Here is a 144,179-nt window from a genome sequence, read left to right as displayed (position 1 = left end):
TGGACAAAGGATGGGGGCTTACTCTCGGTAATTCTGATCCTGTATCTGGTTTCTTCCCTAGCAAAACCAACTCCGCCAGCGCCGGACCTTTCTTCAGGTTAAAGCAACAGCCGGACATGTTTCAGTTCCCTGTTAGCCTTGCTGGTTACAGGGAGGATCACCGTGGAACTTCCTCTCCCTCCTCACCTGCCTCTGCTAACAACCGCCTGGTGGTCGATGAGGTTGACTTTTTCTCTGATAAGAAACACAGGGTTGATGATGATAACAAAACTAGTACTACCGTCACCGCCAAGAAGAAAACTTCTCACGGAGGAGGCGATCATTTGGGTGTCAATGTAAATGTTTTTTCTTCTTCTCATTAATACCATTTTCTTTGAGTTTAGAGTTGAACTGAATTATTGATGACGATGTGTGTTTCGTTTATGTTCTAACTGTAGACCGGGTTGCATCTTCTCACGGTTGATGGCGGGGTATCATTGGACACGGAAGATAAGATAGAAAAGAATGAGGTATGAAGATGATTCTAAAAGTGAAAAGTTGTTATTGTTTTGGTTCTTTAACTTTTTGAATCGGTGGCGGCAAGCTAGCATATGTGCACTCTTTGTCCACTGAATGATTTTTTTCCCACTTTAATTCAGCTGGCGGAATTACAAGTGGAGTTCAAACGTATGCATGCTGAAAATCAGATATTAAGGAACATGATTAGTCATGTCAGCAACAACTACACCGCTCTCCAGATGCACCTTGTGACCTTAATGAAGCAGCAAAGAAATCCAGGACCCAAAACCACCCAAGAACATGAGGTAATTTTATTCTTCTTTTATATATATCATAGGAACTGTATAATTTTGATTCAAATCGGTGACTTAAATATGTTTAATGGATTCAGATTCAAGAAATAAAATCCCAAGTGAAGAAAAATGAGGTGGTAAAGCCTACACAATTTATGGATATAGTCTCATATTCAGGCACCGCCGAAGCAGATGAGATGTCTCATCCTTCATCAGAAGAAAGAACACGTTCAGTGTCTACTCCAAACAATGTGGAAGTTGCATCACAAGAAAGCCCTGAATCTGATGGCTGGGGTCCTAACAAAGCTCAAAAGTTGAATCTTTCTAAGCCGATCGAACCATCTTCTGATGCCACCATGAGGAAAGCTCGTGTTTCCGTTCGAGCTCGATCGGAAGCTCCCATTGTATGTTACTGCTTCAATCATTAATTGTGATCATCATCCGAATGATATGAAGTTGTTAAATTGTTCGGTTGAATTGATACAGATCAGTGATGGATGTCAGTGGAGAAAATACGGACAAAAGATGGCAAAAGGAAATCCCTGTCCTAGAGGTTATTACCGGTGCACAATGGCAGTTGGTTGTCCTGTCCGTAAACAAGTATGTTTCCATTTTTTTAGTTGCTTAGATTTCATTTCTCGATTCTCAAGGCCTGGAACTCATTAGTAGTATTCATGTTGATCAATTATCAGGTTCAACGCTGCGCTGAAGATAGAACAATCTTGATAACAACTTACGAGGGCAACCACAATCACCCACTTCCTCCAGCTGCCATGGCAATGGCATCAACAACAACAACAGCTACAAGCATGTTGCTTTCAGGTTCAATGGCCAGTGCAGATGGGATTATGAACCCCAATTTTCTTGCCAGGACAATCCTTCCATCATGCTCCTCGAGCATGGCATCGATTTCAGCTTCTGCTCCGTTCCCAACTGTAACATTGGACCTTACTCAATCACCCAACACTCTACAATTCCAAAGACCACCACCCCAATTCGAAGCCTCTCAATTGCCTCAAGTTTTTTACCAAGCACCGTATAATCAGTCAAAATTCTCAGGCCTGCAGTTGTCTTCGCAGTTAGGCCACCAAGTTCCTCATCCGCAACTGCAGCCTCAACATCCCACCCTGGTTGACAAAGTAAGCGCCGCCACGGCTGCCATCACCAATGATCCCAGCTTCACTGCCGCCCTCGCAGCTGCCATCACCTCCATCATTGGTGGTTCTCACCCCAATAACAGTAGTAGCAACACCTCCAACAGCAATAAAAAGTAATGCCATCACCAGAAGCTTAGCAGCAGACAATAGATCAGTAGGGTTTCCCACCGGGAATTTACTAGAAACAACTTTTTTGTTATACCCATTTTCCCCTTCCTTTTGTTTTTAGTGTTGTTTAATTGTGGATGAGATGCGGATTACATGTTTATATGTTTTCTTTGTACCTTGTTGTTGGGGAGGACGGGAGGTGTTAGGTCATGTACACAAACTTGATTCTTTTGTTATTGTTGTTTCTGTGGAATAAATCCGATTCAGATTTCTCAAGTACACCGAAAAGCATGAGTATAAATTCATTTTCCAATGCGTAATGCTCATCTTGTTTGATCCAATTTTTTAACTCGTGTTTTAATTTTCACCACAAGATGGAATGCAATATTTACAAGAAAACAAAAGATTAATCTTGAAGAGCAGAAAAAGAATGCAAGTATAATTCCCATAAGAAAAACAAAAAGGAATAATTCTCTGAATCTACGTGGAATATTATTCAATTTTGTTTTAAACAGTCAAGTACATCCCCACCGTTTAACACGTAAATCATTTGCGTTAAAAATTATTTGATGAATTCGGCTATCACGTTATTCATAGTCTAATTAACTAGAGTCGTAAATTTTAAATAATTACTCATTTTTTATTTAAATATAATAAAGATGTGAAAATTCATCACAAAATATATATATATATTTAAATATTATTGACTAAGACACAAATGACGTAATGAGTGGACCATCTAATGATTTCTCCATTTGCACCGAGGACAACCGAGACAGTGTCCTTTAGCACGAGATTCGCAGGCAACAACTTGTGCCCATGGTTTTCAGAATCGGATCGGTCAGTAAATAGGAAATTAATCGTCAGTTCATTGATTTAACCGATCAAATAAATTAGATAGGTCGGAAAAATCGGACGACGTCATAATTAATTAATTATTTAAAAAAATTAAATAAAAATATAAAAAAACATTTAATAAAAAATAGTTTTTTATATCACAAGTCATATTCAAAGCTAGTTATAACCTATATAAGTTAAAAACCATAAAATCAAGTGAAACAATGATTCAAATCAACTACAACATAATATTTAAGGTAAAACATATTAAATAATAAATATAATTATATAATTATAATAAAAAAATAAATTTAGGGCTAAAAAAATCATAACAAACGATGTCGTTTAGTTTAATTTTTTTTAAAATAAATCTCATATGGCTAAGAAACATAGAAGAGCATCACAAAAGTCTAAAGAGTAAACATATGATAACAAAACAATCTCACGTGGCTAAGAAACATAGAAGAGCATCTCAACTGACTTCTATAAATAATAGAGACAATTAGACATTCAAAATCATGGAGCCTTTTGGTGAGCACAGAGCGAATTATTCTTTCGCTTCAATCGAGCTCGAATTTCAGGCTTCAATCGAGCTTCTAATTTTTTTTTGAGTTCGAGCCTTTTTGAGTTCAAGTTTCAATATTATATTTCAAGTTCGAGTTGAAGTTGATAATTTTTAGCTCGTGAGTTTTTGAGTCGAGTGGAGCTTACTTTTAAAGTTTTCGAGTTCGAGTCGAGCTCAGTAATACTCGAGTTCGACTCAGCTCGTTTAACAAACGACGTTGTTTGATTTAATTTTTTTTAGAAAAAAAAAACAAAATCTGTTTTCAACCGGTTCATTGTCCGGTCCGGTTCGAAATGTTCACAGCCGGTTCAACAATTCTTTTTGATTAACTAGTAGCAGTTTAACCGGTATAGAATGAACCAGACCAAATAACGTTTCTCAATTAAACCGGTTGAATCGACCGATCCGATTTTTAAAACACTGATTGTGCCTGAGATTATCATTATTTTTCTATATCGGTTGTTCCGAGTTAGCGGTCAAATTTGTCCAATGAAGAAGATGTTGAGTTGTTTATTTATTGGAGGAGCGAGATACGATTGTTGACTTTAGGACCGTGCTGCCCATCCCATCCCATCCCGTTGGATTGACATATATTATCCAGTCCTGTCCTGTCGTGTTCCATGGAACTTCGTGGTTGGCACCGTACCTCATCCACCGTACAATTTCTCATACCGTTTCATTATTTCTTTCAACTTAGAGCTTGCATTTTGGAATCCCTCACACCCCCGCATCCTTCCATGTGAACCCGCCAGTTCTCTCCTCTTTAATGCATTCAACGGACTTTTATCATGTGTGAACTTGCTTGTTTGCATTTTCTTTTCAAGGATATTTCCATGCTGTACTTGGCTCATTTTTCTATATGTACTTGCGCAAAGGGGAAACTTGTTTTTTATTTTACCAATTTAGAGATTTGCATCATAAAGAGTACTATATACACCATTAAAATAAGGTGAAGGTGAAGGGGAAGGGACTTATTCGTTATTGAATTAATCACTTCTCCTTGTTCCATTGGATTTGTTCATCTTAATTGTATATTAGTAATATAATATTCTCAGTAATTTGTATAAATTAATTAACATTAAGAAATAAGAATGTGATACATTCAAGCCGCCTAACTAATGGTGGTAGTATAATTGGCATTCTTTCAAATGGTGTGATAGGATGCATGGCTCTGATGAAATTATCATCGTCACGAGAAGTAATAACTAATAATAATGTCTGAAATTGCGTGCACGAGATAATTAGTTTCAACTTTATATAACTGAAGTTAGAAAAATAAAAGGCAGCTGTGACATTGTATAATTTCAAGGCTGTTGAATGTTGCAAGTTTTGATGAGAGATGAGGAAACTAGATTTGTCTTTTGTCGTTAATTTCTCTGTATGTATTTCCCTGTCATTTCCTCTTATTTTTCCTCAACTCAACATCTTCCACCGCCATTGTTTTATACGAATGAGGAACGTGTTGGAAAACAAAAAGATGACGTGGGGATAAGTCGTAACAAGTTGTGTTTCTTTAGCTTAATTGTATTTTATCAACATATGCAATTAAACGTGTTAGTAATTATGTTGGTATCTTAATTTACTACAGCAAAACATGTATTTTGCGGCGTTTTTTTTTACCTATAGCGGCGTTTTTAAGCGCCGCTAAAAACACATACGGCGTTATGACAAACGCCGCAAAAAGCGCCGCTGAAAATAGCGCCGCTAAAGTTAACGACGTTCTTTTTAAAAAACGCCACAATAGGTTACAACATATAGCGGCGTTTTCTGAACAAACGCCGTAATAGGATTTGTTATTTAGCGGCGTTTGTCAGAAAAACGCCGCAATAGGCGTTGATGTTTAACGGCGTTTTTTCTAAAAACGTCGCAAATGGTTTTGAGATGTAGCGGCGTTTTACTTAAAACCGCCGCAATAGGTTTTGATATTTTGCGACGTTTTTCCCAAAAATGCCGCAGTAAGTTATGTTTTTTAACGGCGTTTTTATCGAAAATGACGCAATAAGGGTTGAGAATTAGCGGCGTTTCTAGTGCAAAAACGCCGCTAAATGCATGGTATATTGCGGCGTTTCTAGTATACAAACGCCGCTAAATGTTTAGTATATTGCAGCATTTCTAGTTTGCAAACGCCGCTAAATAACACATGATTTTTCAATTATAAAAATAATGCTTGATTACCCCAAATCTATTTTTTCAACATGTTCCATTATCCAACAAACAAAACAACTATAACATTAAACTCTATATCCATAACAAACAACATCAAATCCAATATAATAAATATAAATTTTCATTAACATAATATAAGTTCAGTTAAACAAGTTTCAATAACATTAACAGAATGCTCATAACATACATAATTGAGACTACGATGGTGGATTCTGAGGTTGCGTTTTCTGTATCATTAGCATCATATCATTGAGTCGTTTTTCAAATTCTTCACATCTCTGTTGATATGTTGCTTATCTCTGTGTTGCCGCTGCTTCTTTCTCTGCTTCCACTGCTGCTCTCTCTGCTTCCCTTGCTTCATTTTCCGCTTTCAAATTTTCCGCTTTCAAGTTAGCCATTATTCTATTGTTTTAACCATAAAGATTAGGGTTTATCGATATTTGTCTATCTTGGGGGGACTTGATTTGTAATTTCATGAAACAAATTAAGAAATCGTGAGAAACCAGAGTATAAATACATATAAACAACCAATATAAAAAGTATAAGATTAAACCCTGAAAATATTTCAAAGCTAAAGTTCAAATTATTCAAAAAAAGAAGGTTCAAAGAAACAAACCTGGTTAATGTTCCCTAAAACTCTCTTAATGGAAAATACTCAAGAAAAAAACAGTAGAGAAATGCCAAACAAAGGGTCCACAAATATAGTATTCATTGGTTAGGAGAAATAAAAATCCTGAATTAACAAACACAAATGCAAATCAAACATAAGTACAAGACTAACATTAACAAATTTAAAATAAAACAACTGTGTATATCTATACAAATGTAAGATCTTCTTGCTCAACAACTGTGTATGTATATAAATACCACAATAAAAAGCTCTTGTAGGTTAGTTTGTATGTTTTTCTTTAAAAATTTAAAATAAATTGTGGTTAAGTTATAACGCTTCTGTTATAACGAAAAGTAGCTTCAAGCTCTAACATTATAGGTGTTCTGGATGAAGCCTTTACATCAACTTATTCATTCAGTTGTTAACTAAGTATAAGCAGTGTAGGTTTACATCTTCATTAAAATCAGTGTTGCAATAAACCTTTTTGCAGAATCAGCTTCTAGATGTTGCATTTAGCTTTACAGTTTCTATCAGTCGGAAATCATAGAATATATTGAGAAAGTGAAAACATGTATATGGGAATAAAAAACAGTGAAAACTGGTAACCATCTTTATCATGGTATGAAAAAGTGAAAACATGTATATGAGAATCAAAAACAGTGAAAGAAAGAATAATCCTCATTCTTCAAGAAACATTTACAACATTAAGCACTATCATAATTAAATTAATACAACGGATTAAAAGCTGCCACTGAAAGTTAATTCCTTACCTAACAGGTAATATTAAGAGACAAGAAATCACATCAATATGATATCAACGATCATCCAATAAAAGTAAACAAATGATATATGTAGCCTACACCACAAGTTCAAAATTTTTGAAGCTTCAAGTTGATTTTGAAACCTGAAATCGAAGCAAAATCCAAGCTTCGTTTCTCATTGTGTATCCATGTTTTTTCTTGTTTAAAGAAAAGCCGTGTGATTTAAATTTGATATGTTCTCTCTTCAGTTCCAAAATTATGCCTCATCAATCTCAGTGAATTTAAAGCCAAAACTCAATTCTGCAAAAAACTCAACATAACCCCTTTTAACCAAAAAAAATTAAAGAAAAAACAGCTGATAAAGCTTAACCAAGACCCTACCTTCTCCAAACTATTCGATAAAAACATATATTAAAATTTTTAATAAGCTCTAAACAGGTTTATTAACTTGAAACAATTGCACCTAAGCCAGATCAATTTTCCAACGAAAAGTCAACGATAAAGAACAAACTTAAAAGGTTATCTTCAAATTGTGTTCAAGAAAATAATTTTTTAAAAAAAGTTAATTTCTTTTACACTTATAGCCATGAATTAGTATGTGTGGAACATAGGTGATCGATAGAGGTACTTTATGAAAAAATGACGAGTTGGATAGCATAGCTATTTACTGTGTTATGTCAATATAGATGCAAATGAACCGAATGAAATTTGTATGTCAAAATGCCTATACCGGACACTTCAAACAATGCCATTTTAAAATTAAATTTGTTCAAGTGTATATGAACTGAATGATTCTCTCTGTGATGATTAAGCTACCTATTTTTGATTTACACATAGTGTACAACTTTTGAATCTTCCTTCTTAGAACAATTAAATCTAAAACCCCTCAATAATATCTTTCAATAGCTGATCATGAGCAAAAACAAGCAACAAAGTTAACGATGGTAGACTATTGTAAACGAGTAAAACCAACATTTTGCTCAGTATTAGTAAAACCAACATTTTGCTATCATTTTTCAACAAAAACAAGTTATTCAGTTGAACAATGGAGAAAAAGGAACCTCTTCTCTTTTTCCAATAACTCAAAACCATCAAATGACACAACACATGCATGCATTTATACAAGCACTTCATGAACGAAAAAAAAACAAATATTACGATGTCCAGAAAAGAAAATGTAACTATAGCTTCATTCAGAACAAGAAACCATCATGTGAAACTACTCTTTGTCTTTGAAATTCCCATGGAAGAACACATTGGAAAAGGTGGGTATTCTTACTTACCAGATGGAGTCTGAATAGCGCAAAAGAAGTGGAGGTCCCTGCGGAGAAAAAAAATATGGCGATTAGAACAAGAAAATGCTCGAGTGGAATTCCATTTGATAAAGAAACAAAAAATTCGTAACTTATAACATTTGACCTTTAAATGCCCCCTTCTTCTTTTTTACAATAATATGTTTTTTATGCGTTCCTAGATTTTCACCTTGTCTTGGCATCATTATCAAAATCTTTTTCTTGAGTTCTTCTATAAATAATGAGACCCTTTCCTACAGTGTCAAATTCATCCATAAGGTGCTTCTCATACGAGGATAAAGAGTTCTAAACTTTATCAATTGTGAGATACTTACGATGTTAAAGTATGCACATAGATGAATTATTAGATAATTATAATAAGGTAATAAATAATATCAGGAGCAGTAAGGGAGCAATTGGAATAGTATTTCTCCCTGAATTAGCAAATAGCCCGAAACTGATAAGGGAAAGAAAATATGGCTCGATTCAGAAAATCCAAGATAAGTTCCTAACAGAAGCAGAACAGAAGAAAAGAGACAGTGCTCAAAGAAGACAGAAAAAAAAGGAGAAGATAGCGGGCTCACCAGAACTAGAGGGACAAAGTTAAAATTTTCCAGGGCAGCTACGGTTCAAGCGACAGAGTTGAGGTTGAATATGACGAGCAGCAGCAGGAAATGACCCTTCAAGCAACGACGAGCAGAAGCAGTTGAGTACCGGCCAGCGACGATGTAGGTGGTGACAGATTCGAATGGCAATGGGGAGCATTTGTTTTCGATGAAATTAGGTTTAGAATGAGATTTGAAGGGGGGAAATGCTCGCGCAGGATTTAAGTAACAATTGCGGCGTTTGTAATACAAACGCAGCTAGAGTTATACTCTATTGGGGCTTTTTTTTAATAAACGCAGCTAATGTCCTTATATATTACGATGTTTGTGTCTAGAAACGCCGTAACAATTCAAATATATTGCGGCGTTTGGTAAAAAACGCCTCTATATAGTACACCTATTGCGGCGATTGTTATAAACGCCATTAATAAACAATTTTTGCGGCGTTTTTTTTAAAACGCCAATAAAATACAAATATTTTGTGGCGTTTGTAAAAAACCGCCGCTATTATACTACTCATTAGCGGCGTTTATATCTAAAATCGTCGCAAAATGTGTAATATATAGCGGCGTTTTTGGATACAAACGCCACTAAATACCTTTATTTATATAAGATTAACATATTTTAAATATTTCATTTCTTCTATACATAACCTAAAGTTACAACCATACATTTTAATTAAGACAGAAGTCCTTATGCATAAAACTACTTAACAACAAAATACATTATAATTTAGAAACATTAAAGTACTTATGCATCAACAGTCTTCACCATACATTATAATTTAGAAACATTAAAGTACTTATGCATAAACAGTCTTCAACATACATTATAATTTAGAAACATTAAAGTACTTATGCATAAACAGTCTTCACCATATTATTCAGTACAATTTAGTCTTCATTGCTCCTTCGTGGGGAAAGGACGTAGGAAAGTTATTTTCCTTGTTTGACGACGCATCGTTAAGTTTTTCCTCCGTGTAAATTCTATATGGAGAAACTCTTCATCCATTTCACCAAATAAATCTCCTACCTCCGGTTCACCAAGAAGACTCCTTGCGCGCTTCAGTGCTTCACTTGAAACAGATAACGACCCTCCACCTACAGTATAAAACTTGATTGGAGGTGCTTGGGAATTGAATCAAACATTAAAATATATTTAAATAGATGATATAAACGTTTACTTGGAGTAACAGTAGAGGCAACATCGTCTTCATTGAGGATCGATACTGCTTTTGCAATTGAAGATTCTTTCAATGCCACAGAGTTACCAAATTCGTTTCTAAACATAGGGTATTTATCCATTTCTCTATCATCATTCTCAATAAGCTTCGAAGATCCTACATGCGTACGATCTATGAAATTTGAGTGACCGTACAAAAAGGGAAATATAGCGGCATAAAGATTCATAGAATTTTACCTTCAAGTAGGAGATCAGCCATGGAAGGGTATGGAGCAATATGAGTTCCTGTCGAGTCATCATCGAGTTTCGACGGCGAAACCGGACCGATAGCCTCCCAGCGATAATTTGATCCACCGTCAGAGCAAAGACGCCACGTAGACATTCCGACGATAATTTCTCTTACTCAAGGCAAGACCTGTTCTTTTTTTTCTCAAATATGTTAGCTTTCTGGGTTTTCCCCATTTTCAGAATACCAACCAAAACAAAATTGAAAAAGATCATTAGTGATAAGAGGGATCAAACCGTGGAATTGTGTTATAGTTCGTCGGTGAGAGGGCCGATTTGGTCGCCGGGATAGACAAAAGATGACGTCGCTTGGAATCGTGTGAGGGTCGTTGTTGTACCAGAGAAGAAACTATGAGGGAAGAATAGTTGAAATGATTTTAGGGTTTGGGTAGGAGAAAAGAGAGGATAATATATTTAACATTTTACAGCGTTTTTAACAAACGCCACTATATCACATGTTTTTACGGCGTTTATACAAAAAACGCCGCTAATTTACCACTCTATTGCGGCGTTTTTGGTATAAACGCCGCTAAATTAACACTATATTGCGGCGTTTATCTAAAAACGACGCAAAAACTATTATTAATTGCGGCGTTTGTTGAAAAAACGCCACTATATACCATCATATGGCGGCGTTTTTAACAAAAACGCCGCTATATTTATACTCTATTGTAGCGTTTTCACAAAAAACGCCGCTAAAGTCTCAATTTGTGGCGTTTGGATTGAAAATGCTGCTATATGTAATACTTTTGTGGCGTTTTATCAACAAACGCCGCTAAAAACGCCGCTACAGAACAGTTTTGCTGTAGTGATTACGTACTGGGATGGAGCGGGTCATGGCTCGTGATTAATGAACGAGTCATCCTTGGGCTTCAATAAAAACATGAGGTTAGGGGTGTTTACTCGAGTTAGTCGATACAAATTTTGTGTGGAAAGTGTTTGAGCAGAGAGTGAGGAAGGCAGTTAGGCAAACTAAGCATGTTCAGAGTAGACCCAAAGGTAGAAACGTATACCGGTATCCAAGGTGCAAAGAGTGTATGTGTCATACCGATTAACACATTTCCGTTTTGTAACTTTTAAGGATGTTATAATTAAAACATGTAACATTCTTTGTTGTTTAGTATTAGTCTCAAATCAAACTCTGATTAACTATACATGGTTGTTTGGTATTGGGCAAACTTGTCTTGTTGGATCCTCGTTTGAGTTGAATGTTGAAAATGACTTTGGGAATTGTATTTTTTGGTTGATGTTGAAATTCAATTATTGTTTAATAAACATCTTAGGGTCAACCCATGTTTGCAAGAGAATAGCCATGAAATGCTGCTGTATCTCCTTCCATTAAAAGAAGTAAAAATGTTGATCTCTCTTCTGCAGAAGATAAACTGAAACTCATAGCCAGAAGAATGATTCTTTTATCTCTATTCGGTATTAACCCCGTTTGCCATGTTTTTACAATGAAGGAAAAGGGCTATATAAGTTGTGCCTCTTCGTAAGGTTGGGTGCATTTCTTGAAACAAATATAGTATCGGCACAACCTAAAGCCAAAGCAATCTTGGGTCATTCAACATTTGTTTTGCAGATGATTGAATTTTAGTGAGAAGAGCTTATGTGAGACACAAATGCGTAAACCAAGAACATGTGTCACGGAAAGAAGGGCAATATTAGAAAGCTTTTAGCGCAAATATGGGTTCAACATCAGAGAAACTACAAATGAAACCTCCCGCAGACTTAATCTCCTTAACCTACCACAGACACCGATGTCTCCACTACAACTCGTAAGTTAATAACAGCCACAATTCGGACAAAACACAACTTCTACGCTATACAACTCACACAACAACAGCCAACAATCTAAATCTGCATAAGGAATCTCTCCTCTATGCAACAAAAATTTCCCCATTGTTAGCTTATCTCTTTTGTCGTTTGGCTTCCACCTGGAAAAGATCACAAGAATGAGAAATCAAAGCAAAACCTCAAAACACTATATGTGGTGACAGTTTTATATCTAAACACTCACTCTAAAATTCGTATCTAGTCGGTGGTAACAGTCATGGCCTTGACTAGAAAAATCAATGCTAATCTTAAATATTTTTAAAGTATGATTCAGCAACATATCAAGAGATGTGGTAGACACTCAAACTTGATCTGACCTCAGGGGCTCATGGCAGTACACAGAAATAAAAGAACTAGCATCTTAGGGTAAAGCACATTCCCTCACTAAATGAACGTTCTATCCACTTATAATCAATTGTAACACAGATAACCAACATTAACTTTAGGGTTTCCAGTGACTGTAGTGAATATATGCTCTACGTGCCATTATAATTATTAGCGGAGGATGAAAATGTCTCTTAATTTCCCTTAAATTCATAAAACAAGCTACCTTGCAGGAAACCAAAAAACAGGTTTGGTAAATTGCATATGGGAGGATTAGTAAATATAGAAGGTCTTAAAGAATATAGTGAAAAAACTGGCCAAGCATCATGTGGATTTGGTAAAAAGAGATCTGACCTTTACATCAGATACTGGTGATGAATGAAACCCATTCTGTGACCTTTTGACATCCTCCTCAGAACATTCAGAACAAACAAAGTGATCCAGCAGTTTTGCTTCCTCAATTGTCATGCTCGCACAAGCAGGATGATACCTATAGGAACCATATTGAAAACATTACAAATATCTTAAAAGGTATCGGGCCATTAGCACCAGGAAATCATAAAACGAAGCATATAACACCTTACCAGTCCTTGCAGCCCTCACATTGCACCATGAGATCATCCGGGTTGTATGGCATCTCACATTTGCAGTACCTTCAAAACAGAAAAAACCCAGGGGCACCAAAGATTTGATACGATATTGCCAACAAGTAAACTAAAAGCCATATTTCACAAACCAACAGATCACAGTACTCACACGGCAACTCGGTCAGGTGTAAAGGCTCCAGTAGCAGCTTTATACTCGAACCTACAAAAGTAATCCTCAGCCCCAACATCCTCCAGCTTAGTGTAGTTCTTGAAAGAATGAACAATGCACTTCCCTTCAATGGTATGAGCACTCTGCACATCATAGTGGTCTGACAAAAACAGCTCCTTTGCTCCATGGAACTGTCTCCTTCCTCCAAGCGACTCTTCCGGACGATAATACCACCGTACTCGAACCTTCACATTGTTCCTGCTATCTGCTTCCATTTTCTCGATTCGTGCCACATACGGAGGCTTACCACTGTCGGAAGGACGCATCAGAACAAAATCCCCAACTGCAAAAGAAAAAAAACTCAAATTTCCACTATCAGCCATCACAAACTACAATTTCTTAACATCTATTTTACTCCCGTAAAAAAAACCAACACGTATATACATTGATGTTGATATGATAGACGCATATTCAACCCCTTCTGCAAACAAAATTACATGTATCAACACGAATGTATATGCATCCATTAAACCCAGCAAAATGTAAAACCCGACTACAAAACAGCCAAGGATTCACTTCTTAATCGTCAACACTAAATGCTACATGAAATTTTTGGAAATTTTAAAATTGATAAACACGAAATGTCGAGATCCGAAAATTCCCCCACCAAAGCTGCATTTTTTACGGCATACACGTATTTGTAGGAGTATATATCTAGATGAACACAGTACCTCCAACAACTTTGTTGGTGCCTCTGATGGTGTAAGAGTCGAGGTCCTTCTTCCCTTGTTTGGGCTTGGTAGCAGAAAACCCTGGTCTTGTTTTTGCCATGGAAGCTAGGGTTTTGAGGTGGAAATTTCAAATCTTTTTCTTTGAAAGGGAAAATGGAAAGCTTTGAAGAAATAAGGGGAGAACTGAAGAAAGATGGACAAAACCCTAAGACTTCCCGGTGGAAGAGGAAGAGTGGAGACAACTCATTCAAGAAGAAAGTACTATGGTTGTGGAGAGTGGAGACAATACAGTCAAGTGCTGGAGTAACAACCATTTTTTTTAATTCTACTTATATAAATAATAATATTGTGAAATAATCTGGACGGATCAATATTGGGGGAGGGGGGGAATTGTTTAAAGGAGACATGTACGCTTTTTTTAATACTGTTATTTTTAAATATATATATATATATATATATATATATATATATATATATATATATATATATATTACTTTCCAGTGAAGTTTACTAAAGAGAGGGTCATGTTAAGGTTCTTAATTAGGGACGTTAGATGATCAATGAAAATTATTTTACGGTGCAATTTTGTAGTAGAGCGTTTACGACATCAGAAAAGCACCTTTCTCAAGTGTTGGTCGGAGTACAGCTTCCGAGTCTTTCGTACCGCTGCTACTCGAAATCTTTATTTTGTAAGATCACTAGGGCAGTGAGAAAGATAGTGCGCGTGGATTATAATACGTAGGCAGGTGACCGTGGAAAGTTTGCTAGGTTGGCAATTATAGTGGACTTGAATAAACCACTAAAGTCATGTATTGGGATTGATGAAATTATTCAGAAGCTTGAGTACGAAGGGTTGAATCATATTTGCTACTCATGTGGTTCTTATGGTCACTTAACGGATTGATCTGTATGGTCCATGGATGGTTGTTGAGAAAAAGAAACGTGCACCGAAGTCTATCACAAAGTCAAAACAACAAATAGAGGGCTCACAAGGAAAGTCGGGTATGACCCGATTTGCGGTACTAGCAGATCATGAGAGTGAGGAAGGTCAAGCGAGTATGGAAGTTAATGAGATTAACACTTCACCAAATAAAACTGCTCGACAACCACCAAAGGAAATGAATAAAGGGGTCAAATTAAGTAGCCAAAAAGAGAAGAATTCAGTTAATCATTCTGCTGCGTTTTTAGCATCTAACCCAGAGAAGAAAAGAAGCAAGCTCTAAAAGAGTTGAGGGGGTGAATGTTGTTCCAACGTTGGAGCGTAACACTCCAAAGACATTTGTGCACTGTTTGGATCATGTTGCAGGTAATCACACAGCTTTGTCAATTGTGGAAAGAGGAAAAGATGGCAAAGGCAATCTTGGCATTAAAACTTTTACCCCCGCCAAAATAGTTAATAAGGTGTTTAAGGAGAATATACATTGTGGATCAAAACCAAAAATGGAGAACTTGACTGATAGTTCTTCAACAAATGAGTGGGTACAACAGTTCTCGCAGCAAATAAATGAAATGTGTAATCATGATGCTTCAGTCCTGAACGCTCATAAAGAGGCTAGACTGGTTGAAGCTGGTCTTATTAGTGACAATGACTCGATGGATGCCTTGGACGTGGACGGGGAACAGATGAGATGGTTTGTTGATCTGGTTCGAGTATTCTTTTTCTATCATTATTTTATGATTAACTATATGTTTTGGAATTGTCAAAGGGCAGCGAGTCCTACTTTATGTCGATTTTTTAATAATTTCGTTAAGGAGTTTAAACCAAGAGTTGTTGCGCTTATAAAAACTCGGATAAGCTGGAGGAAAGCTGATAAAGTGTTGACGAGGCTAAAATTCCATCACTCTTTTAGAGTTGAGGCTCAGGAGTTTAGTGGTGGCATTTGGATTTTATGGGATGATACGGTGAATCTTGAAATTTTGACTATCTCGAATCAGTTTGTTCATGGTCGTTTTTGAACTCTGATTGCCAAGAGTGGGTTTACTTCATTGCTGTGTACGCTAGTCTGGATAAAGCAATCCGGAAACATTTGTGGCCTTCCTTAATTAATCTTGATCCTGGGAATGAGGTTCTGCGACTTTTGGGAGGTGATTTTAACTCTATTCTCGCGGTGAATGAAGGACATGGAGAGCTCGACATCCAATCCGTGGCAGTAAGTTGTTTGCTAACGTTATTGATGAAGTTGGGGTCATGAATTTGGGCTTTTAGGATCCTCCATTTATGTGGTCTAGAGGCAATCTTCATCAGCGTCTAGATCAGTGTTTAGCAAATGGTAAATTAAATTCGTTGTTTCCATATTCTCATGTTATTCACTTAGACCGCTTGGGATCAGATCACAGACCGATTTTATTCCGACAATTTGTAAAGGTTAGTATTCCATCTAATCGTCTGTTCCAATACATAGCTACTTGGAATGATCACCCTCAATTCCAAGACTTTATGCGTTCGGTTTGGAATGGAGAACATGACTTCAATACAAATTAATGTAAGCGATTTTGTTGCAGGAGTTACAACTTGGAACAAAGATGTCTTCGGTCATATTAGGAAGAATAAGAAATCCTTGTTAGCTCGTATTCGAGGGATAAAAAGAGCGTTAAGGAGGGGCCATTCTGATTTTCTTTGTGATCTTGAAGAGAAACTCCGAAAAGAATTAGATATTATCCTGGAACAAGAAGAGAGCTTTTGGAGACAAAAAGCATGCTTGAATTGGGTTATAAATGGCGATCAGAATACCAAATATTTTCACGCTTCAGTTGTGGCTAAGCGTCGTAGGAACAAGATTACTGCACTTAAAAATGATATCGGGATTTGGTGTACTAGTGAAGAAGAATTACAAGATATGGTAGTGGCCTTCTTTCAACGCTTGTTCCAAAGTGAGGGAGGTAGAGTCGCTTATTAGAGGGGCCTATTTCCGAGGGTCTCTGTTGGTCAGTTGGAGGTGTTAGACCAGACTATATCCGACGACGAAATTAAGATGGCGTTCTTTGGAATGGCTCCTCTTAAATCTCATAGGATCGACGAAATACACGCAGCGTTCTACCAAAAGAATTGGGGGGTGGTGAGTAGTGCGGTGTGTCATTTTATCCGTAGAGTTTTTTAAAGGGAATATTGGTAGCCGGATTTCAACCAAACGCTTCTCGTTTTGATTCTGAAAATTCAGAGTCCGAAAATTATAAGTCAATTTCGGCCAATAAGTCATTGTAATGTTGTGTATAAAGCAATAACAAAGATGATCGTAAATCGTCTGAAACCTCTACTTCCTGTTTGGGTGTCAGAAATCAAACTAGTTTTATTCATGACCGATCGATTATGAACAATATAATCATAACTCAGGATATTATCATTCCATGAAAAGAAAGACAGGACATAAGGGGTGGATGACAATAAAAATAGATTTAGGGAAGGCCTACCTCTGGCTGGAGTTGGTTTTTATCTAAGATATGTTGATTGATTTAGGTATTCCTGAGGTCTTGATTCGTCTTATTATGCCATGTGTTTCTTCAGTGAATACTCGCATTATTTGGAATGGTACTATGACATAGTTTTGCGCCTTCACGAGGTATCCGATAAGGAGACCTATCACCTTATTTATTTGTACAGTTGCGGAGATGGCTGATGAAGTAGGGTATTGGAAATGGGAAAAGTTTGAGCAATTTCTTCCTCTGAACATACTACTGAAAATCGCGGCAAAGAAAGGCCCTTCGCATTAGTTTGGTATGGATGAAGTGAGATGGAGGTTGCGTGATGATCACAGATTCACGGTAAAGTCAGCGTATGAGTTTCAGATTGGTTATTCCTAAGATTCGGAAGATTTCGTCTGGGTGTGATCCAAAAGTTTCGTGGTTTACAAAAAGTTCAATTTTTTTGGTTGGTTAACAATGGTAGACTGATGACAAATTCGAAAAGAATGCGGCTCCATTTAACAAATGATGGAAGTTGTTCGTTATGCTCAGCATCGGTGGAAGACATTCATCATCTGTTACGGTTATGCCCATCTGCTTTGTCTACATGGGTTAACATAATGAAACCAGAAAAGTTACAAGCATTTCTAACGATGAACCTTCTTGATTGGTTATCTATGAACATTACGAATGCCAACGGTTTTACTGGGCAAATTAAGAACTGGGATCTTTGATTTGCGTATATACTTTGGCACATTTGGCTGTATCGCAATTTTGTTGTATTCGGATCGCAGCTTGAGGTCGACCGATCCATTTTAGAACGAAGCAGAGGCTTTGACCATGAATCTACAGCAGAGAGACTAAGCTTTGAGTGTAATCAACAGACCCCCATCCGGGTGGTTGAAGGTTAACTCGGATGGTTGCCGCCACAAAACTATGGGAATCACTTCATGTGGAGGAGTCGTGAGAGACCACAATGGGAATTGATTGATGGGTTTTACCAAGTTTGTAGGGATTTACTCGGTCTTGGAAGCAGAGATTTAGGGTGCGTATATTGGTCTATTATGTAATAATGACAAAGGCAAGCCAGTAGTTCAACCATGTTTTGCTAATAATTGGAGACATTGGAATATTACAGTTAACACTAACTTACAATTGATGGTAGTACATTGACATAGTGTAGATTTTGTGTAGCCAGCTTCAACTTTTCATTTATGGGGCCTCCATCCACCAGCAGAAGTTTCTTGGCATCCTCCATTTGGTTTACATAGTTCACAATGTTTTTGGTTTTGTGTGTAGGGACCTCCAAGTCCTCAAAGACAAGAAGCTGTTCGATTGTGCCATACTCATCAGTTAGGATTTAACACTCAATTAGCGCTGAAAAACATTGTTCTGAATTTAATAGTAAATCAGTAAAACCACACTAAGGAATGCAAAATAGAATGAAGAATACACATGCCAAATAATATTGACTAACCTTTCATTCAACGGCACGAGCAGACAATGCAATCTTCAGCCCGAGACGTCGAACCTTCTTATTCAATTTAAAAGCATGACTTCTTGGCTTAGGGCTATGCATAGTAGCACCACCTCGAAACTGTTATCAATCCATAAAATCAATTAAAAGACTTCGGAAAATAGTAGTTTAGCCCTAAAACTCATTAAATTCACACCGAAAAGTAGTCACCTGGGGACCACGCAGTGTTCCATACCTGGCTCGACCACTACCCTTCTGTCGCCAGGGCTTCCTACCAGTCCCACTAACCTCACTAATAGTGTTTGTTGAATGTGTCCCCTGTTAATCATTCATTTATCACTCATTCATGCTTAGTATATTGATTGCACAAGTGAGAAGAACTGTCTAATGCAATTTATATGGAAAATAAGAACCGGTATTGAGCTGAAAAAACATATGGCACAGTCTTGAAAAATTTCAGATTAGCATCAAGAGAATTCTAAAAGTGTGTTATTCCAGTATCCATAAAGAAGGATGAAATGGAACCTGTTGTCGTTTTGCAAGCTGCCATCATACAACACGGTGGATAATATCCTTTCTAATAGGCACATCAAAAACATCACCAGCCAAAACCATGAAACCATGGTCCTCATTATGAAAATTTGTCACAGGAACTACCAGGTCCTCATAAAGTCCTGTACCATAATAATATATTGAATTAAACAGAACACTGCACATTCAAACAACGAAATACCGTTGGCCTAATCCAGCCATTATTGAAATGATTACAAGCTGAACTCAGTTTATCCAAAACAAGCTGCCAAATGGAAGGCAATATAAAACCCACAGTGGAGATTCAGGTTCAAAAGTTGGCACATGCCAATGCCAAGATGATTTCTGGAGGCAAATTTTATTTTCATAACATAATTCATATATACCTTACTTTGAGCATCAATTTCTCATTCTATCACTCAACCGTTTTGAACATATAAAATACCGTTATAAAGAACTCACGGAGTAGAATATGAATCAATAAATTCATTATTCGATTCTCCATCTTTACAGTTAGAAAATATGTCTAAAATTTCCTAATTTCTCACTTTTTTCCAACATCAAATGCTTGAGACTACATTATATTTTCTACCAAAAAATCACAGAAGCAGGGGGAAAAAAGATTTAAAAAAAAAAGCCAGAAAACCAGATTGCATGCCCTTGTCCAAGTGAAAGGACCAAGCTTTTAATAAATATGATTTGTGGTAACATCGATAAGTGGAGGATCTGTATAGCTTCATTACAGCTCTTGGCAGAAAGAAATTATATGTTTCATATTGAACATCAGAAAAGGAGAAAGGAACCTTCAAGTAACAAACCGTAAAAAAATTATATGTTACCAAAGGAGAAAGGAACCTTCAAGTAACATCAGAAAGAAATTATATGTTTCATATTGAACATCAGAAAAGGAGAAAGGAGAAAGAAATTATATGTTTCATATAGAAAAAATATAGTAACAAAGGTGGCTTTAAACCAACCGCAAAAACTATGATTTTTAGTTTTTTTTTTTTTCATTTTCAACCGCAAAAAATTATAGTAACAAATAGTTGGATAATTAAATTCTACTACAAAATAACGACGAGTTATTATTAAATTGTTATTATACCAAAAAAATAATATAAAATCTATAAAAGAATAACAAACAATTTAAGATAAGAACAAAGACTAAATTGATAAAATTTTAAATATGAACGGTAAATTTATTGAATTATGATCAAATTGATAACTATATAATTTTTAAATTATTACACCATGTCATGTTACTATTATGTATAACATTTAACAATAAAATAATATATGTATAATAATATTTTAATCTAATATTATATTTGTAACTTTTAACATGTTTATTATTAAATCTATAATAAAATAATTTTAAGTTTGAATTTTAACCTTTCAATTAAGTCTAGAACGGACCGAAAACAAGAATAAAAAATTATAATGAGGTTACAATTGAGGATAAAAATAAATAAAGGGTAAAGAGCGTGAATGGTCCTCCGACTATAAAGTACTACTTTATTAAATCCCTCGACTATTAAAAATTATAAAATGATCACTCAATTATTCATTATGTTACAAACTCGTCCTTTTCCGTTAATAAACTGACGATATTTTGAGTTGAACGTTAACTTGTTGACTGTTATATGATAAAATTTGATCCCAAAATCTCAAACGATTATCACATCTCAGTCATCATATAACATCCAGCTTAAACAACCGTCAATTTTTCAACGAAAAATAACAAGTTTGGAACATAATGAATAGTCGAGTAATCATTCTGTAACTTTTAATAGTCGAGTGACTCAAAAAAGCAACACTCTATAATTGAATGACCATTTTGTAACTTTTAATAGTCAAAGGACTTAATAAAACCTTATAGTCGAGAAGTCATTTGTGTTATTTAACCATAAATAAATTACTTATACATTTGACATCTTAATTTGATTACTAATTGAAAATTTTTATGCTAGTTAATAAATAGGAGTTGTGAGTATCGACTTTCTAAAAGCACGATCTCAGTTTGGATCAAATTAAATTCAATAAATTCATAGTTTCATTAAACAAATTTTGATTTGATCTAATTTAGTCAGATTAATTGTTTATTATTGATGTAATATTTTTTTATATATTTTTAATTATTGTTTTGACATATGAATGATGATGTTATCATGATCTTATCAATTTTGATTTGTTCTAATTTAGTGAGATTAATTTTTTATTTTAAAAAGTTAAATTCAAGTTATGTCAATTCCATATTTTTCTGGTGTCATCAGATTGGATTTCAGGGTTAATATAAAATTTGATTGATCACATAAGACATAATATTATAATTATTTTTATATTCATAGATAAATGTAATGATACTTTTTTATATTTTATTTTTAATTAAGCTTTTATCTCATCTAATAAAATGATTATTTATATATCCAGTTAGATTTCAAGTCGAGTAATTTTTTTTATATCCAAGTTGAATTAGATACGAGTGAAAGACTTCAATCTTTGGATCAATAAAGTAAGTCAAAAATTTGATCTAATCCTCTGCCTGTTGCGGAAGACGACTATCGGATAGAGTAAAATCGTAACTGATAATTTGAGAAAATAAAAATGAAGATAAAAAGAGACACAAAATTTACGTGGAAAACCCCTAAATAAAATAGGGTAAAAACCACGGGCAACGGTAGAAGAATTTCACTATGAGAAAATAGGAATTACAACCTCTCTCGATCTACCAAGGAGAAAACAATGATAATTCTCTCTCGATAAAAAGGAGAAAACAATTCTCAAGAAACTCTCTAAATTCTCTCTAGTATTGGAAGAAAGCTAGAATGCTTTGGGATGGTTTTGAAGCTAAATGAGCTAGGGTATTTATAGTTGAAGCTTAAGGACTAATCTTATAAATACTCTAAATTTTAGTGACTAAATTGTAATGTTCCCATTTATCAATTTTCCACAATTGCTGCTCCACCGAATTAAGCATGTGCACTAAAATTTTTGCTTGATTTTTTCAATATGTTTGGCCACTTTACTTGACTTTTCAACAATCTCCCACTTGAAGATTTGATTAGAACAATCATATCTTCACACCATTCTTTCTACCTTGTACATTCATGTTGCTTACGTTTCTGACAGGCCACAAGAGGATCGACACCAGGTAAATTTATCAGCATTGATCGCCTTCGTCATGAAATCTGCTATGTTGTCTTTGGTATGGATCTTCTGCATATCTACCGTTCCTTCTTCCATCTTTTCACGAATGAAATGGTACTGAACTCGTATGTGCTTAGTCCTTGAATGAAATGCTGGATTCCTTGCTAGATGCAAGGCGCTTTGACTGTCGCAAAACAGAGAGACACACTCTTGATTGTGCCCAAGCTCCTCCAATAACATTTTCAACCAAATTGCTTCTTTACTGGCTTGTGTAGTTGCTACATATTCTGCTTCTGTTGTGGATGTAGCCACAATTGACTGCAATTTTAAAACCCAGCTTACAGCTCCACCAGAAACTTTAAACACATATCCTGTAGTAGATTTGCTTTTATCCAAATCCCCTGCATAGTCAGAATCAACATACCCATTGATAAGTAAATTTGATCCTCCGTAATATAATGCAACATTTGAGGTCCCTTTGATGTATCTCAAGATTCTCTTTACTGTATTCCAATGCTCTTTGCCTAGATTCGCCATGTACCGACTAACCACTCCCACTGCTTATGCAATGTCTGGTCTTGTGCATATCATAGCGAACATTAAACTTCCCACTGCTGATGCATACGGTACTCGAGACATATCCATCCTCTCTTTTTCACTGCTAGGACTCATACTGGAGGATAATTTGAAGTTAATAGGAAGAGGGGTAGAAATTGGCTTACAATCTTGCATGCTAAATCGTGAAAAGATCTTCTTCAAGTAATTCTTTTATGAAAGCCAAATCTTCCTATTACTTCTGTCTCGGTGAATTTGCATCCCTAGAATCTTGTTTGCTGATCCCAAGTCCTTCATTTCAAATTCCCTAGCCAGTTGTGCCTTCAATTCTTCAATATGATCTTTTTCGGGTCCTGCAACCAACATGTCATCCACATACAACAACAATATAACAAAATCGTTATCACCAGACCTCTTGAAATAAGCACAAGGGTCTGCATTAAGTCTGTTGTATCCAAGGCACATAATGAAGGAATCAAATCTCTTATACCAACACCTCGGCGCCTGCTTTAGACCGTACAAAGATTTGTTCAACCTGCAAACCAAGTTCTTCTTTTCTTCTTCTTCAAAACCTTCAGGCTGGAGCATATAAATATCTTCTTCAAGATTTCCATGAAGAAAAGTTGTTTTAACATCTAGTTGCTCTAGATGTAAGTTCAATGTAGTACACATTGCCAAAACTACTCGAACTGTTGTTAGTCGAACCACAGGAGAAAATATTTCATTGAAATCAATACCTTCTTTTTGAGCATATCCTTTAACCACCAGTCTTGCACGATACCTCTCCACTTGATCGTCACCATTTCGCTTGATTTTGAAAACTCATTTGTTACCAATTGGCTTCCTTCCTTATGGTAGTGGCACAAGGTCCTATGTATTATTTTTATGAAGGGCTTCGATTTCTTCTTGCATCGCCATCATCCACAGTGAAGCATCTGAGCTGTTTATTGCCTCCTGGTATGTTGATGGCTTACCGTCCTCTGTTAAAAGGCAGTATGCAATATTACCTTCTATAACATAATCTGAGTGCCAATTGGGACGTCTTCTCACACGATCTGATTGACGAGTTGTTGGAGCTTCAGAACTCTCTGGTTCTTGTTCATCATGTGTTGGTTCTGCTTCAGAAGAATCTCCTTCTTCAAACTCTTTTTCCACATGTATCTGAGTAGTCTCTGACTTTTCAGCGCTATCATCGTCTTTTTTTCTTTGTAGTTTATCTTCTACAAAGATAACATCCCTGCTAATGATCACTTTGCGGGCAGTGGGATCCCACAAGTGATACCCCTTTACTCCATCAGCATACCCCAAGAATTTGCATTTCCTGGATTTTGGATCCAGCTTTGAAATTTCTTGGGCGTTGTACATCACGTACACAATACTTCCAAATACATGGAGGTTTGAATAATCAACTGGTTTACCAGTCCACATCTCCATTGGTGTCTTCAGCTCTATTGCAGTTGATGGAGCTCGATTCATCAAATAACAGGCGGTATTGACTACTTCTGCCCAGAATGATTTTTCCAGGCCTGCGTCCCTCAACATTGCTCTTGTTCTTTCTAACAAGGTTCTGTTCATCCGCTCTGCCACTCCATTTTGTTGAGGAGTGTTCGCCACTGTGAACTGTCTTTTGATGCATTCTTTCTTGCAAAAGTCATCAAATTCTTCGCTTGTGTATTCTCTTCCATTATCTGTTCTGAAACACTTGATCAGAATCAAGTTCCACCCGCGCTTTGAAGTTTTTGAAAGTTAAAAACACGTCTGACTTCTTCTTAATAGGGTGCACCCAATATCTCCTGGAGTAGTCATCAATAAATGAGACAAAGTATTTTGCTCCACCTAGGGACGTTACTGGTGCTTGCCATACGTCAGAGTGAACCAATTCTAGAACACTTTTGCCTCTAGAATTTGATGTGTTGAATTTCAACCGGTGCTGCTTACTTGTTATGCAATGCTCACACAAAGGAAGTGATACCTTTGTTAAGCCTGGAAGTAGCTTTTGCTCTACAAGGACTTTCATTCCTTGTTCTGACATGTGTCCAAGTTTCTGATGCCATAACATTGCCGAATCTGAACTACATGAGGCAACAGAGGCTTCTGCTTCTACCAAAGTCTCTCCCTTCAGCATGTACAAGTTTGCAGTTATTTTTTCGCCTTTCAGTACCACAAGCGCTCCACGGAACACTTTCATGATTCCTTTCCGCGTTTCAATCTTGCTTGCATTATTATCCAATAATCCGTAGGATAATAAATTTTTCTTTAGGCCTTTCACGTGCCGCACTTCTCGAACAACTTTAATTGTTCCGTCATACATCTTCAATTTGATGGTTCCCACGCCAACGATCTCTAAGGCATGATCATTGCAACTATAAACAGATCCTCCTGAGACAGGTTCATAATGATGGAACCATTCTCTTCTTGAGGTCATGTGATATGTTTCTCCCGAATCAATGAGCCATATATCTGTAAATCGTTTTCTTCCTTCCACGGTGGTTGACGCTTCATAGCATAGAGCATCCCCATCATCTGAAGTGTTTACGGTATTGCCTTATGGATTTGAGTTTTTATTTAGACTCCAACAATCCTTCTTCAAGTGACCCTTCTTTCCACAGTGGTAGCACTTTAAATTCTTCTTGCTCCTCGACTTCGATCTACCATGTTTATGACTGCTGCTTTGGCCACGTTTTGTTGATCTCCCTCTCATCGTTGTCAACGCTTTTGCTTGTTGTAGATTTACTTGTCTGTCTTCCTTGTTCTTGCGCCGATTTTCTTCTTGTAGAACAGCAGCTGCAACGTCATCGAAGACTAGACTGGTGACATTACTGTTTGTCAAGTTGATGATGAGTTGATCGTACGAATCCAGTAGACTTTGAAGTAGAAGTTCAGCACGTTCTTGTTCTCCTATTTTACAGCTTAAGGATGTAAGCTGAGAAAATAAGGTGTTCAGTGTATTTAAGTGCTCCGTCACTGAAGTAGATTCTGGCATACGGAGAGTGTATAATTTCCTTTTAAGGAAAATTTTATTGTGCAGCGATGTGGCCTCGTACAATTTGATGAGATGATCCCATATCTCCTTAGCTGTCTTCTTCTCCTCGATGCTTGACAATACTTCATCTGCTAATGCTAGATGAAAGTTTGCCATAGCATTCCCGTCCATCTCGTTCCATTTGATGTCATCTGCGAAATCCACCGGCCTTTCATTGATAGCCGCTAGACACCCGTCTTTCCTTAGGATGGCCTTCATCTTCAATTTCCACAATGAGAAATTTCTCCCATTGAATTTTTCAATATCAAATTTCGTTGCCATAGCTTCTTCTACGGATAGCTCCCACTATTTCACTATCGTGAATAGTTCTCTGGAACCTTCAAAGAATGGGTAATAACTTCTTATTTTCTTATGTTGGAGGATCCACCTTTTGGTGGCAACCACAAAGACAATAAGCAGATATTACACACTCTAATCTAGCTCTTATACCAATTGTTGCGGAAGACGGCTATCGGATAGAGCAAAATCGCAACTGATAATTTGAGAAAATAAAAATGAAGATAAAAAGAGACACAAAATTTACGCGGAAAACCCCTAAATAAAATAGGGTAAAAACCACGGGCAACGGTAGAAGAATTTCACTATGAGAAAATAGGAATTACAACCTCTCTCGATCTATCAAGGAGAAAACAATGATAATTCTCTCTCGATAAAAAGGAGAAAACAATTCTCAAGAAACTCTCTAAATTCTCTCTAGTATTGAAAGAAAGCTAGAATGCTTTGGGATGATTTTGAAACTAAATGAGCTAGGGTATTTATAGTTGAAGCTTAAGGACTAATCTTATAAATACTCTAAATTTTAGTGACTAAATTGTAATGTTCCCATTTATCAATTTTCCACAATTGCTGCTCCGCCGAATTAAGCATGTGCACCGAAATTTTTGCTTGATTTTTTCAATATGTTTGGCCACTTTACTTGACTTTTCAACACTGCCACCCCTAACATAGTATATATTGTATCAATAAAAATGATAATGTAATATATAACATGACATACATATTATATCAATAATTAAACATACATGAAAGTATCGTATCATTATACAAATTAATTAATCATTTTTATATAAAAAGTTATTTGACCAAAATTGAGTTAAAAATAGTTAAAATATAAGAAAACGACTTTTATGAAACGTTGAAAAAGAAAAAAAATTAAAATTTTATATTAAAAAAACAAAATAGCATAAAAATACAAGGAGATATGATAGGAATGATCCCTCTAGGTTTTAGTGCCATTTTTCAACATATTCTCGTATCTTTTTGCTTTCTTCTCCGTTATTTCGGATTTAGAAAAAACCCGTGAATCTTCTTCTTCTTCTTCTAGCTAACATGTTCAAAGTTTCCATTAAAATGTATGGCAATGAATCTAATATTTGACCATAACAACCAATATTGTCACTGTCAAAAGTTGTTCATATCGAAATCTTCATATTTACTTCATCATATTCTTGATCCATGATTTTTCATAAATGATTAACAGGTGTGTCATAACCAATTTTTTAGGAAACAATTATGTTTTAAAAAAACAATTATGACTAAACATTCCAAAAAAAATCGATTCAAACAAAGTGTTCGAACAAAATAAAAAAATAGCAAAAAAATCAAAAAAAATGGAGGAAGAAGGAAAATTTTGATTGTTTGATTACGCTTCTTCAAGTGTGTTTACATTGTTGAAACTGTGGCTTGAAACTGTGGCTTGAAACTCATATATTTTACATCTATTGCCTTGACATTTAAACCCAATTTTTTGGCCTTATCCTTACCATAACCTAAGCCCCGTTACAATCTGATTAAAGACCCTTTGATTAAATGCATCTTGTTCATTTTAGTGGTGGAGACTTGATTTTTTTACAAGCTTATAGTAATGTCTTTATTAATCCTGACATTGAGATATTTCTTTTACGCTAAACACTTTGAGCGATAATGAGTGAATCCTTGTGATGTATTGAGTCTTGTTACATTGAAATTGATGGATGATTATGATGTCTGGGCTTTTACTTAGACTTGTTACTAATTGTGCCTATTTGCTTATTTGACACCTTGTTTCCGATAATTAATATGATCATTGACTCGATTGGTTTTCCTTGATATATTGTGAGATGAAAAGTTGATAATTTGAGATTTTAATAATCGATTAAGAAATGCTTTAGGACCAGCATTGATTAAGTGAGGGGGAATTTGATGAGTGTTTTATTTGGTTAATGTTTTATTATCAATTAATCCATATTATCCCTTTTATAGTGCTAATATAGGTTATTTGAGTTAGATTTTGAGCAAGACTCTACTTTCTAGAAAATAACAATTAAAGAGCGAATTAAAGTCCTATTTTCTGGGAGCAGTCGGTGCCAACTCTAATTAGAAGACCAATCCAGACGCTAACTCTAATTAAAAAATCTAGTCAGCAAGATTAAAGGAGAAAAGCAAGGCGAACCACAATTTTTTAAGAATTAAAAAATTGTAATTAAATTCAAACATTCTAGATTTTATTATTTAATTAATTAGGATTTTGGTTTACTTAGGATTTTAATTATTTAATTATTAGTATTTTTAGTTTACTATGAATTAGGAATTAAGTGTTTTAAATTTCTTGAGAGTTATTATTTTATTCTTATTAGGATTATCTTAAAGCTATAAATGCCCTCTAGGGGTAAAATCTATTTCAGCGATCGAGACGGATTGAAGCAAAACAAAGCTGGAGGCTATCTCTAATCATAATTAATTTTTCTACAATTCACTTTTCTTGCTTTCGTTACGTTAATTTTATTTTATTTAGTTTACTTGATTATTCTAAACCCCATATTTTTAATCTTTTTGTTTGACAGATTTCTTAGTTTAAGATCAAATCAAATCAAAATTAGAAATTTCTGAATCCTTGTAGACCGACACCTTTCTTTCCTATATTATGTTTAAAACATAATTATCTGAGAAAAAAGATTAATTATTTGACAATTACGATGTTTTTTAAAGGAGGAGGAGGAGGAAGAAGAAGAATAGTTGACATGGATTTAAAAACAATTAATGGCCACATAACACTTCCCTTTAAAGGTTAACGATAATTAACGGTCGAGAGACTTAAATCGAACGAACTAATAACATAAGGGATCAATTACACTTAATTAAAAATTCGGTGATCAAATTCGATCTGGCCGAAAACAAAGGGGATTGTTGGCATAATTTACCTTTAATTTTAAACATTACCTTTAACGGCACAAGCAACAACAACAACAATACCGGCCCACCACTGACAACTCCGCCGTCTCATCAGCCCAAAACCATTACCAGATCTAAATCAGCTAACCACTACCCGACAACCTTTGTACAAGCCGATACTTCATCTTTCAAGCAAGTCGTTCAAATGCTCACCGGATCTTCCGAGACCGCCAAGCTAGCTTCTTCTATCAAACCAACTCCTTCCCCTATATCCGATCCAAACCCAAACCTGAAAATCCATATCCCTCCCATCAAATCCATTCCCAAAAATAAGCAGAATTCTGGGTTTAGGCTTTACGAACGAAGGAGCTCTATCAAGAATCTCAAAATCAACCCCTTGAACCCGACTTTTAACTCCAACACATCCGGGTTTTCACATCGGAAAGCTGAAATACTCTCCCTTAGCATTGTTGACTTAACTTCTTTGGCTCTAAGCCCGGTCACTCCTCTGATTCCGACCCGTTTGGCCGATCTGGAGCTGGAAATTACCCGAATTGTGCCAATAATAATGCGAAACTAGATAAGGAGGCTGAAGAGAAAGCAAAAAAAGATAAGGGTTTTTATTTGCATCCAACACCGGCATCTACGCCGCGAGATTCAGAACCTAGGCTCCTCCCACTTTTTCCGGTTACTTCACCTTGAGTTTCAGGTTCTTCCACTTCTTCTTTAACTAAAATAAATTAAACTTTTACTAGTTTTCGCTTTTTTAACGTTATTATTGTAAGATTTTTACATATTATTGGGGCACTGAAGATGAGAATTGGAAAGGAAAGAGGAATAAACAAGATAAGCTTTGTAATGTTGGTTGTCGGCCACTTTCAAAAGGAATGAAGATAAAAATCTTTGATTCAATAGTAAAACTCTACGCTTTGTTTGATTTTTAATTTTTATTTTCTTATGTTTGGTTGCTTGAAATTCAAGACTTTTAAGTGAAGATAAATGAAAATTCGAGAATTTAGTGGTTAGTATGTTGTTGATGACTATGAACTCAGCTGAAGGGGCTAATTAGTGCTTTTCCCCCTTTTAGGCAGCCCCCATCAATTTCTTTGGCAATTTGACAAAAAAAAATCACCCTATTAAAAAAATACTACCTATCAAACACTATTTCTTAACTATTTTGTGATCTAACACCTTTTTTAGGAGAGAAGGAGGCGCGCCTTAGTCGGGGAGAGAAGGCACGTTGAATGAAACGCGTCTTCTATGAGTTTTATGATTAACACGTCTTAGGGAAATCACTTCCCTTGAATGGCACTGCTATGGAATATACCTCCCTTAAATATCGTGTCGTACGAAATATGCCTCCCATGCCTAGTTTAGGGTTTTATATTGAAGCGGTTTTAAAGTTTTGTAATTAGTTTGAGGGGTTTTAGTGGTTTAGGGTGTTATATTTGTAAGGTTTAGGGTTTTTAAAGAAGTTTAGGATTAAAATTGATTGTATGTTAGAATGTTTGTGTTTTTAAAGTATGGCATAGTTAAAGTTGATTATATGTTAAATTGTAAGAAATAAACGTTAAACATTTAATTGAAAAATTATATAGATAGACGAAAATGTCATATTGTAAAGTAAACAAGCTGAAATCACATTAATTGAACTAAAAGAAAATCAAATAACATAAGTTGAAATATTAGAAAATACGATTACATGAGTGATAGTCAACAGTTACGTAATGATGAAAGAGATGAGCATTTTCTCCTATTGTGGCCGAGATTTTTGCAATGGTCACATCTTAAGTCTTGTCTTGACGTCTCTCGAATATCCATATCACAATTAATTCGAGTGGATTTTGGACGACCCAGCTCCTTTAATAAGTCTATATCTGATATAATTGAAAGCCAACTCTGAACCTCATTTGAGTCTTTTTCATTACCTATTGAGGAAACTCATACTCATATACCTTAAATACTTATGAAAGTTGATATACGAGATCCACATAACGCTTATAATCTTGACGAGAAAATGATCAAGCTGTTATTTCATGGGAGCATGTATACTTCAAAGCTTGAAAAAACCCACAGTCATATAATCTATCTCATAGATTAACTCTAAAAGAGTTATATTCAATCCCTTGCAAAGGTCATGACATTTATTTGACCCAAAATAATTATTGGGTGCGAGAAAAGCTTATTACGGGCATGTTGTTTGAAGATGCAACCTTTTGCTGCAGATCTACTACTAATGTGGGTGATACACATTATCATTTTATATCTAAGTAAGAGATTGGCCCCTGAGCTTGGCAAAAAGTTTACCCAAATGAAAATACGTCGTTTTAGCCAAAGTAGTTACTGGTAAATGATGGGCTCCCTTTAAGGTTAAATTAATTGCCTTAGTCAAGTTGGTTTTCATATGTCCATATCGATATCCACCATTGTATGCGTTTGCACACTTTTCTTTGTTTATTTCACTGATGTAATTGTATACATTTTTATTTTTTCCTCACAATTCTTGAAGCATAACCTCAAACGTTTGAGGTGAGAGTTCGTAACCTAAACGAAATGAAGTAGTTAGTGTAAAAAAATAAAAATGAGTGAGAAATGAAGTTGGGAAAATGTAACATACCCATGCGTATAATTAATTATTGTTCATCATTCTTCTTATATTTTCCATGATAGTTTGCAATAATATGTCGAATACAGAGATGATGTTGGACGTATGGGGGTTTCCACATTTGACCCAAAGAGTTCATCGCTTCTTTAATCTCAGCTCGTTACTCTGAAATGATACAAATATATTCCCTCGTGATAACATGTAACCGTAGATTTCTCACAAAAAATCCCAAGACTTTGTATATTCTCATTCAAAAAAGGCAAAAGCAACAAGAATAATGTTACAATTATCATATTGCACAATTGCCAATAATAAAACTTGTTTATATTTCTCATACAATAATGTACCATCAATTTGGATAACGGTTTACAATATTTCACTGCATTGTGAGTAAGTCCAAAAAACACGGTGGAATTGTTATCGATCTCGAAGAACTCGATCATTATGGTAGGCATATCAGGTTTCAAACTCAACTATTGTCCTAGGATTAAGTCGTTGTACCAGGCTAAACCAATTGATAGTTCGTTGTAAGATGAATCTCATTCGTCGTTTAGTTTTATAATGACATTATGTTTTGCATTCCATGCTTTTTTGTAAGAGACGGTGTACCCATATTGAGATTGTATTGCAGAAATCAGCACTGCAATATGTATGCATGAGCTTGCTCAGACCAAGGGCATGATGACTTGACAAATCACATTGGAGTCCAAGTTTAGATGGTCATGGTTGATCCCCTGTGCACAATATGTATGGGGACCGTTGTATTTTGTTAGTCCTCATATGTCGATATTCTTCCTCTTTGAAACACTAATCATCTAGTTGCAGTCGTTATCACGTTGGACAGAATAATAGACATACTTTTTAGTGGTAAATCAGCCGACTCTGGACTGAACTAAATTACGAATATTGTAATTCTTAATTTCCATCATTGCTTATTTTTTAGATGTGAATTTCATTCCACGATATAAATCACCATCATTAATTGATGAATGCCTCTCATAGTCTCCAAGATTAGGCATATCAATAAATTATGGCTCATATATCACATCATAGTCAGCTTCATACATGTGTGCTAGAGGTTCATATTGTATCATATTTGTAGGAACTTCATCCGCATCATCATCAGAGTCCATGTTGAATATATCGCATCATAGTCAGCTTCATACATGTGTGCTAGAGGTTCATATTGTATCATATTTGTAGGAACTTCATCCGCATCATCATCAGAGTCCATGTTGAATTGCAGTGACTCGGGTTCAAGAAATAATCTAGTTTCAACACCATCTGCTCCTAGCTCACGAAGAGGTTCTTCTGGAAGAGATGAGGGTTATTTTGTGACTCCGATGTTTAGTTCGAACAAGTCCGCAGATGAATACCTTCCTCTGGAGCTTGAAATGATGCCACCATATGGGGTATGGATTGAGAGTTGTGTGGAAGTCATTGCCATATCAAGGTCGCAGTTGCTGGCAAATGAATATCTTCCCCTAGAACTGGAAGGCATTTACATATTGAGGTCAGAAAAAGTGGCAGATGAATGCATTCCCCTGGAACTTGATGGTATGCTAACAGGAGGTGGGTTAGTCATTAATGACGTGAAATCATTACAGATTGTTTAAGCTAAACTGTCAATTTGATCAACTGGTTCATGCAAGCCATAATGGGAGGATAAGTACATATTCTGAATTGAATGTAAATAAACAAAAGTGACATACATTTCTGTAATAGAGTTCGAATTTTGACTGGAAACATCAACCATCATAATAACATCATCGTCGTTTGAAAGATTGAACGATGTATATGTTAACGGAAAAATTTCAATCGAAAATTTGTACTGCAGTGTAGCCAGCATTCTACTGTTTCCAACATAAGCCTTTCTTGAGATTTTTGTGATTAAATCGTGAAGAGTGATGTTTCTCCTTAAGGATAAAATGATATAATAATCTGATCATAAAACAACCTCGTATTCATCTTCTCCAATTTCTCCATCATAGTAAACAACATCTGAAATACGTGTCATTTTCTTAGTTTGAGAGTTTTAAATTTTGAAAGTTTACACATTTAAGAGTTTGAGATTTCAAAAATACAGGGTTTTAGGATTGAAGAGTTTAAGAGATTGCGGGTCAGGGAACAATTCATGTTAATTATGTAAAATGGAAGAGATTCTTTGAATAATAATGAAACATGCTCATTTCATTTCGGATGAGATGGAACATTATGACATGGCAGAGATTATATGAATAATAATGGAAAATGATTCCCCTGGAATGCGTCTTTCATTTCGGATGAGATGAAACACTATGACATGGCAGAGATTATCTAAATAATAATGGAAAACGTTTTTCCTAGAACGTGCATTTCATTTTGGATGGGATGAAACACTATGACATGATAGAGATTCATTGAATAATAATTGAAAACGGTTCTCCTGGAACACACCTTTCATTTCAGATAAAATAAAATACTATAAAATGGAACACTATGACATAACAAAGATTTTTTTAATAATAAATAAAAAACGTTCCCCTAAAACAATTTGTCAATTTCTTAGGCAATTTGTCAATTTCTTTACCTATCAATAAATGCATAAGGTGAAAAAAAGTGGGGGTGAATTTCTCAAAAAAATCACCATTTCCCTCTTTATTTTCATGTCAGACACATTTTCATCTTTATTTCCCGATCTAAAACCTTTTACAAAAAGCTGTGACCCATACACCGCGCCTTCTGCCACGTAGGGATAGAGCGCGGTGCATGGTCGCGTCTTCCTGCAATTATGAAACGCGTCAGAATGGTGCGGTGCATGGGTCGCGCCTTGTATAACTGTATCCGCACTTCTCGACTTTAAAGTGTTTTCTCTCGGCTATAAATACTCCCTCTACCGTAAACTTTCACACAACAACCTCTCAACCGAAAAATTAATACAATAATCCTCTCTACCCGAAAATATTACCCGGTAATCCTCTTATCTTTGATTCAGAAGTTCGATCGATCTTTCGTTATAAGGTAATTTTTTATAATTATATATTATTATTTGAAAAAAATATTGTACTAATTGTTTTCAATTAATTTTTGTAGTTATAAAATTAGAAAGCGGGAGTATACGTCGAAATATTTTTACCGATTCGGTAATAATATAAAATTATATTATTTAAATTATTTACGTTTATGTGTAAAAATTTTATTGTGTTATATTTTAATTCATATATTATTTATTTAATTAGGCTCATTTCAGGTTTTTTTTGCAAATAGAAGATTGTCTCACTTTCAAACTCTAAGAATGACGCGAATTTAAGCTATTGTTTATTATGATGGAGAAATTCGGGAAGATGAAACCGGCGTTATTTTCGTATCAAATCATTATGTTAAAATATCATTCAAGAAAAGCATAACTCTTGAAGAGCTGATAACGAAGATTTCAAGGAAGGTTTATGTTGGAAGTACTAGAAGAATGTCGTCGCTTCAGTACAAATTTCCAACATCATTGCTTCCGTTAACTTATACAGCGTTCGAACTATCGAATAATGATGATGTTGAAATGATGATTGATTCTCAAAATAACTATTCAGACGCCGATACGAAGATGTATGCAAAGTTTATTGAAGTGCGTGTTGTTCGGGGTCTGTTATTAAACTCCCACTATGGGCTGGCTGAACAAGCTGATCAAGTTGACGAGTTTCACAAAATATTATTTTTTTAATAGACATGGATGAGTGGATTCTACGTAAGCCGATAATTTATTATTTTTTCTGATATTCATCATATCGAGATGATGAGTTCGTTTAAAAAGTATTTTTGATTATTGAAAAACAATTTTAAAAATAGAAATAAAAACCGCACAAACACAAGATTGGTGCTGAACCAGATGCCAATCCAAACCGCACCAACACAAGAACACCAAAACCAATGTGGTTTGCTGCAACGACTGCAGGTAATATACAAGTATTTTCTTATAGTTATATTTTCTTTGATCAGACGGGTAGAGAGAGAAATAAATTATCAAATTCAACAACAGCAGATCAGAAATTGGTATGTCATAAATCTTTGGAAAATATTTGAGGTCTTTTCCTCTGTCATTGATCTGTGATATATCAGGGGATTTATTCCATGTTAGTGGAGAATGTCGTCATATTTTCTTGATCTATAATTCGAATGATCTTATTGTTTCTTCTTCTTCTTTGAGTCGATCTTTTTGCTTTTGTTTGCATACTTCTTGAAAGACCATTTACGCTTAACAAACATTGAAAAATGGTTGAAATCTACATTTTCAGTATCTCCAGTTTACACTCTTATGGGTTTTCGCAAAATAAATGTTATGTTGAAAGGAAGTTTAAAAACATCAAATAATTCTTTGTATGGCGTGACTCATTTAGCAAATATCAGTAGTACTTGTAATTGACGAACTTACATCTGGTCTTACGCCGCTAGATTTCTATGTTCTCCAACATAACCACACTTATGCTTATCACAATTTCCTTATGAGGTGATTGCAGGCTGCTACTAAGCAAGTCCGATTCCAGCCTCGACTAGGCAAGTTACTTGCAACAGCTTCAGGAAATGTTGTCAATGTAATCGATGTTGAGACTAACAAGCCTCTATCCTGTTTGAAGGTTGATTCACTCCCTATGTTATCATAACTTGCACGCATCTGAACATCCATTTGTCTCCTTGCTTCTCCGAACGATTGTTATATTCTTTCAGGGGCATAACAAAGAGGTTCTTTCAATTTTCTGGGATCCATGTGGCAAGTATATAGCCTCCATCAGTGAAGACAGTGCACGGGTGTGGTCAGTATCTGGTGGAGAATGATTTCATGAATTGCGCTCAACAGGCAACAAGTTCCAGTCCTGTACATTTCATCCAGCGTACTCACAACTCTTGGTCATCGGTGGCTACCAGGTAATGATATATTCAGAATGTTATTACAAAATACTGTCTGATCCTTGTATGTTTGCAAGCGTTTTCTTTTTACATAGATGTTTATCATGCCTTGATGTCTCAACAGGTTAACGACGTCTTGGTCTAGTGTTCATTTAAAACTCTCTGCCACCCTTTTGCAATCTTTGCAAATGTCATTCTACCTTTCTATTAAGATCAATTTTTTTTTGGTCAACAGTGTCTTGAATTATGGAATCCAAATGAAAGCAACAAAACATTGGCAGTTGAAGCACACGGGGGACTTATTTCTTCACTGGCAGATTGTCTACACACTGAAATGATTGCCTCCGCTAGTCATGACCAGTGCGTTAAGATATGGAAGTAAACATTCCTTCGCCAGGAGAACTCATGCATCTGCTTGTACATTCCGAGCATTTTTCAAAACAAGATGCGGCCTTTTGTGGTGAAGTTTATAGAAGTATAGATAGACTATACTCACATGAAATACAACCGAGACTGAAGTATAAAATGCCGCCTTTTTTCATTCTCTGTTCTTGTTGGCTGCACTTTTGATCCTTTTGTTTTTACATGGGAAATACAAGAGTATGGTTAAACAATAAAACTGCTGATCTCTGATGGAAGAATGAATTAGTTTTTATGATAAATGTTTCTAGATACTGCTTGCTGCCTGGAGCCTACTCTCTTGGATTAAATTTAAATTAATGGTCACTTGTCTAACCAGTTGGATCAGTCCATTAATTTTAATATTAAACATTTTTCTAAAAATAATTATAGAAAACAATTAACATTAAAAAGTAAAATGCTCTTTATCTTATTAGTAAACCAGTGGTACAATAAAATAATGGATGAACTACATTGCACGTCACTGAATAATCAACCTAAAATCTTGAAATTAATGAATCATAAATCTTGTTTTAAACTCCCAAGGAAAAGAATTTTCGCTCTCAGTCTGTTACTGTAAATGCTTCAAAGGGAATGACACATTGCATCAGTTAAACAGTTTCCTATGACTCATAGGTATAGTAATGAACATTCACTGCCGATTTCTGAAGAGAAGCAATAAGCTCCTTAGGTTTCCCAACACCAAATTGTCAGTTTACCAGCTCAACAATGGCTTGTTTCCCTCCTTCAAGTTGAACCACCCTTCCCTCAAATCCTCTAATCGCTGCAGATATCGTGCAACTTCCTAAAATAAAGCTCGGAAACTATAGTGCTGGGGCCAAATATATGCATGACAACTTCCTCTACAACCCGAGTACATCAGCAAAGAACTTCATCATGGGTACTAGATAAGCTATCTTTGATGATTGATCAGCAGGGTGCCATAGAAAGGTTCAATAAAACACCAATCGCATCAACTAACCAATTTAAGGGTGGTCTTTAAGGGGGACATTCCCTTCAAACAAAACAAAATGTCAAGTAGAAATACAACTAAAATGAAAGGAGATAAAAGTTGTGCGCGACTGTATGCTTTGTAGCATTGGCTAATTATCTGTGGTATTTGACTACTTGATATATAAGGGCTATTTGCATGATCATCACTGAAAAGTAGAAATCCTCAGCAGAAGCAAGACTTCAAGGTAGGGAAACTCATTTTCTTTTACTACTTGCCATATGGGGCCGGGTGATTCAAACTGCTTCGGTCAATATGAAAAAAACAATTGGCCTAAAACAAGACAGCCCAGAGGAACACACATTGGCCCATTCAACTCTCAAATGCATGACTCTTAACTAGGGTAAAATTGACCCAATAAGTCAGGTTGGTAAAAAAATTGATCAATTAGACCATCTCTAAAATTAATTTGGGATTTACGATATTTGTTACAGTGACTTAAAATTCTTTATGTGGGCATAATGAGTTTCAATAAAGTATTTTTTTATTGAAATTTATCTTCTCAACGTGACAAATTCTAATAAAAAATTATATTTTTTTGAAACTTATCACGTCGACATGATAAAATTAAATAAAAATATTATTTGAAAAAACTCGTCATGTGAGCTTTACTAGTTTACCCTACACTATAACATTTGTCTTAAATCTCAAATTAAAATCTGAATTGACCTAATAGGTTAATTTTTTTATCCGCTTAATTCATTGAGCTAATTTTACCCTTAACTAGTCTCTTTTGTCCCACTTCCATCAAGTTATTATATATATATTCGATTAATAAATTGTAACACTCCCAAATTGATACAAGTAACCCGATCTGATTTGAGGTGTCACATTAAGGCCACCGGAGCGACCCAGAGTAAAAATACTGGAAAATTTAAAATTTTCAAAAAACATGTAAGATCGTAAAACAACTTTATAAATAAAACACAAGTTCAAAAATAATTAACATATTAAAATCAAAATTTAATTATCTTACATCATATTATACAAGTTCCAGAATCAGTATGAAAACAAAAACGACCTACATGCCCCTTATTTATACAAGTATTGCACTATGCAAGCAATGCCAAAATAATTCATACTGATGTTGATACTGGACATGATCATTCCTTTAACCTAAAATGGTGAGTAATAGAGTGAGCTTTGAGAAAACTCAGTAATATAATACTACCAACAGATGCTAAAGGCCAAGCCAAAATATGATACGACATGAAGATTTCCTTAGTTATTCAGGAATATACATGTCATAGTGATGATTTGATGTTTTACTAATTAGATCTTCAGGTAATAGTTAGGAAGTTTATAGTTTAGTGGAAACGTTCAGAGAGACAAATTCAGAAGATGGAGTTCGGAGTCTAGTGTGTTGTAACAAAACCAGAAATAATGATTTATTTCAGTAAAACATATTGCTTTCTCAAAACTCAATAATACCCTCCACCCGATCACTCTATATGCAGTTCCCCATAACTATATTAAAAAATGATCAGAACAGAAAAGAATTACCAGCTAGCTGAACCTCAAAACTCTAGACACCTACCTCAGAAATACCCAGTAAAACAACTCCAGACAATACCAGCAGTGTAAGAGATCAGGAGCCATATATATTTTGTATCAGAAAAAAGATATAATAGATCATACTTTTATTTCAGATATCATAGTCATTCTTTTAAAAACAAAGAAAATATTCATGTGCACAATGAACACACTAGAGGATTCATATATTTTCTGGAGGCACGCAGTAATTATCATGGAGGGAAACACGAGCTTCTATAAGTTGATTGGATTTCAGAAATGGGATCATATAATAAGGGTTTGATTACTAACATCTCTAATTAGAAATTTCGGGGCCATTTAGAATTTTAATATGTCATAAAGGTATTCAGGAACTTTTACATCTGAATTATTCTAACTTCAGATATCTCAGGTGTGACTCCATTATTTAGACCATCAAGGGCAGTTTAGACATTTTGATTCTTGAAGAATTCTTAGTACGTTAACCCAATATGGGTAAAGAGGTATTTGTAGTATTCATTATTTATATCGAGTTATCAAGATTTCGAGTCAAATTGAACTAAATAGTTCCCAACATTGTTATACTTGCCAATCATACAAACCAAAATATTTCGCTAATATTCACCTCTTAATGTTAACTGTACTAGTTGAACTGATCACCTTCAAAATCATCCTTGATTGGATCTCGAGGAGACGAGGAGGTATTCTGATCGTATTTATTTTATTTTTGTATTGCAGAAGTATTCCCTAATGTCCGACGTGGTTGGGTTATGCTTCAACCTTAAGAAGGCGGTACAACACTTAGGTTTACCGATGTTTCTAGAATTCTTCCAATGTCATCCACTTAATTCTAGGTCATAAGAGTGTTTAGGTCATTTTGGTGTCTAAGGGCATTTTGGCCATTTCAAATAATTTATATGCATACATTACTTCTAATAAATTGGATTTTAGATAATTAATCTGAAATTAGAAAATCTCAGTAAGTTACAATCTCAAAGGCTAGGAATCAAGTACCATTTTTTTCCAATCAGATCATGAATTTAACTGACGATTTTGTAGTTCTATCAGGTCAAGAATGGATTGCTAGGTCAGTTCTAATGTTAGGGGAGATACATGTCTCTTTTTCATTCTAAGGGTATTTTAGTTATTTCATCTAATTTTTGTCACATGCATTACTTCCAGTAAATTTGTCTCGTAATTTTAAGTCCTTTGTCATCTCGGAGATCATAATCAATTATCAGGATGTTCTGAATAATACATACACTTAACATGTGAATTCAGTAGTTTAATCGAGTCAAGTATAACTTTCCAGGGTTATTTTCACATTTGGGAACAATTCTTATCTTTTTACATCATAAGAGTATTTTTTGAAATTTTCTATCTGAGCATTTCCAACATTAAAACCTTCCACGAGAAAAATCGAAAATTTTAAGAATTCTGAGACTAATCAAATTACCAATTAATCACTAAACTTGAAATTATTTCATATTATTCTTCTAGTTCCTTACACGAGTCAATCAAGTCTTATTCATTTTATTGCCTTTACATTGTATTCAGTACGAATTTAAAAATATTCATCGTGATCTACTAGACCAAACATTATAAATCATGTATCTATCAATTACCAAACATGTACCATAAAACATGCATATGGTATTAAAATATTATCTTGATTTTTGAACCATATCAATCAACCAATTAAACACCATTCGGTCTCTCTTGAACTTGTTTTCAATGTCCCATAATATCTCGGATAAATGACAAAGAAAATTACGTCAGAAACAGAACTTAATCAAGAAAAATATATCGAATTAAGGGATAAAATACTAAAAACAACTTAATTTGAATTTGGTGAAACGTACTTAAGACATTAAAAAAATAAAAATAGGTAATCCCAGAAAAAGTCAAAGCCTTATCAACTGTTGGTCAACACAGCTTGACTCGACTTCAGGTGGCTCGGCTCGTGATCTGTCCAGCCGGTTCAACTGATCCCATGCTTTGCAGACGAAGCCCACGCGCATAGGGTGACACGTGGGGCACGTGTGGTGGATACCGATGTCGAAGCGGCACGAAACTTTCCAGATCGGTAGACCGTTGACTCAGGAGTCCCGTGTAAGGTTTGTTTCACGACGAGGAGCAACCGAAATGACATTTTACAAACCATCAAACTTCTTCTCGCTTCATTTCTCATGTGCCGACGACGGTGAAGGACAAAACCAGTCGGGTTTTGGTCGGAACTGAGTAAAGAGCTCAACAACGTGTGCGATAAGGCGAACATACGATCCGTTTGGTCGAAAATCGTCAAAACAACGTTGATGAGAACGTTTCCTGACAAACCTTCGATCAACGATTCATAGCAAACAACGATGAGTTCTGACAATCAACCATCAGGGTTTTTCTCGCAGTGGCCGGGCGCTTATGTTGGTACCGATGGTGATGGCAACGACCAACTATGACTGGTGATTGAAGATTGGTTTCTCGAATAGTTTTCAATGAATTTGCATTGACCAGCGGTGGTTTTAGGTAAATGGTGGTCGGGGTTGAGTTCTTGATGTGCGGCCGAAACTTATGGTGGTGACGATGTAAGCCACTACTGGTCGGAGACTGATGAACGGCGGTGGCAACAGTGACAATCAAGGCTTTAATGGAAATAAAAGGAGAAAAGGGAGTGATTTTCAGAACTTGGTGAAGGTTGGTTTACTTGAAGCCCATTTATTTTTGGTTCAAAAAAATTTCTAATAATATAAAACATAAATAGTACCCTATTAGAGTTGGTGAAAGCTTATCTATGCAAGTTTAGAGGTCATGGATTCAAGCTTTTAAAATCTCATATTTTTAATATTTTCTTTATTTGATATTTTGTTGGCTTAACCCAAAAAAGGTAAACTAAACTTTAACCCCTTGAAAATTTCCTATTATTACGAATAGGTTAAATATTTCTTACAAACGACAATTTAGTCCTTGCCACAACTTTGGGGTGTGACACAACTTAGATTTTTTTAAGACTTTGCCAATGAAAAATTTGTTGTACATGTCAAGAATCTACCTTTAGCAAAGTCATAAGGAGATCGCGATGTATTACGATTTACGAATCCCGCGTACCTGAAACGAGATTAATTTATTGGATGCCTGCTTAATTTATATTTATTCTAATTAGTTTAAATGTATTTTTCTTTATAAAAAAATAAATTAACTTACTCTTAACACAACAATGTTGTTAAATAGAACCGAAAAATATAAAAGATTAAATAAAATCGAATTCCATTTAGTAGGCAGCGTGATTCATAAATCATGTCGAGCAAAAAATAACTGGGAAAAAAATTCGAGTAAAAAGGCAGGTTGTTTGTATATTCCTCTAATAAGATAATAATGGAAATAATAAAAATAAATAAAGGAATAATACACTTAAATTATCATTTAAATTGAATTTTAGTGTAGAAATTTTTATAAAAAATAGGCATTTAACGCTTTTCCGTTACACTTTTAGGTGTCTAACATTATTTTTTTATTTTTTATTAATAAAAATATTATTTTTCAGAAAAAAAGAAAAAAATTAAAAAAAATCAAATGTCCACCCCTCGCCTTGTGACTTCCCTCTCCTGTCGCCGTCCGTCGACCACCCTTCACTAGCTATTGGCATGCACTGCCATCACCCTCGAGTTCTTCATTTTCCCGTGACTAAATCTTGACTATCGTCTTTCACCCACGTCGATCGTTGTTCGCTAGAAAGACGTTAGAAGTTGCATTGTCCTTTGTATTTCCGATCGTTGCAATCACCCATTTTTTGTGGCAATCGTCGCATGAATCATGGGGATCTGACCGTTGGGTGTTTGGGTGATCAGGTGTCGTCGGGATTTGGTGAAGTGACTGGAATTAGGATTCTTTGGGATTTCTTTTACAATTTCAAAAATTTTTGGATTTTTTTAAAATAATTATAATTATTTTTAAAATAATTTTTTAAAATTTTATATGATTGACATGTGTCAGATAATGATCAAATTTGACGGTCGTTATGGTCCATGTACCTAAATGTGTAACGTTCAAAACTTTAAGTATATGTTTTTATATATAAAAAACTCGATAGACACCAAAAAAAAAATCATTTTAGATTATAATTTAAATATTTAAAAATGTATTAACGCATAAATAAACTTATAATAATAATTACTATCTATTTCTGTGCCAAGCAACATTCTGCTTTATCATACAATTTTAAAAACATTATAAATACAACATTAACAAAATATATTAATCATTAAAATACTACTTAAACACACGTAATAATATTTAAATATTAAATAAATATAAAATATAACAAATAATTTATATGAACAAAACCTTTTACTTTAATACGATATAATCCAAAAGAATTAAAATTGAGCATACTTTATAAATTATGAAAATCCCATTTCAATCGTAAAGCAAACGCATCGTAATAGAAATAGAGAACAGAATACTCAGTTGTTGAGACAGAAATAATAAAGTGGAATGAGAAAGAAAGATACATGAAATGATAACTAAATGAAAGAAGACCGTGTATAATTAAGCTGAGGTCTGACACAGCCCACCACACCATTGCCGACCGCCACGCCAACCTTTGCTTTGGGCGCGCCGCCTATCTGCCCACTGCTTACTGGTCCATTCCCTATCACACTGTCTTTCTTCTATAATTTCTCTTAAATTCCCTGTCCCTCCCTCCCTCTCTTTTTATTAAGCTACAACCCATATTCTCTGTCTTGTCACCCAAAAACACACATTAAAGATTACTGAATCAAGGTTTTCGCGTACCTGTGTGCTATTTTTTTTGTTATTCTCTTCTTTTGCGTATTGCATGCAATTCTAAAGACCTTGATGGATCAGGTGAAGCAACCAGTGTGTTCTGTCTTTGTTATATGCTTGTTCCAGGGATTGAATATTGGACTGAACCCAAACTAACCCATTTCTTTCTCTTAAAACATCTCTCACTTACCTCTAGATTGAGACCTGGGCTTAGTGGACTTCGTCCACGCCCGACACTCGTACATATTCCCTTCTTTTACCCTCTCTCGTAAAAGCAGGTCAGCCTTTCTACACATTCTATAGTGTATACATAAATTACTAGTGGAGATGGATATCTGGCAAGATTTTTCGTTGGGTTTTAAGGGGAAATTTTTCATAAATTCAGATTCTTGATTATCGTTTGGTTTTTGTTGCTTTAAAAAGGTGAAAAGGGGGAAAAAGCATGGTTTTGTAGAGGCGGGTTGGTGGGTAGGAGATGTAGGCATGTAGACAAGGTAACGATCGCCGTGGTTTTGTTTGTACAGCGGAGATTCTCAACGGCCTGATACAGACACGTAGAGCTATCATACATCTGAAACGCTCTCTATCTCGATACCTGCATGCATCAAGCCCATCAGTACAAAAGCCCAAGTAAACCCAGAATCTTGATTAACTGAAAAATGGATTTATAAATCAGCACCGGAAAGAAGAGCATATAGATTTAGTGATGCAGCAAGATAGAGGAGGAGGAAGCGAACAAGGCATGAAGCAGAACCAACAGCAAAATCAGAGATTGAAGGCTTTGACAGGCGAGAGTCAACAGCAACACCAGAACCCACCTCAAAAGTGTCCTCGTTGTGAATCTCTTAATACCAAGTTTTGTTACTACAACAATTACAGTCTGTCGCAGCCTCGTTATTTCTGCAAGACTTGTAAAAGGTATTGGACTCAAGGTGGAACCCTAAGGAACGTGCCCGTGGGAGGTGGTTGCAGGAAAGGAAAGCGAACAAAAGTTTCTCCTTCCGGTGAAAACTCAAGGTCCCATCCACAGCACAACTTGACATCATCGCAAAGTATGATCTCTTCTAATCCTATGCTCAGCGTAAGTGCTGCTTTGACAACCAAGGAATCTGGTGGTTTGGCTTCTTCGTCTGCTATTTCTTCAGTGGGATCGTATTACCCTGGTGCTGGGTTCTTGTCTTCTTTGGCCGCAATTCAGTCGATGAACCAACCGCAACCTTTTAATCAACCTCTCAATCAGGACTTGGGTGGTTCTTCAAATTTGGGTTTGTTGCAGGGATATGGTGTCGCTTCTTTTGGGTCACAACAGCATCAACCAATTCATCAAACCCAATTCTTTCCTATGGATGACAGAGATCAAAGTACTGTAAACATGAGCCCATCTGTTCAAGAAAGGTTGGTTCAGTCTAACAGGCTTGCTGCAGGTAACTCCTCTCAGCAGAATTGGCATCAAAGTTTCGTCAACAACAGTAACCCTACTGTCTCTGAATTGGCGATGTGGAGTATCAACAACAGCAGCAGCAGCACAAGCAGCCCTGGGAACATAAACACCAACACAACGGGTTTTTCTCTGAATCCAAATCAATGGACTGATTTTCCAGGTTATGGCGCTCCTCCATAGTGCGAACGTCCAAAGGTAGACATCTTAATAACTCTAAAATGGAGTTCGGGGAGAATCTTGTGATGTGGGTTTTGATTTCTGTAAACGAAAGAACAGTACGGTTAATAGCCATTTGTTTTCTTCTTCTTTTTTTTCCCTAATGGCAACAGATTCTGGGTTGTGGTTTTACTTTTAACTTCTAGTATTCTTGGGTAAAGCAACATATCCTGAGTTGGGTTTCGTTGATGCTCTTTTAAAACCTCTTGATATAGTTTTAAGTTCAAGTTTGATCAGGGCCGAGTCTATTGTTTGATTTGTTCTTTCTGCATTATTTGCGTGAACAAAGATCCTTGTAGTTTCCATTCAGAAACTGAAAAAAACAAGTGACAATGATTCGTTTGTAGTGAAGTAGGGTTTGCATTTGGAAGAAGACATGGAGATGGTAGAGCTGACGATGCGTTTTGTAAAAGTAGTTAAACTTAAAACTAGATGGTTTCGTCTTAGTGCATGTGGCTGAGACTAATAACATCCATCACTCATTTAACAATTCCAAGTGCCATCTCACTTTGTTACATCACCTGCATGAATTTGTTTTCACAACATGAAAAAGCAATGGTATTATGTGCATGATGATACGGGGTTGAAATTGTCAATTTGATCTCATCATCATCAACAGTCATATATTTTGGATTTGGTGGTATAACAGCAACGTCGAAAACCATACCTAACATTTGACCTTCCCCGATACCAATTTACTCAATCAAGGCCAATTAGTTTAAACTGATTATAGGGATTTGTCATTTGTGTATATTAGAGTTAACCACCATCTTCATTGAAATTGAAAAGGAAGATTATATTTTCTTCATTTATTGTTATGGTCAAGTACCTAGATCAGGTCAAACGTTCTTCTTAATTTTGATTATACTTGTTCCCTATTATCACTAGATTTAAATTGTCCTTAGTACGATATAAAAAATTAATTCTCAGATTAAGATTATAGTAAATTCTTTGAACAATCTATTTTTAAAATTCAAAATTTTATTTTTATTTTTCGGATATAACTTAACAATTATCTATAAAAATTATCTATAAAAATTAATAAAATTAAAAAAAATAAAATTAATTAATATATTTTGAACAATTCCTATCTTATGAGGGAGAATAAATGAAAATTTTACTCCTAATAGATAATGAACCTATATATCAACTAAAAACTTTTAATTACTGCAGAGATTATCTACAAGTTAACTAATTATCTAGTTGAATAATTATCTCGTTTTGACTATGACGCCCCATTTTTCTCTTTTCATAATGAGAGATTTAGTAAATGAAGGTGTACGTGTGAAACTGGTTATATTATATATTCCGTTTCTTGTCCTCCTTTTCTCCTTTATATTGCTTCTCCATATCTCATTTCTTTATTATCACTACATCATTAAATTATAAAATTTATGATTACACTAGCATTTTGTATATTTAGAATTCAATGTTTGACACGAACCAAGCGATTTAGGTGGTAAAAGAATTATTGTTATTTCTTAAGGTTTTATATTCGCATACTAGGAATGTCAGAGATGTGAGTGTTCAATGTCAAATAACTGAAAGTTATATTTAAACATATATCACATTGTATTTATCACAGATTAATAAAAAAATATTATCGTTTGAGTCAACAATCTCTAAAACAATGATTAAAAAACTTTTAGTTAACACCTCTCCTCTCCCCTAGATAATTCAATATCCATAAGCAATAAAATTCTATTGTCCTTTCCTAAGTAGGAACTGTTAAAAAAAAGAATTTCCCGTTTGAGCTCTCTCACAGACACATATATAACAATTAGCACCTAAATTCTCCATATTATCTGCATGCATTTATTGTGTGTCATATGTAATATGGCCTTTTTCCTAGTAGACATTTGAAGTCGAGGTCATAGGGGGCTTCTAAGAAACTGTCCATAGCGGGTATAATGGCACGCCATGGGGTCGCTAACTTTGCTGTTCATTCGATGACAAACGTATTTTCATGGCATTGGAAGAGAAATATAAAGATAGAGAGAGAGAGAGAGAGAGTAATTTGTTTTCTTCTTCAGTATTTATCTTCCTTTCATTGTTGTTTTGCCAACAAAAAAGGAATGCGCTTAAAATAGAAAAAAGGGGGGTTGGTGAGGAGTACATTATGCATGGAAGGAACAATCCAGTGTCTGGCTTTAACACCACATCCACATTGCAATGATGCTGAGTGCTGCTACTACTGGCCCTTAGGTTTGGGGACCCAGTTTTTGAATAGATTAGAAGCATGCATTAGTGGGTTACTCCACTTAATATCAATCATCGCATCCATACATGGTATGGGGACTCAAAAGGCCCCATTCCTTCATCATTTGGTCCCTCCTCGGTTTTGTTGTTCAACTAGACAAATGGTCCTTAGCCTTTGCTTTTCCTACTCAACTATGACCATTCTGCTCAGCAAGACTCCTTCCCATGTCACAATCTTTACTCATCTTTAATGATAAAAAGAAAAGATAGGCCAATGCCATAGGCACTTTCATAAGACGACACTAATTAATTGTAATTATTTATTATATATTATGACATGGCATCTACTAATGGAAGATAGTATAAAAAGTAATGATTTTAGTGTACTTGAAAAAAAAAATTAACCCACACCTGTATTCACCTGTTTATACATGATTGTAATTTAGAAGCTTTAGACTTACCACATAAAATCTGGAAAAGGATTATTATTAGGAATTTATGTTATAAGATACATGAATTGTATGTATTTTTTTGTGATCTATACGTTTATAATGAATTATTGTTGAATTATTGTTTCTCTCATTCGTTTAAATAATTAAGATCGAATCATATAAATCTTTTTTCTTATGTATATTTTATTTTTGTATATAAATTCCTAACATCTATGAAAAAAATCATTTGTTTCACCGCACATATAATTAAGATGAGAATTGAAATATATATGACGGGTGGAATTTTTGTTCTCCACATGTCCTATCCTAAATTGATTGATCACCTAAACCCTTTGCCCCATCAATCCAACTACACGATCTAGTACTATTAAAGAACAAAGTCAAGCAATAACATGTTCCAGCAATTTCATCCTTTGATCACATGTTTTTATTCATAATAATAAATTTAGTACGAGATTGTACAAGTTGTATAGAGGCCTTTTCCACCCTTTAATTTCCCTTCCATTATATTTGTATATCAAGATAAAATGTTAAAAATATTTTCTTAACTTTGGGTTGAAGCAAAGCTTTTCTTTTCCCCTTAAATGAAGAATCAAGGGGAATAACTTAGCAAAAAAGGCACTAATGAGAAGAGATAGAGATTGGTCCACGCATGTGTCATGTTTTAAAGGAGACAGATTATTTTTTTTTTTGGATAAGTAATTTATATTCCATCAAGAAAAACAGACATGCTACTACAATCAACAAGTTATGTAACACCCCAACCCGTATCCGACCCGGATACGAGTCCGAAGTGTCACATTGACTTTTCAAACATTTATTCGTATAAAATAGTGAGTAATTTAAAAACTTGGATAACATTTAACTCATTCAAAACGTTTACAAAATATATCAGAGTTCATACAATTTATATCTTTAGACTACATGCCAACTACACTCTATATACCGTACATATATTTTCTGATCTGACAATTGGGTAAGGAGAACTGACCTGTCTTGCTCCTCTTAGCTCTTTACTCTTCTCACTTCTGTAACCTACGTGTGAAACAATCACACGCTAAGTCGTTGACTTAGTGAGGTATAAAACATATAATAAAACTCTAACTCGTAATCATGCTTGAACAATTTCTACTAACATATCACGTACAAGCACCATACCCACATATACATGTAATGATTCCTACTATGCACCTTTCATATAGATATATATATATACATATCCACACATACATATAATTATCTTCTTTCCTATCATTATCATATTATCACCTTTCATATTTCTATTCTCTTGTTCATATAATCAATTAAGCTCATATCATATATCTTATAGCATATACAATAATCACTAACACACATATATCATATACAGTACATTCCATGTTATCTCTTATTAGCCCATGTGCACCTGTGAGAACTGTAGATATGTGAGTCTATTGAGGTTGTGCACCACTATGCTGTCACCACAGCTCATATAAATGTCCCGAAGGACCTATCCAGAGGTCACAAAGACCCCGGTAACTGTCCAGAGGTCATAAAGATCCTCGGTAACTGTCCAGAGGTCATAAAGATCCTCGGTAACTGTCCAGAGGTCATAAAGATCCTCGGTAACTGTCCAGAGGTCATAAAGATCCTCGGTAACTGTCCAGAGGTCATAAAGATCCTCGGTAACTGTCCATATGTTCCTTAGAACATAGGTATACTGTCCATATGTCTCAAAAGACATAGGTAAAACTGTCCATATGTTCCGTAGAACATAGGTAAACCCTCGACTCTTGGCATGCCAACTATACCCCTAGCTCTCATATCACATAACATGGGCATTATCATTTATAACATTTCATATCACTTGTATCACAAGTGCATGTATTCACGTAGATCGTTTCATATGACTTATACCATTTCTCATTTGTTCATGTAACTTGCATGTCATATCATGTACATATAACACATAATCATATAGACTTGCAGTTTTATCACCTATCATGTTATTTCACTTATACACTTTTCATATCATTCATTCAAAAGCATGTTAACACCTATAATCATGCATACATACAATTTATGTCATACATATACATATAATCATATATTCATGCATTAAACATAGGAAATAGACTTGTCACAAGTCTTGTTTCCATTTAGCACCATAATTGAATTAATATGCACTCACCTGGCCTCACTAGTCCCTTTCAATCTCTTATCTTCCCTTTTTATCGATCTTACTTGTCAATGATTCCGGAACTCGTTTAGGCTTTGAATCTACATAATTATACATTTTAAGACAATTATTAGATACCCACACCTTTTAATTGGATACTAGCAACTTAAACGAACTTATTAAACCAATATTAATATTTTCCTTTAGGGGGAATCGATTCCCTCCTGTGGGGGTATCGGTTCCCCTCTGGCATTCTGGAATTCTGTCGTTTGAAGGGGTATCGGTTCCCCTTGAATGGGTACCGATTCCCCTTGCCCAGAAATCATATTTTTAGCTCGAAAATCACTTCAATTTCTCTCAAACACTTCATATATCATCCCCTTTTCATTCTTAACTCTAGTACACATACTTAAACCAATCTATATTCATTTATTTCATCTTAAACCTTAGAATTCTATTCTCCATATAGAATTCAATAATAATATCAAATTTTTCATGTTATTCAAACATAATTCTAACACTTCTAACTTCTTAATCTCATAGATGACAAGTCAAATTCAACTTAAAATTCAACTTATCAATTCTATTTCAAGATTTGATTCAAGAACTCAAAATCTTTAATCTCTCATATACCTTTCATCTTGTTGTTTTAGAACAAATTAAGCTTTCCTTAAGCTTAATTATCATCTAATAATCAAAACCCAACCTTGAATTGAACAAATAATCAACTAATGAAGAAACTTACCTTTGCCCTTGCTCTTACGGGAGGGGAAGAGAAAGGAAGAAGAAGATGAAATGCTTTCATCTTCTCATGTTTTTATCTCTTAATAAAGGGATAAAAATATCTTTCATGACAAATTACCCTTTTACCCTTTAATTCTTTAGATAATTACTAACAACTTTCAGGAAATATCCTCAAATAAATCATTGAACTATTCAAGTATTCTACTTTTATTATCAAATTCTGAAATTTACGATTTAGTCACTAACCCGTAGTTTGGGATGTTACAAGTTACCTCAAAACAAACCCCAATTCAAACATAACTGCCTGTTAACATCATCAATCCTAGGCTTGCCATATCTACTCAACTTAACTCTAACAGCTAACTTTATACTATTAACAAGAGCATCAACCGAGCGAGATGAGCGTCTAAAGAGCCTGTGATTACGCTCTTCCCAGACCGAATACAACAGACCAGTCCAAGCGAGCCTCAAGATTCGAATTCTGAGGGATTTGCCTTTCAAGTTTGCTATCAGCCAATTGAAAAGATCCTCCCAGTTGGTCAGAGTATAACAAACACCACAGGAAGTTAGAACAATATCCCAAACTTCCTTTGCAAAACAACATTCAACAAAAAGGTGATCACGAGATTCAGAACTAGAGGCACACAGACCACAAACATTATCAATAGCCAAGCCGAACCGAACAAGCCGATCTTTAGTAGGCAACCTATCGAGGATAACCATCCACGAAATAAGAGAGAACTTGGGAATATGGGCAGGAAACCAGATCAGCCTGTGCCAGTTAACCTTCACCCTACAATCCCTGATATTGTCCCAGATCCAATTACCTCTCATAAGGCTCCAGTTCACACAAGGAAGGAATAATCGGTGAGCCTCCTCGCGCAGACTCAGCAGTTTGCTCAGGATCCAGCTGAAGTGGGCTTTGCACTCTACATCCCAGTAGCTAACTGCTTTGAAGCAGTATTCTTTGATCCAGGCGATCCAAAGTAAACCTTCATTAGCCAATATGTTTCTTACAAGGAGCAAACAACATGTTTTATTCCAGACCACAAGACTTCTAAGGCCCAAGCCACCCTCAGACTTCAAGGAGCAGATCTGACTCCAACTCACTCGAGCTCCTTTTGCTGAAGAATCACTTCCCTTCCAGAAAAAACGCATACAAAGGCGTTCAATATCCTTAATAATTCCCTTAGGCAATACCACCTGTCTACTCCAATAGTTAAACATAATGAACAGAACAGTTTTAATCAATTGGAGTCTACCACCATAACTCAGGTTCTTGTTAGACCAGTGCCTAAGCTTATCCTTAATCTTTATCAGAAGTGCCTCACAATCTTTACCAGAGAGCTTGCGGGTCACCAGAGGCACCCCAAGATACCTCACAGGAAGCTGTCCCAATCTGAAACCAGTAACCAAACTGATTTGCTCCAATTCAGACGCATTCAACCCACAAACATAGAATTCAGTCTTCTGTGCATTCAACTTGAGGCCAGACAGCTCATAAAACATGTCTAGAGTGCTTTGGACTCCCAACACAGTATCCAAAGAGCCATGACAAAAAACAAGCAGATCATCCGCAAAGCAAAGATGAGTGAGGGAAATTCTTCTACACTTAGGGTGAAACTTAAAAATACCATATTTGGAAGCAGCATCTAAGAGAGAGGACAGAACATTCATGGCAATAACAAATAGGTAAGGAGATAAAGGATCCCCTTGCCTAATCCCCCTAGCTCCTCTGAAATACCCCACCAAGCTACTATTTAAAGAGAGAGAGAAAATAGGGGTAGTAATGCAAGCCTTAATCCAATTACAAAAAATATCAGGGAGCCCCATAGCAGCAAGAACACTCAACAAGAAGCCCCAACTAACAGAATCAAAAGCCTTCTGTAAATTAATTTTAATTGCACATCTAGGAGAAAGACTCTTCCTAGAGTAGCCCTTAACAATTTCCTGGGCTAGCAAGGTGTTGTCAATAATGCTTCTACCATTGACAAAGGCTGATTGACTAAGAGATATCATACCAGGAAAGTAAGGGGCAAGTCTGTTAACTAAGATTCTGGTGATAGTTTTATAAACTACTGAACAACAAGAAATAGGTCTGAATTCCTTAACAAGGCAAGCATTAAGAGATTTAGGCACTAAAACAATAGTAGTGGCATTGAAAGCTGACAGCAAATTGGAGGACTGGAAAAAAATACCTCACAGCAGAAGAAAAATCAGCACCTACAATGTCCCAGGCAGCCTTGTAAAAACCAGAGGTGTACCCATCAGGACCTGGGCTCTTGTCCTTTCCTTGCTTAAACAGGGCCTCCTTGATCTCCATATCACTCACTTCTCTAATTAAAAAATCAGCAGCTCTTTCTGGCAGGGAGTAGTTTAGCAGGTCTTTCAGAACCTCAACAGAACAGCTATTGACATAAGGATCCTCAACACCAATCAGATTAGTGAAGAATCTCACTAATTCAGCAGCCATACCCTCAAAAGTATCATAAAATTGACCATCTTCTCCTTTAATTACTCTAATGGTATTTCTTTTTTTTATTAGATTCTACCCTCTGATGAAAGAACTTGGTATTGAGGTCCCCCTCATCCAACCAATGCAACTTAGCCTTTTGTCTAAAAAACTCAGATTCAGCTACTTCCAAATTAACAAGCTCATCTTGAATTCGTTTTTCCTCAGCAACTCTCCTCTGCTCAGCATGAGTCAGATTAAAAATCTGTAATTGCTCCAGTTCAGCTCTTTTCCCCTTCACTCTACCAGAAATGTCAGAGAAAAACTCCTTATTGAGCTCTTTTAAGAGAGGTTTAAGCCTTCTCAATTTGCAGAACAGAACTTGCATGGCAGAACCTGCACAATGCACTTGCCATGAGTCTTTGACTATGCTAAGAAATTTCTCATGGGAGACCCAACAATTAAAAAACTTGAAAGGCCTAGGCTTCTTAGCCAAAGCACCCTTATGTGTCCATAATACCCCAAGGCAGTGATCAGAAACTCCTTGTGCTTTGAATTCCACAAAAGAGTCAGGGTAATCAAGTAGCCACTTAGGATTAACCAGAACTCTATCTAGCTTCCGGGCTAAAAAAGAACCTTCCTGCCTATTGGACCAAGTAAAGGTAGGCCCAAGGAAAGGGTGGTCCATCAAGTCAAGCTCTTCCAGGCAGTCTTGGAACTCCTTCATGTCAGAGGAATTGTGGACTCCCATAGTCTCAAAGTCAGAACTTTCCTCAGCTCTGGCAATTATGTTGAAGTCCCCACCAATCACCCAAGAAGAGGAACCAAGATCATTCTCAACAGTCCTCAAATGCTCCCAAAGACCTCTTCTAGCAACACCAAAATTGCTACCATAAACAGCAGTTATAACAGTTCTGAGACCAGTAATATTACCAATGATGGAAATGGCCTGATCACAACAACTCAAAACAGCAAAAGACAATTGCTTCTTCCAAAGAATCCATAACTTGCCCCCTCCACACAGTCATAATTTCCAACCAGGTTCCAATCAGCAGAAAGGGCAGAGGAGAACTTAACAGAATTTTCCCTTCTAATCCTAGACTCCATAAGACAGATAACATCCACTTCACAAGAATCCAATCTCTTGAGCACTTTCAATTATTTTAGGGGGTTATTAATCCCCCTAACGTTCCAAAAGCTCACTATCATCAAGAAGAGGCAGAGACATCACACACAGTACCCAAATTCACCACATTACTCTTTGTTTTATCCAAATGACCCCTCTTCTTTGCCTTGATCTCATTAAGCAACATGGCTACACCCAAAGAGGCAACCCTAGTCTTCCTAAGACCATCCACCAAATAATCTGGCTTATTGGAGGAACCAACAGGCTCTTTTTTCTTGCCCCTTGTCTTCTTCTTCAGAGAATCCTGAAGTGAAGGAAAATCACAAGGCTTGACAACTCCCTCAGCATTCAAAATAGCGGACTTGTCAGCAGTAACAGTTGGCAAAGAGTCAGTCCCCAGGCCAGTAGCCTGTGTGGCCACACTAGGTTCCTGCAAATCATGGACAGAAGACTCCATGATAACACCAACCTGAAGATTCGAACCATGAATCCCCCCCAATGAACTACCCGGAAGAGAATCAGAAATCTGTCCAGAAGCTTCAGCATTACCATTCAAAGAATCCTTACTTCCAGTCCCCCCCAGGAAGAATACCTTTTTTCTTCCTCCAGACTTGGACTTCTTTAGGCTTCACAGAAGTTTGCCTAACCACAGAACACAAATTAACATGATGCCCAAACACTTTACACGTAGAGCAGTACTGAGGCATCCATGGCACATGCACCTTTATACTCACAGTCGATCTATCCCTAAGAGTAACAAGAATATCCTCAGGAAGAACACTGCCAGCTTCAATCTTTATACACAGTTTAGCAAATTCCAACCTCTCACGAGAAGCAGTGATAGTGTCCATATAGAGAGGAGTACCTAGCGCACTAGCTATGTAACTAAGACCCTTTTGAGAGTACAGTTCAAGCGGAATATTATAGAGTTGCACCCAAACAGGCATTAAAGCTAGGTCAAAATTGAGACTCTGCAACCCAGGTTCCCACCTCCTCAGAACCAGAGGCTTGTTCTGGACATGCCAGGGACCGTTTTCAAGCACCCAGTCCCTCAAATTAGCATCCAAAAACGAAAAAACGTAAAGATTTGGGCCAGCTAAACTAACCTTAACTTGCGAAGAATTCTCCCAAATCGAATCGATAATACGCTGCATTGAGGAAAACCTAGGAGCCGCACCAATGAACTGACCCACTAGGGCATTATTCCAATCAGCAATGCCTTCCTCAATCACCTCAATAGGAGGCTTAACCGTGACAACTCCATCCCGAATCTCATGAGGAAAGAAATCTAGAGATTGATTCTTCGAACCCACGAATAAATTCCTCCAATCAAGGCTCACGCTCGTCGAATCCATACAAATGAATCAGGAACTAAACAACAATCTTTGCAAGCAAATACGCAGAAAGAATCAAAGTGAATGAGAAGAAGCTGAGGACCCATTAGTCCAGCTAACGTGCGCCCAGAGAAACTTCATATTTCACCCAAAAATTATTAAAGATATTTTTTAATATTTTCATCTGAGACAGATTGTTTATAAATGTGAAACCGTATATTAATTTCACATGGTAAAAGAAAAATGAAAATTCAAATTTTTAGAAATATAATATTATACATTTTTATTAAATAAAATAATAATCCCGTGACACTTAAAACATGATATCAATGAGTAATTTCTTTAATTAGGCGCCAAAGTTCCAAACATGAGGCAATGAGTTAAGGGTCTTGGAAATGGCCACTCCCCCATGTTTAGCCATTCTCATGGAAGTTGCCACTAATAAAACAGTGATAGAATTATTTGTGATTGTTGACTTAAATTTTATTGACTAAATTTAATAGTTTTTAGTGGCCATTTTCATTGCCACTAAAGATACATATTCTCTAGTGTGTTTTGAAGAAAAAAAGTCGGCTAAAAATCAACCAGAAAAATCGTAAATCCACGCTTAAATATTAGGATAGTTGTTTGGGAATGAAGGGTTGACTTCAAAACATACCCTATTCGACCCCAAAGTCACACGCATGCTTGGCAGAGTGACTATGTAATGTACATTCTGCCAAAGTTGGATAGAGATCGGCAATACATATATTCCCAACTGCTATGTGTTTTTTTCGTGGTATTGGGCTACTTGTCGTCTTCCCTATGGCTTCCAAAAGAATGATTTGGTCAGCTTTGCAATACAGTATTTGACAAGTTAATATTTAATTATTGTTATATGGTAATGTAGTTGGTGGATTTCAGAACCTTTTGATTAAGACTGGATTTGGTAGTTTAATGATGGAATTTTGGAGCTCTCATAGTCAATTAGAATTGGCGTAATTAGAGTAAGATCCTTAGTCTCATTGTCTTCTTCTAAATATATCAGATGGTGGTGGAGAGGTTTGTGTGATGGCTACACAAAGGAAATTTTGCTGCAAATTGTTGGGCAATTGAAACGGTGATTTGAGGCTAAGGTTTTGAAAGAGTTGAGTAGTCAAAAAGGTTAAAAATCATAGGCCGGATATATATTTCTGTAGGAGAGAAACACATTTGGCTGCCGATTGGACCAAGATTCTATATAATTGTTGTACAGTACTTTAACCATATATTTAAGATGTGTTTGATTCAAGATTGGGCCTAGTGACGAGTTGACGAATGAATTTATTTTAAGGTAAACTATACGGGTGTCCACTAAACTATTATAAAAAATGATTTTGACAACTAATGTTTTAATTTGATCAAACATATCATCTAACTATTTAAATGTTTCAATCAATTCACATGCTGTTAACGGTTAACGGAACATGTGATGTGGCGGTTAAAAATATTTTAGTAAAATTACACAATTGGTCTATGTTACTTATACATTCTTTCAAATTGGTCTTCATTTTAATAAATTAAAATAATGACATGTCATTATTTAATTAGAGGACTAAATTTATTTTAATTTATTTAAACACATAAGGGGACATCTAGGATTTGAACTAAGGACCCCTTGGGTGAAAGAGGAAGGTCCAAATCATTGGCCAAGGCATCCATTTAGTTATTTTCACACAACAAATAATATATATCTTGTATCTTAATAAATTTTTCTTTAGACAAAAAAATATAATTAATAAATAAAAATTAAGAATTTTTTTACATTAACAAAAAGTATGAATATATAAAATATATTAAAATAATAATAATAATATATTTTAAGTTAATATATTTTAAAAATATATTTTTAAAAATTAAGATAAAAATAAAAATATATTTTAAGTGAGATAAAAATAAAAAATATATATTTACATTAAAATAAAAAAAATATTTAATAGGTTAAGAAAAAAATAAAATATATTTAATAAGTTAAGATAAAAATAAAAAATATTTTTTAAAATTTAAGAATTAAGATATATAAAATATTATATTCATAATTTTTAATATAAAATATTATGTTCATATTATATTAATAAATATTTATAATATTAAATTATATAATTAAAGAAAAAATTAATATGTTTTATATATTTGTATTTTTATTAATTTAAAAAATAACCTTAATATTTATTTATTAATTATATTATTTGTTGTCTAAATAAAATTTTACTAAGATACAAGATATATATTATTTGTTGTATGAAGATAATCAAATGAATGATTTGGTCCAATAGTTTGGTGTTTTCCCTTTCACATAAGAGGTCTACTGTTTGAAGCCCACCTACCCCTTATTCGTTGGTTTTAGTCTTTCAATCGAATGATAACACATGTCATCAATTTAATTTATTCAAATGAGGATCAAATCGAAAGAATCTATAAGTAACATGGACCAATTATGTAATTATACCAAAATATTTTTAACTGCAAAATCACATGTTCCGTTAATTGTTAACGGTAGGTGGCGTGATTCAAACATTTAAATAGTTGGATGTCCTATTTGATCAAATTGAAACATTTGTGGTTAAAATGATTTTTGACCATAATTTAGTGGTCACCCGTGCAATTTATCCTTTTATTTTATAAAATGTCCATATTTCACTAAAAATACAACCCAAAAATGTTAGAAATCTGCTTTATATATAACCCAAAGTATTTACATAAAGTGCCACTGTTCACTCATTTTAAATATGTATGCAGGTGAGTCGGAGCGAATGGTCCGAAAATGCATAAAGCCATTAAATTTGACTCTCTCTAACCAAAGTAGCCTATAAAACCTAATATTGGTTTTAGATTTATGACCGACTAATGCCTTGGCCTATTAATCGTCCACTTTATAGCTGGGATGTGCTTTAAATAATTGGTTGCAAGTTGCAACTGAAGAGCCAAGGTAACATGAAATTAATGCAGAGATGAGCTCAACCACAAACACTCAGCTGCTTTTTCTTTTAAGGGTATGAAATTGGTCCCCCTAGACAGTATTCAAACCCCCCCCCCCCCACATACTACAAGTTCTGAATGAAAGCAATGGGACAATGTGGCCGGTGGCAGCCGCACCAGTACCTTGTATATTCTTTTCATACAGACTAGTCTACTCAGTCCACTATAATGTTCCGAGTACATCAAAATGATTCATTCTGGGTTTCTTAGGCGTTAAATTGGACTGTGCATCAAGGTTTAAATTTTAGATTTATCTCATTTTTTTAAAAAAAAGGAAAAGGAAATCGATAAAATTGATATTCATAACTAATCATGCAAACATGTTGTTGGTCGGTGAATGTTCGGATCTCTTCCACTTTTTAGAAATGTTTTGTGTTCTTATGTGTATAATTTTTTTCTTGTATGCATCGGGTAGTGATTCAATTGATATGTATATACTGATATTGTAATACCCCAAATTTTAGTTAGTGACCAAAATATAAAATTTAAAAGTTTATAGTTGAAGTATAAAATTTATAAAAGTTCATGGACCAAAAATGCAATTTTAGAAAATTTATATATTTTCGTCTGTAAAGGAATAATTTGGCCTAAAACAAGGATTTTTGTGGTAATCAGATTTTTGGTTCGGGATTTGTGTGAAAAACTATAAAGCGATAAAGTTCGGTATAGAAATCAGATAATCAGATTGAACTAGAATTTTACGAAAATTTGAAGAATGTTAGATAAGTGTTGGAAATATTATTTTCATATTTTAGATCAAAGGAATTTTGCTTAGAACAGTCCTAAGAGTGGAAATTTAGTGACTAAAATGGAATTTCTAAAAATTTTATGGCCAAAGTAGAAAGTTAAAGTCAAATTGGTTCATCTTTGACTAAGAAATATTTTAATGGATGTTAATGCAATGGCATATTATAAATATCAAGTTTCACTAATGACAAATTAGGGACTTCTCATTAATTGAATTTAATATTCAATTATATTATTAAGCCATGAATAATCAAGAAAACTAGCATATTTTCAGCCATTTCTTCCCTCCAAGTCGTGAGTCTCCATACAAGATAAGAAAAAATTTCAAGTTCATTTTTAAGGTTACATGATTGATTTTTGGATTAAGTTGTGAAATAGGGAATTAATCTACATGATTTTCTCTATCATTTGGTATAGATATTGCATGGTGAACATTTCATGAAATTGAAAATTAGGGTTTATTATGTTATTGATGTTGGAGATTAATTCTAAGGCATGTGTGATGATTAAAATCACTGGAAACTGAGTAAAAGACTATTCGACTATGACCTAGGGTTTTGAAGAAAATTTGATTTGGATTAATTATGATAGGCGTTTGATTTTAGAAGATTGGAAATGCTGTTTAGATGTTGAATTGATCCTTGAATCAAGTAGGAAAACATGGAATTCCTACCTTATAGTATTCGACCATGAGGAAAATTTGGGGGGGGGGATATTGAAAATTTTCCTATATTCTAGAAATGATATTAGAAGTGTTCTATGAGACTTGGAGATCAATTTGGATCAATTTGAAACCTGGAGATAGTAAAAGAGCTAATTTACAAGTTTTGAGAATCGTGGGACATTATTGTTTAAATGTGATAATTGGGGTGTTCAAGGTTGAATTTTTAATTATGCAATGCTTGAATTTTAAGTTAGAAAGTTGATTTGGAATCAAATTACAAGTTTATAAAGATGGGTGGTAAAAGTTGAAAAGTCTAAGAAACTTTGGGATGAAATTTCAAGTCTTTGAATGTTAAAGTATTGATTTGAGAATTTTATTAAGATGCTGGAAATTTTAGAAATTAAAGTGCAATGATCATGATGGTGAAGGATCATTATGAATTTAATGGAAAAGTTAAGGTGAATTCTAGAAAGAATTCATAATTAGTTGCTTGATTGTGTAATTGGAAAAAGTTGAAGGGTTGACAATGAAAAATAAATATTTATGGAATCGAATAAGCATTTTTGAGAAGTTCGAAATGTGAATGGAAAACATGATTTAGTTTTATATCAATTTTATTTCTATCGAACTTTATATTTAAGCTTAGATTATGTTAGTTCGATACTAACACATAATTTAAATATTTTATGTATTATATGATGTTGTTAGACCACGATAAATCTAATAATCCAAGTAACTCAAAAAGAAGAGAAAAGTGCGGGATTGAGAATATTATCGTGGAGAATGTTCGATATGGAGGTAAATGTGAGTGAATTTAATTTGTATTTATGTTATCGCACAAACATTGACTTGCGATGAGCCAGTAACGAAATTACTACGGTAAGAAGTGACTCATAATGTTATGTGAATGGTGATTATAGTCTATATGTTATTTTATTAAGCTTATAGAATTATGAATTTTAGTTAAGGATGTTAATTAAAGAAAGTTGTCTAAAAATTATAATTCAAACAATAAATTTAAAAATTCACCATAAATTATACTTAAATGATTAGAGTATGAATTTTATACCGTTGGATTCGTATATTAGTATAGTTGTGTTTAAAATAAATAGGTACTTATTTTAAGGTGCACACGAAAATATATTAATTTTTAATCGATGATAGGTCAGATGATAGGTCAGAAAATAAGGCAGCAGATTCTGCTCAAAACAACTTCTGTAAGCCTGCTTTGAAAATTCATTATAAATTTTACAAATTGAACTAGAAGTTCCTTATATATTTAGATTCGTATTCGAGTCTAGTTTTCAGTGGTACTATCGGAATAATATTTAAGTATGTAAATTAATACATAATAATATTTCTTTGAATGTAGTACAAATTGTCGAACATTTGGAAGCAAATAATTAAATCTAAAGTTTAGTGAGACTTATATTTTGACTTATAAATAAAGTGTAAAAGTGAACTCAACTTATTTATTTAGATATTCTGATTGAAGACGACTTGTAATAAGTCAACATCGTATTAATTAAAGTATGTTTTCTATTTTAATGACGAATTATTCCCATAATCTTTATATAAAGTTTTACAAATGATTTAGGGTATGAATTGTCGAAGCACAATTTTTACGATTATGGATTTTAAATGTTTATGATTTTAAGATGATGATAAATAAATGATTATATCATAATTTATAAGCCCATTTTATGTTGTATTGAGAGTCGTATGTACATTTGGCATGCCATTAAGTTGAGTACTTCTCAGTTAAGCTATGGTACATTCGTGTACATTATGACTTGCGTCGTTGGTGCTCATGTTATGATTATACTTGGAGTGCATTATATGTTTCAGTTATGATTGACATTGTGATGTGCCTAGTGTGTACCTTATGTTCTACTGACTTACCTTGTATTCTCTTACATAGACATTGGGTTATACAAATAAATATGAAAGTTATGACATGATTTTGAAAAAAAAAGAATATGAAAATGAAAATGAATGAAAGTTTTGAAATATGTATGAATGAAAATAATAAGAATTGTTCGTTATGTTTAATGTTGACTTACATGATTTTTGATAAAATCATGAGATAATGATTTTCAGGTTTTCAAGAAGAAAACAACATGAATAGCACGGTTTGAAAGTTTTAATGATTTTATTTAAATTACATATTTATGTTTATAATATTTTATGAAATTTATGTTTTATCTCGTTTTAGCTATGTTACTGTTTCACTAAGTTTTACTTAGCGAGTGATGATTTTCATGCGTAGGTTCTAATAAAGGAAATGACATGAAATGAGGAGCCTTGCGAGCATCTTTTGGAAATCAAGCCTACAAACAATATCAGTAAGACATCTTATCTTTGATTTATTAGTGTCATATACATTATATCTGTAGATTGCTTTATTGGATTTATTTTTAAAAGGGCATGTAATAGTAATCTAGGACTATTTTAAAGTTAAGTAATTTTAGTTATAATCGTAGTTGTGAAAAAATAGTATAAATATTAAGTTTTAAATGTTTTTTAAAAAAATTAAGCAGTATTTAGGCAGGTTTTAAATAGTTTATGAAACAGCACTAAACAACATAAATGTTGCCTAAATCTAGATTCGTTTTGGATGATTAAATATTATTTTACGATTTTACACGATTAATGAAATAGTTTAAAGTTGAAAAATAAAAACTTTTGAAATGAAACAAATTTTTAAACGTTTATGATCAGTGAATGTCTGTAATGTTATTGTACCGTTTTTAACTAGTATTTCGAGCCGTATACGGATTATGGGTGTTACAGATATACACCGATACAAGTCAGTATTCGTTTATTAGTCTGAAATGGATACACCACACTGAAATAGCACGTGTTTCACACTACTTATTCTCAAATCTTAAGACAACCGAAGCCAAATTTCTTCCTCCATTGCCATTAGAGCATGGTTCCCCTTCAAGTGCTTGTTAGCTACACAAAGTTCACCGTAAAGAATATTTTATTTTCTTTTGAAATTTTCTAGGGCATCCATCTACTTCCTTTTTTAATATATATATAATCAAGCTTGGCTAACAGGTGTTGTAAAATCCAATGACCATTCTTTTAAAGAATATTATTATATATCGATTTCAAGTCTTGTAAAAAAAATAAAAATAGAATACCAATTTTTACATTTAATGCAGTAATTAATTTTCAAAGGGTATGTTAACGTATTCATTATCAAAATCCCATAACGATTCTGGATTTCTAATATAGTTCCTAGTGGCGGAATGCATTTATAATTTCATTACAAGTAATAATTAAAGTGATTAGGTCAACTATTACCAGTTTCGTACTTTCATTACTTTCTTGGGCATGCTAATCAGGATCTACCTCTACTCCCACGGAAACGTATTCGGAATCTTACAGAGTATTGATTCTTGCAGCTTTATTAAGTACATCACCAACAAAACATAGGGTTTGGAGTCCAATATACAGAAACTATATTATATACATATATAATGTATGTATGCTTGTATGCATATGTAAATACTTCAAAGTTCGAAATCTGAAATCTTAATATTTTTTTTTGGTTCATCAACCCAATTACGAGTGCATAATAGAACTATTTTTCCAACAAGAGTAAAAATCATCACCAGAAGGCATAGGAATAATCTGCAAGCAAGAGTATTTGCAATGAACAAGATCAAATAATGCAATGAAATGGATAGTGCATGGTATAATTAAAGGTAAATCAAACATTTAGATTATGAAGTGAATTCCCAAGGTCCCCATATTCTATCTGATCTTTCCTTTTCTCTTCTTAGAAACAAATAGAAAGTAGTGCGGGGGTAATTGGTGATTTCGTTGGGATGCCGCTAAATTCCAACAGTAGACCTAAACCTCGTTTCCTCAGTTGCTCTCTCATCCAAAACTCCCTGCCATAGCTCAACTGTTTCTTGATGTCAGTAGCTCTCTTTCTTTCAGTCTTTACTCTTTCAATCCATTGTACACTTAAACCAGCATATGCACTAACGCCACCCTTCCCAGCTCGCCTTGATGAATCCTTCGGGTCTTACATTGATCAATGTACCCAACTTATAAAAAAATGGCTGGCATTCATACAATAAATACGCATATTCATACATGCATGCATGCAAGCATTACTATGCAAGATTTAAACATGTCATGAAAATATCTCCCTCTGTACATTTTATTTTACTTTTCTCTTCTCTTATTACACGGCTACACCATTAATCTTCACTTATTTGGGCCGCGCCACTAACTTTGATAAAAGCAAAAGTACTCACCCACCCTCCTCAATCATTCCATATATAAGGGTAAGTTTGGCATTTTCAATGATAGGGGCTAGGGCTTGTATACCTCTTGGCTAACCCAAATGATTGTCCACCATTTTAGTTATTATTGAAGAATATGATTATATAAAGTGGTGACATATGTATTGATTCTAATGACCTATGAATGGATTATTTTCAGGACTACATATTCCACTGGCCAAATTTTTACAATAATAATTTGAAAAAAATTCTGCTTGATAACGATGAAATTAAATTATTTACTCAAATAATGTAATTTTTACAAAGTTAAGACGCATTGTGGTCAATACGTTTAACTTTAATACGTATGAAATATCGTGTATTTCCAATGCATAGAATACGAAAGACGCATTATGTTCAAAATAATTTCTTTTCATGCGTTTTCAATACATGAAATACCATGCATATCTAACGTATGGAGCTCATTTACATATAAATAATAATATTTATTTTCACTAATACTATGTAGGTTAAATCTAGGTGTAGCTTGCTGCTAGGATGATCTTTATTCAGATGGTTTGAAACAAAAACAGCTTTGGCATGTGTGTTGCATGTCAATTCATATTTGGTGGGCGTCGCATGATATTCGGGTTGACTATTATTCGAGTAAATTTTTTATATCATTATTATAAGAATTTCTCCTATTCCACTTGATGACTTATCTATTGTGTACTTCTATTTTTGTGGACGGTGGTAGTAGATATAATATAGTATAATTTAATTACAGTATTTGAATTAATCGTTCAATAGATTGAATACCGGTGATTAGAAAAAAATGAATATGATACTACAATAATAATAGGCCACTCAAAACAGAAAGTAGGGAGATTCAAACCTGAGAATCGGGTGAGTAAGTGAGGCCATTTCATGCCATGGGTCGTCTGTCTTTAGGAGAAAAAATTATTTCATTCCAGATTTCCATTGTTATTTATATATTTTAATACGGGTTTGGAAGAATAATTCGTGGACTGTATCTCATGGAAGTTTATAGTGCCATCCTGTTTGTTAGGAGTATGAGAAGAAGATCGATCAGAGATTCTCCCACCTTTTTAAATTACTAAAATAATTAATATTCAGTAACATACTAATTAGAAAAGGTGATGGGTTTAGTTTAGGGTTATTCTTTCCTAAGCTGTCAACAGGTGATTTATAGTAGCCAAATTATTATCTTGATAAAAGTCTATTACAGATATGATTTGAACATGTAAGGTTGTACTATTTCAAGTATTTGATTTTTTTTTTTTAATTTCATTCGGTGTTTAATTGAGTAAAATGAATCCAATTAATATAATTTTAATTACATTCAAAGGGGAAAAAAATAAAGGTTTCCTATAAATTTATTTATTATTATTTTTCAAAAAATAATTTTCTGAAGGCATTCACTATTTTCTCAACTTTCTCATTTCGCACCATCTCTCTTCTCACCGACGCTCAATTTCAAATAAGTTTTTCCTTTCTTCTCGAGACTTACCTGGAAACCAAAGTTTTGTTAACAATTTCAACAACAAAAATATTAATCATACATAAAATTATACAAATATACAAAACTACTTTAAATTTACGCTGGTGTAATTGGATCCATTGTGTCCGTGCGCGTGTCACTATATATATAATGTAAACTAGTTCTAGATGCCAGCATCAGTTAAAAACACAATTGTCAATAGAAATCAAACAAAGCAGGAGCACAGAGTAGCAGAACATAAAATCCCATCCGCAGTCATTGAAATTCATTCATCAACTAAAATGTGCAAACTCTGTTTTACTTCTAAATAGTAACGGAAAAGGCTATAAAACGGACCTTGTCTGTTTCGTTTCAATTTGGTTTAAAGTCCAAAATACTAAACCTACTACTTTCAAACTCTAGCCCTCTTGCTATTGCAACTTGGGCACTTGTACTGCTTGATATGCTCGGCCTTTGCAGGTGTAATCTTCACACATTTGCCATGAAACCATCTCTCACAGATATCGCAGCAAATCCAAAACTCATCAGTTCCATAGCTATCCCCACAAGCCCCACAGGTGGCACCCTGTTCATCATCTTCGTCTTCTTCCCCACTGCCATCTTCCTTGGATGGTGGAGATATCTTTACCATCTTACTTTGGGGTTCAGATTGACGAGACTGCAAACACCAGGGATATCAATGTGACATTAAATCAAGACCACTGCATATTAAAGGAAGAAAAACACAAGCATTTACATTTAACTTCATACCACCTTGGCATTTGATTTGCTTTTGCCACTGCTGTTGTGATTAGTAGATTGGTCTTTTGATGGCTTAACGCTTCCCGTCACAACTTCGAATATGGTTGGAAGATCATTTATCATCAGATAGAGTTTTTTCCTGTCAATAGAAAAACATTAGAATAACATTACTGATAGGAAAAACCTGTAATGAAGCACTCTCCTACACGCAAACCCTACTCACAGCTCAAATCCCTTACTGACAAGGGAGCATAGCATGCCTGTGCTGCAAGCGTGAACAGATCCAGGGATTTGGAAAAGGAAGTTATTTATTTAGTCCCTTTCTTCTACTCAACCTATGTCACTCATACTCGGTTGCGAGAGTCGGAAGTTGATACAAGTCTCCAAACTAGTATGTTCAATTTTTTCTACGTTTTTCCCTATATTAGGAGGGTCCTTAGAGTGTCATGTCCTCGTATTCCTGTGTTGAATAAAGGAAGAGTTGAAGCAATATGCTATTCACTTAAAGAAAGTTGAGATAACCGGATCCCTTAGTTCAACACTTCAATGATTGAGGATTTCTAAATGAGCTAAACATCGATTATAGGGCTGATTAACAGATGGCAGGTGAATTGATATTTTTCTACATATTTCCATCAAACAGGGCCTTTCCCCTTTCTCTCACAACTGCCTCTTGCTGTTTTATTTTTGGTCATGCATCACACCACTGCAACAGTGGAACTGAGGGCCAAGTTTTGCTTCTTTCCCAAAGTTCAAACTCCAAAGCTTTGAGACAATTACAAATTCCCAAATGTGTCAAATATTCCCTCCTAAAGCAAGCCCTTACTAAAATTACAAAACAATGTATGTTCACATACCTACCGGAAGACATCAAGTTATGGTTCTGCAGGAAATCATTCCTTGGATTGGGGGTAGAACCATCGAGCCTACCAGTTCAACCGATTGAACTGACCAATCAGTTTTCTTTAATCATTGTTAGCTGCTTAGACACATGCATGTGACAAACTTCTATTTAACAGGAGTGCCAAAGCATTAAGGTCAATGTTTCATTGTATAGCCTGCAAGACTTTCACTTCAGCTAGGATTAAATATTAATAGTCAAACATCTCAGTTAGTATTTTTGGCATCCAGTCACTTCCTTTCTTGAATGTAAGGCATAAACAACTATCGCATGTCAGAAAAATACAATGAAAGAACCAGAGTAGTGCTATGCATCAGATTGGTAACTTTCAATAAATTAGAAATAAACTCATTTAAAGAGAACAAGGGTACTGTTTTTTGTATAACAGAAGATGCAAAGAGAATAATGCAGACAGCACTAAATTCAACCAAGATACAGCAGCAACCAAGCTGTGCAAACTTAGACTCAATGTGCCATAAATGAAATAGAAAAAGCAAACATACCTCTCATTCTTTCCAAACCCAAACCGTGCACCAAAATAGAAAGCAACGGCAAGCAACCACGAATCACTGTGAACTGCAACCAATGATAGCCAGTCCTTCTCCTGCATTCCATCTCTAGCAAAGTTTATGCCCAGTGCAGGTTCTGGAAGCTCGGGAGGAACCTCCTCAACAGGCAAGTTAACTTCCCATGTCTCATTTGGAAGTCCATACAAGCATAAGTTCTCCTTTTCTGCAAATGTAAATTCAAAATTTTCGAAAATATAAATATGCTGGAATGAATCACAACATACAGCTCATTAATAACTTTGAAGTCATCTAGAAGCACTTCTTGTAGATTCAAGATTTTCTAGTTAACATATAAAATATAAGCATGTAGGAATGGAGACGTTAAATTGAACAAATAGCCATAAACACCACATTGCAGTGGTGATTTTTCCAGTAGAATCAAAACCAAAGTGCCCCTAAAATGAACTTTAAGAATGAAAAATGACATCCAATATATAAATAGTCTGGATAGAATGAAAAAGTGGAAATTGAAGCCAAAGACTAGTTTACATCTATAAACGAAGGAAACTAGATATTTCATTTTCCACTATCAGTTCAGATTTAAAGAGTATTCATTAAATGGCACTATATAATATGAATAAATAACATAGAAAGCCAAGCAAATTTCAAACCATCCAGTAAGAAAACACATAGGAAAGCATGACAAGTAGTTTTCAATGTGACTATAAACGCAAACATTCACAGGAAATAGAACATAATTTCAGAAACACATAGAAATGAAGATTCACTATCAAAGATAGAAAATCATCCGGTAAGAGAGCATACAGGAAAGCATGATAAGTAGTTTCATTGTGACTATAAATGCAAACACACACAGGAAATAGAACATAATTTCAGAAACAAATAGAAATGAAGATTCATTTCCAAAGAAAGAAAGCCATACTGTCAGAAAACATATGGGAAAGCATGATAGGTAGTTTTCAGTGTGACTATTAATGCAAACATTCACAGGGAATCCAACATAATTTCAAAAACAAATAGAAATGAAGATTCATTTCCAAAGAAAGAAAGCCATCCAGTAATAGAACATATCGGAAAGCATGATAAGTAGTTATCAGCAGGGATTCAAATAGCGGTTGCGGTCGCGTTTTCGGCCACGTCGCTTTCGTCGCGATTGCGGATGCTATTATGAGGATTATGGGTATCACGGTCATATAATAACGGTTTCGGAGGGCACTGCTACCGCTATATAGCGGGCACTATCGCAGTCACGGACCGCTATTTAAATCCCTGGTTATCAGTGTGACTATAAATGCGAACATTCACAAGAAACAGAACATAATTTCAGAAACAAATAGAAATGAAGATTCAGTTCCAAAGAAAGAAATTTCAATAATTCAGCTACTTCAGACACTAACTCGTGGCAGGTTGCTTAGTGCAGAGAATGGCCAGAAGCATGTCCACATCATTAAAAGGCAAATACTACTAAGAAAAAAGGTTAGGCAACCATTTGAAATATGCATTTGGGCAGATTTCAAACCCGAGCTTCATTTTTTCATGAAGCTGAGATAAACACTTGACTGGAAAGGTTAATTTGAAAACAGTCACTTTATCCAAAACGAAATGCAGGTTCATTAGTAGATTAAATGAAAACCCAAGGCAGACGGTGTACTTGCAAAAAAAAAAAAAAAGCTCATTCATGTAACTATTTTTGCAAATTCTGGCCACCTTGCAGGCAAAGCAAGTATACTGTAGCAAATAAACCAAGATTACATATCATCAAAAAGGAAAAGGGGGCTAATATGATAAATGATTTAAAGGACCTAAACCAGAGAGGTGTGCACGTATACAAGTCTTTTCACAATTGAAGTGAATTGAATTCAGAGCCATTTATTGTGTAAAGCACACAAGACATGTCCACAGAAACAAGCATGAACAATTTAGGGCTGATAAGGACAAAAATGGAAATCAAATATAAAAATAAAGATAAAACTGCGCCTTTGTATATTAAGAATTCAATTTCCAGGCATTACAGAATTTATCTGATCAAGCAGTCATAGTGTAGGAAGACGAAGTTTAACTGCTTTCACAGAAATACATCTGACCATGTGATTTTCATTAGCTTTACATGATAGTCAGCTGCTCCGACATTCAGAAAATAACAATATAGAAAGAATTTTGATTAGAAAAAATGTAAAAACCATTTCGTACAGATACAGAAAAGTAATCCAAAAGAAAGAAAGCAAACTCGAGAAAAGGAAAACAAACAGATATACAGTCTCCGTGCAGCGTCAAACCTCAAAAAAGAAAATATACAAAAAAAAAATGCAAATTAACCCACCAGGATCACACTGTTGGAAGAACTTTTCAACATCTGCCATAAAAAACACAAATATGAAACAAAAAAACTCGTTAATTAAATCCATCGGTAATTCTAAAAGAACAAAAGAGAAAGAAATCCAACAATGAAAGAAAGAAAGAAAGAAAGAAAGAAAGAAAGAAAGAAAGAAAGGGGAAAGAACCAGTGGTGAGAGCCTTAATCAAGCCAGCGCGTCTGCCTTTAAAGTCGTTGAAGACCTCATCTACTGTTCTCGGTATTGGGTGTGGTATCCCTTCCATTTGTTTTTCTCAAATTCCCCCACCAACCCAAAATCCTTAACCTCTGTATATTGCAAATTGAAATATTAAATACAAAGACAGTACGTGGATAAAACTTTTAAATATAATTTTCAAAGTAGCAAGTCGGGAGTTAAAGGAAAAGATGAATTAGGGTTTTCATTGTAGGGTTTGGTGGGATGGAGGTTCGGGGGATATACTACAAATTATAATTATATTATATATAAATAATGTACACTTTGTGAAAGAGAGAAGGAGCGGATAACGGAAACTCTACAAAGCCAATTTTAGGCAAAAGGATGGGTTTAGGGTTCAATTAAAATTTAGATTTCAATGATAACTTGGATTTTGACGCGATGGATCTATCCACTATTAAACTGACGAAGATTATTGTCTTTATGGTTAAACTACACCTATAGTCACTCGGTTATTACTCCATTTACATTTTAGTCATCAGTTGTGTAAAGTTACACGTTCTGACATTCATCACTCAACTAATCATCTTCTTATAATCTAGTCACCCCTTTGTTAACTATTAATGGAAATATAGATGAAAATTCAGATTGTGGATTTCAATATTTATAGACATTTGATCTATTCAAATGGCATGTGGATTTGGACATTGATATTACTATTCGATGTAGATGTATACGGATATTCATTATCTGAGATAACATACAGATTTAAATTTTGGTTATTTCAGTTTTAACGAATTCAATTTAAATTTGTATCTAATAATAAATTATATATGATTAAAATGTAAACAAAAATTAAATAAGTTTTATCCAAAATATTAAAATATTATATTTTAAGCATATATTTTTATTGAGTGATTAAAGATATAATTTATATATAATTTTTAATCTTTATAATGTGTCTTTATTTTACTTGAGACTTTTAGAAATTTATATGGAATGGGTGTTACTTTATAAAATATGTTTTTAAGTGTGATATTTTGGTAAAGAGGCGGAGATTACCCAACCTAAAAAAGCTCGAGAATTTGCGGGGAAATTCCCAGCTACCTCTCACTCTACAGTGTGACGCGGAGAGGACCAAATCTCCGATGTTCCTTTTACTTTGATACTAACAAAGGGTTCAAGAGATTTATCAAAACACCGATGGAAGAGAGTTTCAAACCTTCCAGTTACAAAGAGTACGTCGCCGGCTTGTTCGCTGGTGTTGCCACCGTTATCATCGGTCACCCCTTCGATACTGTGAAGGTATAAGTTATTGCTGATTCTTATACCTTTTTCTTTAAAAAATTAAAGCTCTTTTAGCATGGGCCCGACAGAATTTCAAGAGTTATATTTGTTAAATTGTAGCAATTAAAAATTTAACCAGGTGGTTAGCATTTCCAGGAATGTTGGTCAATAATCGAATTTAAAGATCGGATAAGTTCCTCTTTGGGAAAATGTAAATGTTGATTATATTCTTTTAACCTAAGCTTTATTTCTTTGCTTCCTGGTTTTCTTGGCAATGCGACAATCAGTAAATTTCTTTTATTATTTACGGTTGTTTGCTCAGGTTAAGTTGCAGAAACACAATACTACAGTGCATGGGATTACATATAGGAATGGCTTGCATTGCACTGCTAGGATACTTGCATCTGAAGGGGTATGCTTCTTGATCCTTGTTTTTCCTTCCTTTCCCTATCTAGAACCCTGTTCGTAAATTTGTTCTTTGGTGAGAATTAGATCATTATTGAATATCTAAAGCAATATGGCGGTGGAAAGGGATCATTTTTTTAATTCTTTTATAACTTTTTGAACTTGAATACCTCCAGTTTAATTTTTATAGGGTTGCTTGCTGTTCAAAGTGCAAAATGAATCAGTAGGATATAAAGATATTAATGTTCAACTCTATCAGATTTCAACATTTTGTGCAGAGAAACTCATTTTCTTTCGTGTTAATTCCTACACCGGTTTACGTTTGCTACTGTCCTATAATCTAAAAATGTTGATAATGGAAAAAACTGAGCAAATTTAATGAAGTTATCCAGGAATTTGTGAAGATAGAGAGAATTTCTTGCAAGTTGTATATGTCCAAAGGGGAAAAAAATAAAAATAAAAATCCTTAAGACTTTCTCAGTATCTACAGCTGTGATTCGAAAACCAAGGTATTGGTCTACTGCATAAGTGGAGAGGATCCTAAAGCACATACAAGGTAGTTTGTGGAATGTAAATCATCAGTTCACTTATTGCAGCAGTATAATCCTATAACAGTCCATAAATCTTAGCGTATTTTATACATGGTTATTACAGTTTCCCTTACATTTGACATATTTGATTTTTTCTGGAGAACTCATGGTTAGCTTCTGCAGGTCAGAGGACTTTATACAGGGGCAACACCATCTTTTGTTGGAATGGCCTTTGAAAGTTCTCTTCTTTTTGGCATTTATTCACAAACAAAACAGTTACTGCAGGTTTGTAATAAAGAGAATTGGAGGTGATATACCTGTTTCTTTAATAATATGTTTCCAACACATTGTAATGTGTCTAATTATTTATTTATTTTTTTTGCTAATGAAGGGAGGAGTTCAGAGTAGCGGGCCACAGCCCCAAGTAATAATTCCTTCTGCTGCTTTTGGTGGAGCTATTATCAGTTTTGTTCTATGTCCATCGGAGTTAGTGAAGGTATGAATTAGTTTTTATGTTCTGATATTACTTGCTCAATGATGATAAAATCACTATTTTCCCCCCCAAAAGTATGCTTGTGACAATGGGCTTCTCCAGTGTAGGATGCAAATTCAAGGCACTGACTCGTTGGTTCCAAAGTGTAGTGGCTACAGTAGTTCCATTGATTGTGCACTAAAAACCATAAAAAGTGACGGGGTGAGAAATACTCTGCTTTTTGGCAACTTAACTCATATATGAAATTAAACTAATGGAACACCTTTCAGGTTACAGGTGCCTTTCGAGGTGGCTCTGCAACATTATTAAGGGAATCCGTTGGAAATGCAGTATTTTTTAGTGTGTATGAATATGTCCGTTATTATATGCACTTACAGCTAAAAACTGGTTCATCTGACCATAGCAGTTTGGTTGATATGGGAATTGGAATTTTGAGTGGTGGTCTGGGTGGTGTAGCTGTAAGTGTTCTGACATTGTTGCATTTTGTTTTTTCAATTTAGTTACGATATGGTCTGTTTAATCTAGTTTTATTATTTTCTTTCTAGTTCTGGTCAACTGTTTTACCTTTGGATGTGGCAAAAACCATTATCCAGACTGCTCCAGATAGAAGCTATTCAACAAATCCTTTTCAAGTTTTAAATTCGGTGAGACAATCTGATTCCCTTCCTATATATTATGGTGTCAGAATCCACCTTTCGTGGCACAAGAAGATGGATAGCAGACTGGTGGAGGTTTTATATAAAGATCAAAATGATATTAAAAGTAAAGGGTGACATTCTAATTGTTTCCTTGCCTTGCAGATTTACCGGAGGGCTGGACTCAGAGGATGCTATGCAGGACTCGGTCCTACCATTGCGAGGGCTTTTCCAGCTAATGCAGCTGCAATCGTCACCTGGGAGTTGGCCATGAAGCTTCTTGGAATCAAGAACAACTAAGGAAGCTAATACTTAATTCATCTAATCTACAGAGACTTCTTTTGAATTTGTAATTGGCTTGGTGGCTGATCTTTCAGCTCGCATATTGGCACGAGCTGATCCTTGGGCTTAAATGATATGAACATGTAGCTCGAAGACATTTGAGTTGTTTTCTGAGTTATCCCCGGGTTTTTTTTTCACGGGTCTATTGTTGTCTGGTTGAGGATGTTCCTTCAAAGCTTATTGGAACGAAGAATGGTAAAAACATTTGATAAATTTGCATAATACTATATGTTTTATTGATTAGAGTATGTAGAACCTGAAACGAAGCATAATTAAGATGTTGAGCTTAGAATTTAGACTACTATTATTTTTACATCTCAACTGATTTTTACATCCAATTTATTATATCAATAGCTATACTCTATAAGACCTTTGAAATCAAACCTAAGGTGTTACATATTTGGATTTAACAGAAGTTTATTATGTGTGTTATGTTAATCTTTAATTTTATAAAGATAAAAAAATGGAAGAATTAAATTTCAGAATAAGTGGTCATTAAATTATATTAAAATAGTTTTTTTTTATTATTTAAAATTTGAAAATTATAAAACAATCGTTAAATTTTATCAAATTATTATAAAATGGCCATTAAAGTTTTCAAATTTTTATAAATTAGTCTTTAAACTTATTAAAATTTATCATTATCTTATAGTAACATGCAATGATCATTCTATAATATTTTGGTAAGTTTAATGATCATGTTGTATCCTCAAAAACTTCACGACTAAAAAATCATTTTAGATTAGTGTAGTGACCATTTTGTACTTCAGCCTAAATATTTGAAAAGATGAAAAGATACAATCATTGAAACAGGCTTGGGTGTCAAAATGTAAGATCCGGCAGTCCTAAAGGAAACTCTTACCATAAAACTAATTCTGCAGTCCAATATTCTCTTGGACAGTGAGTGAGATAATTAATATTGATTCATGGGAACTATTAACGAGAATGAGTGCTACATTCCGAGTTTTGAGGGCAGAGAAGTCGTCAGATTGATCCAAATAAAACGTTAAATTGGTGTTTTTTTCTGCTTTTGTTGAGTCTTCACAGTTGACATCCAAACAAAACACAGTTTCTCAGTTTGAAATTTTGAACCGCATTAAATCGCTTACCTCTTTAATTTAAACATTTTCCCGAAAGAGACATAGGAACCACAAGGTTCTTAACCTTGTGGTCGTGGGATCGAGTCTCACGGAGAGCATTTCATAATTCGGAGGTCTCTTACGGAAGCTGCTCTCAACCTGGTGTTGGGGGTAGCCTACTATCTTACCTCCCCTTACCCCATATATATATATGAGAAAAAGGGACAGTCATTAGAAATAGGAACCACCCTCAAGTCAAGTCCGTACGCAGCTAAGCTAGGTACACAAAATTGCTCTTTTCATTTGACTTAGCTGACTTTTACTCTGTTATTTTTTAATTTATATCTAATATATTGAAGTTTAAAAAACCAAATTAGTATTCCAAACACGTCTCCACGTGGCAAGCATGTAGACAGTTTCAGACTTTGAGTTCGCACCAGCTACCTGGTAAGTCTCTTAGTTTACATTAACCCTCTGTATGAACTCTGAAGACAAAAGTCATAACTTTCCGATATCACTTTCATAACTCGTTTTTTTTCATACACCGGTAATATTTTTCTTTTCAAATGAAGAAAAAGAAATAATTTTGGACCAAAGACCACTTCAACGGGTCATTGTCTTCGTCGACAGTGGGCTAAATACAAACTCAGCTCCACTAACTCCAGCTACCGTCTCATCAAGAATCCATGGCCAGTAATCTCTATCAAATGGACCAGCAACCGGCGGCTGAAAAGGCCGTTTCTGTTATCGGATACGGTACGACTTGTCCAAGGATATCAGGCTTTCGGCTTGCCTGCCTGAACCTTCCGGGTCGAGATTGATCGAACTGGACTCTGCAGCGAGCCAGGACCTGGTTTTTCCTGGTGGGATTTTTGTAAAAAAATGTGTCCAATTCAATTAAATGTGATAAAGGCGAGCGTACCAGGTTTCATTCTGATGTTCTTTCTTTTAGGCAGGTAAGTTTTTGGCTATATGTATTTGAGAATTTTAGGGAAGTTTTACGTTTCGTTTACTAATTTTGGTTTGTGTTTGGTGTTCTATTTGACCAAAGTTTTCAAAAGAGCGGTTATCATCCTTTCTTCCTGTTTATGTCTTCTTGCTGGTTCTTGCGTATCTTTGCTCATTGTATGTTGTTTTGAACTTGTCCTGTGACCTTTTACTATAAAAGAACTTGAGAAAAGCAATTCTACTTATAACTTCAGTGCTCTCATTGGCGTCAACTGTAGGTGAATGATATTTTGTACTAAATCAGTGCCAATTCTGGGTTTTTCCAGGTTCATAGAAAAATCAGTGCCTATACCTGGAGGGTAAGAAGAGTGACCCACTAGCAATCCATCTTCAGCATCTCTCAACTCTCCCTACAACTCTCCAGCTCTCAGATGATCTAAGCTACGAGTCAATTGATGAGCCGAAACGTGGCTACTTGGAACCCGTCAAGTGGAGCATGTTCTCACATGTATGCACCGCCCCCGTACACTACAGTGGATCCCACTTTGATTCCAGGTAAAGGTCGTCGGGATGAGGAAAGTTCTGTTCTTGAGGCTTGGCTTCTCCATGGTGGCCTCTGCTAGGATCCGTAGATCGGAATGGGACGGACCCTCAGCACAGTCACGAAAATCGGGGATCTTCTCGATGCTGGTCAGCACAAGGTTCAGTTCAGGACTGAATCAAAACGAGAAGCCGAGTAAAGTGGAGCTAAATTCACCAGTTTTTCCAGGAGGTCCACCTTCACCACCCAAAGCACCCAAAATGACCAACTTCGTAGACACGAAGGAGATGGTTAGAGGACCTGAGGACACACCTGGATATTGGGTGGTTACCGGAGCCAAACTTTGTGTAGAAGGTGGAAGAATCTCAATCAGAGGAAAGTATACATTGGTAAAAATAATGTCGGAAGAAAGTATGATGTTGATGCGAGAAAAGTTCGCATTATTTGTATGGCTCTGTAAGTAAAATGTAATCATGTACTGGTACAGCGTTTATTTGAAATTACCTTGAATAGATATCAATTGGCATAAGCCCATTCTTCTGACTTCTGCTTGAAAAAATTCCTTGTTCTTCTGAGCAAACCTTAATGCACTTTCCTGGAGACAATTTTGGAGAAGAAGATGAATTCAGTGTTTTCAGGGAAGGAGCATCCACTAAATGTTTATTATTGGACTTCATCTTGAAGCGACCGATTATAATTAACCAATAAAAGATGAATTTAATTGTTGGGGAAATCGGGTTATTTCCCACACGAACGTAGTTTTAAAATTGACTTAAAATGTCAAGATCAAAACCACCAAAGGTTGTACAGCGGATAAATCTGTCAAACTATTGGATATTGAAACACAATGGAAAAATCGAATAAAAAACAATAAAGGAGAGAACACACCAAATTTACGAGGTTCGACGAGAATATCATCTACTCCTCGGGTACCACACCGGATGATAACTTCACTATATCGCCAATATTACAATAAATGGAATTCTTTAGAATTGCCAAAGTGGGAGAATGAAGAATACAAGATGAAGAGAGAACTTGTTTTTTTTGGATGATTTCTAATGAAATACTTAGGCCTATTTATAGTTGAGTTTTAATGACTAAACTTATAAATAACCTAATATTTTAGGAATCAAACATGAAAAATAAGTTGGCCACCTACCAAAGAATTTTCCAATATGTACAAGTTTGCCACCAAATATGAAATTCACATATTCAAAGTTTGGTCACCAACCAAGATGAAATTTCCAATAAGTTGGCCACTGATGCAGGGGGATCTGAGACAGATGATGCTGAGCTGTCAGATTGCACGTTGATGGCGCTGAGATACCATGAGTTGGCAGATCAGCGCAAAGGCGGGAATTGATTGTGACATGTTCCTTATTGGGGTCGTTTTGAGTATGTTTCAGTCTTTTGGCCATAACTTTGGCTACAGGTGTCAGAATCGCGCATAAGACCCCAATCCGGAAAGCTCTTTTCGACGCGCACGCTCTCCACATTGAGCTACGCTCCATGTGGCCTTTTTTTCAACCTCAAATTCTGCCGTTTTCCCTCCGAATCACTAGATTTAGTTATTTTTTACTATTTATGGTAATATTTCGATTGTTAATTAGGAAGTCAATTTAAATCCGATTTAGACCGGATTTTTGGGAGATTGCTTATTTTATTTCGAATTTCAATTTAGAGTGATTTTCGGGATTTTGCTATTTTTGGCAAAATTCGAATAAATACGATTTTTGCTATTTTTGGCAAAATTCGAATAAAGACGATTTTTTTTAGCTATAACAGTCCGGCTTGTGGACTGCTTTTGACAGTTATTGATTTTATAATATTTTATTAAACCCTAGAGACTTTTTTTCTCTGGTTTTTGGGCGAATTTTCTCTTGTGAATCGTCTGTCGGAGCTAGCCTACAGGATAATCACTATTCTGTCTGGCGTCAGTTGGTGTCAGAGCTTCAACATCTTCTTGGGAAATTTCACCAGTTTCAATGGCTGGAGGTCGTGGTCGTGGTCGTCGTGAGCAGGTTCCGAATGAGGAAGCCCAACGCCGTGATCGCAGCGTTCAGGATGTGATGATTGCGGATTTGCAGAGGCAAGTCGCAGAATTAACCCAGCGCCTAGCGGCGCAGGATTTAGAGGATCGTGAGGCCTCTGATCACGATACAAATTCCACTTTCGAAAACCCATATCACAATCGCGCAGGATTCCGGGGCGCAGGATTCCGGGAGCACCGTGGTCGGGAGGAGCGTCATGGAGACCTCGGTTTTCGGGTCGATCTCCCTGAGTTTTCTGGTACATTACAGGCCGAGGGATTCGTGGATTGGATTAATGAAGTGGAGCGTATTTTTGAATATAAGGAAGTCCCCGATCGTGTGAAAGTGAAACTGATCGCCATCAAACTCAAGGGCAGAGCATCTGCGTGGTGGGAACAGTTACGACGTTCACGAGAAAGACAGGGCAAAGCCAAGATCACTGATTGGGAGAAGATGAAAAAGAAGATGAAGGGCCACTTCCTTCCCTTCGGCTACACGCAAACCTTATTTCAGCGACTTCATGCGTTGAGGCAGGGCGCGCGATCAGTCGATGATTACACGGAGGAGTTTTACCAATTGGTCGCCCGGAACGATTTATCTGAGACGGAGGAGCAGATGGTGGCGCGATATTTGGGGGGTTTACGCCAGCCCTTGCAAGATGTCCTCAGCCTTCATTCATTGTGGAGTGTTTCGGAAGCATACCAGCGTGCACTTGCTGTTGAAAAACAGCAAAACAGGAGACCAGTGATCAGGAGCGATCACAACAGTCGACCAGTTCGCCCTCAAGAGTCCCGTCCTGCTCAGCAGCCACCGCAGGGTAATTCTAACCCTACTATTAGATGTTTTCGTTGTGGTGAACAAGGGCATAGGGCGACTGATTGCAGGAAGCCTGCTAGTCAAAAGGGCAAAAATTTGTTGATTGAGGAAAACGTGGAAGACGAGAATGAGGAGATTGGCGAACCCGTGTATGACGATGATGAGACTGATGATGTGCTGTATGGAGATGGTCATGAGACTCTGGTCGTTCGCAAGAGTCTACTTACCCCCAAGGGCGATTCAGGGGACGATTGGTTGAGAACCAATATTTTCCACACGACTTGCACAGTTGCAGATAAAGTCTGCAAAATGATCATTGACAGCGGCAGTTGTGAGAATGTAGTGTCCGAGGAGGTTGTCCAGAAATTGCAGTTGAAGACGGACCGTCATCCTAAGCCATACAAGTTGTCATGGCTAAATAAAGACAGTGAGGTAACAGTTGATAGGCGATGCCTGGTGTCTTTTTCAATTGGTAGAAAATATTTTGATAATGCCTGGTGTGATGTTGTGTCTATGGATGCGTGTCATATATTGTTGGGTCGACCTTGGCAGTATGATCGCAGTGTCATTCATGATGGACGGAAGAATACATATTCCCTTAGCATCAAGGGAAAAAAGATTGTGTTGGCACCCCGGCGGGAAGGACTTACTCCTACCCCAGTAACCCATAATACTAATCTGCTTTCTATGTCCAGGTTTTTAGATGAGATTGAGCATGGCGACGTGGTCTATGCCTTGCTACCTTGCGAGAACAATGCAGTAGACGTGAATACAGATTTACCAGTAGAGGTGCAGCGGTTGCTAGCAGAATTCTCTAACTTGATGCCAGAGGATCTTCCTCCTGGACTACCACCTATGAGGGATATTCAGCATCAAATTGACCTTGTTCCTGGGTCAAGTTTGCCAAATCGACCAGCATATCGCCTCAGTCCCAAGGAGGCCGAAGAGTTGCAGCGACAGGTGGAAGAGTTGTTGGAGAGGGGCTATATCCGAGAGAGTATGAGCCCATGTGCAGTCCCTGCTCTGTTAGTGCCAAAGAAAGATGGTTCTTGGCGTATGTGTGTTGACAGCCGAGCGATCAACAGAATTACAGTGAAGTACCGGTTTCCAATTCCCCGTCTAGATGATATGTTGGATCAGCTATCTGGTTCTAAGATCTTCTCAAAAATTGACCTTAAGAGCGGCTACCACCAAATCAGAATAAGGCCTGGAGATGAGTGGAAGACGGCGTTTAAAACGCCACAAGGGTTGTATGAGTGGATGGTCATGCCTTTTGGGTTATCCAATGCGCCCAGTACATTCATGAGATTTATGCATCAGGTCTTGCGGCCTTTTATGGGGAAATTTGTTGTAGTTTACTTCGATGATATCCTCGTTTATAGTCCGACATGGACTTCACACTTCGATCACCTCCGTGCTGTTTTTGAGATGCTGAAAACGGAGTGCTTGTTTGTCAATCAAAAGAAGTGTTCTTTCTTCACTACTTCTGTGACTTTTCTTGGTTTTGTTGTGTCTACTGATGGTGTTCATGCAGATCAGTCAAAAATAGATGCAGTCTTGGAGTGGCCCAGACCAAGAACATTACATGACATCCGAAGTTTCCATGGCTTGGCGTCTTTTTACCGTCGATTCATTAGAAATTTCAGTACTCTGATCGCCCCTATCACAGAGTGCCTCAAGGGGCGTGATTTCCAGTGGTCTGAGGAGGCAGAGGCCAGTTTTCAACTGGTCAAGCAGAAGATGACCGAGGCTCCAGTTTTGGCACTTCCAGATTTTGACAAAGTGTTCGAGGTAAATTGTGATGCATCTGGCGTTGGCATTGGTGGTGTTCTGAGTCAGGCAGGTCGTCCGGTTGCTTTTTTCAGTGAGAAGCTATCGGGATCAAAGAAAAATTATTCCACTTATGATCTGGAGTTCTATGCCATAGTTCAGTCCCTGAAGCATTGGCGTCACTACCTAGTACAGAAGGAGTTTATTCTGTTTACCGATCATGAGGCCTTGAAGTACATCAATGGCCAACACAAGCTGAGTAGACGTCATGCCAAGTGGGTAGCATACTTGCAAGAATTCACTTTTACGCTGAGGCACCAAGCAGGGAGTTTGAACCGCGTCGCAGATGCCCTGAGCCGTCGTACCTTACTTCTCACCACCATGAGTACTAAAGTTGCAGGATTTGAGACGTTCACAGATATGTATGCAGCTGATCCTTCCTTTGGAAGGATATTTCAGGAGGTAACTGAGGGTCACCGTCATGATTTTGTTTTGCATAATGGGTATCTGTTTCGTGGATTACAATTGTGCATTCCAGATTGTTCATTGAGGCAGCAAATTATAAGTGAACTCCATAATGAGGGACACTTTGGCCGAGATAAGACATTGGCCCTTATCTCTTCTGAATTTTATTGGCCCAAGTTGACTAGTGATGTGGCCCATTATGTGGACCGTTGTTATGTGTGCCAGCGATCTAAGGGAGTTCTCACCAATGCGGGATTGTACACTCCCTTACCTGTTCCTGAAGCTCCTTGGTTCGATGTCAGCATGGATTTTGTACTAGGCTTACCCCGCACCCAAAGGGCCTCTGATTCTATCTTTGTTGTGGTTGACAGGTTTTCCAAGATGGCTCATTTTGTAGCTTGCAGAAAGACTATGGATGCTGACCGGATTGCCCATCTCTATTTCAAGGAGATTGTGCGTTTACATGGTGTTCCTCGATCCATCACTTCAGATCGTGATACTAAGTTCATCAGTCATTTCTGGAAGAGCCTGTGGGGGAAACTGGGAACGCAGTTGAATTTCAGTAGCGCCTACCACCCCCAGACGGATGGCCAGACTGAGGTGGTGAACCGAAGTTTGGGAAACCTTTTAAGGTGTTTGGCAGGAACGAAGCCGAAGCAGTGGGATTTGGCATTGCCTCAGGCAGAATTTGCCTACAACAGATCAAAAAACAGAACCACAGGTTTAAGCCCATTTGAGATTGTCTATGGTCAGAACCCATCCGGGGTGTTGGACTTAGCCCCTATTCCACGTATAGGACGTTTCAGTCCTAAAGCAGATGAGATGGCAAAGTATCTTCGGGGTATCCATGAGCAGGTGAAACAGACCATTCATGAGAGCAATACCAAGTACAAGACTCGGGTCGACAATCATCGTCGTCAGGTACTTTTTGATGTTGGTGATTTTGTTTGGGCTGTATTAACTCGTGATCGTTTTCCTGTTGGTGAGTATAATAAGCTTAAGGATCGGAAGATTGGACCTTGTGAGGTCGTGCAGAAGATCAATGATAATGCTTACAGGTTGCGACTTCCCAGTCACTTGAAGACTTCTGATGTCTTTAATGTGAAGCACCTGAGTCATTGTTTTGTGGATCCTGATGACACTACTCTGAACTCGAGGACGAGTTCTTTCCAACCCGGGGCGACTGATGCAGGGGGATCTGAGACAGATGATGCTGAGCTGTCAGATTGCACGTTGATGGCGCTGAGATACCATGAGTTGGCAGATCAGCGCAAAGGCGGGAATTGATTGTGACATGTTCCTTATTGGGGTCGTTTTGAGTATGTTTCAGTCTTTTGGCCATAACTTTGGCTACAGGTGTCAGAATCGCGCATAAGACCCCAATCCGGAAAGCTCTTTTCGACGCGCACGCTCTCCACATTGAGCTACGCTCCATGTGGCCTTTTTTTCAACCTCAAATTCTGCCGTTTTCCCTCCGAATCACTAGATTTAGTTATTTTTTACTATTTATGGTAATATTTCGATTGTTAATTAGGAAGTCAATTTAAATCCGATTTAGACCGGATTTTTGGGAGATTGCTTATTTTATTTCGAATTTCAATTTAGAGTGATTTTCGGGATTTTGCTATTTTTGGCAAAATTCGAATAAATACGATTTTTGCTATTTTTGGCAAAATTCGAATAAAGACGATTTTTTTTAGCTATAACAGTCCGGCTTGTGGACTGCTTTTGACAGTTATTGATTTTATAATATTTTATTAAACCCTAGAGACTTTTTTTCTCTGGTTTTTGGGCGAATTTTCTCTTGTGAATCGTCTGTCGGAGCTAGCCTACAGGATAATCACTATTCTGTCTGGCGTCAGCCACCAACCAAGATGAAATTTCCAACTTGCCAACTTAATTTCAAGCCAAATCTAACAAATCTCCACCTTGGCTTGAAATTACCAAGCCTACTCAACTTCTTCAACTTCCCAAATTTGTAGTGCCTCTAATTGCGCCACACACCCGAAGGTGTTCATACTTTCAGGATGTTAATCAAGTTCAAACAATGATTGAACTTTATTACTGTTACCACCTTGGTCATCATATCTGCAGGATTTTCTAATGTCGTAATTTTCTGAAGTAGAATATTTCCTTCTTCAAAGATCTCCCGCACAAAGTGACACCTCACGTCGATATGCTTAGTCCTTGAATGGTAGACTTGATTTTTTGCTAAGTGAATAGCGCTCTGACTGTCACAATAGAGACTAATGTGACTTTAAACAACTCCCAAGTCTTCCATCAACCCGTTAAGCCAAATTGCTTCCTTTACAGCCTCTGAAACTGCCATGTATTATGCCTCTGTAGTAGACAAGGCCATCGTAGATTGCAATGTAGACTTCCAACTTATTGGGGCTTTAGCAAGAGTAAACAAATACCCAGTAGTTGATCGACGCTTATCCAAATCACCAGCATAATCGGAATCAGTATATCCAACCACACACTGACCAAGTGCTTCATCCTGTTCAAAAACTAAACCAACATCCACGGTTTGTTGGAGATATCGTAGAATCCATTTCACAGCTTGCCGATGTCCTTCTCCAGGATCATGCATGTATTTGCTCACAACTCCAACTGGTTGTGAAATGTCAGGAAGCGTACACACCATTGCATACATCAAGCTCCCAACTACATTAACATATGAAACTTTTGCCATATACTCTCGTTCTTTGTTAGTTTTAGGAGATAATTGAGAACTAAGTTTCAAATGAGAAGCCAGTGGGATACTTACATGTTTGGTATTTTTATTCATGCCAAAACATTGTAATACCTTTCTCAAATATTGCTTCTGTGTTAAACAAAGCTTCCCTCTCTGTCTATCTCTGCTTATCTTCATACCAAGAATCTTCTTGGCCTCACCTAGATCTTTCATCTCAAACTCTTGATTCAACTAAGCCTTTAATTTGTCTATCTCCTTTTGACTCTTCGAAGCGATCAACATATCGTCAACATACAAGAGAAGATAAATGAAAGATCCATCTTTGAGCTTTTGCAAATACACACAATGATCATATTTGCTTCTAGTGTACTTTTTCCTCCTCATAAAGCTATCAAATCACTTGTACCACTACCTCGGAGATTACTTCAATCCATATAGTGATTTGTTCAGCTTACAAACCTATTTCTCACAACCACCATCTTTGTATCCTTCTGGCTGAGTCATATAGATCTCCTCTTCTAAATCACCGTGCAAGAAAGCCGTCTTTACATCAAGTTGAGCTAGCTCCAAATTCAACTGTGCTACAAAGGCCAACAATATTCTAATGGAGGAATGCTTCACAACAGAGGAAAATACTTCATTGTAGTCGATTCCCTCCTTTTGAGCGTAACCTTTAGCTACCAACCGTGCCTTGTAGCGAACATCTTTCTTGCTATGAGATCCATCTTTTTTTGCAAATACCCACTTGCATCCAATTGCTCTTTTACCTTTCAGTAATTGAGCCAGTTTCCAAGTGTTATTCTTTTGGAGAGATTGTATTTCTTCATCCATGGCACTTTTCCACTTATCATTTTCCAAGCTTTGTATTGCTTCTTGGTAAGTGATAGGGATATCATCATTAACAACTGGAAGAGCATAGGCCACCATATCAACAAATCGAGCATGTCTACGAATTTCTCTTCTTGGCCTTGTAACTGCAAGTGGTTCTGGTATCTCTAATGGTTCTTGGGTTTGGACCTCTTCATCTTCTGATTCTTCTATTGGAGTTGAAGAATCAGCTGCATCAACTTCTGGGATCATCGTCTGCTGAAACTCTACCTGTTTTTGAGTATGCTCCACCTGCTGCAGAGTACTACTTGTCTGGACAGCTTCATTTGTTACCTTCTTTATTAGGGTAGATTCATCAAAGGTAAAATATTTTCTACAAATTATCTTCTTGGTGTCTAAACACCAAAGGCGAAATCCCTTCACTCCATGAGTGATTCCTATAAAGAAAACCTTCTTTGCTCTCGGATCAAGCTTGGATTCCTTCACATGATAATAAGCAGTGGATCTAAATACATGTAAGAAATCATAATCAGTAGCAGGTTTTCCAGACCATACCTCCAATGGTGTTTTTCCTCCTATCACTGATGACGGTAGACGATTGATGAGATGGCCAGCATATGTCACAGCCTCAGCCCAAAATGCCTTGCCTAACCCAACATTAGACAACATTCATCGAACTTTCTCCAATAATGTTCGATTCATATGCTTTGCCACCCCATTCTGTTGTGGTGTATTTCTAACAGTGAAGTGTCGAACAATACCATACTCATGGCAAACGTCAAAGAATGGGTCACTTTTATATTCCCCTCCATTGTCCGTCCTAAGACGTTTGATCTTTCTACCAGTCTGGTTCTCAATCATATTTTTCCATTTCAGGAAAATTCAAAGCACTTCATCTTTAGAATTCATCGGATACACCCAAACTCTTCTGGAAAAGTCATCTACAAAAGTTACAAAATAATGGTTTCCTCCCAAAGACGATATCTTTGAAGGACCCCATACATATGAGTGAATATAATCCACAATACCTTTTGTATTATGTATAGTGGTGCCAAACTTCACTCTCTTCTGCTTTCCCATAACACAATGCTCGCAAAAGTTCAATTTGCAAGTCTTTGCACCTTTCAACAATCATTTCTTTGCCAGAATTTACAAAGATTTTTCTCCAGCATGTCCCAACCGCATATGCCACAACTGGGTTGCGTCCAAATCATCACCTCCGAAAGCTGCTGCAACTGCTCCAATAATTGTACTACTTTGATAATAATACAAATTATTTTTCCTGATGCCCTTCATTATCACAAGTGCGTCATATGTGACTTTTAAAACTCCATCTCTCATAGTGACTACTGAGCCTTTGGATTCCAAGGCTCCCAATGAGATGAGTTTTTTCTTCAAACTGGGCACGTATCGGACATCCGTCAGAACTCTGGTTGATCCATCTTGATTTTTCAATCGAATTGAACCTATCCCAATAGTTTTACAGGCATTGTCATTGCCCATATAAACAACTCCTACATTTAGTTCTACTAAATCATAGAACCATTCCCAATTAGGGGACATATGATAGGTGCAACCTGAATCTAATATCCATTCATCTTAATGGAATGTTGTTGAAGAAGCAACCAATGATATGTCAGAGTCATTTGCATTATGATCTGCAACACATGCATCTGGAGCAGCTTTTCCTTTCTTTTTTTAGCTTCGGACAATCTTTCTTCTAATGGTCTTTCTCATGACAAAAGGCACATTCATCTTTTCCCAGTCTGGACTTCGACTTTGATCTCCCCCTCCACTTTGGCTTTTGACTTTTCGAACGACCTTTTGTCATCATGGCCTCCGCTGCTTCGTACTTTCTTTCTCCTTCATACATTCGGGCTTTTCTTCATCAATGGTGATGTCTAGACCTTATTGGAATAAAGCGTCTAACACCTCGCCATGCCACATGCCAAAATGACTGGATCCATCGAATAACTCCATCGAGAAATTTGCATTTGACAGCAATTAATCCGTATTTTGGCATTTTAATTCCATCGAACAATATTCAATAGCATGAATTGTATCTTTTCAGCAACGGAACCACCAAGATAACCTCAACTGAAGCTCTAATGCCAATTGTTGGGGAAATCGGGTTATTTCCCACACGAACATAGTTTCAAAATTGACCTAAAATGTCAAGATCAAAACCACCAAAGGTTGCACAGTGGATAAATCTGTCAAACTATTGGATATTGAAACACAATGGAAAAATCGAATAAAAAACAATAAAGGAGAGAACACACCAAATTTACGAGGTTCGACGAGAATATCGTCTACTCCTCGGGCACCACACCGGATGATAACTTCACTATATCGCCAATATTACAACAAATGGAATTCTTTAGAATTCCCAAAGTGGGAGAATGAAGAATATAAGAGGAAGAGAGAACTTGTTTTTTTTTTTGGGATGATTTCTAATGAAATACTTATGTCTATTTATAGTTGAGTTTTAAGGACTAAATTTATAAATATCCTAATATTTTAGGGATCAAACATGAAAAATAAGTTAGCCACCTACCAAAGAATTTTTCAATGTGTACAAGTTAGCCACCAAATATGAAATTCCCATATTCAAAATTTGGTTACCAACCAAGATGAAATTTCCAATAAGTTGGCCACCAACCAAGATGAAATTTTCAACTTGCCAACTTAATTTCAAGCCAAATCTAACATTAATAACAAAAAAAGTGGTTATAAATATATAATTAAAAATGATATTAATTAATTAAAAAAATGTTTAATTACGGTTGGGAATTTCATAGTTTGATTGAATAAAATCGTCGTTCAAATCTTTAATCGTGATTGAATGGCACGTGGACCGTGTAAGGATAAAAGAAACTTCAGAATTTATTTTTTCTATTTTATCCTGTTTGATAAGGGAAAATATATGTAGGGATGGGATGGTACCTAACCTGACGGGTTTCGACCCGATACGATCCGATCAGATCGGGGTTTTTTGTTAAATAGTCATGTTCGGTCGGGTCGGGTTTGGATTTATGGTGAAAAATATCTAACTCGACCTGAAAAAAAATATAATTTTACCTTATATATTTAGGTATAATTACAATAAAACCCCTCTATATATATATTTTTTCCAATTAAGTCACTATTTTTATTGAATAAAAATAATATTTTTTATTATTTCGGATCGGATCTCAGGTGGATGAGTCATTATTCTCGGGTAGGGGCGAGTGGACCAAAAATCAGACCCATGCCCATCTCTAAATATATGAGTCAAAATATTTTATTTTCCCAGTCAAATTTTTTCATTTTGATGTTCTCGATTAAATGTTTTACCAATTTATTTTAACGCTTAGGGTGTGTTTGGTTGGGGAATGTGAGATTCCCATGGGGATGAAATCCACATTCCCCATTTTGGTTGGCCGGAATTGTCATTCCCGATAATCTTACATTACCAATAGTGGATTTTTTGGGGTATATTACCGGGAATGTCATTACTTCCCTTTCCTTAGGTATTGTTGGATTATCAGCATTTTGGACTAAAATGCCCTTAAAAAATTTCTTTCAAAGATATCCTTATTTTGTTATTGAATAATAAAAATTCTACGAATGTTAAATTACAAATTTATCCTTAAACTAGTTTAGATTTACAAAAAAAAAAGTCTATAATTAAAATTTTATATGAAGTTCAAGGGTTAAAATAAAATTTTACCATTTCATTAAACCTTTTTATATTTTCAATTTTGTAAAATAATTATATAAATTTTATGAATTTAAAATTTTAAAGAAAATATATAAATATTTTTCAACTTGTTAAAAAACAAAATATATAATAAGGATAATTTGGTCAAATATACATTCCAATAATCTTTTATTCCTTTAATCAAATATGGTAATCTTACATTCTTGCTAAACCAACCAAACACAAAATACAACATTCTCAGTAATCCTATTCCCTGGTAATCTTTTATTCCCACTGATAATCTTACATTTCGTGAACCAAACGCACCCTTAATGAACAAAAATTGTCTACTCCTTTTTTGTGCCCTTTATATGCCCCACCAATTATATGATGTCACGTGTATGAATAAACTTTATTCAAATTAACGTCGATTTCCTTTACTCCAACTTTTACTTCTTTTTTTACCGTTGGCCAGTCATCTTCTTCATCCTCTAGCCGCAAGAGCGGTGGTTGCATCTAACTCCGCAGCTTCAAGTTTTCAATTCATCATGCAGCTTCAAAAGTTTTTAAATCCTGTTTAGATTCGTACAACTGTTAGTCATGATGATTGACAGGTGTAATTAAACATAGATGAACATATAATGATATAAGAATAGAGCATCTCTTACCTTAACAGGGTTGCTTGTTTTTATGCTTTTCTTTCTAGTTGTGACTGTCAATGTTACCATCATATCCTTCCTCATTGCTCTGACTGCTACAGGAGGTTTCTTGGCTATTTTATTTGCCTTTGTAATGGTTATTTACATTAGGGCATTGTCAGTTGTCAACAATTTCAACAATATAGTTGCTTTTGTAGCCACATGTATTATCTTTCTCAATAATTTTTACTTTGTTGTGTAATATAATTAGATAATATTATTTTTCAAATTATGTAGTATTAATCAGTCAAGCCATCACATTATAATTTTATATTTAAAATTTTGTCAAATATAATTTTATAAAAACCAATTAATTTAAAAATAAGGTAATAAAATAAGATAATTTAAAATATGTTTCGTTTTTCTGAGTTATTTTCAGAAAAATTTATCAAACAACATAAACTGATTTATATAATATTTATTCAAACACCGAAAAATAATTTCTGAAATTTGTTTTCCAAAAATGGTAATTTGTTTTTTAGAATTGATTTTCCAGACAGACCCTTAGTTGTCGTTCAAATCCTTAATTGTCACGGGATTGGCTTTTTTTAGGCCTATCACTTTTCTTAGTGAAGCTAGGAATGAGTCCCCATTTCATGCAGTGAAGCTAGAAAGATGTTTTGGTTGGGTTAACTTCACAGCCCATGGTCGTCTTTCTTATTCATGTTCACGATCCTGGTCTCTTGTCATGGTCTGCCCATGACCGTTTACTGGCCATAGAGCGTTTTGGTATTTTCCTCGATTTTATTCCCTGTAATTTCTCACCCCCAGACCACCGTCATAGACTGTCACACAACCCACCCACACCGAATGGATGCCCCCTATCCCCTACCAGCTTGGTCAAAACTTTCGCTCGTAAGCTTCCCAACCTTAAAGGTTGGGAGAGGGTAGATACCAGAATTTTCTTTGTCTCGATTTGTGTTTTACCCTAGGAATGAGCTCACTCGTCTTTATAAACCGTTTCTCCACCCCTTTATCCATCATTGTCATCGACTTCTACCCGAAAAAAACTCCCACGTCTCACTACATCGTAGACTTCCTCAGTTAGTCAAAAAGAGGAAAGGTAAATTCGAGGATTTGTTCCAGGGGTATGTTAACAAACTGCTCTTTTCTTTGCAGGATCAGAATCGAGTCTCGTTTCTCTCTACGTGAGGTTGCCTCGGTGAAATTACTAGTAAAAGGATGGCTTTGAAGAATGGGTCTGAGATTGATGACTACATTTTAGACGAGTATACAATATTGAGAAGTTTTCAGTCACAAGGAAAAAGAAATATGGGTTACTAGAGGAAGGGAAGACCGTGGATTCCACCATGGCGGCGAAGATCACGACGGAGCAAATTTCATTCCACTAGAATCTCCATAACCCTAGAATGGAGGGTCTCTATCAAAAATCAGAACTGTCAACACGAAAATCAAGATGGATCTGCTAAAGGGATAAGGAATGCAGATTGACCAAATGGTTTTGCATGAATTTGGATCAAGAGGAACCAGTACATGTGTCGCAACCGTCTTTCGATTGGGCCCGAAATTGGGCTTCGACTTGAAAAAATGTGGATTGGAGTCGCCACCGACCACTTTAAAACGAATTTAGGTGGGTCGGACACCATTTTACCTGATCTGCGTTGTACCAAAAACATGTCGGGTTCGGGAGTCGATTATGGTCAAGGAAGGATTAGCACCCTTGAACCGCCCTTTCGGTACCAATTAATTTATCGGTTGTCTTTAATTGCGAAAATTAGAATTTAAATTAAAATTAAAATTATTCGATCCGAATTACTTACCATTTGATCGGCTGAAATCACGACTGAAACAAAATATGTTAGATAAAAAGAGAAAACAAAATGCTAATAAATAAAAAATGAATAAAATATATAAAAAAATAATAATAATAATGAAAGAAAGAAATAATAATAAAAATAATAATAAAAGGTTAAGTTTAAAAAATATTTAAAAGTAAAATAAAAAAATAAAGATAAAACTTAGGATCAAATTGGAACAAATTGAGCTTAATGAATTAGAAAATGAACTGCAAAAGAACAAATAAAAAGTTAGGGGACCAATTCACAGAATATAAAAAAAAATATAAATAGGGACCAAATTGATTAAATCAGAAATATGGAGGCAAATTTACAGGTAGTGACCAAATTGAACTGCGACTCAAAATGATAGGGACTGCGGAGAGGATTTAAAAATCCTTTATTTGCACACTGGTCCCTCGTATATAAATGCCCAAACACACCTTTTCTCATCTCATTTTCAACATTTCCTTAGAGATTCATCTCTCTCAAACGAGAGAAGGCTCTGAACCCCTCTCCCTTGGCGATTCCGACCACCTGCCGACGCTGTCCACGACCGCCGACGGCCGCCACGAGCGGCGGCCGAAAAAACCAAAGCCCCTCAAAATACTCCTCTCCACCCCGTAAACCTAAATCTGTGACTCAAAAACACAAAATATGCCCCTACCGGCGTAGATCTAGGCGTAAAGATTCGATTTTTACCCTTAAAACCCTTCGTATCCCGACGTTTTTCGTTCCTCACGGTGGTGCTTTTCTTCGCGCCAAGGGTTTCGATCCTTTCTTTGATATATTTTGCTTTGTATCTTGGATGTATTTGGTAGTTGTGGTTTGATGGGTTTTTGATGTCTTCTGGTTTCTGGTTTTTGTGACTCTGATGTATTGTTGGCTTCAGTTGATTTTCGTGGTTGGTTGCTTTGACCTTGTTGATGGTCTCACTCTCGTTGTTTGTTTGTGGTTGTTTAATTCTCGACGATGCTCTCTGTGGGTTCTGTTTGGTTCCCGATCACCCCCTTTGTACTGTGTTGGTCGTGGGTTTTTATAACCCCCATCGGCCGTTGGGAGTCTCGACGATCTCGGGATCATGGTTGGTTGGCCGGGGATTTCGGGATGGGTCAGTCCCGATCCCCTCGGTCGAAAATCTCGGTGACCGGTGTGTGGTGGCGTTCAGGCTTCTGGTAACCTTGATTTGATCTTAACCGTTGGATTTGGTCAGATCCAATCGGTCCAAGATTGGCCGCGGCTGATAGCTCTTTGTGGGTTAAACAAACCCTGATTCCCTTGCTATGTTGGCCGTTGATCTCTTTGTTGATCCAACGGTCCCCTGTTGTGTGGCGCTGTGACATATACTGGAACCCTAATTTGACCTCTGGGCTGGATCAGGCCCGTCTGACTGGATTTGGACCCGTTTCTGGACCCGTTTTTGGACCTGGAGAAAAAAAATATATGAAATTAAATTAATAAAATAAAATAAAATAAATAATATGATATAAACTATATAATATATATATTTCAAAAATACGTTTTAGAAAACTATATATTACATAGTTTTCAAAACGTTTTAAAAATATTATATAAGTTTTCAAAAATGTTTTTAAAACTATATATTATATAATTTCACAAAAATGTTTTTAAAACTATATACTATATATTTTCAAAATGTTTTAAAAACTATATAATATATAAACGTTTTCAAAATGTTTTCAAAACTATATATTATATATATTTTAAAAATATTTTCAAAAACTATATAATATATAAATTTTCGAAAATCATTTTCTGAAAATTATATATTATATTTTGTCAAAAACATTTTTACAAACTATAATAAAAAAACACAATAACTCCGGGCGAAAATGAGTGTCTACAACATGGATGCACAAAATAATTGGGGCCCACACAGCGGCTATATTGGGATAATATTTGGATAAGAGTCATTTTGCTTCTCCCTTGCCTCTAGACAGAGTCCATAGTGGCTTCAATCATACTACACAGGGCCCGAGTTTTGGCGGCATTTATTTATCGATTGGGTTCGCCTTGTATTATTTTAAAGGGTTAACTAATTTAAATATCACTAACCTTTAAGCGTGGGTTCATTTTTGTCACTGATGTTTTAATTTCGTTAATTTTAATATTGATATTTATGTTTAGCTACAATTATTTCACGTCGCAGTTAATTTATTAACAGAGCGATAACATGACATCTCTGTTCCGTGACGGTAATGATATGACTCCCTCATCAAAACGACGTTGTTTTAGCATAACCGTTTTGATGCTCAAAATGTCGTATTGTTGATGAAGAAAAATGTTTTTCATGAGATTAGATCCGTAGATCTTTAAAATCCAAAGTTAAATACCAAACCACTAAATTAACTTAAAAACTTGTTATAATTTTAACAAAACTATTATAAATGTTAAATAACAGTTTGAGTTTTTAGTTTTTATGAATACAAAAAATTAAACCCATTATTCAGTGACTTATAAGCTATTGTTTTATGGACCTTTGGAGTTTATGATTTCAATGGTTTAGTACCGTGGATCTAATTCTAAGCATCTGTTTGAGTAAGAAAGAAGGTAAACAAACAGAACCATGCAACCATTAAAGTAATTAACCAACAGAACCAAAAACCAGAAATGGAATCAAAAGCCAAAAAACAACATTCACCAAGGAATTTGAAGAGAAATAAACACAAAGGAATGAACTTCAAAAGAAGCATGCAGCCATAGAAGCCAAGGCAACTAGTGCAGCAGCAGCAGGAACACCCAGAGCCACTCCCGCACTTTCCATCGGTGATGATGCGATCGCACCCTGGTCTTCCCTCAAAGCAGTGGCTCCACTGGCCAATACAGCAACAACCATAATACAGGCAATGGCCATTTTGCTTCCCTCCATTTTTCTCGGCTAACTCAAACTAAATAAAAGCACTGTTGAAAATTACAAAAGTGAGAGAAGCTATTGAAGATGTTGTGTGCTTCGGATCGCAGAGATTTAAAGTGTTTTTATAGGGGAAAAGAAAAGCTTATGCTACTGACCAAGTATTTGCCAGCTTTATTTTGTTGGTCTTAAAACGAACAAAATCATTTGAAGGCATATTTATGTGTTGTCAGCTCAAAAAATTCAAACTGTTATTTAACATTTATAATAGTTTTATTAAGGTTGTAATAGATTCTTGAGTTAACTTGGTGGTTGGGTATTTAGTTTTGGATTCTAAAGGTCTACGGTTTGAATCCCATGAAAATCATTTTTTTCATCAACAAAACGACGTCGTTTTGAGTTTTTTGAGCATCAAAATGGTCGTGCCAAAACGACATCGTTTTGATTAGGGAGACATATCATCGCCGTCACAGAATAGAGATGTCATGTCATCGCTCCGTTAATGAATTAACGACGGAGTGACATAATTGCAGCTAAACATATACGTCAGTGTTAAAATTGGCAAAACTGAAATGTAAAGTGACATAAACGAGCCCACACTTAAAGGTGAGTGATATTTGAAGTAGTTAACCCTATTTTAAAATATTATGGGAAGTATGGGCGAGGTTATAACACGCGCCAAAAGAGACAAACAAGTTTAATTACTATGATATGGGACAAAATATTGATAACTCTAACAAAAGAGTTATATTTTATATCATTTTTACTTAGTTTAAGTTTGCATTCTATCATTTTTAGAATCATATTTATATTATTTTAGCATATTTTACACCATTTGCATAGTGGGAGTGAATTGTTGGTACTTAGGCTAATTATAATGTTTTTGTTGCAAAACAAATGATGTTGTGACTTTGTTAATGTTATAGTCTATGTTGAACGTTGATGCTGGACTGGATTGCCAAAACTATTCTGCAGCAACTGCTGAGTCACAAGGTAGTTAGAGAAATTTGAGGAAGTGATAAAGCTGCGGGATTAAAGGCTGAAATTTGAATTTAAAAAGAATTTTTCAGAAAAATGAGATTTTCCTATAGGTGAAAGTTTGACTTTGATAGGCTATAAATATATTATTTTCTATATTATGGGAAGTTTTGGTAGAAAGGTAATAAAAGCGATTAAATAAATAAAAACAATTGAAGTAAAAATAAGATAATAAAGACTGTAAATAAATACTGTAAAAATAGCCTCGAGCTTCGCTTTGACTCAATTTCCTTAGATCATCGAATAAGATTTTCTCTTCGGGATTCACGTCGGTTACTTTGTCTACAAGGGCTATCCTTGTGACTCTATCTTGTATACCGGATACCCAAGGCAATCTTTGATTCCGGCTTCGGTAATTGATTCTAACAACATCTATTGTCGTAGATCAAATACCATTTAAGTTCGTGGCGACCGACTCGGATTGTTGTTTCTATAACCGTCAATTCCGATCTCAATTCCCTCTTGGCGAAGCTATCTCGCCAAGTGTGTTCCCAGGAGGTCGAATTGCTTTCTATAAGCCGAATCTTCCTCCCACACGTTTTAATCGCAACAACCTCTTGACCAAAGTCAATCTTTGATTTTGAAAACTGTTTTGATTTGTGAAAAATAAGCGCAGAGATTGAGAGAGATATTCCGAAGATATTAAGGGATCGTTTCAATTCTCCCGTTGGAATTGAATCATTGCGACAACTCTCGGCTTATGAAAACAAAACTTGAAAAGTAAAAAGAAAAGATTTAATAAAAACTAGAGAGAAAAGAAGAATGTATTTTGAATGATGATTTTAGGCTTACCCCAAGTGGGTATTTATAGCCTCTCAAAGCCTAAAGGATAAGCAAAGAAAATAATAAAATAATACAAAAGATAATTGTTTTTAAATTTAAATTCAAACTTAAACTAGTCTCCTAATGCAACTCTACTCATCAATCTTCCAGAAGGCGTGCGGAAGAAGTCTTCTAGAAACCGCCGCTGACTGGACCTTCTAGAAACTGTCACGTCATACCGCGTCGTGCCCAGAGTCGTGCCCATGTCTCCAGCCGTGACCAAATAATAAAAAAATGCAGAATTCGCCCGTTTTGTCACAAATTCTGGAAAACAATGACCTGTACGAAAACAAGCACAACACGACCAAATCAACAGCAATAAATCCACAAAATCGAAGAAATAACGAGCAAATATTAACTATTCTGAACACTCATCAGTGGAGGTTGGTTTAATGGATGTTTAGACTTTATTTTGATGATATATTTGAGTTTATTTTGGTTCTTTATTTGCTTTGCTTATGAATGCTTCACCATCTAGGCTTGTAAGAGGCATGGAAATGTCCATTTCTTAGATGAAGTTTAGGTATTCGGGAGAAACCTAAGCTAGATATACTTGTAAGTATTCGAGAGAACCGCAAGATAAGATCCTCATAAGCAATGGGTTATAGTATTTCCAAGGGGCTTTGAATCGGCCTAGGGATATTACAACCTAATCCCTTAGATCTCGGGAGAGACTAGGATAAGATTTCAATGACTAAAAAGGGTGTTTTTATCAATAAGGTAGGCTGGCCAACATCGTTGAGTGAGAGCAGATGCCTTGGCATCCTATTCTGTTAGGTTCCTTTGAGAACATTTTAGGAAAGCCCTATCGAGCAAGTAAAGACCAGATAACTTAGATATTCATGATAAATAAGTTTAGCATCCTTAGATCAATCCCTATCATTCATTCCATTGGAAGCTTGTCACGTGAGGATTATCTTCTTTTCATTTTATTTACTGTTATTTACCATCTTTCATTGCCTCGACATTACAACACTAAACATCTTATCTTGCCATTATATTTCCATCTGCTACACCATCAGACTATTCATCTACATCCACCTTCATACACATTTTCATTTACCGTGACATTTGTATATATAAAGATTAACTATACATAGATAGATTAGTGCTTAGCTTTGGTTAGACTTTCGTAATTTCACCCAATCCCTGTGGAGACGATACTCACTCATCACTGTATTACTTGAGCGATTGTGTATACTTGCACATTATTTGCGTATATTTTATAGTACTCACAACACGCAACAATATTTCTAACTCAGCTCTTGAGGAAATGAGATTGATTACAGGTTTTAAAATAGGAAGACTACCAATTAGGTATCTTGGCATCCCTCTTGTTACAATAAAAATTACTGATAAAGATTGCTCTGGCCTTATTGACGCTATCAAATCTCGTTTGCATCACTGGTCTGGTAAGGTCCTGAGTTATGTTGGAAGATTGGATCTTGTTAGAGTTGTTTTATTTAACATAACTAACTATTGGTGCAGACAGCTTTTCCTCTCTTTTTCTGTCATTAAAAAGATTGATCAGTTATGTTCTAGATTCTTTTGGAAAGGCGCAGATAAACCGGCTGTTGGTGCAAGAGTGAGTTGGAAGCAAATTTGTCGACCAAAAACAGAGGGTGGTCTTGGACTCAAGGACTTAAAAACCTGGAACAAATCTTGCATGATGAGCCTATTAAGAATATCCTTGCTGGTGAAGGATCCCTTTGGGTGGCTTGGTTAAAGAGCTATATGTTTAGTACCACCACGATTTCTGGTCTGTCCCTGTTAAATCCAATATGAGTTGGAGTTTTAAGCAAATTATGATGCTAAAGGCTGAAGCTTCCTCTTTTCTGCCTTTGGTCTCCAAGAACATTAATGACCTTTGGAATGACATCCGAGTGAAAAATCCTAAAATCCATTGGCATTCACTGCTTTGGTTTCCTATTATTATTCCCAAACACAGTCTCATTGCGTGGATGGCTTTCCTCGACAGACTTCCTACAAAGGAGAGACTTCACAGAATGAGTATCGTTTAAGACTGCCAATGCATTTTTTGTGGTGTTGGTATGGAAACCAGAAACCATCTATTTTACAAGTGCCCTGTTGCCACTGCAATATGGACGAAAATCTACTCCCTTAATGGTCTTCGGCTTAGTCACTCCACTTGGACTGCTCACTTTGATTGGGCAGTGGATAATTGGAAGGGTAAATCCCTTCTTACTTCTATTATGAAAATCGCTTCTAATGCGTTGACCTACATTATATGGAAAGAAAAAAATAGGAGACTTTTCCAATCTCATGCATCTACTGTTGAGGCTATGTTTGGAGAGATCAAGGAAATTGTTGGGTTCCAACTTAGGAGCAGGTTTACACATAGATTAGACAATGTTAACACTACTCTTTGTAATCTATGGGGTATAGTCTAATTTTGTTTTGATTAGCATTTAATTTTTAAGGTGATCCTTGTATTTCTGAACTTTGTTTGTTATTTGTAGCAGTTCACTACTCCTTGGGTAATAAAATCTAATTATCCACACAAAAAAATTGTGAACTCATTTTCACTGCATCTTTTGGTTCACTTTACAGAGGTTAGGCATTTGATACACTCATTGCTAACATCTTCAAGTTACGTAGTCTAAACTCCATGATGATGCTTAAATCATTTTGCAGTTTACTTGATGAAACCAGGTGACACCTTCAAGATATGTTTAAAGGTTCTATGAGGCTGGCGGTCTTATAAGTAGAAGGATACAAGCGTCACATGCACTCTACGGAACCGAGGTTCAGGATCTATCTTGGATCATGGTGTGCAGTAGCTGGCCCGTCTTTCAAGTATATGCTTGAAATCAATGTCAAATTTAATGATAATTAAAATGAAAATAACACACCAATTTCCAATTTCTCAAACTGGACGTTATTTTGACAGTGCCGTTGGAAGGTTACAAACAATGTTAATGTCTAATTTGTGGATAGCAAGGAGAAAAGAATTTGGTAGAAGAACACTGAAATCAATCCAATCGTTTTGACTTAATCCTGTTTCTGGATATCTTAAGTAGAGCGCCTAATATGAGAGGAATGCAAATTCCATGAGACGTATCTGCACTGTGTACATCCTTGCAGTTGCAGGCACCTCTTACCGGTAGCCGCCTATTACTTTGATGGGTACTGATTGTGTTCTGTAAATACAAGGGTCTTCTCTCACTTGCTCCCAGCCCGATTAGCTTTCCCAGAGATACACTGTTATCTTGGAAAAATGATGCTGAGGACTGGCCATGCAAGAAATAGTATAGTAGGTATAGGTAAACGTTTATATATATTCATTGCATTCGATGGAGTAATTACCTCGGTGTCAAGGTTGGAAGAGGAGAATGAGGAGAAACTGCTTGAGGGAATGTGCAAAGAGTATGGTTCCACCGCCGGAGCAGCAACTTGGTATCTTTCTTGTAACCCAAGCCGCATGGTCATTATCTGTAGTCCAAGTGGCCACCCATTGGACGTCTCCTGATTCTGCCAAAACTAATCAACTCAATATTAATCATTCTCAAATATAATAACAGCAAACCATGACCTTGAATTGATTTATCATGGGGCAAGATCTAAGTTTTTGTAGCAAAAGGGAGTAAAATTGAAAGAGATTGAACAAAGGAAATGTGGCAAAAGCCATGTGAGGAATGGATGGCACAAATTAGAAGTTCAAAACACAAACTTTTTTGACATTTGTATGTCTAATTTCCTTGTCGCACACACCTGTCAGTTTCACCTTCAAACACCCAAACCACCGGTTCCATTCTGATTAAACAGAGGCTGTTGATCTCTTTTGCAAACAAGCTTACTAGTTAAGATCCAATGAAGATTTCGTTACATCAAACTAACAGTTCTAACTTGTAATTGCGTAATCACAAGGTCCGGAGTTGGATGTTGTAAGAACATCGAAAACATGGATTAAATTGTAAGCAGCGGCGACCATGAATTTCTTTCGAAACCACACCGTTCCGGCTCTCTACTTTCATGAATACATACCTAAACCTTATATTTTCCTTTTGGGAGACTGTCGGTGGAATCACAGATGAGATCAGTAATGCTAACCAGAGAAAGGTACAGAGATAAAGTCGTGGTTTGAATCCTACTTGGACACCTCAATCGCGGTTCTCTCTAAAATCCCATGAATCAGGACGAGAAAATATTCATGAAAAAACGATTTATATCCAATCGTGGAAGATATAAGCAAGAAAATAAGGAGGCGAAAAAAGGAATTCAACTAAAACCCATAATCCGATTCTTTATTGCCAGGCGATCAAAACAATCAGAACATAAATCCATGAAAGAATATCTGCACATGCATGATCAACAGAAAAACAACCAATAAGATGTAGAATGGCTATTACCTCAGCTGCCATGACTTGAGCTCTCCAATAGCAAGATAAAAAATGAAAATGGCAGTGAATAAATGAAGATGAGAGAATAACAAAATATAATTGCAACTCGGAACACAAAATCCCTGTGACTGTTAAAAGTACAAGAGATGGTCAATAAGAGCTCCTATCTTGGATTGGTTCATCTGAGAGACTCTTCCTTAAACAAGGAACAATTAATGAATGGGTCCAAGGGGAGGTGAGTTTCAGCATTTGCAAATCTCATGAGAGAGATGATTAATATAAACAATTCTCTACTTCATTGTCTTAATTAGCTCAGATAATCACACCTGTTTGCTTATTAATAACAACATTTTAACCATCAACTTACCGCCATATTTCAAAAAAAAAAAATCTTCTTTTATCTATGGACCCCGCGAAGGTGTATGTAATATTGCACAGGAAAATATTTTTTAAATAATTTCTTAATATGACAAATCTTATCATGAATAGTATTCTGCTGACAATTCTTCCCCAGGCATTAAAGAAACAGAACACCTCATCTCAGGGGAATTAAAGAAAGATGTGAACTCAACTCTGTTTTTCTGCTAAATGATTACCGAAACAAAACGAGTATTCAGAATGTTGTAGACAGCAAGCGAATAAGCGGACTTTTTACCCAAAAAGCAAGAATCAATAATTATCTGTAACTGATTTAATATCCATTTGATGATATTAACAGAATACGCGGACCTCTGGATTTTCGTCCAAACTAGCATCTAGCAGACAAAGTATGAATCACTATTTGCACATGAAAGAATACATGAATTATTATTTCTTAAACTACAAAAAAAAAAAAAACTTTTATTCTTAATTTTATTATTATTTCTAACAAGCTTCAAATAGATTCTATTGTTGTTTTTAGAATGTAAAATTATTTTTATTATATTATAATCATTAAATAGTTTATTATTTTATTATATTTTACTGTGCTAATTTTTTTATGTTTTGCAGTTATAAAATGAAAGACGAATTGCTACGTTTAGATAGGAATCATATCTAGAATCATTTAGCTAATACGGTACCAATTTTAAATTGTGTTATGTTAATTATTGTGAATATTTTATTTATTTATTTTTTAGTATTAGTTTATATTTTAACTTGCATATTATTTATTTAATTAGGGGAATGATCGTATATTAGATCCATTTATTCATAATACTAAGTTAGAGATACCGAATCGTATTTGGTCATATTTAAATGAGGCTGAATTCAGTTATATAGCTAGATATGAAGGGCATTGTAAACTTGAATCCAAACCAACCTTATTTTTGCATTGGTTGAGAGGTAGAGACTAGAGACACATATTTCATCTACCGTGTAGGGACTGCACTATTACGCGGAATGATGTTTCCTTACATTTGGGGCTTTCGGTAGATGGGGATGTCATTTCTAGTGTGGCAGGTGGAGATTGACATTCCTTGTGCGATGAGTATCTTGGAGGTATCCTACCTAATTTCAACGGTGGTTGAATACCGTTATCATAGTTGGCTACAAATTTTCAACAGTTGAACAATGACTATTCCGAGTAGCCCATTACTTAGTGATGCTCAAATGAGATTAATGCAAGGAAAATGAAAATAAAATAACACAAACTGAGATTTCAAAAACAATAATTTCATCTTAATAGCATCAACGGTTATGTGATAATAAATAGGTGTACATTTTTTCCTATTGTGGCCTAGGTTTCTACAATGCCCACATCTTTTGTTTTCTTTGAACATCTCTCGAATATTCATATCACAATGAATTCGAGTGGATTTTGGATGATCTTTCTCTCTTAAAAGGGAATTATGACACACCCATGCACACAATTAATTGACATTTATCATTCTTCTTGAACTTTCCATGATAGTTCGCGGTAATATGTCAGATACAATACTGATGTTGGATATAGAGTTGTTGCCACATTGGACCCAAAGACTTCATGGTTGCTTTGATCTCAGCTCCGTGATTTGAAATGACACATATTTTTCCCTCGTGACAACATGTAAGCGTAAGTTTTTGAGGAAAAAAACCCAAGAATATGTATCTTCTCCTTCAACAAGGGAAAAAGAAACTAGAATAATGTTACGATTACCATCTTGGACAACTGCTAATAGTAGAACTTACTTTTATTTTCAATTCAAGAATGTCCCATCAATTTGGACCACCGACTTGCAGTATTTCATAGCATTAATGCACCGTGGGTAAGTACAAAAAAGCAGTAGAATTGGCATTGATCGTGAAACACTCGATCATTGTGTATGCATGGCAAGCTTTGAAGTTGACTATTGTCTCAGGATTCAGTCTGCTTACTACCCTAAACCAACTTGGTAGTTCTTTGTAAGATGAATCTCACTCACCGTGAAGTTTTTAATGGTATTCTGCTTTGCCTTCCATGTTTTCTTGTAGGAGACGGTGTACCCATATTGAGACTATATAATTGAATCAGAACCGCAATATCTATATGGGAGCTTGCTTTGACAATGAGCATAATGGCTTGGTAGATAATGTCGGAGTCCAAGTTGGGATGTCCTGGTTGATCCCTATAGCACAACATATGTTATTTTTATGGTGGATCGGTCGACGCTAAAGTGAACATAATTCCGAATATTGTAATTCTTAATTGCAATCATCACTTCTTCTTTCGATGGAAACTCTATTCTGATATATAACTCACCATCATTGATTGATGAGTTAAATTCGTAGTCACCAACATTAGGCATATCCATAAATTTTGGCCCATATATTGCACCATAGTCAGCTTCATACATGTGTGTTGAAGGTTCGGTGTGTACCGTATTTGTGGAAACTTCATCTACATCATTATCATCGGAGTTCATGTTGAACTGCGGTGATTCTGGCTCAACAAATAGTCCAATCTCAGCACTATCTGCACCTGGCTCACGAAGAGGTTATTCTGGTGGATATGAGGGTTCCTCTGTGATATCGATATTTAGGTCGAACAAGCTGGTAGTTGAACGTCTTCCCCTTGAATTTGAAGGCATCATGTCATACGGGTTTTGAACTGAGTGTTGTGTCGCATGCATCTCGATATTGAAGTCGAAGAAGCTCGTAGTTGAATGCCTCTCCTTGGAACTTGAAGGCATTGTGTCAAATGGGTACTGAACAGATTGTTATATCGAGGACATCCTCATATTCAAGTCAAAGAAATTGGAAGATGAATGTCTTCCCCTTGAACTGGAAGCGATGTTGCCATACAGATTGTTCATGGAGTCACCTCGATAGAGATCATAACAAGTTGTTGATGAATTTCTCCCCATTGAACTTGATTGAATGGTACCAGGATGTGGATATCCCATTAACAATTTAAAATCATCACGCATTACTTGAGTTGGGCTGTCAACTTGATCAGCTTGTTGAGTCAGCCCATAGTGGGAGCATAATGACGTACCACGAACCGCATACACTTCAACAAATGTCGCATACATTTCTACACCAGCATCTGAATTTTGACTCTGAGAATCAACAATCATAACAACATCTTCATCGTTGGAGAGATCGAACGCTGTATAAATTAACGAAAATACTACGGTTGGAAATCTATACTGAAGTAGGGACAATCTTCTAGTACATCCAACATGAACCTTTCTTGAAATTTTAGTGACCAGCTCCTTAAGAGTGATGTTTCTCTTGAAGGATATTCTGACAGAATGTTTGATTCGAAGACAACGCCAATTTCATCTTCCCGAATTTCTTCATCATAGTAAACAATAGCTGAAATACACCTCATTTTGAGAGTTTGAAAGTTTGAAAGATTAAGAGTCATATATCTACAAAAATAATAGTTGAAATACGCCTAACTAACTAAATAATATATAATTAAAATATAAACTAATACTAAAAAAATTAAAAAATTCACATTAAATTAAATAACAAAATTTAATATTGTTACCGTATCGACAAAATGTCTCGAGATTTGATAATGCCTTCCATTTTACAACCGCAAAAAAATAATACGAAATAGTTAGTACAAAAAGATTTAGTCAAATAATTAAATATAAAGTAAATATAATATAATAAAAAATAATTTTACCTTCTAAGAACTATAACAAAATCTACTTAGCTTGATAGAATGATTTGATAGAAGGAAGAATGTGAAAATAATTTTGGTGTGGTTTGATGTTTGCATTCGAGGATATTTATAGGGGAGTAGGATGGGTGAGTCGTCGAACTTTAAGGCTCGGGTAATAATGGAGTACTCAATAATTCAAAATGAATACCATCCGCGCCTTCCGCTGCATGTCAGCTTTACGATGAAGGCGCGAATGGTGATCCTCACTTTGCTCGTGTGGCGCCATCTCGGACAAAAACTCAAGGAAGACACGTTTGGTGATCTGCACCTTCTGTCCATGTCAACAAATGAGTGTTAAATCAGTAAAATTTAGTCAATAAGTGTCTGATAAATAATTATTAATTCTTTGAGTGCTTCTTGGGTAGAAATTCCCGAATAAGTGATGTTAGCCTCCTAGGACCCTATTCTAGGGATTTTCATTTTCTTTATTTTAATTTCTTACCTTTCAATAGTAAAGAAAAGGGTTGTTTCTATATGTCATGAAGTTCACATAAATGGAGTAATCATACTGATTAAACAAAGCTAGAAAACAAAAAGGAAATGGGATTCTCGTTGGCTTGTCTATTCACAACTCTGACCCTTTTTCTGTTTGATGTATATTACTCTCTTCAAATTTTCCTCGAATAAGAAGAAGTGCATTTCTAAAGGAACCAAAACCATTTTTGAAGTGTTTCTTCCTTGTTAACCAATTTAAGGCATTGATTGATCAGTTGCGTTTAAATTTAAGGCCAGGGGTTTTAGTTTAGACGTAAATTGCAGGCACTGCTGACAGGTGAAACTTCAAGAGAGACAGGTCATGACAGGAATATTAGACCAAAAACAAGGCTGTGATGTTCATATTTTAAGGGGAAGTTTATTTTCTACAAAACTAACTTAAAAGTACATATTAGTTTGGAGTTAAGAAGTTGAAATCAATCAATGTTTTGGTCGTTAGAATCATTAACTTCACACCCTCTCTGGTTTCTTCCTTTATTCGTTCTTTAACTTTGACGTTATTGAGATTTCAGCCCAAAACTTTCAGACATTGATATGAGTTCTGAAACGAAACTCCACTAATCTTCTTTAATCTTTCAGTACTTTATTATGCTTGAATTTTTCTAATGCTTCACGATGACTGCATTAATGATGTTTAGGAGAATGGGAGGAATTATTAGGTAATTCCGGCTTACTACGTCATATTAGAACACTAAAAATATTTTATAAAAGTTTTTATAAAAATGATTTACAGAAAATCTTAATCTGTAGAGATATCTATTTTTCTAAAAAATAATTAATGTATTAAAAAATTTTATAAATAAAATCCCAATCTTTGCACTTGCCAGAAGAGATGGTATTGGGCGTGGTGAGAAGAGTGAACATTATATTTACAAGCCCAAAAAAGATGATTCCTGGTCTTGGTGAACTACTGGGTCAAGTGGTCATTTGGGCCATTCTTTATATTTTTCAAATTAGTTTAATTTTATTAATAATCCCCCATGAAAGAAAACTTGTTTGGTAAACTATTGGCTTCGCTTTCTGGCATTACTGCTCCAACTTAAAGAAATGCGGGAAAGCAATAAATAGAAAGTCGATAACACAATGGACGAATGAAGAAAAGCGTAAGGATTGTTTTGTGCATGATATTACTCATGATGAAACATTTGTGAGCTAAGTTAGCATTTATGATAACCATGTCGATGAGAAGACTAAATCAAAATTTAGAAAAAGTTTAGAAAAAGTTTAGACTTGATCGGTGTCTATTACTGAAGATTACCGCTTTGAGGGGTGTTGTGGAAGAAATAGAGAATTTGTTCGTTGAGGTGAAGAATTATTTTTTGTTGAGTTTGAGTGTCACATCGAATTTGAGTGTTTTGTCTCGAAATCTTTTCACTTTCAAAATTCGTGTCAATGTGGATATTTGTTATAGTTTGACTAGAATTCAAAGTGACACAAATTAATTAATATATAAATATTGGGAAAGTAAAAACTCAGTTTGGTTAAAAGTAGAAAACTTTATTAAAGTAGATTTCTATTTTATTTTATTTTCCTTTGTAATCAATTATCTATCTTATAAATAGATACTAAGGGTCAGGGTTAGATATAAATTTTTCTTTCACCAAAATCCTCTTGTATTTTCTTCTTTCATATTAGTGAAATTCTTCTCCTTTGCCCATGATTTTTCCCTTTTGACTTTTCCACATAAATTCTGGTGTTCTTTATTCATCTTTTTGGATCGTATTTATTTATTTGCTGATAATAATCGTTCTGATATTATAACAAATCTCATACCCGTCTTCTTTCCATCATCTGTTGCGTCATTCTCTGATTAAAATGTTGTTAATACTTATATTAGAACACTAAAAATATTTTGGGGTGATGTTGGAGAGCAAGAGTGTAGTTTATTTCAATGGTTAAAACTAGTACTACAGTTATTGCATCTCTCCAAATGACCCATTCTTTTAATTTTAACCATTGAATCCCTGGCACCATGATTACTCCCACAATTATAATTGTATAGGGGAAATAAATTCCTTCTTGCTTGAAATGGGATTCCATGTCAATGGAGGCACTGTACCCACGCATTTTGCAGGTAGGGTACCCCTGGCTTCTTTTAGTTAGGTTTGCCTTCAACTTTAAGTACTTCTTTTCAATATCTTCATTATGTTAATGTTAAGGGTCTGAACCCAACCCTAACAATTATCTATTTACTATTATGAACATCCCACACCGACATTAGATACAATATAAAGCACAATTCTATTCGTTATCATCACATGGAAGTGGTACTCGACTAGTTGGCTTGGGTAGACACTTCCCTTGGTTTTAAGGCTGTTGAGATATATGATGAGTAGGGATTCCCGACACTAGAATAAGCTAGGTGTATAAAACATGCCATTGTTCCAGTCCTATTGGGGGATGTTTCACCAACAGGACCGCGCTAACTTGTTCAAATTTAACTTTTTAATTAATTGTCTTTGCTTGGTTCAGTGAAGCAAAAGATCATGAAATCTATTATACATAGTATCATGAAAGTTTAAGCTTTTGAATCTTAGTTTAATTAAGGCTGAAGATTATTATATTGTGCATGCATGGAATATATAATGTCAATATGGAAGGCAAAAAGAATTGTCAATCTAGTATTAAAATATACTTTCACTTTTATTCAATAAATTGTTTGATGGGGAAACATAATCAAACCTTGAGCATTTCAAAGCAAAGAAAACTATAACCAGAAAAAGAAAATACACCACAAGATTCAACAAATCATATTGTATCATCTTCATTGATTTTGCTAATTAATTACCGTTCTTAATATCTAATCAAATCCGGTGCTTGTTTTGCTTGATGTTCTTCAAAAATCACATGTCAATTGCAGAGTGGTATACAACAGCTGATCAGGGCTGGAACTCTTCCTCGGTATCCTCAAACTCCTCTTGGTTCTGGTTGTATCTTCCCATGTTGGTGTAAGGATTCTCATCGAACTCGTTCCTCGAAGCAACTCCCCTTGTGTTCTCGAACTGGTTCGGATAATAGTTGCTCTCACACTTAACATCGTAGTAGTACTTCCCACTCTCCAATTACCTGGTGTCGCTCATGCCTTGCTTCTCACCGTTGTTGCGGTTGTAGTTGTTGTTCTGGTTCTCCTGGGTGCTCCATCTTTTCTCGGTGAACCTGGCTTGGCCCAAGTTTTGGTGGTCGATGGACTCGTAGGCGTTCTTGTTGTAGTAGTAAGTGTTTTTGTTGTTTGAGCTGGATTCGAGAATGCTGTTGTAGGGTTCATCGGAGTGGTAATTAACAGGGGTGGCATACGGTTCATAAGTTTCCTTGGTGGTGAAACTTGGCTGATATGTGCCTGTTCCGTGCCCGTAAAGGCCATTACCATTTTGGGTTTTGGGGATAAACCTTGGCTGTTGCTCTTCTGAGGTTTGGGTGGTCTCGGTCCCTTCTGAGGTTTGGGTGGTCTCGGTCCCATGCTCTTGCTCTCTTGTTGTCGTTGTTGTCTCTTTCTCATTGGTGTTAATTGTTGGGATTTTGCTGAAGGATTCCCTGGCATGGATTTGCACGGAGAAGAGGGCAAAGAGGAAGAGGAAAGAGATGAGTCTCGGTGAGGAAGCCATGGCAACAGCTAACGCTTCGCTTTTGCTTTAAAAAGATGCATAAGTAGTTTGGGTGAGACATATGTATCCAACTGCGTCACAGAAAGCCTATCCCAAATACGTGTCTTCATCTTGTTTTAAAAGTAAATGTTTAAACCAATCCAATCAAACTTCTTCTGGTTCCCATAAATATATGAAGTTACAGCTTGGTAATGATATCAGAGTGGGAACATCATCATGGATAATCTATATGGTCACCAAATGCTTTTAATAAACTTTAACAATATGATTGGAATCAAAGGGAATACTTAATTTATTCATGCCTTGAAAATTAAGCACCAACTGCTCAAAGCCTAAATCCATACCAAAATCAAAGGGAAATCCCAGTTGAGGAAGCATGGGATTTGTGTGGAGATGAAGACCTGAGATTGGAGAGGTGGTGAGGTTGTGGAGCTTGTCAGGATGTGGGTTTGAAGCATGGAGCTTTTGCTCCAATGTCGACTCTTCCATTTTTTGATTATGGCAATGGTAATGGGTTAATCCCTTGGGATGGTGACAAATTTGAAGGGCTTCTAGCAAGGCCTTAGTTAAGGAGCACAGTGAGAGGATGAATCACGAATGAATTCACGTCTCTCTTTACCCAACCAGATATTCTATAATTCGTCCTCCTCCGCAATCAAAATTGTTTGAAATCAGCACTAGATTTTATTTGAATAAATAATAATATTTTATTTTATATGTAAAACCAACCAATCCCACACGTGACGTTGCGAGGGCATTCTAAAATCAAAAGGAGCATCTGCAAGGTTGAATTCCCCAAGTGTCTTCGGCATACTCTTGGATAGTCCTATCGCTGCTAAATCTCCCAGAGCCAGCTGCACTAAGTATACTCATTCTAGTCCATCTCTCTTCATCCACAAACGCTTCATCTGCGGCTGCCTGCTCATTTCGACATACTACACAGTTAAAATGCATAACCCTTTTTCCAACGCATTCTGCAAAACCAACTATTTACCTGGGCCTCTAGATAGCTTGCAAAATCGGCACCTAGTAGAAAATAGTCATTCCCACCCTCTATCTTGTCGCACAAAGATTTGAAATACTCTTCTAATCCAAAATGACCGTCGCGGATCATCCTACATACATCAATCATACTCTGTATGAGAAAACCAAGGATGTATCTCCTTTACTGAGAAACTAAGATGTAAAGTATTGATAAAGCCATAAACTACACAGAATTGATCGAGTATGATACCTTACAACGCGCAGAAATTGAAGAGGAACTTTAAGAGCGGATCCTTTCTCCCGCAATGCAGCAACTTCATGCACTTTTGAACCAAACAGAAACTGAAAGAAATATGATCAGTAACTAATATTGTTGCTTATGTTTGTATCGGTGGTGATTTAGCACATACCATGTTTTCCTGACCTACTTCTTCAATCATTTCAATTGTAGAACCATCTGATGTGGCTAAAAGTAAACATCCATTCATCAAAAATTTCATGCTGCTGGTTCCTGATGCCTCATGTCCTGCAGTGCTGGATTAGAATCAGGAAACATCTTAGATAAAAGAAGCGTGTATCAGAAGTTGAGTGTAAGCTGATTTATTTTTATTAAAGCATTTCTGGAAAAAGGGGCTCGGGAGGTGAAGCGAGTAATTCTCTACCCCAGCCAATCACTAATTTTGAGCTTCTTAATCTTTACTTTTGACAATCAATCTAGCTTTGCTTTTTAAATATAAGAAACATCATTCATTACATATGCTTAATGACAATTAATGCTAAAAGGATATGGTTTTCGACCCAAATTTTCGATAAAATGGAGATATCCATCTTTAGAGTGATATATATGTAAAAGTAACGAGACCAATAGTTGACTATACGGAAACAAGTAGAAATCCAATCAGAAAAAGATACTATAGCCGCTAACAAAATTGTTAATACCTTCTAATGTGCAAAACTTATGCATACTACCTTAGATGTTGAGAAAGATCAGCCCCTGGTGTTACCAACTCAGCAACAGAAACATTGTAATCAGGTATAAAGACCTGCAGATATAGTTAATGACTTAGGAAGACAGATTAATTATTAGAAGACAGGTATACAGGTCTTTGCAGCTTTAATTCATCAAGGTTGCTAATTATTTATGGTAATTATTCACCCTTCTAAGTAAATAATACACATTTCAGAGTTCCATTCAACAAACATTTCTGGAAAAAATAATACTGGCTTACCAACTTTAAAAGATCTCCAATATCTTTATCATTGTTGATCTTTTCAGCTACAACATGACAGAGTTTAATAATCTTCTTTGCCATTTCATAACCTGGAGCAGCTTTTCCTCCAAGTATGCATACCCGTGGTACAACTTTTTTCCTATCATTCTTGTCCATATGCTGTACCAAAATGAGAATGGCATTAGTAACGTACCTATGACTCATTCTTTTAACTTATGCTAAACAGTAAAAGTGTTCGAAAATATATACAACTTTTATAAATTAAACATCTTTGTGCAAACACAAATGACTATGATTAAGGAAATGGTTAATCAAACTCATATCTGACAGATTCGAGACATATGAAATCAGAATAAGGAATCGTTGATCTTGCAAGCTTGAAGCCACAAGATGGTCATAACTTAAAACCCAAGGACAATTCAACAAGGCACTTATAAAAGCAGCATTTTATAAACTCGACGTATTTTTCATGGCTCTTTCAGCCAAAGATGGTGTTTAACCTTGATGCAGTCATATCTATGGATAATGCCAAGTATATTAAGCAACTGCCGCTTATATTCATGCACCCGCTTTGTCTGCACATCAAACATTGCATCCAAGCTGACCTGCCCATTACCGATAATCCACACACCAACATTAGACCATTATAGAGCTCCTTAAAGGCATGAAAAAGAAATTCAGATACAGACTATATCTTTCTTCACAACCTTCAAACCACTCATTGCTTCAATGTACTCAGCAACCCTTATTTTGTTGACCTTCTTAACCTATGAGATAATAATTAACATTAAACGATTGGTTTAGCCAATGATGTGTTTTGTTTCCAAAGCTTGAAGAATGCTAACTAAGAAAGTACCATCTTCCATTCTTGATGCAATTCAGAATCAGTTGCATAGTCTCTCAAGCCTATCAAAAGATCAATATCACGGATCCAAGCTTCTGTTCCAAGCCATTTTGATATAAGAGCACATAAACTAGGATTGCTGACAACAATCCAGCGACGCTGAGAAATCAATTGTTAACAGGTAAAAATCACTTACCACAGCAGATGAATTTAAATTATTCATGTAGTTTTAGTTATAAGGGCTAGATGCACCACAGAATCAAAGCAACAATTCTAGAATTTAATTATGGTAGGAAAGCAACTTGGCCCATCAATAACTTAAATACTGTACTGAAGACTGCACTTAATTTAACCTGGGTTACTCCATTTGTTTTGTAGTGAAACTTGTGAGGCCACAGCTCATAGAAATCCTACAAAGATTTAACAGACAACAATTAGACCAACTAATTGAAGATGTTCATTGAAGCTGAGTTCTATTTCAAACTTATTACAAGCCAAGTAAAGGCAATGTTTAAGCAGGTAAGAACAAATTTAAGTTTTACCTTGAATAATTTTGTTCTCAACAACTCGGAATGAAATCTTGAGACACCATTCACAGTATGAGAACATATAATTGAAAGGTTTGCCATCCGAATATTCTGAAAAAAAAGGGATGGTTATGAAGTTCGATTTTCGTATATTCTAGCAATTCAGCAACACAACAGAAACTAAATCCATAAAATTTGAGATATACCTTCACAGCACCTTCCTCAACAATTGACATCCTGGCCAGCCGATCATAATCTAAACCAATCATCTTCTTTAACTCTTCCACAAATTGGAAGTTTATGTCATATATAATCTGAAAAGAGCAATTTTGTAAAACGGTAGAAACAATTTGACATCCAGTCAAATTAAATATATTACAATCTAAATAAGTGGATAATACAGGAAATGTTGTGTTGAAAATAACAACTAACCACATCCATGCTTCTGTACATTGGATGCATGATGTCATAATTAAGAAAATTATTAAGTTGAAGTTATATGACATCAGGAATATTTTAACGAAGCTTGTCCCTTAGAACTAATTAGGCTTTCAATCACAATAAGTTTTTCAACGAAACAGGTTAGTTTTATTTAAGCAGAAGTACATTGCAAAATTCAAACAAAATACACCTGCAAATGTCGAGGGAGAAGACTGCCCAGTAGATCCACAGGGATTTTCTCCAGTGCTTCAGGTGATATGGTATGAGTTGTGAATGAAAATATTTTGCATATGATGTCCCATGCTCTTTTCCAGCCTAAATGCTCTTCATCCAAAAGCACTCTCATTACTTCAGCTATTGCGAGAGATGGATGAGAATCATTCAGCTGCAGTGCAACCTATATAAAATGCAAATGAAGTTGACAGAAAAGGAGTCAAGCATCAGCGCAGCACTTGACTAAGGATGATTATTGAAGTGGAAAGAAAAATCTTCTCAGTATATAGAAAGCTTCCACACTCAACTCTCAGTAGTTCCATCATCTCAAAGCACAACCATTTATTAAGTATATGACATTGAGAACCTATGTAAACCTTGAGAACAGCTACATTAGTCAAGATTCAGGAGGGTATTACTGGACCATGTCATCCCACCACATTATCAAACCAGTACCAACTAATCCTATTTGAGGTGTTTCTACATATACTTATGCACTAACAGATACATGAAACATGCAGCTAAGAACCTTCTCTGGAAACTGATCAAAATTTCTATGAGAATCTTTGAATCTTCTGATGATGTCTTGTACTGAAGCAGAGACAAAGAAATATTGTTGTTTCAACCGTAATTCTTTACCCTGAAAGAAGCCACCACAAAGCAGTATGAATGAAGCTCTACATAAAGACGATAAAGAAACATATTCAGTCATCCACTCAACTCCTTGCAGACATTTCAACCAAGTTATCAATGAAAGCAACATGAATAATCTCCAACTAAGTACCTCTAACTTCCCATAAATCAAACAATTGCAGTAAAAGCTTTAGAAGATGTGGGGTGAAAAGTTTGATAGATAAGACAGAATCTAATCTTAACGTAACTGATAAATTTATGCAAAAGCAAGCAAACCTGATAAGAACGATCATCGGGGTATAGTATGCTACTAATACTTTCTGCTTTCTGTCTATTGACCACAGCGTCAACATAATCCCCAGTATTATAGGACTCCTGCAGCCATGCTCCAAATCCGAGGATTTAAGACATAAGAAATCTATATACTCACAAGAATCCATAAGCATATATGGGAATAAAAATCATACAAAACTAAAAATTCAGAAATCTTAAAAATTTCCAAAACAATCCCTTACAAAATAAAAGTCTCCAAAACTAAAGACACAAAATATCTGAAATATACGAAAATCTTAACCAACAAAATGGCACTTGTTAGGTCATTCCAACTATAGCATTTCCAGTAAACCTAAAGCAAAAGAAATATAGTTTTATATGTCAGCTATGTTGAAAGTATTAAAATGGTTTTCAAATTTTGTAATTAATTTTGAAAAAATGGTTTTCAAAGTTTGATAAATGTTTCTTTGAAAATGGTTTTCAAAGTTTGGTAAATGTTTCTTTGAAAAAATAGTTTTTCAAAGTTTGGTAGATGTTTGTTGAAAAATGATAATGGGATAATCACAATTAATCCCTAGGCTTTAGGGTATTTACAAGATTAAGTCCTTAAGTTTTAACTATAAATACCCTAGCCCATTTAACTTCAAAACCATCCCAAAAATCATTTCTTTCTCCCAATACTAGAGAGCTTTCTTGTGAGTAGTGAGTGTTTTGTAAACACCTGTAAATTTTCTCTCTTAGTAAAAGATCTGCAGCAGTCCGGAGACGTAAGCACAATTGGCTGAACTCCGTTATCAATTTCGGGTATTATTTTTTCGTTTTTATTTCGCATTCTCACTAATTTGGTTATAGGGAAATTACTTGTACTTGGTTTATTTCCCAACAACTGGTATCAGAGCTTTTGGGTTGTGAATTTTGTCAATTTTTTGCGAGGTTACTATTCGGGTTACTATTCACGTGAATAGTAAATTTCGTGAATAGTGAAATTCGGTCGGCGATACGAGTTTGTCGACGGAGGTGTTCTAATATACGGCGGTTCGTAAAAATTGTCAGAAACGATCCAAACGAAGCCAGATTCGAGTGGGAGCAATGGCTGCAGACGAAGGAAATGTGAAAATTGAAAAGTTCGATGGTGCGGACTTTGGATTTTGGAAGATGCAAATTGAAGATTTTCTATACCAGAAAAATCTATATCAACCCCTCTCAGGAAAACAACCAGAGGGCATGAAGAATAAACACTGGGCTCTTCTCGACAGACAAGCCCTCGGAGTTATCCGACTGACGTTATCCCGCAATGTTGCTTTCAACATAGCAAAGGAAAAGATCACGGCGGGTCTTATGACGGCTCTCTCCAGTATGTATGAGAAGCCATCGGCCTCAAACAAAGTTCATTTGATGAGGCGATTATTTAATTTGCGGATGACGGAAGGGGCATCGGTGGCACAACACCTAAATGAACTCAACACAATCACAACCCAATTGAGTTCAGTGGAAATTGAATTTGATGATGAAGTTCGAGCTTTAATTCTCTTATCATCTTTACCAGACAGTTGGAATGCTACTGTTACAGCAGTCAGCAGTTCGTCGGGAAACAGCAAATTAAAATTCGATGATGTTCGGGATCTGGTACTGAGCGAAGAAATTCGACGGAGAGAATCGGGTGAAGCATCAACCTCCTCAGCCTTGCACACGGAGTCCAGAGGGAGAACTTCAGAAAGAAATTCAAATCGTGGCAGATCGAAATCCTGAAGGGGAAAATCAAGAACAGGAAATAAAGATTTTACCTGTTATAATTGCGGCAAGAAGGGCCACTTCAAAAGAGATTGCCGAGCACCGAAGAAAAATACCGGCGCACAGGAATCTGCCAACATGACAGAGGAGACAGGTGATGCCATGATTTTAAGCGTCAACAGTCCGATTGAATCATGGATTTTGGATTCAAGGGCATCTTTCCACTCCACGCCATGCCAAGAAATCATTGAGAACTATGTCAGTGGTGATTTTGGGAAGGTTCATCTTACTGGTGATGAAACCTTGAAGATCGTCGGAAAAGGAGATATCCGACTAAAGCTGTCAAACCAGACCACCTGGAAGCTGACAGGAGTGAGACATATTCCTGGTCTCAAAAGAAATTTGATTTCTGTAGGACAGCTTGATGGAGAAGGATACAGTACAACCTTTTCAGGTTGTGAATAGAAGATTACCAAAGGAGCACTCATCATTGCTCGTGGTAAGAAGACTGGTACTCTCTATGTAACCTCAAATTTAGAGAATATCATTGCAGTAGCAGATGCTGATGGAAAATCAAACCTATGGCACCAAAGGCTTGGCCATATGAGCGAGAAAGGGATGAAGACACTTTTATCAAAGGGGAAGCTGCCGGATCTAAAGAATGTAGATGTCGGACTATGCGAGGATTGCATCTTTGGCAAACAAAAGAAAGTCAGCTTTGCAAAGATTGGTAATACACCCAAGGCTGAAAAGTTAGAGTTAGTTCATACTGATGTATGGGGACCATCTCCAGTTCCATCTCTTGCAGGCTCATTATATTATGTCACCTTCATCGATGATTCTACAAGGAAGGTGTGGGTTTATTTTCTGAAGAAAAAATCAGAAGTCTTTGATACCTTCAGAAAATGGAAGGCCATGGTGGAAAATGAAAATGGTATGAAAGTCAAGCGGTTGAGGTCTGACAATGGAGGAGAGTACAGAAATAGGAGATTCAGAGATTTTTGCGCAAACAATGGGATCAAGATGGAGACAACAGTTCCCATGACACCGCAACAGAATGGCGTAGCAGAGCGCATGAACAAAACTCTGAATGAAGGTGCCAGAAGCATGAGGATACATGCCGGATTGCCCAAATTTCTATGGGCTGAAGATATTAACACTGTAGCTTACCTGATCAATCGTGGGCCCTCAGTTCCTTTGGATAGCAGAATACCAGAGGAAGTTTGGAGCAAGAAAGAAATAAACCTTTCACACTTAAGAGTGTTTGGTTGTATTTCTTATGTACACATAGACTCTGCTGAAAGAAGTAAACTTGATGCTAAGTCCAACAAATGTGCCTTTGTTGGTTACGGCGGTGATGAGTTCGGTTACCGGTTTTGGGACTATGAAAATCAGAAGATCATTAGAAGCAGAGATGTCATTTTCAATGAGAATGTGATGTACAAAGACAGGTCAACTGTAGAATCAAGCAGCTCCAATACCAAAGCTGAAACAAAGGAATTTGTTGAGTTTGATGAGATTTCTGGAAATGATGTTCAGATCAGTCCTGAAGCAGTTCAAGAAGAACCAGGCACACCGGAACTAAGACGCTCCTCCAGAATTCCTAAACCAACCCAACGGTATTCTTCTTCTTTATACTACTTGTTGCTGACTGACAATGGTGAACCAGAGTGCTATGATGAAGCAATGCAAGTGGAGGATTCAGTCAAGTGGGAGTCTTCCATGAAAGATGAGATGGACTCACTTTTGTCAAATCAGACGTGGGAATTAGCTGAATTACCACCAGGCAAGAAAGCACTTTACAACAAGTGGATTTACAGGATCAAAGAAAAGCACGATGGGAGCAAACGCTACAAAGCGAGATTGGTTGTCAAAGGTTTTCAGCAAAAAGAATGTATTGACTACAATAAAATTTTCTCTCCAGTCGTGAAAATGTCTACAATCAGACTGGTGTTGAAAATTGTAGCTGCAGAGAATTTACATCTTGAGCAGTTAGATGTAAAGACAGCTTTCCTTCATGGTGATTTGGAGGAACAAATCTATATGAGGCAGCCAGAAGGCTTCATAGAGGCAGACAAGAAAAACCTGGTATGCAGGTTGAAGAATAGCTCGTATGGTTTAAAACAAGCTCCTAGACAGTGGTACAAGAAGTTCGATAGTTTCATGAGTAACAGTGGTTTTACCAGATGCCAAACAGATCATTGTTGCTACATCAAGAGGTTCGACAATAGCTTCATTATTTTATTGTTGTACGTTGATGACATGCTCGTTGCAGGCTCAGACATGCAAGAGATTATAAACTTGAAGCAAAAATTGTCAAAGCAGTTTGCTATAAAGGATTTGGGCGCTGCAAAGCAGATTCTTGGGATGAGGATCAAGAGAGACACAAAGTCAGGGACTTTGATATTATCACAGGCTGAGTACATCAACAAAGTACTCTCCAGGTTCAACATGCAAGATGCTAAACCAGTAAGTACACCTTTAGGTGTTCATTTCAGACTCTCCAAAGAACAGTCACCAAAGATGGAGGAAGAACGTGCACACATTGTGAAGGTGCCGTACGCCTTAGCGATTGGAAGTCTGATGTATGTCATGGTTTTTACCAGACCAGATATTGCTCAAGCAGTGGGAGCTGTTAGCAGGTACATGAATAATCCGGGCAAGGTACACTGGGAAGCAGTCAAATGGATCCTCAGATATCTGCGGGGTACCACAAACAAAGCACTTTGTTTCAAAGGTGGAGATACGATACTGACAGGCTATGTAGATGCTGACTTAGCCAGAAATGTTGACATCAGAAGGAGCACTACAGGGTATGTCTATACTCTAGGAGGAACTGCAGTGAGTTGGATTTCTCAACTACAGAAGATAGTTGCTCTCTCCACAACTGAAGCAGAATATGTCGTTGTTACGGAAGCTAGCAAGGAGATAGTTTGGCTCCAAAGTTTCTTGGAAGAGTTAGGCAAGAAACAAGAAAACAATGTCTTGTATTGCAACAGTCAAAGTGCTATACATTTAGCAAAGAATCTGTCTTTTCATTCCAGGAGAAAGCACATACAATTGCGATATCATTTTATCCGGTCTCTTCTGGAAGATGAGATTTTGAAACTTGAAAAGATCAGTGGAGCTCAAAATCCGGCAGATATGTTGACAAAGACGGTGACTACAGACAAACTGAAGTTGTGTTCAACTTCAGTTGGCATGCTAGAGTAACAAGACTAGAAAAGCTGTTGCATTGATCGAGGTGTGAAGACATATTAAAATCAGTCTTCAAGTGAGAGATTGTTGAAAGTATTAAAATGGTTTTCAAGTTTGGTAACCAACTTTGAAAAAATGGTTTTCAAAGTTTGGTAAATGTTTCTTTAAAAATGGTTTTCAAAGTTTGGTAAATGTTTCTTTGAAAAATAGTTTTTCAAAGTTTGGTAGATGTTTGTTGAAAAATGATAATGGGATAATCACAATTAATCCCTAGGCTTTAGGGTATTTACAAGATTAAGTCCTTAAGTTTCAACTATAAATACCCTAGCTCATTTAGCTTCAAAACCATCCTAAAAATCATTTCTTTCTCCCAATACTAGAGAGCTTTCTTGTGAGTAGTGAGTGCTTTGTAAACACCTGTAAATTTTCTCTCTTAGTAAAAGATCTGCAGCAGTCCGGAGACGTAAGCACAATTGGCTGAACTCCGTTATCAATTTCGGGTATTATTTTTCCGTTTTTATTTCGCATTCTCACTAATTTGGTTATAGGGAAATTACTTGTACTTGGTTTATTTCCCAACAAGCTATACATAGTTTAGGTAATCCCATATAAATGGAAGCAAACATAGACATAGAATTCATGCTTACAACTACTAATTGGACTTTTTCGAAATTACCATATTAAGTTCATCACTTGGTTTGGCAGCCCAAAGGCGAAGAACAATGGTATTCCTTGTTCCATAACCAGGTATTGGATTGTCATATGCCACAGCTTCAACCTACCACCATGAATACATATTACTAAGCCAAAAACAAATACCGACTCATTCACTTAACCAAAGGAATACCATTGAGCACTCATTTAAACTATGCATCACCCATGAGTACAACCAAAAGATAAAGAGTTTTATGCTAAAGTGTCTACTTCAATTTATGAAAGGAATTACTGCCTCACCATTTCTCCAGGAACCCAAACTTTAATTTTCTCCTTATTCAAAACTTCGTCTGTGACAGTCCCATAGAACTTTTCCATCCAAAAACATAGTGGAAAGAAGTTCAGTAAACAAAACAGAATAGAAATAGAACATAAAGATAATGTCAAACATCCAATATTACTACTGATAATTAATAACATCCGAGTATGCACAAACCTTTACGGGATAAGTTATATGAACCCGCTCTATCTCCCAAGGGTTTCCAAAATTCAACCAATAATCAGGTTGTTCATGTTGAAAGCCATCCAATATGACTTGACGGAACAACCCATACTGGTAGCGTAATCCATAGCTGCAAAAAGAAGATGCACAATTCAATTCCCTAGAGTTGGATAATGGTAAAAGCAAATACTCATTTGATGCATTGCTTAACTCATCTTGGAAAAGGAAAACTAGCATAGGTTTATTGTAAAAGCTAATACTAATTAGAAGAAATGCAATTCAAATTCACAACCAATAAACCATTTTGGTTTAAAATCCAGTATGGATAATTATTCAGTCAGGCTACTTAATGGAAAGCTCAGGTGTATTACTTTTAACTTGAAATACCTCCAAAAATCTTATAAGAAAAATATAGAATAAAGGCATACCCTATAGCAGGATAGTCCAAAGTTGCTAGAGAATCCATTTGGCATGCTGAAAGACGAGCAAGGCCTCCATTACCCAGGCAAGCATCTCCTTAGAATATCATAATGAATAAGCTATAGTGTAAATGCATGATTATCTGAGTATACAAATATAAGAAAAATATTCCTTCCTACATGATTAAGAATTTACTTTTAGGTCACTCATTAAAACCGACATATATTTCACTTGCTTCTTTCTATAAGCATCTACTTTTAGGGAGTACCCATGTCCGATTTCAAAAAAAAAAGTATCGGACATGAATACTCCCTAAAATATGTCTACCCATTGGATTCACCTAATTTCAAATCTCCAATTACCACACAACATGATCTCCGATATAAATACCGTTCATGTTCAATTCAACTCGCAATAAAAAAAAATTACTTTTCTTAATCGTGATCCGCTGAGTGATAATAATCTAAGATTAGGACAATAAAGGAGTACAGAAAAATAAATGTCAAGTTAACCTGTTCAGCTAAAACTTCAAACTCAAAACCAAGCTGGCTTAAAGCATCTGCAAATTGATCACGAATTCCAAGGTTGATGACACTATTTGACAACGAACGGCCTGAAATTATAAATTGCATGCAAGTTGTTTAACATGAATGATATCTAAAGCAATAAAGACAATCCAGAATAGGATGTGTATTCAAGAATTGGTTCTACTTGTAATATGAACCGCAGTTTGACCCTCTAGATTTGATAAATCATAGTTACAAGGAGAGTCATAGAATCCATGACAAAACTTTTAGAGAGCTCTTAAACTATTCGATAATTTTAAATACGATAAAATTATAAAGCTCATAAAGGTAGGAAAATATACCCATAAGAAACTCAAGTGAAAGAAAGTATAGTCGTTTCGGGTTTTTCCTGTAGAAATGTATCTGAGTATCGTGCCAACGTTCAATCAGCCGATCTCTTACACTATGTGCTAAAGCCTGTTAAACAATCGACATCAAGTTACATCATACATTCCCGCCAAGAAAGTAAAATATTCGTTCTCAACCCACCAACGAAACCTTAATCTTACTTGATAAGCTTCAAAATCATCGAAACTAAATCGCGATTTAGCCACCGTGTACTCAACATGATCTAAAATATCCTTTTGTAAGGTAACCGGGTCGTTCTTCAAAAAGACATCCATCAATTCAAACATTCTCTCAGCTTTGCCTTTCCCATCCCTAAATTCCAACAGAGGCTTCCTAGCCATGATCCCTCTAGCAGCCGGATCAACAGAAACAGCGACGTCATCCTCAACTTCAACGTCGAGTGCCTCGACCAAGGCCTTCTTGATACTCTCCAAGCCCTTCTCATCGTGGATCATGTTGCCTCGAGAATCAGTTACGAAGAACGTTTTGATACAATAGTCTCCTTCGAAATCTACGGTGGCTTTGTCAATGCGTAGACCGAGGACATTGAAGACGCGCGTGATGACTTGGAGGAGACCAATACGGTTACGCGCGCGAATGACGAAAGCGGTTGAATTGTCGTTATTTTGAGGCGCGAATGTTTCAACGTTTATGGACGCATTGGTTTCAGATGTGGCGGGAGGGTGTTTGGAGGCGGAGAGAGTGAGTGAAAGAGTGTTTCGGTTAGGACGAAAATGGAGAACTGGGAGGGAAGATACGTTTCGAGAAGAGGATGGAAAGGAAGAAAATAATGTGTTGGGAACGAGGGTAGAAGAGGAGAGGGTAGCCATTACTGAGAGTCTGCAGGTTTACATTACTGAAGAAGATTAACAAACAAAATGTGGATTATATTAGGAGATTCGTAAGATGTAGTCAGATTGAGGTAACTGTGAGATCTATTTTAAATTTGTGCCACCTTAGTCAAACTGTCGCCAGGATAGGAAATATCACGTCTACTGCGGATCACTTTTCTATTTTTTTAACAAAAATTTGTTGAAAATGGCTACTTTTCCTACAATATTTTTAGAGAGCAAAATATGTAATAATTTTGATCCATTTGATTTCTTTTTCAATTGATTGAAATTTTTAACATTTTTTTGTAAAAATTAGTGAGATTTAAACTTAAAATAAAAAAATATATTAATTATATATTAAAATTTTGATTAACCAACTAATTTTGAGTTACATTGATATTTTTGGTAATTTACATTTCTATTTTACAATTATCTTTTCATGGATGAAAATCATGTTAGAAATTAAAAGTATGCTTAAACAGATAAATGATTATTAAATTATGTTGAAATAAATTTTTATAAATGAAATTTTGTAAATTATAAAATAATCATTAAAATTTGAAACTGTTATAAGATAATTATTAAATTTTATTAAATTATAATAAAATTATCATTAAATTCATTGAATTGTTACAAAGTTATTTTTAAATTTATATAAATTTATCATTATTTTTATAACATGAAATCATTATTTTATAATATATCAATTACTTTAATGATTATTTTATAATTTCAAAAATTATAACTATTAAATATATTATTTTAAAATAGTTTAGTAACTATTTGTACAATTACCCCTAAAATATTGTATATTGATTTTCAATTGAACAAGTTACATATTGTCACCTACCTACTACGTAATTTTTTGTTTGGCCACTTAATTATTATTTATTCAAAATCATATATAATATTACATTTTAGTTGTTAAAAATAATTATAATATTAATATAACACCATAAGATAATGTCATATCAATATTAAAATAATAAAATATCATGTTAACACTAATGTTAATTTTTTAATCACACGAGTAAACAAAACACAATCAAAATACAATATTATTATATTTTTTAAAAAATAATAATTAAGTGATTGAAACAACAATTAAATATTAAATAGAAAGTATTAATAGAGAGGTGACCAAATAGGTAATTTACCCCTCAAATTTTTACTACCCGATGGCGGAGGGCCAAGAAAAGGTCAATTATTGGTATGTAACAGTAAAAACTAACCAATGAGATGGGAGGTAAAAGTGTTGTCTGCTTTAGAAATTAGTAACACAAAATCGGGAGAAATCATGCAGCTACTTGGGCTCATTATCCGGAAACTTCCACACTCTTCTACTCAATTTCATTTGCCTTCCAGACCTATCTTATTTTTTCTCTCAAAATCAGCACTAAACTCCTTCAAACACGGATGTAATACCCCGAATTTTGACTATTGATTAAAATGTAAGTTTTGAATGTTTTAGGGTTAAAGTATAAACTTTGTAAAAGTTTAGGTATCAAAAATATAATTTTAAAAAGTTATATATTTTAGTCTGAAAATTTGGCCTAAAACAAAGATTTTCGTGTGAATCAGATTTTCCGTACGTGATTTGTGTTAAAAGTTATAAAGCGGTAAAATTCAATATTAAAATCACACAATCGGATCGAACCGAAAATTTATGAAAATTTGAAGAATGTTAGAAAATGATTGGAAATATTATTTTCATATTTTAGATCAAAGAAATTTGGCTTATAACAGTATAATTTTTCAGATTTTTTCAAAAAGTGGAATTTTATTAACTAAAGTGCAATTTTCAAAAATTGCATGGCCAAAGTAGAAAGTCAAAGCCAAGTTGATTCACCTTTGACTAAGGAATATTTTAATGGAGGATAATGCAATGGAATTTGCTAATTTTTATGTTTTATTAATGGTATTTTTAGAAATTCTTATTAATTGAATTTTAAATTAAATTATAAAAATACTAAGTGTACAAGTTGTTAAATACTAGAATAATGTAGATAAATTAACATTTTCAGCTTGTTATTTTCTCTTGGCCGAGATCTACATGGCTATAAAGGTATGATCTTTAATTTGATTTTTGAAGATTTATGGTTGACTTTTGGATTAAACTATTAGATAGAGAATTAATCTACATAAAATTATCTATCCTTTGGTATAAATATTACATGGTGTTCATGCTTATTTCATGAGATTTGGAAATTAGGGTTTGGGTAAGGTTTAGGAATTTTGAAGAATTGATGAAGGATTTTTATGTTTTTTTATGTTAGTGATTAATCCTACGGTATGTATAATGATTAAAATTAATTGTACATGCTTATATGATGTTTGACCATGTTAGGGTTTTTTAGAGTGATTGGATTTTGATGTAATTTGATGTTATTGTGATTAGAATAACATGAATTTGATGTTGGAAAGTTGAATTCATGCTTGAAGTTGAATAGAAATCATGCCTAAAGCTACTTGAAATATTCGGCCATGGGAAGAAATTAAGGGAAAATTATGAAAAATTTCCTATGGCCTAGAAATGATATTAGAAGTATTCTATGAGACTTGGAGATCAATTTGGAAGATTGAGTTGGTAAAAAGGGCTAATATATAAGTTTTGAGAATATTGGGATTTTATTGCATAAATGTGTTAGTTGGAGTGTTAATGTTGAATCTTATTATTAGAAATGCAGGGATTTTAAGTTTGAAAGTTGATTGGAACTAAATTGTAAGTTTGGTAAAGTTTAAGGGTAGAATTTGAAAGGTCTCAATATTATAAAAACTTGATTTCAAGTTTATTAAATGTGAAAGTATCATTTGGGTAAAATATTATAATGCTGCAAATTTTAGGGACATACTGATTTTTAAGTTTATTTATTGAGTTGAGATTGAATTACAAGTTTATAAAGATGGGTGGTTAAATTTGAAAAGCCTAAGAAACTTTGAGATGAAATTTCAAGTTTTTGAATGTTAAAGTGTTGATTTTGAGAATTCTATTAAAGTGCTGAAAATTTTAGAAATTAAAGTGCAATGATCATAATGGTGAAGAACCATTATGAATTTAATGGAAAAGTTCATGTGAATTCTAGAAAGAATTCACAATTAGTGGTTTGATTGTGTAATTGGCAAAGGTTGAAGGGTTGATAGTGGAAATAAATATTTATGAAATTTAAGGAATACTTTGAGAAGTTTGAAATATCGATGGAAGTACAATTTAGTTTTATATTGATTTAAGTATCGATTTTATTTTTATCAAATTTTATATTTAAGTTTAAATTATGTTAGTTCGATACTAACATATATCTTGAATATTTTATGATGTTATATGACGTTGTCAGACTATGGTAAATTTAGTAATCCAAGTAACTCTAAAGAGAAGGAAAAGATGCGAAATTTAGAAGATTATCATGAAGAATGTTCGATAATGAGGCAAAAATGAGTGCATTTAATTTGTATCTATCTTATCGAAAAAAATATTGATGTCAAATTACATTAAGGAGTGACTCTTAGTGTAATAGGAAGTGATTTTGAGCCTACATGTTCATTTAGTAAACTAATAAATTAGTGAATAATTTAAGGATGCAAGTTGGTAAAATTTGTCTAGAATTATGTATTGAACATTAAGTTTAGAAAATCATCAAAAATTCTATAAAAATTATTGAAGGATGAATATTATATCATTGGATTCATATATCAGTCTAGTTTGGTTTATAACAAACAACAATTGATTCCGAGGAATATACAAAAAGATATGAATTTTTAATCAGTGATAGGTCAGAAAACAGGGCAACATATTCTGCCCATAACAACTTATGTTATTCAACTTTGAAAATTTGTTATAAATTGTACCAGTGAAACAAGACTGGGTGCCTAATATGGTTAGATTTTTATTCGAGCCTATTTTTCATTAGTGCAAACAAAATAATTTTTCAGTATTTATATTAATACAGAATAATATTTCTTTGAAGGTAGTGCAAACTGTTAGAATATGAAATTTTGATAAATTGTGTAGTGGAAGCAATTTAAAGTAAAGGATTAAACCTAAGTTTAGCGAGGTTTACATTTTGATTTATTAGTAAAGTGTTGAAGTGAGTGCAAATTATTTTTTTCTTTGATTATTATGATCAAGGACGACTTGCGATAAATCAATCTCATTTTATTTTTCCAATACGATTTATAAGTTCTTATGATGAAATATTTTCATAATATTTTTCATCAAGTTTTATGAATGATTTTGGGTATGAACTGCCTAAGTACAATATTTATGATGATGATCTAAATATTTACAATTATCAGACATTTTACAGTTATTTATGATATTTGATGATTACTTGATTTTTTGCAAAATCATGAGATGAAGACTCTACGTTGCGGTATGAACCCGTAATATTGAACAGTGTCAACCTAAAGACACTAGGTGCTCCACACGTCTTCAAGCTAAATATGAAGACGCCGTGTACTCCTAGGGTCTTCTCAATTTGCTTGAAGACTAATAAAAAACTCTAATTTAAAAAATAATATGATAAATATTTTATATGAAAAAATAATTTTTTTCACAATCTTATATGGACGAGAAGGCTACCAAAAGACTCCAAAAGCCAACAGACTCGCTTGAAATAGCACTTTTCCTCCACTGGCACAAATAATGATGGCAAAACTTTCGAGATAATGTTCTGAAAGAAATTAATTCACGAGCTAATGCACTCCCAAGATTAATTGCTCAAATAGGGTGAAATCCATAGTGTTGGCCGTAGGTCGCCATGCACTCCGGGCGACCTTGTAGGTCGCCATGCACTCCGGGCGACCTTGTAGGTCGCCATGCACTCCGGGCGACCTACCCTTGCTCAAACAGAGAGAATGAACGTGTTGCATGGCACATGCACGTCCCAACACATAGGTCGCCATGCCCTCCGGGCGACCTTGTAGGTCGCCATGCACTCCGAGCGACCTACCCTCGCTCGGCTTCCCTCGGATTCCCTCGCATAGCTTGCTCGATTGCCCTCGGATGCCCTCGCATAGCTCGTTCGGATGGCCTCGGTCGGATGGCCTCGGTTGGATGGCCAGCGTGTTGGGACGTGCATGGCACATGCAATCTCTTGTAGCTCGCTGGGAAGACATGGCGACCTAGTAGGTCGCCCGGAAGGCATGGCGACCTACGGCCAACACTGTGGATTTCACCTTATTTGAGCAATTAATCTTAGGAGTGCTTTATCTCGTGAATTAATTTTTTCCATAACATTATTTCGAAAGTTTTACCAAATAATGATATATCTCATCCTAACAGAGATAAATCCTTGAAATGTGCCAACGGGGTAGTTTTGTTATACGGTTAAAGAAATATCTTATTAAAAATATTAAAAATTTTAATATTTTTAGTTTTTTAATATTTTTAGCAAAGGTTACCTAAACCATTATTTTTTATTAAAAATGTTAATATTAGACGCTACCTAAAATGTTTAACATTTCTGGTAAAACGTTATCTAAAACATTATTTTTCTACCGGAAATATTAATATTAAATTATTAGTTAGCGAAATTAACATTTTCGATAAAAGAATAATGTTTTAAGTATCACTTTACCGGAAATGTTAAAAAAATATTAATATTTTTTATAACGACTTTTCTTAATAGTATATTAAGGTTGCCGTAGCTAAGACATCCCGTGCATTGATGGAGCTGAATCATCTTAGAGAAGCAGCTTGCTGGTTCCATGGCCGTGGTTGATGAAAATATCGGCTCGAGAAACTCAATTTGCAGCGCGCCCGAGGAGTGTTTGCTGGGAAACTTGCGTATAAGTGAAACGGATGCAGATTGCATTGACTCTGTTATGAGTGCACATGATTTTGTTGGTTTTAGTTGTATGGGTGAAAAGGCTAAAGTATGTCGGGCCCCTATTGTAGATGCTATTAGGTGCAACAATTATGGGGGTGAGGGCGTAGAAGCTGTAGAATTTGTCGAGGCAGAATTTGTCGATCATGGATGGCTCAGAGGAGGCTAATAATCAATTTATTTTGATTGGGTTTGTTGCTGATCAAGTGGAAGGTGAGTTGGTAGCAAGTCCTTGCAACAGTGAAGCTTTAGAGGATGTTAGTAATATGGGTTTACTAAGCTAGATGGATATTAGTTTTTTTTTTCAGTTGAGAGATGATCAATTGTGTATGAAGATGTTTGGTTTGAAAACTCTAAGAAAGTTCGACTTCAAATTTCGTGTTATATCTTGGATTGATGGAGTGTGACAAACTCGCTCTCCACTTGGGAGTGTTACTTTTTGTGAGATGTGGGGAGTTTTGGTGGTATGACTAAGAAATCGAATTAAAGTATGATGGTAAATTGTGTTACGTCGAAGTTGTATGCTTTGCTTTGGCAGTTTAGTGTCTTCTATAGTTTTGGATATGTGTTTGCTGTTTGTTGTGTGACTTCACTGGTGTTCTAAGTGTTTTTTTTGTGTTATATCATCTACCTAATTGTGTGTATTCTTTTCTCTAGAGATATTTTTAACGAGGCATGTAACTTGGGTCTAAATTTTTTAATAAATTTACTTGCTGAGAAAAAAAAGATCACGATACCTAATGTACAACTGCGTATGTCTGGTAGGCTTCTAAATTTGTCTGTATAGAATAAATTTTGCACATAGAAATAGGGTTTTACTTAGGATTGATCCCCAAATATCAAACAACCCTGGAACTTGTTTCAACTTTTAAAAACTCATTGCATCACGCGAATCGTAAAGACTGAAAACTCTGACTGCCCCCAAGAAGGTTGGCCGGTCTAAACATTTAGCTGTTGTGTTTTCCTGTTGCGACAAATGAGCTAAGCGAGGAGTGGGTTAAAGAAGGAGAGAGTGAGTGGATTTGAGTGGTACAGATATTTGACGTGCACTTTGATGAGAACGGTTTGGATTTGACGAAGCAAGTGTTGGGGTGTTTCAGAAAAAGAAAAAGAATCATATCCCTAGCTTGCGTCACAGTATGCAAAAGTGACTGGTTTTTGCATGAACCATCAGCGTTGATAATCATGAGTGAGGGTGATGACAACTCCTTCAAACCCCAAAATTCAAACTTGGAACACTTCCAAAGTAGATGGAGAAAGAAACCAGCAATGGCGGTTGCAGGGTCATCAACTTTTGAACCTCTCCCACATGTGTGAGGTTTTGGAGGCTAAGAAATGGGAGAACAGTTCATGAATAGGACACGTGGCGTAACAAGAGTGAGAGGATTAATCAATAAGTGGGGGATGAGGTGGGTCAACAGTAGGTTTGATTGGATTGTTGTGGTGTCGTAGGCAGAGGTCTTTTTTTCCTTCCTAATTGTACTGCAAAGTTCAAACAAAACATAGATTGGTAGCCTGCTGCTGCTGCTGCTAAGTTAGGCAGGCAGGCTCTCACAATCCGCCATGAAAAGCACGTAATAATGGGAAACAATACATATATGAGAAAATAACTTCAGTGACAAAAAATGTCTTATATTATATGATTTTAATTAACTTTTTTTTAGATATGTCAAAATGATCAACTAAATCGCAATGCGATCGATAATTCGCAACATGATCTCCGGTATCGCAAATCAATTTCCAGATTCACAACGCGAACTTCGACTATCGCAATACTATGTTTTTGTGAATGCTAAACGAACTAGAACAGATTTTGATAGAAAACACCAAACGTTTACATCTTTTATGAGTAGTTATGTATGAAACTATTTGATGTGTTGAAAGAAGAATGATGAATTAGGGGTGTCGAAGTCTATACTCCAGTGCTCAAGTCAATAAGACACATTTAGTGATGGTGGTATTAAGAAACAGAGATGGATTGAGAGAGACGATTGGAGCATAGGCCAAGTTATAAAGATGTATTCCATTCATATATACTCAGTGATAGATTGAGATAGCTTTCATGAGCAGTTGAAAGACTTGACATACAAGGAATACAACCCTATAAATATAATTTGCTTAAAGGTTTTCATGGTCTGAAGATAAACAGCCATTGCTCTTGCTTTTCACCATCCTCTAGAAGTTAGATCGAGGCATCAACCCCAAAAATACGAGCACTTCTGTGAGAAAATGTATTGTACAAATTTATAGCCACCAAAAATAAGATCTTGACCTGGTTTTCTAGTAATCAACAACTTCAGAATGGACTAGAGAAAATGCAGAATCCCCCACCAATTCTTCGAGTTAAAAGCTTTAGCAGATATATATGATAAAACCAGATGAATGGGTGTAGTTATTTCAGCTTTTTCATCCATTTTCTTTTACTATGTTAGATAATAACCACTTAAATCGTCAACCAGATAGTCGTACTGCAATCCATGCCCGCAATCGAACTTCTCGCTTGATGGTGCCACCGTATTTTGAGTAGAATAAGGATTTACAACACTGACCTTAGCATTAATTTTAGCCCTTCCTTTGACATTGCGTTTGTTGTCAGTTGGGAACTCTGCAGTGAGCCTTCCCATCTGCTTCTGCAGATCAGCAACTGTATCGTTTGCTGATTTCCCCTTTGCATTTTTCTTACCATCAACAAGCTTCAATTCCAACCTGTACAAGGCACAGGCATCACATTTGTTGATTTCATATTCATAAAGGTGCCACTCAAAATGTTGTAGTGGCTGTGGATCCATGTAGTACGATCTCTTCAGTCCTCCAAATTCATTCATAACTTGCTTCCTTGACTCATGCCAGCCACGCCCACTGTAATCCGGTAAAGACCTCTGCTTTCTGTTCCCACTTTCAAATGCTCTTCGAGGTTTATCAAAAAAGAGCCACTCCCTCATTGATTCACCCTCAAGAACTGAAAGATCAAAGAGCTCTGCAATCACAGGAGAAAAATAGTTAATTTCAAAAGTCAAAAAGAATATCAGATCTTCTGTTGCTGCTCATAAAAGTTGCCACCAAAACCATGTAAAGCAATATTAATAAAACATACCAGGAGCATTCCATGGAGACTTTGCAGTTGCAGCTCCCTCACATTCTGGTATACCCACATCTCTTCCTTGTGCCTTAGCACTGAGAGCAGCAAAGAGCAGTCCATCCTTGAGGCCTATGCCACCAGGTCGCAGAATCGGTCCCATTCCAGGTGGCCCTTCATTCATTGCTAAACTAGCATGAAAGCTACTACAGTAGTCTTGACACCAGTCCAACCCTTGAGCAGGCCTTGGACAATCCCAAAGTGCACACTTTGGACCTAAGAATGCAGATGGTGGCACTGGCAGACATACACTTGGCAGATAACTAGGAGTAGTATGAAGCATGGCATCCTCCCCAGCGAAACCTGTACCATTGTAACCTGTGTAGAAGTGTTCAAAATCCTGATGAAAATCCATCTGATGGTATTCCAATTGAGTAGTCCCTTCCAAGCAGTTCATTGGCATGACACGGATTCCTGAAGGTGAATCTTTGCAATGATCAACTAATGGAAAGCCACGTTGATGTTGCCCCTGATTAACTCCATAACCCTGTAAGAACATGTTGATTATAAAACTTGCCAGTGAATGCCTTTTCAACATTATAGCATGCCAAAGAAAAATGGAAACAGTTAACTAGAAAACATTCATGAAATATAACCAGAGAATAGCCAAAGGATTCTTTAGTGAAATATAGCTTTAATGCAAAAGTGCCAAAAATATGGTAAATCAAAGCCCTATATAAGCTCAAATAAAGATCTAGCTACAAAAGCCTGCATGATGTTCAAGACAAGGAAGATAAGTAATTATTGGTGCTGAGAAGGGATATCTTTGAAGTTCACTAGCAGCGCCAGTCCTATTCATCGAGTGTGCAACGGAATTAGTTATTAAAGAAACCAATAACATTATTGATGCTCTGCCACTTCCAAGAATATCATAAATCCTCCCGTATTTATCACAGAAAAAAACCCAATTAGTTATTAGGGAAACCAATAACATTATACTCAAGTTTAAGGTAACGAAATCCTGTTTAACACAACTAGGAGAGAATTGCAAGCATATTGTAGTAGCCTTATCTACTCTATAACACCATTCCAGGAAAGAGACAAATTAGAAACAGTCATCAAGCAGCATAATTTTTCATTGTTTCAGTACTTCACTACACTCTAGAAACTATAACAATCATGTTTATACTATATAAACATATATAGCTCCCAATCCCAAACGTACATAAGAATGAAACCAAATGCTTAAAACATAAGAAATCTCATCCCTTCGAATGGACAAATTAAGCTGATGCTCATGTTGACCTGATCTTGCTGAATGTTCTTATCAGCCCAATCATCATGAAAATTCCAAACAAAATAAAAAGCAAAGAATCCACGTATAAAGTGAAACTACCTCTTGGAAAGCAGCAGTATCTCCTACTTGAAGGTTTTGATCATTAGGCTCAGGCTTTGGAGCAGCTAGAACACTGGTTGCATCATCTTCCTCCTCACAAAGCTGCAGCAGCCGACAAATGTCCGATGAAAATGAACCAGGACTCCCTCCCTGTATGTCACATGAAGATCGCAATTCTCAATCACAACATCATAAATAGTATTTTCAACCTCTTAAGATCAAAACTCATAAGGATCTATCATGGTACAATTTGTAAGAGGTGGATTACTTCAAACAACATACCGAAACAATTGCCACAAATTCACACTGATTTTTTAAAAAAAAATATACGTGATTCAAATGAAAAGTATATATGCAGTGCTAACTTGTTGCAATGAAGATGCCGGAGAAGGTTCATTGAGCTCAGCTTTCCATTCACGGAGCATCTGATGGACTTGCTCCTCAAGGACTGCGACATCGATGCTCCGGCTGTCTTTCCTGGCAAATTGCAGATCCAAGAATATCCCCTGCAGGTCATCCACCCGGTTTTTTGCCCTGTCCTTGAAGAGTTTGTGGGATGCAGACTTGCAGTTGATTTTTGAACCTTTCCCCATTAGATGAAAGACCCTCAACAACTCACACCAAGACCCCTGCAATCCAAAACGCAATAAATCACAAAACTTAAGATCAACCCGATTAAAGTTTACTCCAATCATCACTACTATTGTTCCTTAAATTTATAAGTAAATTTCGGTTTAAAACTAACAATAGTGGGAAAAAGAAACTACCCATTTGCGATCAAAGCAACTGAGATTCCCACGGTTGTCTAAATTTTATTAAAAAAGAAAAAGGAGCCAAGCTAGAAAAGAATACTAAAATCATTATAGATAAATTTACACCATATTCAGATTAAATGAAGTCCTATGAACACAGAAATATTATAGAACGCTTAAAAAACTCTGAATTAAATCTAAAAAGAAAGGCAACCCAGTTTTTGCAAGTACCTTAAAGCTGAGATTACTTAGGCAGCATCAGGTGAAAGGTAAATTGTAGAATCGAAAGAGATGTAAATAGTTTATCTTTTTTTTTTTTTGAAGGAATAAATAGTTTATTATAGAAAGCTAACCAGGGAGTGATCAAAGACACCGAAGTTCCTCACTTTGAATGGAGCAAGCGCTGAAGCAATAGCAGATTAAGAGAAATAAGCAATGTAAGCGGTGGGAAATGGCCAAAAAAATATAGAAAAGTAATTTATTCGATGAAACAAAAAAGGTAGAAGAACAGATGCTACCCTAGTCATTTGTGGGGTTTTTTTTTCCTTCTTTGGGTGGAATTTTACTTTTTGAGTTTTCTTTTTTGTTTAATTTTATTCCAAAATCTCATAGGAAAATATCGAAAAAATTTCAATCTTCCAATTTATGAGAATTTCTTCGAGCATGATAATATAAAATTATCCTCTTATTATGAATATTTTATTATTTAAAATTTTTTATTTTTTATTATGAAAATTTCATTTTATATTTTTTATCTTTATTTAAAAAAATCATTTAACTTATTATTATAATTAATATATCAACATATTCATCAATCAATAGGAATTAATATTACAAAAGTTTATATAAAGATAAATGTACAATCTTCTAAATTTAATATTGTAGTGATCCATATAAGGAAGGTACGAATTTAATTTAAGGTTAATTACACGGATCATCATTTATGTTTATGTTTTATCTAGTTTTAGTCATTGATTTTTTAAAAAATATAATATATGATTATTGATTTTTTATTTAATTAAGACGTGATCACCCCGAGTTAACTGTCGTTAACGGTATTTAAACATTTTAATATAATCACACATTTGATCTATGTTATTTACATATTCTCTCAATTTAGGCATACTTTTAATAAATTAAAATAAATTTAACTCTCTAATCGAATGATATCACATGTCATGCCACGTGTTACCATTCGATTGGAGGACTAACTTTATTTTAATTTAATATATTTATTTTCACCAATCAAAGAGTGACATGAGTCACCCTCTTGTTGAAAGAAAACAAAAGAAATCAAATTAGGGCAAAAAAGATTCAAACCTTGGTCACTTAGGAAACTAAACACGATCCCAAACCATTAAGCCAAAACTATTGATTGGTTTAAAATAGACAACATGTTGTATATATTTTGTATCTTAGTGTATAAAGATTTTAATTCATAATATTTATATATATTAACTTAAAAAAATATGTTTATATTAAGTTATTAAATATAATTTATTATCAACTTAATTTAAAAATATTATATTTTTTATTTTCATTTAAAAAATATTTATATTATGTTAAAATTTATTTAAAATATGATTAAATTGAGAGAATATATAAATAACAATGATCAAATATGTAATTATACCAACTATCACGTTACATATTCTATTAATTGTTAACAACAGTCAACCTGTGATGACCACATCTTAATTAATAAAAATGGAAGTGGCCATATTTTAATTAATTAAAAACGAAAGTGATCACATCTTATGTTTTTTTAAATCGGTGACCAAAATTGTACAAAACATAAACATAAGTGATCACCCATGTAGTTAACCCTTTAATTTATTTCATTCATATTATCAAGATTTAAATAAAAAGTAATTTGATCTAAATATATTAATTTTCTATTAGTAACTTTTAATTTAATTTAAAATAAAATAAAATATTTTAAAGATTATATAATATTAAAAATAAATAAAATGTAATTAATCAAACATATTTAATGACAACTAATTTTTTCATTGACTCTTATTATCAAATTTTCATCTTCAATTATTTATAGAGTTTTTTCAGTTAAATTCTCATTTTGAGTTTTTTTTTTTAAATCACCAACAAGAAACATTGTTGAAGCGTGGCCTAAAGTCAATGAAATTAGCTTCATAGACATTTTTTTTGTATATTTTGGATATAGATTATTGTTTTCTTAACAAGGATATTGAATAATATTTGCTTTAAAGCATTCATTAGTGATTTAGATTCTATAAGAAAAAAATTAGCATTCTAATAATATTATATTCTATTTAAAATTTAAAATTTAAGATTTATAATATATTATTTTATATATATAACTATCGGTATCCGATCTATTAATCGACTAATCCAGATTGGGTATTGTAGATAGGCAAGGGTGACCCACCCAACCCAACTCAGTTTTCTTCATTTACAATCATCAAGATTCAAAACTCTGACCGTTAAATATATTAAATAATATTTATTCATGTTTGTAGAATATTTGTTTTAGGAAAATTATTTTATATGAAATGGATGAGATGTGTAACAGAGAGTGTAGTAAAAAAATAAAAAATTATCATATTATTTAAAGATTACTAATAGAATTACTTATATTACATTGATAATGTATTAAATATTAAACCTTATAATTATATAGTAAAAATTTTGTAGTTATTGATACAATAATAATATTAAAATGAAAGATTTAAAATTTTTGATATTCAAATCTCATCTTAAATATTAACATTGAAAGTTTATGGGTAAATTACACTTTTCTCATTGAACTATATTCTCTCTCTTATCTTACTCACTGTATTTTTAGTTTTTCTAATTTACTCACTGAACTTTCGAATTACTCTTGTTTTGATCACTCTGAATTATTTTATTATTATTTTTGTATGACATGATATTTTTATTACTATTTAATATAAAATAATTGAAAATATAAAATAAAAATAGAAGGTGGTCAGATGTCACCGTCGGCCACGCGACGACCGTCGTAGATGGTGGTCGTTTAGTCCCAAATTTTATGGGGCGCTTCGCCTCTACACCTTAAGCCCAAATCCGACCTCAATTTCATCAGGATTTGCTCCGAAGTCCATGAATTAGAGATTGAAATTGAGGAAGCTAAAATGTTTCAGTCGAGATTCATGGGTTTTGGGATATTTTCCAGTGAAACAATCACCATATTCAGACTCAGGGGTCGATATAAACCAACCAATGCAATTTGGGACCGGATGACCAACATCTACAGCGGCCGACGGTGGCGTCCTACCACCTTATGTTTTTATTTTATATTAAATAATAAAAAATGCCATGTCATACATAAATAATAATAAAACAATTCAGAGTGATCAAAACAAATGCAATTCGAAAGTTCTGTGAGTAAACTATAAATACTAAAAGTATGATGAGTAAAATAGGATAGACAATATAATGCAGTGAGAAATGGTGTAGTTTACCCAAAGTTTAAATAAAGCTCGAGAAAGACCCAGAATTGTGTGGTTTCACACATTTATCAGAGTTAATTTAGTAATTTTTAATCCACATAAAATTTAAATACCTTCCATATATAATATATCCAAATAGATTCTCATCATAAATAAAAATTCATTTTCTCACCTTAAGAAAGAGAAAAACAAGTTGGGCAAGGAAGGCATAAATAAAGACAAGTCCCACTACCAGCAGTCCATCAGATTCCTTTATCCTTTGCTGCTAAAGATCAAAGATGCCCATCTTTCTTTCACATTTAATGGAATGGGGATTGCAGTGTTAAGAAGAGAGATGACTCACTATTCAAGATAAGCACACCATTACTTTCCTCACCATACTAAAGTAGTATTTATGTATAACCCATCCAACTTCAATCGCTCATCTAAACATCTAAACGCATACTCACTAATAAGCATCACCAAATTCTCCATCAATTGACTGACATAAATCTAGGGGTGGCAACGGTGCGGCGGGATGGGGAATCTCCATTATATGTTTCGAGAATCTTTTTGTCCCCATACTCATCTCTTATGGATCATTGCGGGTTTCGATTAATCCTCATCGAAAAAAATAAACAAACATTTTTGAAATCAATGTAGCACCTAAAACTTATAAGATATATCAGATTGTCTCAAATTGGCCTCTATTTATATTATGAAAGTTTTAAACGTATATATAATCTCACAATCTTATCATATATAATTTTTTTATTAAAACATATATTAAATGTATATAGGTAAATGATTATAAATATATTTTTAAAATTTTGTAAAACATCAGAGATTCCTATGAATATTTTTAGGAGATCTCCACTGTTATTCACAAAGATACGGTTCGATTATCCCAACGGTCTGAATATAGCAATCCTCGTCCTCAACCCCATTTGAGCTTCGGCGATAAAACTTCCGCCATCCCCATCTCTCTAGGTAAAGATTTCGGTTATTCCCCATTCATTGATTTGAATCTCCACGATTTTCGATTTTTCCCCACCCGATTGTCACCCTTACATAAATCACAACACTTGATATGTATGCATGACAAAATAAAATTTGTGAAAAAAAATGGAGACTCATCACGATCTATATGGCTCCTGGGAAAGAAAGGGGAGGGAAGCTGTCAACTTAAGAGAAAGACCAGCTTCTTTTCCACCCAGAGAAGTGGGTCAACAAATTTTCCACCTCACAAGATTTAGTACAAAGGAACACCACAAACACCAATAAAGCTTCAAATATCAAAGGCTACGCCTCCTCAAAATTCCAACGCCTAAGGTCTAAAAGTACCCAATGCTTATCAGCCAAGTTCAAAGGCACAAATGAACCCATACCAACCCTCCACACTTGGCACATGTAAGCATGTGCTCATTGCGTGGGTGTCAAAGAGTTCTAGACAGGGCAAATTTGTTCTAATGATTGCTTCACACTGATGCAGAGCTGTTTTTCAGTAAAGTGATGGCAAAGCTAATAAACATTTTCAGTTCGTAGAAGTAAACAATCTCTATCTTTATACATGTTCTTTTCAGTAATGTTTAAAACAATGGCTTTAGTTGTATAATCTTTTCAATCAACAATTGGAACCAGAATACAGTCCAAAAAGAGGGCTCAGTGTTCAAAAGAATGAAAAAGAAGAATGATCCGTTATTTAGGGGTTGATGAGATGCCTGTATAGGAATAAAAAATAATAATACTCAACTTATTTTCCTGGTCACCCGTTTACATCAAGCTGGTTTTGCCAATTTCCCCTCCTCCATATTAGCATGTTTCAATTTGAAGATACCCGAGTCCCCGTTGCTTAGAAAGTTGCTACAGTTCTTCAAGTTTATGTCTAGGAAGTTCCACTTGTGTAGCTAAGTCCTCATTTCTTTTATTCATTGCCTGAAACAATAATGAACCACATTAGATGCAAAAAAAAGTGAACCACATTAGATTTTTTAAAATGCATGGGCCTCCAGAACCCTTTTGCCACCACTCGACTCGTTTACAAGTTTAGTTGTGCTGACAATATATTAAGCCAGATATTTCCCGAAGCTGCTCTTTATTTTCAGCGCCGTACCCTGTGCTTGAATGTTTTCGTAACCAAAATTTTTACCGCATTGCATCTGCACATAAAGTGTTTGATAAAATCACTCACCGAATCAAGTTTGAGCTGAGTCGATTCCGCACCTCAAAACTCAAAACAATGCAACGGTTAACGTCAAGAGTCACTGCAACCACGAAAGTTTGCTCGTTGCTGAGAACTATCCTCCTTAATGAACCACCATCTTCTTCTTGGCTTCCAAGCCGCTGCTTCTCTACTTTCTCTTTGCAGCAACGGGTTGAAACCCCAGAAAAAGTATCGATTCCAGGAGATTTATTGAAATGGGGTTCGCTTGGGTTTTGCAGGACTTCGAGATTTGCATCAGGATTTAATCCTTTAGAACCCAAGCCGTTGGATTCCATCATGGATTTGAACAGAGCAAAGAACCGTTCACCTGACGACCTTGCTTCTATTTGGGATGATGTAATGCACCTCATTACTGAACTTCTTTTCCCCCCTCCATTTTTAATGTTGTCAATATGAAAGAACAAATTGATTAAGCAAATTTTTTATGTTTCAGTATCACTTGGGAAGAGGTCGTATTGGGTTGACCATGAAGGCAAAACTTTACCGTTTGCTGGAACAAAGAAGCTCGGATTGGTAATTCATTTTATTCCATTGGTTATGCTGTTACATACACGTTGTTTGGTTTCATAATTTTTGCTAGTCTCACTTCTATCCGCTTAGCAGCCGCTATTTTGTCGTTCCTTTGTGGAGAGGAAGTGGTTATACAACAATGTTTGCTCAAGGTTTGTTCTTGAACCGGCAGTCTTTGATATTTTTTTCGTTTTGGTCTGATGAGTTTTGATTTGTTTTGTGCTGGTTTAATTCTCTTGTTTGTGATCTATTTAACCTACCATTCAAAATATTTTCTTTACTACAGTGGTCATAATAATGTTATGGTTTTTTGAATCATGCCTGTGGTAGCAATTAAATGCAGTAAGACGTGTATTAAGAAACAACATAGTACCAGTTTAGAGTCATAATTATTAACTAGTTTATCATTCTCAAAATGTTCGTATCAGGCAAATTATCATGGCTTTTGCAATTAGAAAAGAGCATTGGAAATGTCTTTCTGCAAGAGTTCAACCTAGTGGACATTCTTGTGCTTGTATGAATGATTAATTGAAAGAGTTTAACAGCCTTTTCCGCTGTTGATTTACAAATTTCTGATGAACTCATAGGAACCAAGAATCCTATTAGGGTTATTTGTTACAATGAACAATACTAAATACCATTGTGTTCTAAGTTATGCCCCTTGTTAGGATATTTAGATGGCATATGCCAATGAAATAATCAACAAATTTTATATTTTTCCATGAACTTGTTAGTTTGCTTAAATTTTTATCCAAAATTTTCTTGCAGTGCAATTGCCGTACATGCTTTTCACCGGTCTTGAAGATTACAAAGCAAGAGGAACCCAAGCATCTCCTTACTTCACTGCAACCTTTTACACAGACTTTGCCGAAAGCAAGGACTTGATACTTATTCGTGGAGATATTGTTTTCACCAACAAGCTTACTGATGAGGAAGCAACGTGGCTCCTGGAAACCACTCAATCTTTTTATCTGAATGATGTGAGGTACAAGCTGGTTGAATGTTTCAATAAAGAGCCGCGTGATTTTGAGTTCAAGGATGTGTTACAAGCTTTAGACATGCCTATCCTTTAACTTAAAATAATAGTTCCTGAACTGCAATGCTTCATTCTGAAGAAGTATGAAACAATAATGTTTCCAACAAATGTCATGCTTGACGGTTTCTTGTTTCATTTTCAAGAAAATATTTAAATCCTCCACTGTAGAGAGGATGGTCTTGAGATAGATTGTATATGATGCGGTCATTACATAACAATTTTAAGCCTGAAAAGTAGTCACTTTCTAACTTCCTGCAGTTGAATTGAAAATGAGAAGCAAAGTAATTCATCTAGTCGTACAAGAGTAGCATATCTGGTGTTACTAGGAAAGGTGCATTATTCTGGAAACGATTAACTAATATATTTTTCAGGGATTGAACTTGAACTATGAACCAAACTATCAATAGAAAATCAGCCAATGATAGATCCTTGAATTTCGGTACCATTCATTTCTTTTATCACTTAATTTTATGTCATGTTTTACTCTCAGCCATAGATTAGACAAGAGCTTTCAAGTTGTCCATCGATGCTCGTATTAATACTCATCTCTGTGTTCTTGGTTTGGCAATGAAATGGATGAGAAAGTGAAACAAAGTGCAGTTCCAATGTGATAGTTCCAGGGACCTCTAAACTCAGGGTTGGACTGCTGCTCCTGCATCCAAGCTATGAACATTGTGTAGATTAAGATGGATGTGGTTAGAGGTGCACAAAAAATCCGAATATCTGATTTTGCGTAAAAAAATATCCGAAACTGGATTTGGGAAAAACCGGTTTTTTAAAACCGAATAGTATAACCGGTTTGGGAAAAAATTAGACGATCGGTTTTTTTACCAGATTAAAAATTGTTTTGAAAAAAACTGGATAAAAAACCTGTTTTTGTCCGGAAAAAAATCCGGTCTGGGGTTTTAAAATCTAGCCGTTAATATAGTCGTTGGGGGTTTTTGTGATCGTTTTTTGACCATTTTTTTTCCTAAAGAAATCACCATTTTACCACCCTAAACATGTATAAATAGGTTGTGATGCATTTGGTTGATTACAACTTTCTCAAATCTTATTACACAACACCTAAACATCTCTCAAATCTTATTTTTGTAATTTTTTGTTCATCATGGCTACAAACCGGGTTTTTTAAAAAACTAGTTTTTTTCAAACCGAAACCGGTTACACCATTCAGCCCTCCAAATCGGGTAGGATCCGAACCAGTTTTTTTAAAATCTGTTTTTTTGGCTAGGTGAAAAAACCAGATCGGTTTTTATCCGATCTGAATCGATTTTTTATCCGACTTTGTGCATGTCTAGCTGCGGTGACCAACCACATTTCCGTGCTGAAACATTTCAAGAATGTCCATGTCGATTCCTCGGACATTGCCGGAATTATCATGGATAACCCTGATGCTAGTATAGTTATGTCACCGACAGCTGCATCATAATTCTTCCATTGGTTTTGGTACACAAGCAAAAAGCAAACAAAAACCTCATAAGACAATCGTAGAAACAAGAAAACTGAACAAGAAGCAAATCGTCCTTGCTATTGTCACAGTTTTTCCCCCACATCACTCCTAATGAAAACCGAGCCTAAATTCGACATCTTATCTACAAAATTTCATATAAAAGTATAACTGAATTATCAAAAAAATATGATGGAAAACAAATGAAGTAAATTAGCATAGGAATAAGAAGTTTAAGGGGTATTCAATTAGGTGAAAAAAAGATTTAGAAGCATGAATTCAAAGAAAAACATATATTACCTTGCTGTAGACTTTGTTAACAAGTTCATCAGATGTACCATTGTGACGATCAAATCGATAAGGTAGCTCATAACCTAGCACGTTATTTTTGCATTTAGGTTATTATGGAAAGCAAATTTTTGAAAGAAAATGCCGTTATTGTAATATTAAAGATAAATATTATTTAGATATCCTTTTTAAGCCAGATAATGTTAATGCTCAATTTGGGGAGATTAGTGCGAGATATTATCTCTGAGAAGGAATATTTTTCATCACTGCCTCTCTAAATCTTGAGTGCCAATTACTTCATCCCCACAACTTGGAAAGTCGAAACCTTGTTGACAATCTCTCCCCACAAAGCATCCTTGTAAAGGAACCAAATACCCCGAGGCTCCACCTTCCTTTCGCACTTGGGCAGCATCAATGGAATCGCTTTCCATTAAAGGGGGAGCCGTGGGTTGAACCCTGCCGTACAATTCATTATCCTCTAGCGCTTGGAGCGTTGGTTCAGCCTTGGTACGACATATGGGGCACGTTGTATGTTATCCCAACCACGTATCTATACACTCCACATGGAACATGTGCTTACAATTTGGTAAAAGCCTGACTGTGGAGTCTTCCGTGATGGTTCCCAAACAAGCAGAGCACTCTGTGGGCTCCTCATGGACATTAACCTGGCCGTTGGTTAGCTTGTATGAGAACATCGGCAATGACACTATAACCAAAGGGTCGAGCCCCGACTTTGGTGGCTCGATGACGGAACTTTCATATAACGCTGCAATTTGAGTTCTCCGGAGATTAAGGGCTGCACGCCTTCTCAGACGATACTTTGTGTAGTGATAGAGCAACACTATGATCATCTCAACTCCAAGTAAAGAGGCGATTACGCCGAGCAAGATCTTGTGGCTGACATCAAATTCTCTATTATCATCATCTTCTGAACTCATAGCTGCTTAGTTTTCTCTTCTGCCAAGAGATGTGGGTTGTTTAACTTG

General features: G+C 35.5%; 12 protein-coding genes and 5 pseudogenes across 18 annotated transcripts in view; 6 read left to right on the top strand and 11 right to left on the bottom strand.

The window, feature by feature from the left end:
• Positions 1–2,271, top strand: part of LOC120175416 (probable WRKY transcription factor 31) — a 2,382-nt gene extending 111 nt beyond the window's left edge. The window contains exons 1-6 of the mRNA XM_039182037.1: positions 1–335; positions 438–509; positions 639–803; positions 890–1,195; positions 1,278–1,391; positions 1,484–2,271. The exon at positions 1–335 is cut by the window's left edge and continues 111 nt beyond it. Of these exons, the coding sequence (XP_039037968.1) occupies positions 1–335; positions 438–509; positions 639–803; positions 890–1,195; positions 1,278–1,391; positions 1,484–2,065 (1,574 nt within the window). The 3' untranslated portion in view covers positions 2,066–2,271. The remainder of the gene's footprint in view (positions 336–437; positions 510–638; positions 804–889; positions 1,196–1,277; positions 1,392–1,483) is intronic.
• A 9,805-nt stretch (positions 2,272–12,076) lies between these two features.
• LOC120175469 (chromatin remodeling protein EBS-like) lies at positions 12,077–14,293 on the bottom strand. The gene is made up of 5 exons (XM_039182098.1): positions 14,004–14,293; positions 13,273–13,615; positions 13,101–13,169; positions 12,871–13,006; positions 12,077–12,293 (listed from the first exon to the last, which is right to left on the bottom strand). Exons 1-5 carry the CDS (start codon positions 14,101–14,103, stop codon positions 12,267–12,269), a joined length of 675 nt encoding a protein of 224 aa, XP_039038029.1. The 5' UTR covers positions 14,104–14,293; the 3' UTR covers positions 12,077–12,266.
• Positions 14,294–18,546: 4,253 nt separating this feature from the next.
• LOC120175451 lies at positions 18,547–19,722 on the bottom strand (annotated as a pseudogene).
• A 7,902-nt stretch (positions 19,723–27,624) lies between these two features.
• Positions 27,625–30,180, top strand: LOC120175554 (annotated as a pseudogene).
• Positions 30,181–44,456: 14,276 nt separating this feature from the next.
• LOC120175589 (dof zinc finger protein DOF5.6-like) lies at positions 44,457–46,199 on the top strand. Its single transcript, XM_039182189.1, has 2 exons — positions 44,457–44,765; positions 45,012–46,199. The coding sequence occupies exon 2, from the start codon at positions 45,194–45,196 to the stop codon at positions 46,106–46,108; it is 915 nt and encodes a 304-aa protein (XP_039038120.1). The 5' UTR covers positions 44,457–44,765; positions 45,012–45,193; the 3' UTR covers positions 46,109–46,199.
• A 5,771-nt stretch (positions 46,200–51,970) lies between these two features.
• LOC120175553 lies at positions 51,971–54,170 on the bottom strand. The gene is made up of 2 exons (XM_039182151.1): positions 53,896–54,170; positions 51,971–53,702 (listed from the first exon to the last, which is right to left on the bottom strand). Exons 1-2 carry the CDS (start codon positions 54,168–54,170, stop codon positions 51,971–51,973), a joined length of 2,007 nt encoding a protein of 668 aa, XP_039038082.1.
• Positions 54,171–54,216: 46 nt separating this feature from the next.
• LOC120175552 lies at positions 54,217–56,630 on the bottom strand. Its single transcript, XM_039182150.1, has 4 exons — positions 55,975–56,630; positions 55,390–55,901; positions 55,188–55,273; positions 54,217–55,098 (listed from the first exon to the last, which is right to left on the bottom strand). Exons 1-4 carry the CDS (start codon positions 56,628–56,630, stop codon positions 54,217–54,219), a joined length of 2,136 nt encoding a protein of 711 aa, XP_039038081.1.
• A 10,318-nt stretch (positions 56,631–66,948) lies between these two features.
• LOC120175610 (PHD finger protein ALFIN-LIKE 7-like) lies at positions 66,949–71,847 on the bottom strand. Of its 3 annotated transcripts, none has more exons than XM_039182212.1 (5): positions 71,457–71,847; positions 71,276–71,308; positions 68,929–69,157; positions 67,534–67,663; positions 66,949–67,441 (listed from the first exon to the last, which is right to left on the bottom strand). In XM_039182212.1, exons 1-5 carry the CDS (start codon positions 71,551–71,553, stop codon positions 67,175–67,177), a joined length of 756 nt encoding a protein of 251 aa, XP_039038143.1. In that variant the 5' UTR covers positions 71,554–71,847; the 3' UTR covers positions 66,949–67,174. The 3 variants fall into 3 exon arrangements, with proteins under 3 accessions (XP_039038143.1, XP_039038145.1, XP_039038146.1); XM_039182214.1 differs by having other exon boundaries at positions 67,537–67,663; positions 71,457–71,846; XM_039182215.1 differs by lacking the exon at positions 71,276–71,308.
• Positions 71,848–72,568: 721 nt separating this feature from the next.
• Positions 72,569–75,268, top strand: LOC120175609 (mitochondrial arginine transporter BAC1-like). Its single transcript, XM_039182211.1, has 9 exons — positions 72,569–72,770; positions 73,075–73,164; positions 73,871–73,972; positions 74,079–74,183; positions 74,283–74,381; positions 74,450–74,638; positions 74,726–74,824; positions 74,981–75,119; positions 75,150–75,268. The coding sequence occupies exons 1-8, from the start codon at positions 72,669–72,671 to the stop codon at positions 75,113–75,115; spliced, it is 921 nt and encodes a 306-aa protein (XP_039038142.1). The 5' UTR covers positions 72,569–72,668; the 3' UTR covers positions 75,116–75,119; positions 75,150–75,268.
• A 1,654-nt stretch (positions 75,269–76,922) lies between these two features.
• Positions 76,923–93,550, top strand: LOC120175551 (annotated as a pseudogene).
• A 6,562-nt stretch (positions 93,551–100,112) lies between these two features.
• On the bottom strand, positions 100,113–101,859 carry LOC120175443. Of its 2 annotated transcripts, none has more exons than XM_039182068.1 (3): positions 101,611–101,859; positions 100,568–100,741; positions 100,113–100,491 (listed from the first exon to the last, which is right to left on the bottom strand). In XM_039182068.1, exons 1-3 carry the CDS (start codon positions 101,620–101,622, stop codon positions 100,234–100,236), a joined length of 444 nt encoding a protein of 147 aa, XP_039037999.1. In that variant the 5' UTR covers positions 101,623–101,859; the 3' UTR covers positions 100,113–100,233. The 2 variants fall into 2 exon arrangements, with proteins under 2 accessions (XP_039037999.1, XP_039038000.1); XM_039182069.1 differs by having other exon boundaries at positions 100,568–100,732; positions 101,611–101,858.
• Positions 101,860–108,971: 7,112 nt separating this feature from the next.
• LOC120175394 lies at positions 108,972–109,833 on the bottom strand (annotated as a pseudogene).
• Positions 109,834–110,511: 678 nt separating this feature from the next.
• LOC120175549 (alpha-glucan phosphorylase, H isozyme-like) lies at positions 110,512–110,944 on the bottom strand. The gene is made up of 2 exons (XM_039182149.1): positions 110,807–110,944; positions 110,512–110,730 (listed from the first exon to the last, which is right to left on the bottom strand). The coding sequence occupies exons 1-2, from the start codon at positions 110,942–110,944 to the stop codon at positions 110,578–110,580; spliced, it is 291 nt and encodes a 96-aa protein (XP_039038080.1). The 3' UTR covers positions 110,512–110,577.
• A 29-nt stretch (positions 110,945–110,973) lies between these two features.
• Positions 110,974–123,208, bottom strand: LOC120175548 (glycogen phosphorylase 1-like). Its single transcript, XM_039182147.1, has 20 exons — positions 122,540–123,208; positions 122,333–122,447; positions 121,976–122,077; positions 121,473–121,563; positions 121,039–121,174; positions 120,843–120,911; positions 120,565–120,666; positions 114,963–115,061; positions 114,583–114,693; positions 114,031–114,237; positions 113,606–113,713; positions 113,415–113,510; positions 113,226–113,282; positions 112,885–113,031; positions 112,736–112,795; positions 112,529–112,633; positions 112,026–112,187; positions 111,766–111,839; positions 111,207–111,330; positions 110,974–111,138 (listed from the first exon to the last, which is right to left on the bottom strand). The coding sequence occupies exons 1-20, from the start codon at positions 123,206–123,208 to the stop codon at positions 110,989–110,991; spliced, it is 2,784 nt and encodes a 927-aa protein (XP_039038078.1). The 3' UTR covers positions 110,974–110,988.
• An 8,022-nt stretch (positions 123,209–131,230) lies between these two features.
• LOC120175591 (transcription factor VOZ1-like) lies at positions 131,231–134,718 on the bottom strand. 3 transcript variants are annotated; one of them, XM_039182191.1, is made up of 5 exons: positions 134,611–134,718; positions 133,871–134,134; positions 133,506–133,655; positions 132,128–132,704; positions 131,231–132,010 (listed from the first exon to the last, which is right to left on the bottom strand). In XM_039182191.1, exons 2-5 carry the CDS (start codon positions 134,096–134,098, stop codon positions 131,457–131,459), a joined length of 1,509 nt encoding a protein of 502 aa, XP_039038122.1. In that variant the 5' UTR covers positions 134,099–134,134; positions 134,611–134,718; the 3' UTR covers positions 131,231–131,456. The 3 variants fall into 3 exon arrangements, with proteins under 3 accessions (XP_039038122.1, XP_039038124.1, XP_039038123.1); XM_039182193.1 differs by having other exon boundaries at positions 132,128–132,656; positions 134,611–134,717; XM_039182192.1 differs by having other exon boundaries at positions 134,616–134,709.
• A 5,065-nt stretch (positions 134,719–139,783) lies between these two features.
• LOC120175592 lies at positions 139,784–141,639 on the top strand. Of its 2 annotated transcripts, XM_039182195.1 has the most exons (6): positions 139,789–140,148; positions 140,192–140,248; positions 140,346–140,425; positions 140,516–140,574; positions 141,191–141,362; positions 141,415–141,639. In XM_039182195.1, exons 1-6 carry the CDS (start codon positions 140,107–140,109, stop codon positions 141,476–141,478), a joined length of 474 nt encoding a protein of 157 aa, XP_039038126.1. In that variant the 5' UTR covers positions 139,789–140,106; the 3' UTR covers positions 141,479–141,639. The 2 variants fall into 2 exon arrangements, with proteins under 2 accessions (XP_039038125.1, XP_039038126.1); XM_039182194.1 differs by having other exon boundaries at positions 139,784–140,148; positions 141,191–141,639.
• Positions 141,640–143,456: 1,817 nt separating this feature from the next.
• LOC120175547 lies at positions 143,457–144,131 on the bottom strand (annotated as a pseudogene).
• Positions 144,132–144,179: the final 48 nt, after the last annotated feature.

This window comes from Hibiscus syriacus, unplaced genomic scaffold, assembly GCF_006381635.1.
Source record: "Hibiscus syriacus cultivar Baekdansim isolate YM2019G1 unplaced genomic scaffold, ASM638163v2 tig00112206_pilon, whole genome shotgun sequence".
Lineage (NCBI taxonomy): Eukaryota > Viridiplantae > Streptophyta > Magnoliopsida > Malvales > Malvaceae > Hibiscus > Hibiscus syriacus.
The sequence above is the reverse complement of the archived record's forward strand: the minus strand, read 5'-3'. Positions and strand labels throughout refer to the sequence as shown.

Coding starts and splice junctions, on each gene's coding strand:
- LOC120175469 (XM_039182098.1), bottom strand. CDS start 14,103: ATGGCAAAAACAAGACCAGGGTTTTCTGCTACCAAGCCCAAACAAGGG. Junction 13,007..13,100: donor TGTGAGGGCTGCAAGGACTG/GTAAGGTGTTAT, acceptor TGGTTCCTATAG/GTATCATCCTGCTTGTGCGA. Junction 12,294..12,870: donor CACCAGTATCTGATGTAAAG/GTCAGATCTCTT, acceptor GATCTTTTCCAG/GTGGAAGCCAAACGACAAAA.
- LOC120175589 (XM_039182189.1), top strand. CDS start 45,194: ATGCAGCAAGATAGAGGAGGAGGAAGCGAACAAGGCATGAAGCAGAAC.
- LOC120175553 (XM_039182151.1), bottom strand. CDS start 54,170: ATGGCTGCTGAATTAGTGAGATTCTTCACTAATCTGATTGGTGTTGAG. Junction 53,703..53,895: donor GATTTTTCTTCTGCTGTGAG/GTATTTTTTTCC, acceptor GATATCTCTTAG/TCAATCAGCCTTTGTCAATG.
- LOC120175552 (XM_039182150.1), bottom strand. CDS start 56,630: ATGGATTCGACGAGCGTGAGCCTTGATTGGAGGAATTTATTCGTGGGT. Junction 55,902..55,974: donor CATGTGCCATGGATGCCTCA/GTACTGCTCTAC, acceptor ACTTCTGTGAAG/CCTAAAGAAGTCCAAGTCTG. Junction 55,099..55,187: donor TTTCTGCTGATTGGAACCTG/GTTGGAAATTAT, acceptor TGTTGTGATCAG/GCCATTTCCATCATTGGTAA.
- LOC120175610 (XM_039182212.1), bottom strand. CDS start 71,553: ATGGAAGGGATACCACACCCAATACCGAGAACAGTAGATGAGGTCTTC. Junction 71,309..71,456: donor GATTAAGGCTCTCACCACTG/GTTCTTTCCCCT, acceptor TTTTTATGGCAG/ATGTTGAAAAGTTCTTCCAA. Junction 69,158..71,275: donor CTTCCAACAGTGTGATCCTG/GTGGGTTAATTT, acceptor TTACATTTGCAG/AAAAGGAGAACTTATGCTTG.
- LOC120175609 (XM_039182211.1), top strand. CDS start 72,669: ATGGAAGAGAGTTTCAAACCTTCCAGTTACAAAGAGTACGTCGCCGGC. Junction 73,165..73,870: donor GGATACTTGCATCTGAAGGG/GTATGCTTCTTG, acceptor TAGCTTCTGCAG/GTCAGAGGACTTTATACAGG. Junction 74,382..74,449: donor AAACCATAAAAAGTGACGGG/GTGAGAAATACT, acceptor AACACCTTTCAG/GTTACAGGTGCCTTTCGAGG.
- LOC120175443 (XM_039182068.1), bottom strand. Junction 100,492..100,567: donor CTTCCAACCTTGACACCGAG/GTAATTACTCCA, acceptor TTGCATGGCCAG/TCCTCAGCATCATTTTTCCA.
- LOC120175549 (XM_039182149.1), bottom strand. CDS start 110,944: ATGATTGATGTATGTAGGATGATCCGCGACGGTCATTTTGGATTAGAA. Junction 110,731..110,806: donor CAAGCTATCTAGAGGCCCAG/GTAAATAGTTGG, acceptor CGAAATGAGCAG/GCAGCCGCAGATGAAGCGTT.
- LOC120175548 (XM_039182147.1), bottom strand. CDS start 123,208: ATGGCTACCCTCTCCTCTTCTACCCTCGTTCCCAACACATTATTTTCT. Junction 120,667..120,842: donor TTTGGGTTCCTGGAGAAATG/GTGAGGCAGTAA, acceptor TCATGGTGGTAG/GTTGAAGCTGTGGCATATGA. Junction 112,634..112,735: donor AAGCAATGAGTGGTTTGAAG/GTTGTGAAGAAA, acceptor GGTAATGGGCAG/GTCAGCTTGGATGCAATGTT.
- LOC120175591 (XM_039182191.1), bottom strand. CDS start 134,098: ATGGGGAAAGGTTCAAAAATCAACTGCAAGTCTGCATCCCACAAACTC. Junction 132,705..133,505: donor ATACTGCTGCTTTCCAAGAG/GTAGTTTCACTT, acceptor CATGCTATAATG/TTGAAAAGGCATTCACTGGC. Junction 132,011..132,127: donor GTCTCCATGGAATGCTCCTG/GTATGTTTTATT, acceptor CTGTGATTGCAG/AGCTCTTTGATCTTTCAGTT.
- LOC120175592 (XM_039182194.1), top strand. CDS start 140,107: ATGGGGTTCGCTTGGGTTTTGCAGGACTTCGAGATTTGCATC. Junction 140,149..140,191: donor AGGACTTCGAGATTTGCATC/AGGATTTAATCC, acceptor GATTCCATCATG/GATTTGAACAGAGCAAAGAA. Junction 140,249..140,345: donor TTGCTTCTATTTGGGATGAT/GTAATGCACCTC, acceptor TTTATGTTTCAG/TATCACTTGGGAAGAGGTCG.